Source organism: Strix aluco, chromosome 16 (genome assembly GCF_031877795.1).
Source record: "Strix aluco isolate bStrAlu1 chromosome 16, bStrAlu1.hap1, whole genome shotgun sequence".
NCBI lineage: Eukaryota > Metazoa > Chordata > Aves > Strigiformes > Strigidae > Strix > Strix aluco.
In genome coordinates this window covers 7,162,493-7,301,306 of record NC_133946.1, presented here as the reverse complement: position 1 = coordinate 7,301,306, position 138,814 = coordinate 7,162,493, and the positions used below count along the sequence as shown (strand labels likewise).

The 138,814-nt window shown below is 39.1% G+C and overlaps 1 protein-coding gene and 1 long non-coding RNA gene across 14 annotated transcripts; one reads left to right on the top strand and one right to left on the bottom strand.

Moving 5' to 3' along the window:
* Positions 1-57,158: 57,158 nt before the first annotated feature.
* Positions 57,159-58,544, bottom strand: LOC141930595 (uncharacterized). Its single transcript, XR_012625368.1, has 3 exons — positions 58,357-58,544; positions 57,666-57,792; positions 57,159-57,246 (listed from the first exon to the last, which is right to left on the bottom strand). It is a non-coding gene; the product is annotated as an uncharacterized LOC141930595 (long non-coding RNA).
* A 1,178-nt stretch (positions 58,545-59,722) lies between these two features.
* On the top strand, positions 59,723-120,372 carry ANO5 (anoctamin 5). 13 transcript variants are annotated; one of them, XM_074842521.1, is made up of 23 exons: positions 59,723-59,924; positions 71,321-71,365; positions 74,085-74,155; positions 80,788-80,835; positions 86,191-86,232; positions 87,409-87,522; positions 93,579-93,647; positions 94,763-95,047; positions 95,382-95,495; positions 97,329-97,495; positions 98,393-98,527; positions 99,768-99,873; positions 99,963-100,023; positions 101,606-101,757; positions 105,608-105,682; positions 106,363-106,585; positions 109,111-109,280; positions 110,374-110,471; positions 110,719-110,849; positions 113,135-113,340; positions 114,406-114,587; positions 115,685-115,790; positions 116,668-120,372. In XM_074842521.1, the coding sequence occupies exons 1-23, from the start codon at positions 59,771-59,773 to the stop codon at positions 116,887-116,889; spliced, it is 2,976 nt and encodes a 991-aa protein (XP_074698622.1). In that variant the 5' UTR covers positions 59,723-59,770; the 3' UTR covers positions 116,890-120,372. The 13 variants fall into 13 exon arrangements, with proteins under 13 accessions (XP_074698622.1, XP_074698621.1, XP_074698624.1 ...); XM_074842520.1 differs by having other exon boundaries at positions 86,188-86,232; XM_074842525.1 differs by having other exon boundaries at positions 59,724-59,924; positions 86,188-86,232; positions 97,380-97,495.
* Positions 120,373-138,814: the final 18,442 nt, after the last annotated feature.

The following is a 138,814-nucleotide window of genomic DNA, read 5'->3' as shown; positions in this document are numbered from 1 at the left end:
TCCAGAAAGCTCTTAAGCTAGCTGCTTTAAAATTCATTTATGAAGGTTAGGTTTTAAGATGTAGTTAGTCTTGTAAGAGAAAGCATGTCATCACCATTTTAAAATACATTTACATAAATATATATATCCATATATTTATATTTATATTACATATATATCTATCTATATATATATAAAAAAATCTGTAACAGTATTTTAGAATTTGTGCCATGGAAATCAATGGGACTTTTACAGCCACAGCTCTACCATAAGCCAAGTAGATGTTTATATGACACACAGATATTACCCAGAAGCAACGCTTTTGGGGGATTCTTTATTTTTTTGTTGTTTTTCAAAAATGTCCTATTCAATATTTTTTAACATTTATCAGCGTGTTTGTAATACTGTACATTATCTGGACCTTTATCAGTGTCAACTGAACATTTTCAGAGAAAAGCTTTAGATCACTTTAGCAGTTTTTTAGAAGCTCTCTAAGTTACGGTTCTAGTCATATGATAAAAAGAAATTGGAGGTAGAAAGTACCATCAGATGTCTTCCAGTAATTATTCGCTTAAGCTCACAAATGTTGGCATGCTTTGATTTCCTGAGTACCCTTTGGCAATCTGGAAAAGTTATCTCTGCCTACCTACTTTACAACACAGTTCAATTAACTTAGTTTAAGTGAAATGTAAAGTCAAATTCAAAAGTGATTTCAGTGGGCTTCTCTAAGTATTTAGTCAGTCAAAAATGTGGACCTTACTCATCCTCTAGATGTCTCTGAAGGTGCATAAGGCATACTGTTGTGTGGACTGTGTTGGCCTGAATATTTAGTTCTCCAATGAGCTACTGCACCCTGAGGAGAAATTAGCATTCAAAGCATATCTGAAATTCCAGAACCATGCTTCTAAGTATCCTTCTGGACTTTTTCAGATTATCTCCTCATTAGAGGAGTGCAGAGAATAGGCTGTGCATTTTAAATTTCTCTACTGAAGAAACACATCAGAAAAACTTGGTTTTCCTCCAGATCTTGACTGACATTTGAACAAAGCAGTCATCAATGAGATAACCAAACCTTGTGAAAGCAGGTGAAAGAGACTGTAAAATAAGCAAAGAATTTGCTTTTAAATGATCAAAAATTATTTTCCCAGACATAAGAAAACTTAGAGTAAGTGTGAATTATGCAGTTCATATTTTCATCTTTAGGGAGAGATTTTCTTGAGGGTACCCTTATGGAAAAAAAATCTATATGATGAATCCCTTATGGAAAAAAATCCAATATGATGAATCCAGTTGGACGACACATTTTTAATAGTGTTCTATAGTTATTCCTCAAAAAAAATATTTATTATATCTTATACAGCACAATGAGTTTTCACACAAGCTTTATACTTATTATTTTAGAGTTTCTCTTTGATTAGTTCACTTCTGTTGGATGCTCAGATAGCAGTGGGAAGCCAAAAGAACATTTTCTCTCTTATCTAGCAAGAAAATTGAGACTGCCTTTCCAAAACAATCCTCTTCATAATAAACCATATTTTCTTTGTCACAACAGGATTAAAGCTATTGTGTTAATTCTGCATAATATATGGTAGAGTTTTTCAGCAGGCAATTTCTTCTTCAGGCACAGTGAAATTTTGTCCTTGAATTTTACGTCCCACACAGGCACTGTTTCTAGCAAATAAATATTTTTTTTTCCTTGACACTTCCAAAAAGCAGTTTCTTCCTCTTCTTCCATGCACGCATTCTATAATCTAGCTTCATCCTCTTGTGTGTGAAATGCTGAAGTGTCTTTCTTTTGCTACTTATTTTCCTTATTTTGTTCAAACTGGAGCTCTTCCATTCCCATCGAATCATCCTCTCACCTTGACTTGTCTGAGTGTCTTCAAGGCTTTCTGACACTTCCTATATGAGTATCAAACTCCTCATATTTATCTGAAAAGTTATATGTAGACCTACTGACTTAAATGCCTCAGCTTTCATGTCTTACTGCGATCCTCCATATTCTTTAACTGCATAGTCCTTTTTTCTCCCCTCTGCCATTCTTGTTACTAGCTTCCTTAGACTTGAACTATCAACCCATTTTCTAGAAAAATAAAAGTACTTTCATCTTTGTTCTTCCAAGATCCTCATCAAATACACTTCTTTAAACTTCCTAGCACAGAAATTCCCTCAACAGATAGCGAGAATTGTGCCTCACCATAGAAGACATAAAACAAACTTCATGACCTTTTTTCACTGGAAAGATTATCTTCTTTTAAGACTTGTTTTCTCTTTCTCCATGATCTCTTCCCACCATGCTCTAGTGCCATTCACTGTGTAATAATTTTATAAACATGAGCCTAATAGTCTTAAATATATGAGGTGCAAAGCACTTTTTTTTACTACCTCAAAATTTCTTCTGATAAGTATGGGGTTTTTTCCTGAACAAAGCTGTGTGTCAGAATTATTTGGCTCTTCCAAATTTCAAGTTCCTATTATAATTCATTGAGATATTAGAGCTCTTCAAAATAAGCAAAAAGAATTTTGTAATATAAAGTACAGAGAAACTAAATATAAGGTTTTTTTCCCATTTTCTGTAATAAAGTTTCTTGAGCTTCACCATTACAAAGAGGAAGAATACCTAAAACACAAGCTAAATTTTGCAAAAAACCCATACAGTTTTAAAAATATCAATTGTAGTGCTTCGTTTACACTCCACAAATGAAGCTTTCGTTCCTTTCATTCTAAGGCAAAGTTACAATCCTATATAAACCTGAAAAGAATTTATTTCAACAGTGCAACAAAAAGAATGCTGACAACAAATTTGAACTGCTCAATATAGTTGCTGTTTTATAAATATTATGTCACAATCACCTTACATCCAAACCCATGGAAACTTCAGCTGAGCCTTGAGTTGGTATAGAAAAACACTAAAAAAGAAAGAAAAAAAGAGTGCCAAAATCTTCAATTGTTTTAATTATGAAAGCTTCCACTTCACATTTTTGGGGTATGACCTTGCAAGGTCAAGGAAGTACCTTGCAGGTGTAGGCTGCAAATGCAGGAATTATATCTGGCTTTATCTGCAGCAATGGATTTCCATAAGTCTATTAACTGCAGTAGAGATAGCCCATATTTCCAATATTTTGTAGTGTGGCTAGTGGAATATCTTCATTAAAAATATTATTTTAAAAAGCTTATTGCTTCAGCAATTTAGCTGAGCTGACCACAACATCATGATCCTCTGCACTGAATATTATAATTTGTAAGAAATTAGTTGGAGATGAAACACCTTTCAAGTAGGTTACTAAAATGGACAAACTGAAGTCAGATAATTTTCATTACATGCAGATAACTTTCTTCCCTAGTCTAGATTGCCTTAATCAATCTGCTCCTTCCAGTCTTTCAGAATCACACTTACCAAAACTATCTCACTCCAAAAGGCTAGGCCACAATATATTTTTTGTAAATCCGGCTCTGTGGCTGGCTGCTTTTCACCCTCTTTCCCGTGTGCAGAAATACATTGCAAATCACTGTCTCTCTTTGCCACCTAGCGGGTAGCCTGATGTTACAATTGTCTTTGAGCTACTTCTCTGTAAAAATATGATCATGGCATCCTACATAAACATAAAACTTGAAAAGTATCTCTGCTGGGCCTTCTGGAAGCATGGTCAATGTATGAAGTATGCCTACAGTCTAAATTACAGAGAAAGTTACACAAAGAAAGCTTTGAGGTATTACATTACTGCTTCAAGGGTAAATGTAGCTTTTGAAATAAATCAGAGCATTTTTCAAACCCTTACATGGCATGTAGTATCAAAGTGTGATTCATTTCTGAGAGAACCAGAAAGTCCTGGCATACTTATTTGCATTGTTAGTATTTGTTTGCTTGTAGGTTCCCCTGTTCTGAAGTTACATTGGAATATCAGCAAGTCTGTTCTTCCTCAAATTATAGCTGCGTACAAAAATTGATGCGGATAAAGATGAGAAAATTTGTTAGAATTTGATTAAAATTTCTTGGCCTTATTATGGAAATTATGATGCTTGCTGATCTACGTGTTTAAAGAAACACAACCTAATTCAGGTCTTTCCATGTATCTGTTAAAGTTTTCCCTTTCCAAATGTACCAACAGTAGACATCAAATCCTGGCAATTGTCGCCAGTGCTAAGACGATGCAAACAGTAAGAACTCAAGTCCTGAGAAGTTGTATCTCCTGTTTGTGCTTTGCTGAGGCACAAGTTAATCAAGCCAATGACCATTTTTATTTTCCACATGCCTGGAATTAAACTGCTTGCAAATGGCCCAACATCATACCAACTGAACCTCTGCTATCAGTGTGGCAGACTGTTATTTTTAAATTATTGCATATGCATTTGATTTTTAAGACATGTTACCAAATTGTCACTGTCCTCCACAGCATCCTTGTCTCTAAATTGGAAAGACATGGATTTGACAGATGGACCGCTCAGTGGATGCTGGATGGTCACACTCAAAGAGTTGCGGTCAATGGCTCAACGTCCAAGTGCAGAGCAGTGATGAGTGCTGTTCCTCAGGGGTTGGTGTTGGGACCGGTGCTGTTTAACATCTTTGTCAGTGACATGGACAGTGGGATTGAGCACACCCTCAGCAAGTTTGCCAATGACACCAAGCCGCGTGGTGCAGTCGACAGGCTGGAGGGAAAGGGATGTGCCGTCCAGAGGGACCTGGACAGGCTGGGGAGGTGGGCCCCTGTAAACCTCATGAAGTTCAACAAGGCCCAGTGCAAGGTCCTGCACATGGGTCAGGGCAATCCCAAGCACAAACACAGGCTGGGTGAGGAGTGGATTGAGAGCAGCCCTGCAGAGAAGGACTTGGGGGTGTTGGTTGACAAGAAGCTCAACATGACTCAGCAATGTGCACTTGCAGCCCAGAAAGCCAACCATCTCCTGGGCTGCATCAAGAAAAGCATGACCAGCAGATTGAGGGAGATGATTCTTCCCCTCTACTCCGCTCTCGTGAGACTCCACCTGCTTTACTGCATCCAGCTCTGGGGTCCCCAACATAAGGAGGACATGGACCTGCTTGAGCAGGTCCAGAGAAGGCCACAAGGATAATCAGAGGACTGGAGCACTTCCCTTACGAGGACAGGCTGAGACAGTTGGGGGTGTTCAGCTTGGAGAAGGCTCCAGGGAGACCTTAGAGCAGCCTTCCAGTACTTGGAGGGGGCCTACAGGGAAGATGGGGAGAGACTCTTTACCAGGTAGTGTATTCACAGGACAAGGGGTGAAGGCTTTAAACTGAAAGAGGGTAGAGTTAGGTTAGATCTAAGGAAGAAATTCTTTGCTGTGATGGTGGTGAGACACTGGCACAGGCTGCCCAGAGAAGCTGTGGCTGCCCTCTCCCTGGAAGGGTTCAAGGCCAGGTTGGACGGGGCTTTGAGCAACCTGGTCTAGTGGAAGGTGTCCCTGCCCATGGCAGGGGGCTTGGGACTAGATGATCTTTAAAGTCCCTTCCAACCCAAACTATTCTATCATTCCATAAATCATCGCAGAGCTAAAAACACAGATTGTTAACATCTGAGCATTGTCTGCTTCTGGATGGACAAAACGCACAATACAAAGGTAAGGACACAGATTTGTCAAGCTTGACCGTGGAGCTTGACCTGGCAGCTTGACTCTGGAGGGTGGCCTCAATCGCTTCAAGACATGGCCAGTACAGAAGCATGAATGCAGTGGAACAGCAGAATGTTGTTCCTTGTGAGCTATACATTCAAAACTATGAAGATCAAAAGAGTGATGAGATCTTTTGGGGGTCAGAGTATATAACTACTAGAAGAGACTGACTTCAGGTATTAATAAAATGGATTAAGCAGGAATTTGTATTATTATTTGCAACTAGTACTTGAAGCTGTAGTATATCAATAAACAGCAACTTTAAAGATTTACAGAAACTCTCCAGTATATATAATAAATAAAACTCTGGTTTGTGCAAAAGTTCACAGACAGAAGTGAAATAAAATCAAGCACCTACTGCCAAGTGGTGAATAGTCAAGAGAGCCTGAGTAAAATGCTTATATATCTTTACTTTCTACTATTCAGAATCGATGTCAGAACCTTAGCTATTTGTTACCAGTCTTCTTAAATCAAGTCAATAGACTTTGGCATATTCTATAAGAAGTACTCAAATGTGCTGTGTTATTGCTTGTACTGTAACAGGTAAACAGGATAACACAGCTCTCTCTTCTGCTAGCTAACATGAAGCATCATGACATTTTTCAGGCTGTTACACAGAACAAAAATTACCCATGTCCTCATGTCACCCTCCTACAGAACAGATTTATTTAAACAGAAATATCTTCTCCAAATTGCCATCTTGACTTAATATCCTTCTGATGCTGCATTTTCTCTAGAAGAGAGAATCAGGCAGTCATTCTTAATTCTTAAAATGTCATAGAGATGGAAATGGTGATTCATTACTTTGTCAGCTCTGTATCAGCTCTTGGGTTTGGTACTTTTCCAGTATTCCAGTAAAGTTAAAGACAAGGGAAATCAAAGGAAGTCCTTGATCGTGTTCCAGAATATCACAGTTATTCTCAGCTTGGCATTCATTGAAATATTACTGGCATGAATTAATTGCCTGAAGATGCAACTTGCAAGTGGAAATGGGTCAAGGAAGACCCACACTTGATTTACCAAAGGACTGCTTTGATGAAAAGACAGAAAATGCATTTAATTCATCTTTCATTTCCCCAAAGTCAATTCAAGTCCATTACACAAGGGTAAGTGATTAGAGAAAAAAAAAAAAAAGCCTAACAGCTTTCAGTTTCTTCTGAGCTCAAGAAATGTCTGTACTCTGCTGAATGGTACTAACTTTTGGAGAATTTCCATCCACTGAAGACTGTTTTGAAAGCACTTTGACAGTTGTAATAATTTCTCCTTTCCTAGGTTGTTTCCATTCCTCAGGCAGATACCCATATTTAAATTACACATACCATACAATATAATAATCATGGTGATTTTTAAAAATGTTAAGCAAATATTTTTCTTGATCTCTGCAATATTGGCCTGTACCATTACTATGAGTTGTGGCATCTTCCAGTAACATACAGTATATTTTAAACAAGGACATAAAGAAAGTATGCAGCTATTGTGATTTATGGAGCACTCATCCAAATTATACCAACTCAGGTATGATAGTTAAACATGATGTATACTGTGAGAAGTGATGGACCAGCATAACACAAATAGGTAAGGTGAAACAGGCAAAGCCTACATCTACACAGTAAGGGCTCCTGTTACTGCCAGCAATATGAATGTAAACTGGTGTTATTATGAAACTCCAAGAAGTCAGCTCCTTTTCTTTTTTCCTTTTTTTTTTTTAACATTTCTCCAGTCAAGACAAATGAGTTTTTATGTACATACCAATCACAATTTCTATATTACTTTTTAAAACATTTAATGGCAATTTCCACACCACACATGGTAACTTAATATGCAGCACTCGGTGAAGAGATTCCAGATTCTTAGGATGAAATGGCAGCTGCAAGCAGTTAGGCTAAGACCTAATAAAAGAACAATAAATTGGTGAAAGAACTCCTGAAGTAATCATGTACTCCATAGTTCCTTCTCAGTATTGTCCAATGGGCTAATTACAAGTTTCCATAAGAATTTAAAATGTTAGTCTCATAGCTGCATTTCTAATCTCTCTCAGTTTAGTTTCTATACTAGGCTTCCTGCAGTTTACTAACAGTTGAATAATGCAAATAGGAGAAACCAACACAACCTCACGAATTTATCATCTTTTTCCTCACCAAGAGAGATCACAGTTTTCAGTTTAGTTTACCAAACTATTCAAAGGACTGGAGTGAAAGTCATTGTAATCCATTTAAGTTAAAGCAGAACGCTTCCTCCAAAATACAAGCTTTATACACTGAAGTGTCCTACAGGTGTCTGGAATATAACATGGAATTGACAAACTTAAAATGCACTAATGTAAAAATATCAAGAAATAGTAAGAATATAAAGAAAATAGAGATTGAATGAATAAATGGAGATAATAAAATGAGCATTTCGTCAGATTAAGATGTACAATTCCATGGCACATCCTTGACCTAGCTATAAAATTCAAATGTATTTTTAAGTATCTGTGAATTGTATTCAGCAGATAACTGATGATAGGTTTGTACACAGAACAATAAAAAGTTATTCAGAAATCAGCATCAGTGCATAACACTGAAGAATTTTAGGATTAATGCTAACATTGTCAGAAAAGAACCGTTCTTGCCAATGTCAGTAACTGAGATGATGTCTAAGCTTGGACAGCTAACCTAGAACCTTAAAAAGCTTTAATGCTATAACATCTTGTAACTTTTTTTTTTTTAAACATTACTCTTATGGTAATTTCTGTATTTTGTAATTAAACTGCTCCTTTTCCCCTGTATTTCAGCATCTCGTCTAAATCAGTACCCTGAAATTACAAGTCATTCAGAAAAGCTGGTAGGTATTATCACCTATACAAAAAGAATTCTGTAAGAAAGTAACGAGCTATACGTCTTACAAAAATTTCTGTGATATACAGCTAAAACTATATATAAACAGAATTCCTACAGTAAATCATAAAGCATCATTTTGTTATGTTGGAGAATCTGGCGACCTCAAGTGCATAATAATGCAAGTATAATTTAGGAGAGGTCAGACAGAAGCTTTATTAGCTATGATCATAGTGAGAGAACATTTGGACAGCACCTCCCGCTCTGCTCCCCTGTTCTCTCCCAAGTGACTGGAGGGACCCGAACTATATACTGTTTCAGAAAAGAAAGAAAGAGGTAAGGAAAACCAATCATGTCAATGTTAACAAAGCCACGTATCCACCCCTGGGGTGCCAAGGAATCAAACAGTAAATAACATGACAGTATGGAGAGATGGTTTTTGATAGAGTCTACAGTAGTGGCACACCCAGTATTACCTTAGCTCAGAAATGGGGAGTTGGAAACAATCACAGACGCTTAGCTTCTAGTGAGAAAGGAGTGTTCTTTTAGTAGAGATAACTTCTTAGCCAGACATCTCAATCTTAAATATTAATAATTTTACCACCATACTTATAGAGCCTCCACTTACATGCTCCTTTCTACCCATACAGCAGTTGGATAACCTTGATAATGTCTTGACGTGACATTTCAGTGTTTCAGGCTTTATGTCCATAGCAAGCACTAACCATGGAGGCTGTAAACTTGCACAGAAAATTATTGTAAGCGTTAGCATACTAAAAGGACAAGCAGAATGGAACCACAAAGAGGTTATATTTCAAGCTAGTATGGTATAATTAAGAAAGAATTATACTTATATAATTATACTCACAAGTAGTAATGACCAATAACCACAGATTACTAAATGAGAGGTTAAGAAGCACACTATTGTTGATGAACATGGGTAAATTATTGGCCAAGGGGAAAAAAAAAAAAAAAAAAAAAAGGGTTACAGTAAACTGACCACTACATTTTCACATAACATTATCAATTGAAACTGTTAGCCATCAGAAGGAAGGAGCTGGCATGGAGGGCAAGTGCATTTGATAATGAGTCTAATAGAGAAGAATAGTCAATACAAAGCAGGAGGGCAATAAAATTTGGAATGGCTTAGATTGACTTGAAGCATGGGCACACTATGCATTTCAGCATTGAGAAGTGGAAGGTAATGAGCCTGTGGGGAAAAAAAAATTGGATGGGAAATTTATTCTTAAAGGCCATATGTTGCAAAAATTTGAGTAGGAGTAGAATGTAGCATGGTGGTGGATAAAACTAAATACACTTGGCACTGTGCTTGAGACTGCTAAAAAGAAATCAAAAGAATACAAGACCAAATTTCAGAAGATACAGGAACAAGTTGAGGTCTGGTGTGAGAAGGTGAAACTCCCACAAGGAACAGTTCTCTGGTACAGTATGACATACTTCAGCTAAATACAGGCCAAGAAGACTTAGGCAAAATTGCAGGACATATGAGAGTCTGTAATGTTACAAAAATTACTGGCATGTGTCTACATGAAGACTGCTATTTTCTCCATTTTACTCATGATTCATCAACATTTCATGATATATTATTGGCCTAGACTGTGCAAGTCATTAATTTGCAGATCACATAACTTATGCATAGGCTTCCATTCTCTGAGCAGAACATAATTTTTTAGAATCAGTTTCTTCACAGCAATGCTTTGAGCAAGCTTTTAATGCGCTCTGTGTAATTCCAAAATTGTTTCCATGATTATTGATACCACTGGGCTTACTCACTATAATTTTTAATGAAAGCTATTAAAGGGAAAAAAAAAAAGAGGGGGGACACAGTCTTGTCTGTTAGGCAGAAGGCAGTGGACCTGCCTTGGGGTTCCATGGGACGAGACAAACATACTTCTTTATTTCTGAGGTACTATCCCTATTAAGTATCAGAAAGCCACCACAAATAAAGGTAACATCAGAGCTTCCCAAAAGGATCACAGCATTCTATCAACTTCAGTATATTATATCTTATCTCTGTGTACATATTCCCTTTCACTGATATGAGCACATTGCCAAAAGTAATTAGATTTTTATCTACCACTAGTTTCATATAATGCTCCTATTTAATTTAATGGAGCCTATGGTCATTAAAGCTACACAGAACTCTCTTGGCCTTGTTCTGCCTTTTCCTCAGTTTGATATGTTGTTAATATCTGAACACAAAGACATTAAGCTGAGAATACAATTAAAAAAAAAAAAGTAGAATTCTCATTGCTGATTGTTTCCAAGCCTTGTTGTCACTTTGTTTAATTTCCATTCTGCTTTAGGTAAAAAGATCTTGTAGTGGACTATTTGTGAATATTGGTATAAAGTAACATCAAAGAAACAGTTTAGGTTTTCTTTTGATATAAGATTTCCTACACTTTAAGTAATAAAAATTCTACACATTGGCACAATGCATCATACTTCGGAGGACTCTGAGTGTCCCACAGCAATAAAAGGTATTATATATTTTCTCATGAGGAATGGCATGCACGAAGTTGATAATGTAATAGCATTTACTGAACCCAGAAATAAATCCCAGCATACAAGCTCTCAAGACAAAGTGGTATCTTTTTCACGTGTCCCTATACTGAATAATATAAAATGTGATACTATAATTTAAATAATAATTAATATAGACAAAAGGCAAACCCTTTTTTGAGACATCTTTTCTATTATTCAAATAGACGTTATAGAAATCCAAAATTAAAAAATATGCGACTGATAAAATCACGATAAATGCCTATGCTCTTTGTGCTTCTCCATATTAAGAATTGTATCATAAGGCAAACAATATATTTTTTAAAAGTTTTACACAACAAACACAATATGACAATTTTATTAGAAGCTGTGGGCACTGGAAGCATTCCACTGAAATATTGTGGATTGAGCTATTTTGATGTTTTCAGAGATTACTGAAATAGAAATAAATTAAAATCTAAACCTTTCCGCTTAAGACAACCTGAATGAAGCTCAAAGTACAGTATTTATAACTTTGACTAAAACTACCTAGCTGAAAAATATTTAAAATCTGCTACTTGTATAGACAGTTTAGTTATTGATCAAAAAAAACCCCACATCAAACATTGCCTAGAGAACTAATGTTTATAGGGAGCTCATCTCTTTGGGTAAATTAGCACTATAGATTTTCAGCTGACAAAAACTTTTCCTATCTGATCTACATTTTTGTCACACATTTAATCCAAGCTGCTTTTTGTACATGAGTAGTATTCTGTTCACTTCAACAAACTACACAGGAGATTTAAAGAATTACCCATTCAGCATATTTCACCTTAACTCTATCGTGCTCATTTTATACCTCTAGACAACTTTTTCTAACATTAACACGAGGGTATTCTCTAAATCACCCATCTATTTTAGCAAATTATTTTATTAATAAAAAATGGATCTTTTTCTCTGCTACTTCTCATTCTTACCCTAATTTAAATGTACTGGAAGTGAGCAAGTCCGATTTCTCAGTAACCTTCTGTTTCATTATTAAGATTACCTATATTTTAACTCATTATCAGACATTGTTCTCTTATATCCACAAGCAAGTTCCTTATATTTCCCCGATTTTAATTCCTTATGCTTCTCCTACTTAATATGCCCTTTTTTTCCTCAGTTTATGGTAATTCAGAGCCACAATTCAGTTTTATACATCTGCCATGACTGTGCTAATTGCAACTATATAGGAAAACTGAGACTTGTGATTTCTTTGTATGTTCTTGAATGGGATTACTTGCAAATACTTGTCTGTGTTATCTGCTTTTTTATTTTATTATATATACAGCACCACATTTGTTTTCATTGATTGGTTGGTACACTACATTGACATACCATAAACATCTATTCAAAATAACCCTGGGGTAAACATAATCTTTTGCTGATTAAGGCAGCTGCAGGTTTACTTTTGAGGTGAAGGATGCATTAAACTAGATTCATCATTCATTTCAATTATGGTGAACTGGCAAATGTGTGATACAATCAAAAATACAGACTATTTTGGGCTACTTGCATTCTCTCTGAAGATGCAAAGGTGCTGCTCAAAACTACAGTATTTTGCTCAACAAAATTCTTTTTTGTAGCAAGTACTTCTGTCTCAAGGTGTTTAGACCCTTGTCTTCAAAATGCTTCCCTCGTGCCTCAGGCGCAATCCAAAGTGCTTTTGCACTACCTTTTGGCAACAATTGGCACCAACACATCCACTTTAAGACAATGAAAACTACCAGTGTATGGTACTTACCAAAAACCTAGGTCCCTAGGGTTGAATACTTACATCTCCAAATATCACCCAATAAAGAACTATATGTCAAAAAAATGTGTCTGTTTTCTAACTCTGCCCATTACTAGTACATACAGCATATGCAAATGGTATCAGTTTTTAAACATTTTGCGATTCTAAATCAGCTTATGCTGCCTAAGGTGATGACACTATAGAAAAGAGACATTGAGCACCAAAATAAACCTAAAGAGATGGTAGGTTTTCCTGTGCTAGCAGTACACTGTACTGCACTAATACTCTTCTCATTGGTGAGAAATGTGAAACACACAGGGCACCTCTGCATTAGCATTTTAGTGTACATCAGGAGACCAGATTTGATGTCAATCTGCTAAACATCCCAATTTATGCTTTTTCATTCTCACTGCAGTGTGGTTTTGGACTGCATGAATTGGTCCTTCTTCAGGTGGAAATAAATCCCAAGGCGGACTCCAGGAGGACACTGAGCAACATCGAACCACCTACATGCATTCCTTCCACAGGACCCAGAATTAGACTACTGTGAAGTAAAACCTCCTGAAATTCATAACATTCATGGACATTAGCTCCTCCATTCCATTGAGCTGCTGCCTGCAGTCTGCATCACCTGCTGACATAGACATACCCACAGTAAACAAGTGGCTATTGTTAATATCCCAAAAATCTGGTAATCCTCGAAGTCTCTTGTTAGGTACCCAGCAACAGAAGACATTTTAAAATTTTTTCTTAGATAACTTGACTTAAATGTCTGCAGACAAGGAGAAATAGATCTATACAATCATCATTCCCAGAACAGAACCCTAACCATTGGGTAGCACCTCATTTTTACTTGAGGATAGCAAAAATTAATGCCAAATTTTGAGAAAAATATATCTATTCTTTGACAACTTTATCAACGGAGAAAAATCACTACTACAAATGAAGGAGCAATCAAAACAAGTTCTGCTTCCTGAAATAAAGCTACATAGGTAGGTCATAGTGAAAGAAGGAACAAAGTCAATGTCCCAGCCCTTACTCCAGGAATTGTTTGTGAATTACTGTTACAGAATATACTCTAGGTAATAGCCACAATTCAAGCTAATTAAAAACCATTCAGTTTCTTCCCTCAAATTAATTTCAATCAAGCTAAAGCATGATGCTGTAGAAGTGACTAAATATATATAATCATTGCATTTTTAAATACTTTATTAAGCAGGAGGCATTCAATCTATTAATTAGTGTATTGTCACAGGCAATTGGAAAGCACAGGTCTTAATCTAAATAGAGTAATTTACAAATGGAGAAACACTGGATTATCATTTGCACAGACATTTTGATGCTGACTTACAGCATTGTTTCCTAAATTCATGATGTATGGGAAGAAATTAATATTTGAAAATGAAAATGAACATATTTCATCATAATGTGATACAGATACTCTCTTTGACAGAGACATTATTGGTGATGGCCTCGAGCCAATAGCTGGCTGTTATCTTATTTGTACAAGGCTGCACTTGAAAATCAGGAACAATAGCTGAGAATGCATTATTTTATTCAGCTCAATCATTTTGGTTCCTTCTCCAACATTGGATTTGTGCAGCGGATTCTCAATATGTTTACTGGAAAATTCACAGGCCTATACAACAACTTAAATCCCAGCTTCGCACTGGGACTACAGCGGTGCATCAGCCCTTCGCACATGGGTGACTTTAACCATAAATAATGACCCTTTGGAGCAAGGTTTTCAAGTCTAATTAAAAAACATTTTTGTTACTCTCCAAGTGAAAAGCTTCCTGGTGTCTCAGCGGTGTATCCTTTTCTCTGCTCAGGACAGCAGTGGCTCTGAAACCTATATGCCTGCCTTCAGCCACAACGTACAAATGCATTGGGTTATAATGCACAGCAAATTTTAAGGTACTCACTCAAAGAAATGCATGTAGCTTAGAAATGCATGTAGCTTATAATTTGCAGGGGAAACACTCTTTTATTTTTTTTCTTTTACCAGGCAGGATTCATTGTAAACAGTGGAAATTTTTATGAGGCTGGCTGATTTCTCAGCATCTGTTTTCCGTGCTTCATCCATTCTTAATGGCTTTGTCCCCATATTTACTTTTCAGGCTGATCTTTATATTATGCTCATTCTCTCCCTCTTCAAACCTACTAGCAAGAATAAGGGGACATTTTAAGAAATTTTAAGCTCTACACAACACCCTGATTCTGTCAGATCAGCTTTTCACTTACACAATCTAAATGAATTCTGTATAAGTCTCTTCTAGCAAATCTACAGTATCCGTTTCCAGCCATCCATCCTCTCTCTGTACCATCAACTCACCAAGTGCTGCAAATGTAGTGGAACATCTAATTATACTGGCAATTAAAACCATCTATATATTTAGAAATTCAATCCAAGAAAGGATATAAGCATGTATATAACATGTATACAGCAGCTGAATTAGCAAGATATTGGAAATCATGTCAAAAGGAACACAGTAATTTCTTGCCTTTCTGACTCAAATTCAGACTGCAAAACTGTAAATGAACAAGAGTAGGAATAATTTTAAATTGGGAACCCAGTTTCTCCAGTTGAGGAATAGGCAGTTGTGTATAAACAATAAGAATGATAATGGCATTATGTAATACCTCTATAATTGAAGGGAAAGGTATATTCTTACTAGAAAACTTCCACTTTAAGTCATTAATAAATTTCCTTAGTATTTTGAAATTCAGATATATACTCTTTGACAAAGGTGAATTCTGGGGAAACTTTTAGAAAGCTGGAATAGCAACTAACCACTGCTTATTTTCTATAAGGATTTTTATTCCCACAGACCTTTGAAATTATTGGTACCATTGCCAGATTTTATGTTTGTCCCACCTTGTTTGGAGCTGGAATTTGAGTTCTCCGAGTAATAACTCTTTATTTCTAGATAAACTATTTAATAAGCAGAATATTTTACATGACAGGAACACCATACACTATAAATTTTTTCTCTGCACTTGATCCTTGACTTCCAGTAACCTAGAGCTAAGTTTAGCTTTTATCTCTCCTCTGCTTTTGCTCTGCATAGTTTAATATATTAATTATACTAAGGGGGAATTCAAAAAAGCAAGACCCATTTATGAGAGACAGATGAAATTTAATGCTTTTGGTTTTGAACACTCTTTATTTAAGTCTACCTTTTAAATAGGCCTTTCAAACTGTCCAGGGTTACGTGATGTACCTGAAGGAAACCAAGATGTTCACTGAGAAAGAGGATAGAGCGCGAGGTGAGCAGAATCAACCTAAAGAATCTACTATTCTCATAAAAAAAAAAAAAAGACATAAAATTACTCTATTACAATGAAAAAAGCTACAAGGTTTCACTCTATAAAATAAGGAGAGATTGTTGCCATGGTACCAGCAAAATTTTTCCTTCACTTATATGCACATACATGAACCTTTCTTGACAGAATAAAATTATAAATGTGCAAGGTAAAATATTTTCTATTATACTTCTTCACGCTATTTTAAATATATATTTGCATTATATTTAGATGAAATCACACAGGTAATCATCTCCTGCAGATCTCTTCCAAAGCAAAGCAACAAATATTGTATTGACATTTAAATGCACGTCCTTAGAAGGCACTAGGTAACTCAAGGCATGTGGAAGGGTATATATTGACTTCTGAGCTATTGTCCAGCAAAGACTGATTTCTCAGGAACTGGAAACTCCCTTTACCCAGACAAAGTCATATTCAACAAATATGCAACTTGCTTAAAGTTTTTATCTGGGATGACTGAATGACTTGGAGTCATGTTCCTGGGGCTCTGCTCCTCATGTTCCTACCATTATTATTACTCTGTGGCCTAAAATACTATGATCTTATATTCCGGTCTTTATAACACATACAACATTTTGTGCCTATTTCCCCAAGTGCTCTGAGCACTTAACAGGAAAACTTTTATTTGAGAGCTCTTAGACACACAGTCAGATAGCTATTCAGTGGTCTAATGTGAAAAGGCACTGCCAGATTTTCATTACACTTTAAATAGGTAGGTGTCCATTTCCTGCACAAAGATTTGACACTATTCCTTAATTCTAGTACAAGCACTGATTTTATGTGATGATATTATACCATCTTGCACCTACAATTGGTCCTTGAAGATGTAGTAAATTTAATGACAGACAATTTTGAAGACAAGAGGGACCACCTACTAGCACTCAAATAATCTATGTTCTTGCATAACATGACATATAACTGTCCCTTATGCTAATTTCTAGATAAGGAAGAAATGTGTATTACCAAAACGATCACTTCACCAGTCTTTGAATAAGGTCTTATAATAGGTTTTGTAAGTTTATAAATGCATATACAAATGTGAGCACAATTTCTACCCAAGTTTTGTCTGACATCAACTTCTAGCCTAGATCATGCTGCACTTGCAATCAGCTAAAGTCCTTCTCCATGTAATACACAGATGCGATCAAGCCACCTTTTCAAGTTCTCTTTGACAGATTGTGCTTTTTTAGGTTTCACCACAGCAACTTTTGCTTCCTTCTGGACAACAGAACTGGACGTGATGGCCCAATGGTAATTTCACTAATGCCACACACACAGGTAATATAATTTCCTAATTTCCAAAGGAAAGTTCCTTCCTCATAAACCATCTCAACACGTGTGTCCTCATAGCCAGAGCTTTGCACAGGGAGCTCGTGGTTGGTTGATTACCCAGTATGACCTCAACGTCTTTTCCAGAGGCAATGCTGTCTTGAGCACAGTCCCTCAGCCGACAATTTTACCTACATTCACTGTCCCTAGATGCATAATATGGTATTTGGCTATGCTGAAGTTGAAGTTGGACATATTCGAATAGGAAAGCAAGCTATTCAGATCACACTGTGTAACTGGCTTGACCCTGAGTGGACGTAATTTGAAAGTTTGCATTCCCTCTGCAGGATCTGTAGTCTTTTTCTGTAAAGGAGAGGCTTCATCCTCCAGTGCTCTCTACTTTACACTTTTTACACCAGCATGACACTCTTAGAAAAAGTAATGAGAGGGAAAAAAGATAGCAATTTCATATAGTCATATATTTAACCCTTTCTTTTGTCAGTTATCAATCCACACCCCACCACTTCATCTCCCTCATGCCAAAGCCACCCACTTTGGATGGACAGACCGTGCTGCATGCAGAGTTAGAGCACACTTCCTCTGAGGCACCCCATCGCTCTTCCCTTCTTTCTTTCGGTAAGCAAGCAACAGTGAAAACAGATGCAGTACTGTGCTTTGCTGTTTTCTTTCTAACATGCTGCGTGCTACAGACTGACAAGAAAGATTATACATAGAACAGAGTTTCTTTCTCATTACACTGATTTTAATGAGAATGATAAATGGGTTCAAATAAAACCATTCAGGCTCCAGTGATAAGATCACTATCTCTTCCAGTGCTGTATCTAACCCAATTTCATGATGTCATTATGTCCCCTGAAATTTAATGGAATTTATGGCAATTTAAAGGATCAATCTTAGTATATTTTCTATACGCTGTGATTTCTCCAGCACAGGAAAACTCCACTCACTTGTTCTTCATTATGCCTATAACTTTCAGGTATTTCTGCTCACAAATGATAAAATAGCTAGCTACAGATTAACACATACATTGATCTGTGCACGCAGAAGCCACTTGCCTCTTGGTTGTTTACTCCTAAAAGATCAGAGATCTTCTGTTATGACTTGTACTGAGATGAATAATGTAATTAAACAACACCCAGGAGATAGAGGAATAAAAATAATGCCTGAAGAACAAACTCATCTGTTTTTCAGATTATTTTTTTTAAAAAATACTGCCAAACTTTAAGAAGGCTACCAAAGACTACCTCAGAAGGAGTACAACAATCATCAACACAAAGATTACAAGTGAAAAATAGATAAATAATCCTGAAACTTTATAATGAAAATTCTTCTATCAGAAGATTAGAGATAACTGGAAGTTCACTATTTACGTGATCAGCACAGAGAAGGCATAAGTCAAGGTGAAAGAAACGCAGGCTAAGGTCAAGGCAAGGTCAAGGCAAGGATTTTTGCCACAATAGAATTAAGATATTGTTGCCTTTTATCATTCTCCTAGAAACTGTCTGTGTTGCTTCATGTTTTTCCTGGTCCCATGTAAGAAAAAAAGAGATAGAGTAGATCTGCAAGACTACGTTGTCACCTTCTAACAACGAAAGTACTCATACAGCTTTGTGAATGCTTGAGATTATTGACTGTTTTGATATAGCTGATGTTTTCACTCATAACTATGAGTGAAAAATGCAAATGTTTATCTGACAACATATAAAGAGTCTGACAAGTCACAAAATACATATTCATTTTCATGCCTTTTTTGGGGAGCCCAGTTTATGATTCTTTCTGAAAGAAGTGGGATATGCAACACCGCCACCAGAATGCTGCTTTGCTGAGGCTTTTGTACAATATCCTTGCAGTCTTGGTAAATGTCAGAAACTGTTCCAAAAGTAAACAGAGCCTAACAGATTTTTGTTGAAACTAGCAATAAATAAATGCTAGAGTCATCTGAGTAATTCACCCAGTATGTTCCATGTCATTGCTAAACCCCAGCAAAGGAGCTAGAGGGACTTTTTCCTCCTCACCTCCTCTCTTCCTGTGCTTGATTTTCAGGCTTACACTTCCCTGCTGAAAATCTAACTGGTTTAAGGTGATGGCAAGTATATTGTTTCTTGTTGTATACAAGGAAGACTGGAGGAGAAACTAGACCTTTCTAGACTTAACATCTTATCCACTGCTGTCTGTTATTAGAGACAATGAGACTCAATAACATAATTGTCCCTTTAGCTCTGTGTTCTTATGGCTCTCAAATCTTAACTGTTTTCCAGCAATACAGCAGCTCTGTGTGCTTAACACTTGATATGACTTTTTGGCATAGTAAATTTTATTCTCCTCCCCTCCCTTCTATTTCCTGTTAGGTTTGTCAGTCTCTTTAGCCAAAATACCCAGAAAGATAAACAGTTAACACATGTCCATTTTCTCTGACTTTGTGGGCTAAATACTAGTTAAGTTTTTATGGAAACATAAGCCTGAATGTTTATCATAATATCTACCCAGCCCTTTGTTCCCTGCAGAATGAAGTCTGTATTTGGATGAGATTCCTCCTTGCTGACTTATCTAAATATAAAATAAGAAAATAAACATTAACAAAAACCTTCTGATTTGAGCCCCCATTAGGCATCAGGTTTTCAAAAGCACTCCCTTTAAGTCAAAAAATCCCACAGCCTTTTTTATTAGGGCTGAAATTATGGAATGAAAATATCTCCTCTTCTCTGCGCTCCAGGAATGCCGTCAACCACCTCTTCGTTCCAGAGATGGCTAATAATTCCTGCATGTACCACGTGTATGCATGAAAGTGCTTCAGGATGAAAAGTGCTATATAAATGTAAGCTGCTATTAATTATGGCACTCGAAGGAACATTCAGATAGTTTAGTTTTTCAAACTGAACCTACATTAACATTGCTATATGTTCTAAATTTCATTTTCTCCACATCTTTTAATTTGCCACTCTGTCAACAACGAAATATAAATTCATTATTCCAGCACATCTCTAAACCTAGATATACTCTCCCTGATGATTCAACTGCAACAATTGACAAATATATATTACTCCTAGAGCTCAGCTGGGGCTGATGTGAGGCAAGGACTCAGAAAGGAAGATGAGAAAAAATGAGTTTGCTTTATATGTACATATAAACATATACATTTTACAACATGGGAGCAAGAGTACTGAGCAGGGAGATCAAGACTGAACGTGTTACACACAGATTTTCCTCAGATTTCCAAAAGATTATATTAAAATGTAGCAATTAAAAGGGAGACAGAAGATAAGGATTACAATCAAATTTGTTCTTCTGGAACATCGTCAAGCCAGTGTTTTCAAATCATTTAATTAAAGAATCAAATCTTATATGGCATAAATTTACTAAGGGAATAAAAGAAATTTTCACCCATCACCAAGATGACTACCTGGTGTTTAACAAGCAGTTAAACATGGTAAATAAACACTTATTGACAATTGCATAAGAAAGAAAACTGAGAAGTCAATATTCAGAAAAGATACAGTCAAGAATTCATTAATAGGATTGAGTTGGCCATGACAGTAGCCCTAATATCCCTAGTGCTGCAGAAAATGCCATGAGACTTTTACCCAAAAGTACTGTTAGGCTTTCTGAAAGCAGAAGGCTATACAGCTGTTTAGTTTGTGATTTTGTGTTAGTTTCTAGAGATTTTGACTCCCAGATGTGTTTTGATGATCATAACATAGCCGTAACCTCACCATTTGATGATCTGCATCTCTCTTCAGCATTGCAAGCCCTTATCACTCTTACCAAGATTAGCTTGCTGGAATATATTCAGGATGAGACTATCCTTTAAACAATTTATAAATAAATCTGAAGAACTCAACTTGTTAACTTGAGCATCTTGCTAGAATTCTGTGATTGCTATAATCTTTTATATGACCTACCCTCAAACTGAGATGTACACCTCCCATTCCAAGAGACAATTCTTCATATGGTTGAACGATTGATTGCATTAACGCTTCAAAGATTTAAACTGCATTGTTACCATGCATGACAGTACTAGGAACCCAGGCTGAGGAGATTGTCTTTTACCTATAGGTAGGATCCACTTGCCTCCTAAGAAACTGTTTCACTTAATGTTCATCTCAGAGAGGTAAAAAAAGAGAGAAGGAAAGCACCACCTATTGAATTAAGGCATTATCCAGCCACTGGGAGTTCCTGCTGTCATCACTCTAAACAAGGAAGCAATTTGATTTTGTCATGAAGAAAGATACGATAGGCTTCCAAAAGAAGGCACTATGGTTGAAGTCTTTGTAGACAATAACTCTTCCATAACAAATACTGGGGAAGATGCCCTCAGTATGCAAACCACCTAGATTTATATGTCTGTGTTAAAGGACACACAAATACCCCTATGAACATAACAGAACAAGTGAATGAGCAGTCACAGGCTACCTGTAAAATCATCTATGGAGACTGGAAGCATCAAAACACAGCATCCCACATGATGCCTGCTTACCAGGTAATAGTAGGATATTGGGATTCTTAAAAAAAAAAAATTAGCGAGGACTGTGATAAAGGAATCCAGGGTTGTGCTTTCATGAAGCGGGTATGAAGGCGAGTGTAAAATGCTCTGACAACAGAAAAGCATAGAGATACACTACATAACTGCTGGGAGAGCACCGGGGAACTGTAGAGTGTAGAGAAGGTGCCCTCTTGTGTATACTATCTTCAGGAAGGTAGACCCTAAAATGAACCATCCCAAGAGTATCCCACTTCCATCCCAGAGGGTTAGTTTGTCAGGAAACAAGAGGCAATTTAGGCAGTTTGGACTAGGAGCATACTGGGATCCACACTACTGATACTAGAAACACTCAAAATCTGCAAGTGGGCAGGATCAGTAAGAACACTGGGCTTCCCCAGGACAGAAAAAAGGACTAGAGGTGGGTGGGACAGACCACCACTGAGCACCTCTAGACTTCTCTTCGAACAGTTACTGTTTCTTTGAAATGGAAAGGATCACCTTTCCTCTTTTACACTTCTCTTTGGGAAGGCATCTCAGGCAACTGCAAGGTTTCCTTCCTGATACATAGCCAGACAACACAAGAGCAAATAATGTAAAAGCATTTCATAACTCATACCAGCTCAGTGGAATCTCATTATCTTGCTTGGTGTGGCTGCTATGGTGACTTAACTATTTTCTGTGTTGTTTTTTATCAACTGTCCTACAAATTACACTTTAGCTTTAGACTGAAGGATATTTCATTCAAAAGAAAGTAACTTAGAATTGGAGATTTGAAATCAAATGCTGACGGTGCCATTCACATCCAACTTCAGGACCAAACCTTGCCCAGCCGAGTCACAACTCTGCTTTGCTGTTCTCTCCCCTCAAGTCACTCCTGACCAAGCCCCCTCCTGCCTCTGACAGTGCCCACCTGCTCTTTAAGCATGCGGCATCAGAATTGCAGGGCACAGAGGAAAAGAATCCCTCCACCCCCCCCAATCCATCGCTCATGCTTTACCAAAAATCTAATCTAAGGGGTTTTTAAATTTTTGTCCTCTAATATTTTCCAAATTAACCTGGAGCAAATGAAAAATGGATATTACTTATTGGCCTCCAAATTCTTATTTTGAATTAATACAAGATGTAGAGACAAGATTATTGACTCCATTATTTTTTTAATGGGATGAAAACCAGTGGATTTCTCAAAGTACAAGCCAAGGTTCAGAAAATTCCTTCCCTGAACACTTCTGTTAAGATAAATTATTTCTCTTCAGGTTTGTGTGTGTGGCAAAAGAAAGAATTTATTACTATTGTCAATTGTCACTCATCCAGAACTACTTAGGAGGACAATTAATTTTGCAGCTCAAACTAGCAGAACTTTTAATTCACTGGGTAACAGTCTATACTTTTACAACTAGAGAACACATTTCATTTCTTCCTTTTTGGCCAATATTGATAAGGTGCAAAAATCACATTGTTATCTGTGTTAATCGGCTCTCACACAAAATTACAATTTAGACACTATAACATTCTCTAGATAAAATGCTTCTGCAATTCAGGATGTTGTCTGTCCCTCTCAAAAGTCAGAGAACTTGGTGTTCTCATTCAGTCTAAATACCACGGATGATTCAGATTCAGTTCTGATTAGAGCCGTGGATTGGAAGCTGCAGATAAAGACTAAGAAATGGAGTTTTACTATGTGCATAGTCTGGGTGAGCACAACTGTGTTAAATAACTTAGCATAAGTCTAACCGAATGAGGTGCACCTGCAGTCCAGAAGAACTCCCATAAAAAGTCTTCTACTACAATTGTTAAGCAATTTTTATCTAAAGCTAAACTGCTCCACCCAAACACCCAAAGCGGTGACTTCTTGTTGTTCTATCAGTAACTGCTGCATTAAAGAGTATAAATTTCATCATACTAGCATTCCCTGCTTTAATTTGCACAGGATTAGTTTGGTTTTTCTTTTCAAACTCTCTAAGATTTTATGGCATTTTAATGAGTAACTAAAAAGGATCCAGACTTGTTAAGCCTCTGACAGATGTTCTTTAATAATATTATCATTCTTGATCTTTTCAGAGACTAGACAATAGGGATTATATTTTGTGGTCTGGTATGCAATCTTTATTAGAATTTAACTATTTCATTAGATTGACTTATGAAGATGCTGTGTTGATGGCTGCTATTCCAACTTAACTGTTGCTGATTATATTTTTCATTTTCACAAGCACAGCCGCACTGTCTGTGTCCAGTATATCTCCTGTGTTTATTTTTAAAGCAGATAACTAGGCTTATCAAACAGTGTCACCCAGTAGGTTTTGATTGCTGCATACACTTTGGTAAGATAATACCCTTCCTTTGAAGATCTCAATTATCTTCACCTCTTCTTCCTTTACACTAGCATACTGTTGTCTGTTCAGAAATAGGAACAATTTCCTTTTCTGATAGCACAAGTGTCACATTCAGTTGTATCTCACAAAAATATGTCTGAGGAGGAAGCATGGCAGACACACAGGGTAAGAGAAACATGATAAAGCCAAGTATACCAAGGTGGCAAAGATAAAAAGACATGTAGCTAGATATCCTACTCTAATATTTTTGACAAGATCCTAAATTTCTTTTCCCAATGAAAATCCCAATGGTTCTGAGATTGCTTTAAGAAAATGAAGACAATGTAAAAATCTATTGTTCTTCCTTCCTGGTCGAGCAACCAAACATCCTGGCCACTTACAGTATCTTATGTAAATCACACACCCCTCTAAATGGGACAGAAGACTAATCCCTGAGCTTCAGCCAAAAAGCACACTTCAGACATTAGCACCAGCTATCTACAGGGTGACTTTATTGGCACCTACAGCTAAAATCATTATGAAATATTTCCACATAACTTATCTGTAGCCAGTAAAGTAAGGATACCTACTAGAAAAATGTTCTATAATACTATTACCATAAGTAGCCCAAGTTGCTTACCTGTCTCCTCAGATTCCTCGGTAATTACCTGGCAAAGCTCCCTTTCTGGAAGCATCCTTGCACTAACAACACAAACTTCTCAGATTTCCTTCTCAGTAGTCCTACTGCTTTCTTCATTCCTTCTGAATAGTGAAAAACAAAATCTCTAATGACATTTAAGAGGGACATTTTTGAAAAATGATTCTGCTTTTACTTATTTACCTTAGTAAAGTTAAAAGAGCCATAAATCCATAATTGGTTATAAACATGGCTCATCTAGTATATTTTTGTTGGGGGGGTGGGGTGATGTCACTTTATTTATTTATTTACTTACTTAAGCTCAGTACTACCTCTCTAGCCTGCTTTTTGCAATAATTACAGCTCATTCCAAGCCATTCCTTATGAGGTTCACCAGGAGGATACTTCCTATCCCAGAATCCAATCAGGTTTTCTCATTAATCAAAGTCCTTGAGAGCTGAATGTTTCCTGTTTCCTAATCACATCTGTGAATGCTGCATTAGGAAATCTTTTTTGCCAGCTTTAAGCACTTCTCCTTTTGAAGTGAACTGAAAACATCATATTTAACCACGTATTTTTTACAGGACTTAAAAACCATTTAATGGAAAGAGAGAATAATTTTACTATTTCTCTTTCTGTTTCTCTCTCTTTTCCATGTTGTGTGAGGTGGTTATATAACCATGTCTTTACCTATATCAGTCAGCAGCACTGTTTTTGTCCACCTAAGTGCTATCTATTGCCTATTTCCCTATTTTTCTGCCATCTTTTATTTTCTTTCCTTCCTCCTCCCCAGGTTTCTTCAATAGAGATAACAGAGAAGAGGGTCAAAGCTCAGCATAAGGCTATGTCTACATTTACAAGTTGTGCAGCATGATAGGAACATACCTGTAGAGCAAAACAATTCCTGCTGAAGAACTTACATCCACACTGTACAGGTTTCAAGAGTTTTATTTCAGAGGAACTCTAACCTGAATACCCATTAATGACTTCAGTACATTAGATGCAATTCTTGAATACAGCTACCACTTTAATTTCAACTCTGTGTGCTCAAAGATTACCCCACGATACAAAACACAGCATGGTAGAAGGAGATTATTGGGGGATTTGCTTTAAAAACAGACTCCTGAGTTAAGTTGTTCATGTAGACATACCCTGAATTACTGAATCCAAAGTAATTCAGATCCTAAAGTTACAATTTTCATATAGCAAACATACATCTAAAAACATACTTAAAGGATGCTGGACCTCAGTTATTGAATAATAACATCAAGCATATATCTAGGAGACAAGAAACCTGAGTACACTTACCACTTCAACAGGAGGGACTTCAATCAATATCTTACTGTCACATAGAGTACATAGTCACTGGCTAGTGCAATAAGAAGGAAAAAAGCATGCTTGATCTCTTCCATAGAAGATGAACTACTGTGAGGCCATAAATTCAAGCTTCAGGGGACCAAAACAAATGTAGACTAGAGGACAGGTCAGTCAGCTAGGAAGAAAATCAAAAGGCATGCATTTTGTTCCTACACTTGTTTGTGTATTTTAAATTGCACAGTCACCGACTAAAGAAAACAGAAACCATACTGTGAGCAAGCTTCCAATTCAGGTAAAGCATACGGTTCCCTGTCTGACAGAAAGTAGTAAATTGTACGTCAATCTTGAAGCAAGCCTTGTGTCTGAAGGACATTTATGCATGCCTCTCAGAGACGTAGACAGAATGGGGGAACCTCTGCACCTTGCTTTTGGACCACAGCAGAGCAAGGCAGGCGTTCCAGACATCCACCTCTCTCTTTGATTTCTGCAAATGTGTTAGTGTTTACCTTCAAAAACCTCAACTTCTAGGTACTTCTAGGGTTTTAAGAGTACTGGAAAACACTTCCTAGACTGGGCATCTAAATTCCGTGTCCTACAGACAAAAAAGAGGTATTGTTGGCTTCTCCCCTGTGACATTGTTGAGGTGATCTGTACTTGCTTAATGCAACAACTTGCTCAGCTCAGTAGGGACTGTAGTATCATCACTGCTGAAACATCATCCTCTACATTCCTCCTTCCTCCCTGTTTTTTGTACTTACACTGAGAAGCCATCAGTTTCTCACATTCTTTGCTTTCAGCTTTCTTTACAGCTAAAAGGCTCTGTGACTCAAGAGAAGCCTTATTACGTCTGTCTCATTCTGAGTCCTAATGGTGAAAAGTAAATTGCAGAGAAGTTAGCAAACACGAGAGGTTTCAATATTAGTTTTAATTTTAAAAGAACTAACTCTTCTAGTAATGGAGTTTATTAATTAGCAAGGGATCCTTAAAATCATGAGGAAGTAAAAGTTTTATGAATACTCTTTTTAATGGCAAATATTTTTCTGCAGGGTAAAATGTTGGACTGCAGCATTTCATTACTGTATGAAATCAGAATTTCATAAAGTAAAACAAACACAAATATGAACTTAGGAGGAATTCATTGTCAGGCGTATTTGAAAAGGATTGCAGACACCCAGGGAATGTTTCTGTTTGTTGGTTTAAAAGGCTTTTTAATCTGCATCCAATTTCTTCCTAAATCTTAAAGCATTTCAGCGCAGCCTTTTCACACAATGTAGATGTGATTCATACCTTGCACATAATTTTACCCTGGCTCAGGCTCTGAACTAGCTGCTAGTGGTAATGGAATATGGAGCTGTCATGTGTTCTGCTATTCCAAACTCGAACTAGGAGAAGAGAGACCGAAAATAGTTACTCTTTTGACTCTCTGTGTTCTGTGTCACTGGAGTTTGAGTTTCTCCTTTAATATCAGAGAAAATCTTGTGAAGTATCACCATCTGTCCTGTCTTCATACTCTTCCCTGGACACCCACTGTTGGCTACTGTCAGAGATAAGATGCTGCACTGGATGGATCTGACAATGGCTGCTGTTATGTTTTTTATGCTTTTCTGAAATTTTAGTAGACCATAAATACCTCACATTGCCACAGTCACCCTTAAATTATACCTGTGGTTGATCTCAGCAGAAAGGCCAAAGCCTGATATTCTTCCCACCATAAGCAATGTAATTGGTCTTGTTGCCTTCAATGAAAGTTGCATTAGGTTTTAACACAGAAAATTGTAGAATGAAGAACCTAAAGTTTTTTCTCCTTCTCCAAGGTTATCTTTTGGATCAGATTCAGGTTTCTCAGAGTACAATAATCTCCTTTTGTTTTCAACTACCCAAGAGGAACAGAACACTGGTGTTAGTCATATGAGCAACGACTCCTCGTGTACCAACATCATTCCTGAGAGGCTGGAATAGAGATCAGCACATAGCTTCTGTGTCAGCTCTACTACCGTAAGACATGGGCAGCCAAAAATCCTGCGGGAATATATGCCTTGTGTAAGAAGAACACATCATTAACCAAACCTTATCCCTAGGTCTATATACAGAAATTATATTGCTATCAGTGAGACTTATACACATAGATCCAAGGGCAGAATAAAGCTCCTAGATAGTATTTCACTGTAGAGCTGTAATTATTCACATTGTTTCTTCTCAAAATAATTTTAGACTCACATACTGTAAAACTGTGTAGTGAGTAGGGTAAATTCTACCTTCCAGCTGGAACAATTCCAGACTAAGATGCTTCCTGATGAATACATAAGCTAGTTCTGCAGTCAATGAAACCATGACATGATGTTGAAATATCAATCCAGAGTCTTTTGGACAGCACGCAGAAGAAATGCAATGGGTTATTTACCTGGTGTTCAATATTCTTTTGTTATGGAGGTCATTTTGTATTTCTTTTCAATTAGAGGGAAAGGTTCACACAAAGTCCAAACTGTGTTTAAATCTGCATGTTCAAAGGCTTTTTTTTTTTTTTTTTGCCATTTATGATGTTAACTGCAGGTGTCAAAGATCCATGAGTCAGTACACAAGAGACTAGTTTCTGAACTCAGCTGTACAGTACAAATCCAAAGGCATACTATTACCTGTCTCAAAACCAAAATTTTCCCATAATAAGGAATCAACAGCCTTTGTTCACCAGTCGTTGCCAAAATCTCTTAATCTGGCACTCAAAATGATCAGCTGGTGGAAAATAGAATAACTCCAGTGTTGTACACAAAATATCAGCTGGGGCTTAGGGCAAATCTTGGTCCTAATGAAGTTAATGGCAGAATTCCCACTGATCACAATGAGACCTGACACAGAATGTGACAGCTGCATATAAACCAGAGTAGACTGGTAACAGCCTTTCAGCTCATTGTACTTCCTTGGAAACACACAGAGGCATTCATAAGTCCTTTTGTCCACCACAGAAACTCAAAGGCGATTTAAAATTACCTCAAGGCTAATGCTGAGCAGTACAGATACAACTGCTTTTCAGTTCTCTGCTGTATAAGAAAAATAAAAATGAAATGTTGTTTCAAGACTCTCTCAGATGAATATTTCATGAACTTTCTAGACAATTAAAATTCTAAAAATTAGTAGCCAGGCCAAAATCTGTTCAGTGTAAAATAAAGAAAAACACTCTGATCATTCATTTAAACAAAAAAAGTAATTTTGAATTTAAAATCTACTAAAATATTTTTTATAACAGCTTTTAATTTTTGACATGACCTAACTGGAACAATACTTATAAAAGTTGTTGAAACTTCATTTCCCCAAACATAGTTTTGGTCAAAAAAATCCTAGCTCATTGACTTATAGATTTGACCTTTGGCTAGCGTGAAGCTGGCAGAATGGGTGACAAGTTGCTTCTGGACTCCTTCCCAAAATAAGTGGCTTATGGCAATCTATAAACATCTCAAGACAAAAGAGAAGTCGGTTCAGTAACCCCATCTGGCAGAATTGCTCCTCCTGTCATGCAGCTACTGTACCCTAAAGTGAAGGGCCAGTTCAGGACTCCTGGGACAAAAAAGAGATTGAAAATGGATTTGACTTCCACCAGGCTTGTTCAGTGCTTACCCCTCTATTGCACTTGCACAGAGTAAGGCTCAGAATTTCTTCCTTGTCCTTTGATTTTTCTGCTAGCAAAGTAGTTTAGTACTGACTGCTATACTGAGTCCCACCACTCTGTAGGGTTACCTAATTATGCCTACAAAAAATGAATTTTACCTTCTTTTCCTACCGTATCTTTGTCTTTACAGCCCATATCACAGGTGTTTATTCAGCAGAAAGAATAAGGTCAGTCTTCTATTTTTCTCTGAAGAGGCTAACACAAAGCTATCCTGTTTTTTCTTGATTTAATTACCAGTTCTGTGAGTAAAGCTCTCACACAGGTTCTGTTACTGTTATTTCGCTTCAGTTGCTGCTTGGGGCCATTGTACTTTCTGTTTCGGATATGCCTCCAGGCAGTTTTGGCCTGCTGAGATCTTTTTCTGACACCCTGAGAACTACTGATGAGTTTCTGTACCCCTGCGGCAATGCAACCTGTCTCCCTGGCAGCTAAAAATGACGCTGCACTGGTTGGACTGCTCTCCAGTATGGTTCATGTACTCTTTTCTTGGCACGTAATTTTCAACAGGTGTAACCATGCTCTAAGAGGCCCAGGGTAGCAGCCTGTAATACAGTAATTGCTTAAAGGAGCTGCTCTTTTAGAAGAAATGACGCTTGCATTGTCATGCAGGCTGCTGATCATTGCCTGGCACCTCTGCCCTCAAGGCAAGAGTCCAAACAACTTGTGAGAAGGCACTTTGCCATCTCAGCAGATGGACATGAGCATAAGCAGCTTAGGGACTATGTCTGCGTATCAAGCATAGGCATTGAGGGCACGATTCCTAGCCAAGAATACTGCAACTGCTGTTTATCTTCTGCTTACCAACCAAGAGTTGTTTATCTTCTGCTTACCAACCAAAAGAGTTCAGGGAATATGTCATTGCTAATTAAGACCTGGGCTGGACTCAATTTCAAAAGTATAAAATACGACTGTGCAAAACAAGTGTCTGTCTGGCTTGAAACGAGCAGCAAGCCCTAAAAGGGACCAAGGGAGTTATCAGGATGAAATCTGCACTGGGGCTGACCAAAATGCAGTAAATGATGCCTCAAAATGTTGCCATTTCATCAGATTCAGGAAAAGAGTAAGGGAAGGGTGAACAGGAAAATCACTGTTACTATATGGGTGGATTTATGTTAACTCAAAAGAAAAAGTGAAACTTGGCATAATAAAGAGATGTAGTTGAAATAGGGAACAAAATGAGGCTTAATATGGAAAAAAATCCTGACTGTAATTGCATGAATTTACAGAATAATCTCAGGAAGGAAGGCTTAGAGGCATTTTTGTTTGGCAATTGTAATACCTGAAAGAAAAAACTTCTTCAAAATAAGAAGACAATACTGTATTCACTGTGAGAAAACCCAGATGACCTAAGGGATCTTTTCCTCTCTCAGTTCCTTGAGTCAGATAAAATTACGTTACCTGAGGTACAGTGGTAGTACAAGTACTATAATGCCTTTGAGAGCCTGAACTAGAATTAACTGATTCAGAGGCCTTCTCCATGTACAGAGAAGAAATGAAGCAGAGGATCAGGCAATATATTATTTAAATCATGACGTGACATGCTTCTGCTCACTGGATGCAACTGCAATATCAGATGACAGGATCAAGGACAGGCTGAAAATATATTGAAAATATTTTAAAACTGGGTTTTGTTTTTGCCATTGTTATCTGAGTTTCAGGTCAAATATTCATGAAGTATCATAAAATCTGCCCCTCCCCTTTTACAATTTTAGTATCAAAAATGGTTAGTAATTAGGGAAAGAAAAGAGGTCAAGCATTTGCTTTTCTGATAAAAAAGGAATTATAAATAGAAGGAAAACAAGTGAATAAAAATGAAAAACTAAAACTGAGAGGGATTCACTGCATGATATTTTCCTGAATACTTGAAATACAGCACCCTAAAAGGAAAAGCTGGCCCAAAAGGTAAAAAGCCTAACACAAAAAACTATGAACCAGGCACAGCAGATTTCAGAGATGATGTTCTCTCATTCAAGTCATTATCCACACACTGATACTGAGTACTAGGACCATGTAGTTTACATTATTTTATTTCACGCATTTTTATTTACACCCATGAAGCTATCTTCATCAAGCCAAGTTTGAAAGATGTTATGCCTGTATGGAAACTGGGATACAAGAAACTCAAATGTTCTTCAAATCTTTACAAATACTTATATTCAGACAAAGAAGTTTCTATATATCGTATGTTTCTCTTATCAGGCACTGATACTAAGAAGTTAGAAATGTCCAGCTTCCTTTCCCACTGTCCTTCCTCTTCCCTGACTGCTGGTATAAGAGGAAAAGCCTACAAAGGAGCAAAACTGAAGCACAAGCACAGCTCACACAAACAGATGCAGCATGTTCCAACACCCTTCTCTAATGATACAGCTAGATAAACTATATCACTTCAGACTGTTCTCCAGCCTTATGCTAAAAGACAGACGGGATTTGCTTTTCATCACCAAAATGTCTTTCCACAGTTCTACCAGCTTTCAAAAACAGTGTAGTCCTGACAGCTACTTTCATTATCACTACACTTGTATCTATATCAATATTTGAATTTATATATTTACACTTTTGTCAGAGGACCTTCATATATAAGAAGAAAATTTATAAGAAAATATCTTTGGTAGTATCATAAAAGTCTTGCAAGGCCATCACATCCCCTTGCATTGTATCATGTGACAATGCAAATATTTTGGGATACAAAGTAAACTGGAAGAAATCTGTGTTTTACCCTTGTCTGTTACCATGCACTTCTTCCTACTGTAACTATTTAAAGTCTCAATCAAAGCACAGTGAAGTTAGAATTTGCTCAATGAAATAACCTTTTCTTATTTATCACACTTCAAATCACCCAGTTTTCTTTTGAATATCCTGATGACCTACGCAGTCACACATGAATGTCAGTTGAACTATTCAACTCATTTTCTCAGACTGCTCATACTGCTTTTCAGTGCAGCCAGAGCCACCTCCCCCCCACCCCCCAAAAAGTCAATTAAATGGGTATTCTTTGCTTACTTACAAGATATCGGTCAGCTATCAGGTTAAGATGACGTGTTAGCCTGATTTTGGGAGGATTAGTTTGGAAAAAACGTAGAAGAAGATTGCTCTCCATCACAAATCACAAGTACAGGGTACACTGGCTGGGTTTTGTAAGGCTGGAGGACGAGCACTGGGCAGCGCCTGAAGAGTTCTAGGGAAAACAAAAACCTGCAGAAAGTAACCAGTAGTTGAACAGCAACCAGCACTAGATAGCACACACACAATGAAAATGTGTGCTACTAAAGTAGTGCTGCTTCCTTCTGTTCTACCTTTATCTTTTTTCTCCTTTTCCATGGTATCAAAGCCAAGGCTAACAAGGAGAATAAGCACCTGCAAGTCAGGCTTTCCACAGTCAAACACACTTGCAAGTGTCCAGCTCTCCGAAAGGTCTCCAGATACCTGCCCGAGGTGCCGCTGCTCCAGAAGCAGTGCAGTGCACAAGGAGGGTGAGGTACCTCAAAATGGACATCCAAAGACATTTAAAATGCATACATGGCAGTAAAGCTAGACACTAGCATTATGGTTGTTCTAAAGGTAATTCAGTCCTTCTTGTTGTCTCCAGCTTCTTGTTTTCTGTGTCCACTCTCTCGCAAATTCACACAATTCCCTTCGGAGGCTTGCTCAAGATATTCACCTCATCTTCCATTTCACCAGCCCTCCTCTAGCATAACCACCCAGACTATCTATGTCTATCCTGCAGAAAAATTCTTGCACGCCCAAGCTCCAGCAAGAGAGGTCTTGCACACCAGCTCTCCTCTAGGACTCTTATTACCTACCTCGAGATCAAGAGAGCTAAATTCCTGCCAAACTTGCTCAAAAGAGGACTTGTATGGCCTCCCATCACTAACCTCAGACCTTGTGTCCCCATACACAAAGAGATTTCTTGGAAAATTGCCTTTTTCTTGTGTAAACTGTTTTCTCACAGTCCGGCTTCACTGCTACCTTACCTTCCTGGGTAAGCAGAGATCTGCCAGCAGTGGTGGCGCAGGCAGTGCACAGCCAGGCAGGCTGGAGAGGGGCAGGAGAGGCTGCCCACCCTCACCCAGCTGCTGCCACAAGCACAGGGCATGCTGGAGCCTTGCGTCCTCCTCATGCTTTCTTCCTCCAGAATGATTAGCCCACAGTGACTTGTGTACACTTTTCACATGGTTACCAGGGAGAAAGACAAAGGAAGAAAGGAGAGTCAATGATCCTTCCCTGGGCCTCCTCATGCTCCTGAGAAATGTATTTCAAGAATTTATTCTGTACTGTGGGGGAAGGCAGGGGAGGAGGTGCTTTTTGAAAGTAGCTGTTTTAGGAAACACTAAGCACAAGGATGCATTTGAAATGTGACCCTGACCTACTCTGTGCTTCACATTTTGCAGGCAAATGCTTTTATCTACTGCAGATCCACAGCTTTCAGCCCTTTCCTGAAAGAAGGGGTCTGTGACCTGTCTTTGAAACAGCTAAGCAGGGACTATTCCTTTTAAAACACAGTTGAAAGGGGAGATGATGAAACAGCATTGAATAAAATATGAATCCTTGGAGCAGAACTCAAGCTGTCTATCACATAGTGCCCTACCCATGAAGCTCTGTTCGTACTCCTGTTATCTTACTGAATCTTAAGTTCATTTCTATACAAAAATCCAGATTCAACAGGATGGCTGAAGAGCACTGCCCACGTACATACCCCGCTAACCACAGACACCTAAACTAGGCAGGAAAATGGGGCATGTGGGTCTCAAATCTGTAAGACAGGAAGGAAAGGTGAACCTAAATCTTTTGCAATTACAGGCTACTACGTATAAGGGAAACAGTAGGGTGAGACTATCCTCCTTCTAAAGGAAAATGACAACTCCTACTGCATTTTGTCCAATCTTTCCAGTTCATAAGGCACTTAACTAGGTGGAATCCCTTCTGAGATTTAATCACAGGATTCTCTAATTACTTGATCTTGAACGCGAAGTCCGTCAAACCCAAGTTATGAATTCAGTGTTATTTTAGCTTGGTATCTGGACAAGGCTGAGTAAATCTGTACTCTGGCAGAAGAGGGGAAAGAAACATGTTGAAATATAATCAGTCGCAGCTACTCTCTGAAAGCCAACAGCAGTCAAAGGGCCAGCACCCTGATCCTGACACACAGGAGGAAAAGCATGAGTTCATGGCATATTTAAGCTCACAAAAAAAGAGAGAACTGAAAAAGGGAAAATATATAATAGAAATGTCATGAGCAGTACAACTTTTTAGGTTTCTTATTGAGTGTGGTCCAGCAAAGCAAATACAATCTGAAGTGCAAGTTCACTAGTTAATACATTAAGTAAATTCTTGGTTCAAAATTCCACTGGGAACAATAGTCATTAGGCACTGTCACCTACTGTAGATGGTTATGAAGGAACTTAATAGAGGAAGAAGCTATTAAACATTTCATCTTAATAATACCTACCTGCTGTCTCATGGTCTACAAAAAGAGACACGAGAATTTTCCATGATAAATTTATCTCATAGAAAAGGAAGAACTGCTACTTGCTACAGATTTTTGGCTGAATTTTTTTCCACTAGTGTTTTTTCTTTTTTTCCATTTCACTCCATACACTGTGGAAGCATTTTCTGCCAAAGGGGAAAAATATATTATTTACCGAACCAAACCAACATGTTCATGTAAATTTATGCCCTGTCCTTGGTGGTGGTCAATACGAGTTACCTTACACAGAATAGGATGGAAGAGGTACAAGAAATTCTAACTAAAAGTTCTGAATAGCAGGCTAAATAAGAAAATTCTGGTTTAAGCTCAGGATGAATATGCCCTGAAACGTAATGATCTATAATCATTTAAATATTGTATCCCATTGATATTTGTCAGTTCTTTCCAATTTTAGTTCTAGTAGTTTGATCATACTGGGAGCATTTCAACTCATATATTCCTAAACAATATTTCACTCCAGTACTGCATTGTCCTAGTTCACCAGCACATGAGTTAAACCTATTGAGAAACAGGCTGCTTTCCATCTGCTACCACAAATGTGATCTACTGTATTAATTATATTAAAACCCTATCTTTGAAGAGTTTTTTAATAAAGTGCTAGAGAACCATTACCACCAGGTTTTCCAGTTAAACTTATTTTGGCTCACAGTCTGGCCTAATATTCCCAACCACCCTACTACAGTCTGCATTTGAAGAGCAAGCTATTAGCTTTCAGTTTAATAGCTGGCTGGCTGTTTCGGTTTAGATTCCCAAGGTCAGACACAAATCCCTCATGTTGTCTCCCTTCTTCTTGACCGCTCTGCTAAGATAAATTTCCCCATGACCACCAGCTCTGTTATGTTTCCTGAACCAGAAATGAAGCATGGATTTGTAACACAAGCAGTAGGTCTTCGTACTGGTTAGCCCCATACAAATGTTTTTCGCATCCTGTTCAACATTAGTGTGTGCGAGAACTGATTTCTTCCCACAGTTACTTCCATTCTTCTAGAATTGTGAAAAATCAGTGGCCTTGATTAGGTATTTTGTCAAATAGGTTTTGATGAGATGCGTACCTGGAAAGATATTTGACTAGTTCTGCATTTGTGCTCCAGCAGAAACAGCTCATCAGCTTAGCTCATATATTTCAGCAGAAAGAGCAGGATGAAATGTCATGAGGCTGTACTGGATTATATGCGAGGTTTTCCGACCTAATTCATTTTCATTTTTCCTTCTTATTTTCCTCCTTAATGCAGTATGCTTCAGTAAACCTAATATCTGACTTTCATAACTATTTTGAAAATTATAAATACCTCTTCTATGAAGCACTATGAAAAGTCATCGCATCACAAGCCTTACAAAGAGATGCTGAAAAAAATCTTTCATTAAAAGTGCATTAGGTGCTAAATGAATCTACAAAACCATACTCAGAGACCCATATATTGCCTGTATGGGGAATAAGATATATAAAGTTTGTGGCTGGCAATCTGTTATTTAAATGGAACATTAATGTAATAGAAAGTATCTGCTTGTATCAGCAAGACTACCATCCTAAACTTTACACAGTAATCTCTTGCTCTTAATAGCATTTCACAGGAATCACCACAGACAGCACAGAAAACATATCCGCTGTAGCAATATACAGTAATAGCCAATGGATAGTCCTTTCTCTTCAATACATTTAATGTGCAGTTAGAGAGGTCATTATTTAAAAATGTCAGCACTTGAACTTGATTCTGGATCTCAGATCCCCAAAATATGAGGGTAGGGTACCAATCTGATCCAGATTTTCCATTTTATCTACAAAAACCTGAGAACTCACCAACACTGAAATCCGGTACTAAGTATATAAGGAAGGAAGAAATGTTCTCAGACATGGAGTGTGGTTTCTCCCACTTATGCCAATGATATGGAACTTAATTTATAATTAATGGATTAAGATGTGGAAATTCAATTGAAGTTTCCAAGCCAAATCCTTAACTGGTGTAACTCAGATATAATTCAGACTTAAATAACACCAAACTCACAATATGAACTACCAGGGAGTAAGAATAATCACAGTAAGGAGGAACAAATTACTCAACTATGTCATTTTACTGACTAAATAAAATATCAGGGTTCAGTAATTTTAGCATTAGCAAGGCATCAAGTAGCAGTTAGCAAGATGTTTCTGAAAAAATACATATATTTCTTATTCTCTTGGTGTCTGAAATAATTGAAGATTCTTCATCTTAATGTTTTGTTTCATCTTCTATCACTGCAATACCCAACCAGAAAAATATGTGATGTCTACTGGGCTTCATTTAGACTTTATCAATGAATGGTGGATAGGGGTTTTTCTGACCACACTGAGGTTGGAATTCCTTTCTATTTTCCTGTCTCCATATTCCAGTATAAGTCTCTGGACATTTCACACTTAAAACCCACTGTGATTCATAACAGAGACATTCCCCTTCCTTTCTCACCAATAGGACCTAAATGTTATGTTCTGAGCATGTTCAACCCAATGAAACAGAGGAGAGGAACTCTCCATAATGTCATCAGAATATTTATTTAGTACTGGACAATCCAGATGAAAAAGCTTCATCACATTACAAAACTTGGACCTATCAACCCTACCAGCAGGACAGTATCCCATTGGAAACCACAAGACAAGTGGTTCTCAATCTTTACTTGTGAAACACTTCCTCTCTGCACAGAAAAATTAAAAATATTTGCCTTTAGTTTGAGATAGATTCTTGGAATTCATATGGGATAAAATTAATTCAAGTCCTTGAGGAAATTAATATTTGTTTCTTAAAAGTAGAGAGAAGCTGGGGAGGGCCATGAGAGACCGGGAGCTCCTCAAAGGCACTGACATCTGGGCCGTCCCCTCTGCTAGCCTTTCCCCATCGCCTCGCTATTTTGCCATTTCTGCACGCTGACTTTTATAAACCCATTTTTTAGGTAAATATTAGATCCAATGATTGGGTGACAGAATTTATAAATTTATCTCTGGGTTGTGAACTCGTCTAGCCCTCTGGGTATGAAAAGTTAGGAATTATGTAGGTTAGTACTGAAACAATAGAAGTCCCCTTGAGAATCTACCCTCAATGTCTCAGTTCTGTGTTGCCAGAAGAAGGGCACGGGTCATGTTATTCTACAGAACAAAACATAATAAAAACAATAAATTTTTTTTCCCTGTAAATCACCACTGCCTGAGAGGAGAAGCAAATTGTAATCTCTAATTGCAGGTTGTCAGAACCAACTGTTTTTCCCAGTTCACTATAATGGGGAACAGTAGTGACAAACTGATCCCGCATCTAAAAACATGATTTACCGTCTCCTTTTTCTGACTTTGAAAAGACAGAAAAGTCTTTGTCTTATTAATAGGGCATACTTTTTAAAAGTACAAAGTACATATTTGTCCAGAATATTTCTAGATTAGACTTCAGGACAGCCATAAATCTACATCAGAAAATACCTTGGCAGGCAGCTAAGGTTTGATTGTACAAAATGCTTCCGAGTAATACTTAACAGATTATGCTGCAAATTTTTTAAAGGCTAAAATCAAATCTAATCTAATCAAAAATAATTCAGCTGAACTTCCTGGAGGAAAGGATAAGGCAGGTGGTCCACTGGCATGACATCTTTACTTTTTTCTAGGATTTTCAGAAATATGGATGTAACGTAGAGACGCTCCCACTCCAAAGCCACTGAGCACTTGGAAAAGCCATTTATAGTAAAACTTTAATAAGCACATTGATGACTTATGAACATAAATTCCCTTTTTGAAAGTGAGGTAGGCACTGACAAGCTTAACTCCCCTAAAAATAATTCCCAACACCATAATTCCCCAATTCTCATGCACATAACCAATGTGAATTAAGCTTTTTATCTTTTAAAGAACAGAATTATTGCAAATGGCAACTAGTTTTCTACTGATGTTCAAATAAAGAGACTATATCTACTTTCTACAGAGTCTATTCTTAGGTCTGAATGTGAAATTATTTCATCTTGGAGTTGGTTAAGGGTAAATTTTTTCCATCTTGCAATTTGAGCAAGATAACTTCCATAGCTGCGGGCAGTTTGTAGTAGACTTCTCAAAGAGCATCAAAACCAAACCAGAAAATACAAATGCTTATTATGAAAATGTTTATATTTAGAACGGGGGCAAATATGTTGAATAGTTACTTCCACGGGAAGGGATTCACAGAAAAGGAAGAAGGTGGCAATACATGTGTTTGCACCTCTTGCTAGCTGGGAAAAAGAAAAGCAATTTCAGTTTCTTTCTACAGAACCATTCTAGGTAGTCTGCCAAAATCTTGGCACAGAAGCCCCACTCCCCTTCTGCCAGGTAAGGGGGCTGCAAGGGAAGCAGTGCATCCAAACCCGTATCTCCTTCCCTTGCCATGCTGTGTGGTAAATGGTCCAACTCGCTGCTTCCTCAGCCTCAACATGGAGCTGCCTGTTGGGGACTTGCCTCTCAATTTTGCTTTCTCCTTGCATCCAGAAATATCTTCAGTGCCTTAATTTCTCAAGAGGATTTTCCATCAGCTAAATATTTAAAAAAAAGTTCCCCAGACATTTTCTAACATTCAGCAATCTGCTAAGTTTTGGAGCAGATGATTACTTATTTGAGCACAGACTTTCTTCATTTTTGTACAGTGCTTTGAACAATAGGGGACTAATTACATTAATGGTCCTTTGCTTCTAAAGTCTGTAACTTGAAAGGGTCATTTCAGAGATGGGCGTTTCCAGCTGTGCCAAGCCTCTAACAAGCTATTATTATGGAATAAAAATCTCCTAAAGCACAACAACATTTAAAGATCTATCAGATCACTAAGGATCTACTTGAGACAATAATATAAATACACCAACTCACAGAAACCAATCTTGTTCTACGAATTCACATTTTGTTTCCAGACAGTATCAGATACATTGTCTAAAGAACTGCACTCATCTAACTTGTTGATAATAACCTTTTCCCATTTCATATAACACATACAATGTGATCAACTAATACCAGTATTCATACCTGATTTTGGAAAATAGAAACTTAGGACACAATGTTTGCAAACTCAACAGGATCACTCAAAGCACTAAGGTACTCAGGCATAAAAATACACAGTAAGGGATCTAAAACTTGTAAATAAATGTTGTTGAAGAATACTCCTGAGAGCAATTGTGAGAAAAAAATTATTGTCAACAGTATATTTTAAATCAATGAGCTGCTGTAGTATTGGAATTTAGTGATGCTTGTGCCCTTTCTGACATTAAGTGCTTGCCATGCTTGCTTTGTCTGATCAGAGCCTGTAATCTTTGCTATTGCTGTACTTCAAGCTGCTGATGAAACAGCCTGAGGAAGACTGGAAATACCTCTTTGAAATGCACAGCGGGATTTCTCAAAAAATGAACCAACAAAACTTTGAGAAAACTGCTGCAGAACCAAAAGCAAGAGAGAACTATGTGCATTACAAGCGTAAAGATAGACATCTAGGAAATGCTCAGATGGGATTAAAACGGAGGGCAAATAATTGTCTAAAAAAATAATCAAGTACAGACAAGAGTCCCTGCACAGATGTAAGATTCCCCCAACTAAAAGTAAATATTTGTCCTTTATTGTTTCCCCTGCTCCATGTGTATCCAGCTTCCACAATGGCAGAAGGACAACTAACCCCGATGCTTTGCCATGGTCTATATCAGGAGCTATAGGGGTCACTTTAAATTGTTTCAGTTGCAGAACATCACTTGGTGAAAGTACACAGCAAAATTTTTCTATCTCAGATGAAAGGCTGGAGGCTGGCGGAACAAAAATTGATGGTGATCTCAAACCGATGATTTCATGGTAAGGAGACAAACAGGAAGCCTTCTGTAGCATCGTGCTACGAGAAAATTAGTACCCCTTTCTCACAAGGTTTTGCTGATATTTTATAATAGGTAACATTTCTGTAAGTACCCCGTGTGCAAATGACGGAGCACGGCATGACAAAGCCTGTCATGAAAAGCAATGCCAACCAATGCTGATTTAATTTAAAGGTAACAACATAGGAAAAAAATGCGCAGAAACCCAACACTCTCCTTTGCTATGTATGGAACTTTCTTACAAAGAATAGTGCTCTAGAAGATTATTTTCCCTCTTCCTGCTTTTGCTACACCTGTAAAAGAAGATGACTGCCAGCATGCAGCAATTGGTACTACTTTGTAATATAGATGATAAAACAAACCTTCCTGTGAGAGCAGGTATCTGGAACCAATGATGTATGGACTTTCCTCCAGAGCTGCATTCCTACAGATGGTCATAAAGTATTTGAAAGGGAAGTCTTAATATGTTTTAGTTATTTTATATTTACTTACACAGAAGAAGTTTGAAGTTTCAAGCCTTGTGACCACCATCAAGAAAAGCTTAATAAAACAGGAAAAGAACTTGCACATCCTGAATACTGTACGTTACTAGTAGGTAAATTACGACTTAGCACCTCGCAGTAGTATTGTGCAAAGGCAACACACTGAATCACAGAGCAGGCAGGACAGCACCTGCAACACCCGCCGCTCCAAGAGCTGGTCACTGCCCAGGGACATCGCCCGCTTGGCACGCAGGTACTTGTGAGCTCTCTGCAGCAGAGACCATCTTGCTCTTCTGTGTATTTTTATTATGCGACAGCGAGCAGAAGGCAGTCTCACTGCACCACTGGGATCCTCTGGTGCAAATGTAAACAAGCGAGCGCACCAAACAGCACTGCACACAGCTCTGACATTTTCCATGGCCTCTTCCAGAAATAGCACCCCCTCCGTACATGATGGTCTGTGTTCACTCTTTCTCACCATTTCCCTTTGTGGCAAGATCTGTTGGAATTAGAATCATTCACCATCCTTGAGCCACCTCAGGCCTTTAAAATATTGTAAAACAAAAGGGACCGTTTAGTTTTACCCAGCGAGGCGTGAGCCTTACGTGCACTATATTAACAATTAATCCTAAAAGTGACCCCAAACTCGACCTGCTGCGGAGCGGCTGATGGCGGCGGGCGGCAGCGCAGCGCGGGCTGACAGCGCCCCCTGCCGGCTCCGCGCCGCCCGAGCCGCGCAGCAGCCGCGCAGCAGCCGCGCAGCAACCGCGCAGCAACCGCGCAGCAACCGCGCAGCCGGCTGGGACCGCCGCACCGCAGGGCGGCGGGGGGATGAACGGCCGCTCAGTGTGGGGAAAAACGAAACCAAACCAAAAATAGAGTCCGTCTTACTAAGGTTTACCTGCCGTAAAAATCATTTTTTGTGTATTTTGAAATACACGTATTTTCACTTATATATGCACAATTTCCTATGTTTGTGCGTGCTCTGCAATCTCCAACGAGTCACTCATGAAAACAGCTTGCCTGGCACACGAACATGACAGATTAACCATGACGGGTAATTGGTGAGGAAGAGCGACCCTCACCCGCACGCGAGAGGTCGGGGCGAGCATCCAGACTCTGCCCGTGCCCATGCGATGGATGGTGTTTTCTTCCTCGAGTTTCTTGCCTGTGAGGTCAGGATGTTAAGTAACGCCTGCTTATCTGCATGGCAGTGCCCGACGGGGACCCCGGGCGACCTGGGGGGCCAGCCCCAGTGCCACAGCCAGGAGCAGAGCAGCCATGGGGGGGCACCGGGGCAGCCCCAGGCCCGGGTGTTGGGCACCGCCACGGGGATGGCGATGGGCCCAGGCCAGGCTGGGACATCAGCCAGGCTCGTCTTGGTGGGGCCCACGGCCAAGCAGGCAGGGGCTGGCAGGGCTGGTGGTGCCCTCAGGGCCCTGGCAAGTTTGTCTTGTGTCTTCTGGGTCCTCCTGCTTCAACATTCCTCCCAACTCTCAGGTTTCTCTTCTTTTCCGCATTTATAAAGGGAAATGAAAGGAAATGCACCCATGTGGACAAGGCAGGGGAGCCGGGCTCCCAACACGGAGGGCAGGTCTGCATCGCGGGGAGTGCAGGGCCCGTTCTTGATTATTAAAGCTGACAGATAAAGACTATTAGGTCTCCTTGCCAGCCTAGTAAGCAAATTAAATACTTTCCTATACCACCCACAAAGAGCTTAAACAAACTCTGAAGTGGATTAAGCAGCTAAGAAAAGGAAAAAGTTCCTAAATTTAGCAGGATGGAAAGAATAAAATGGCTTTTAATAATATGAATAAGCATCTCAAAGCTTAACTGTACCATCTCAAGGCTGCTCTGGCGCTCAACCAAAGCCCAGAAATTAACATCTTGTAATCAGAAATTTTTAGCACTTGTTAACTCATGTCACAAATTTATATTGAAAACACGCATTTTAGTAGTCAGGCTTAACGCTGCCATTTTGTTTTCACTGCATGATTATATGGAGTAAGTATGCAATTGAGACTTTGGAAATAGTCCCTTAATTAGTTTCCTTAGGACAATATCAGGGTACCCAAGAAATAACACAATAAAATAGAAATTTAAGTCACTGGAAGATTTGAGTTCTGGCAGGACTGCTTTCACTTATTACAAAAAGAACAGAACAAATTTTCCAAAATGTTTAATGTCAGTACTTGCAGTTCTCCTTTCACAACAGCAGGAGAAAAAAAAAAAAATTGTCTAATGCCCAAAAATGACATCTGTGAAAAAAATCTGTGCTAGAAAAGATGAAAAGAACATCTAGTACAATTTATTCACAGAAATGCCCTTAATAATCTAAATTTACACCATAAAACCCCTTTTCTACCCACTTTGTATAATGAAGAATATTACATTATTGATACTAGTGTTAAACCAGCTTTGTGTGGTATAGTAAATCAGACTCAAGGCATGCTTAGCAGATGGACGCATTTCTGCTACGTGCTAGGGTCTGTATCAGTTAGCCACCCAATAAAGTCTTATCAGCACATTCATCCATGTCAGCTAACTTTCATTTTAAGGGCATCACTAAAATCAGTAGCTGAGATTTAAAAGGTTGAGAAAGCAATCAGATCACCAGAACACCGTTTTGTTATACAGCCCATCTCAGGTAGCCCTTGCCACAGATTTCAACCTGGTGCTGCAGGCAGAGAGCAACAGAATGAATTCAAGTCGCAGCCATCTTCCCAGAACACCATTTGAAATTTCACTTGAGGAGGCACATAGTAGAGTCAACCAAATTAACATTTTTACCATTATTGACACTACAAGATTTATTACTCCCTGTTCAATTTAAAAAGATTCCCTGGGGAAATTTTTAAGGGGTGCTTGCTTTATTAGTTGTTATTGAGTTGGACCATTTGACAGCTTGTGGGGAATGTCTGAATAACAAAATCCTTGCTAGAAAGAGACCAAGAGACCCCTGGTGACTGATACGGGTGACATTGATTTGATTTTAGCATGATGCATTTAGTTTCCATTGTTAAAAGAATATAGCAGATTAATTTAAAGAATGAATAGTAACTATATGAACTGTATACACAAAGGAGTCTGACTAGGGCTGTGATAGAACCTGGAGCCCTACAGTGCACACAGCTCTCACTCCCCCAGTAAACATTAATTTCAGCAAGATTACTATATAGAGCTGTATTACTGTGGGGATGAAGCACTAGGGCTGAACCCTACAACTTCTACACTTGATATTCACAGAATCACTCCATTAATGTATTACAGTGGCTGTGAGGTGGGGTGAATAACTTTCTTCCAGCATAAATATAAAGAAACCATGAAAAATTCTTGTATAAGCAGGATGTTGAAACAATGGGAGCTCTCCGGCAAATACAAACACAGGGTGTGTTAGAATTACGCAGTCATGCAGTTTGAGAGGTATTCTTGGCATTAAAATACAAAACACAAGGCTAGCTAACAAGTAACAAAACACAAGGTCAAGCACTGATAAGACTTGAACTATTTTTTTCTGAGGGATTATGAGAAAAACAGGCAGTCTAGGAAGGTGGAGCCAGGAAAGACAGTAAGTTTAATTAATTCACCCAGACACTAAAGCATTTATAGAACTATGCACAAAGGCTTCCTTTAATATGCTGATAAGAACATTTAGAAAAGCAGGAGTGCATCAAGTTTACATGATTACATCACCAGCATCGTTTGCTAATTGCCATAACCCTTAAGTCCCTCATTTTAGATTTAGGCAGTAGTCGAAAGTTGTATTGCTGCTGTCAAAATGGCTTTCACTTTCCAAGGAAGGATCGGTAAATATTCCTGTTAGACCGAGAAACAGTAAGTAGTGGAGGGACATAATATACTCAGAGATGGTTGAAATCAACTTATTGGAAGCTTAAACTAAAAGCTGAAGATTTTTAAAAAGAACTTAAAATATGTCCTTAAAAAAATGCCTCAAAAGTCTGAGGTGTTTCAGTTTCAGATGAAGTCTCTGCTGGATGGGCAGCAGCTACACATACTCTAGACTGAGAACTGCACTAAGCTACCTTTCTACCATGGTTCCAAAAATTCCCTAGCCTCATGCATTTATTTTCCACCCCCCAGTCCCCCAGCAAACATATAGTTGCAGCGACCTGGTTGATCATCACTACAATCCCAACCTGCAACCACCAAGAGCCTGAATTACCATGTGAAGGAAGCAAAAGGGTTTTATTCAGTCTGTGAGCATTTTGGGGCATATCAAATCTGAATTGGCTAATCCTAGAGTTCATCCAAGGCTTAATATGAATCAATCATTAACCCCACATCTGTGCTGTATACTGGGCTTTGGCAAAAAAAAGCATGCCAGGCAAATATTCAGATTATACAAACCAAAGGAAGCCTGGAATCTGTTTCTCCAAGCATGCTATGGTTACTCAGCAGGAATAGCATTTGTCCCACTGTTTTTCTACCCATCCATACTTTGCTGTGTACAGCTACTATAATTACACTTAACCCTCTCTGTGTTACATATGCTAATATAATTTTCTGTACTGTGTTTGAGTCATCCATAATTCACTCCTGCCTTTCTAACAGAAAACTTATGCCTGTGGGGCTGGAACACTGCGTTGGTTTTCCAGTATGCCAGATGAATGCCCAAACTGGTGGATTACAGTCAGTTTCCTTAACCGTGACTCTATCATCAACAAGTCTATAGAACAAAAGAGTTTAATAGCAAGAGATTCCACAGGGCAGGAGATATTCACAAGCAATAGTTCTAACTCAGCATTTCTGGTGATCTGGCATTTCTCCATTGCCAGGTTAATATCCTTGGCATTGACCTACAGAATTACCTGGTGCTAATTTTCTCTTGTTTTGGCCAGAACGAGAGAAATCCTTTTTATAGAACAAAAAAAGAGTCTCAAGAATAGTAAACTTCTTCCTAAAAGCATCAACTTCAAATGATTAACATTAGCTCTTGAAAATCATCATTGAACTCAATTTGAATGATATGTCTGTTATTCCAGGTCTGAGACCAAAAAAGGCAGTGACTATGAGTCTCTAAATGGTGGCTAAAATAGACAGAAAAATTATTGCCGGGTGTTCCCCAAATGAGGGCTTTGCGCATCTTTCTAACTAGTCTGCTTACAGGAGGAGCAATTCAAGGGAGCCCTGTGAGGTACTGCGGTGCCATTCCATTCCTGTACACTATGAAAGCTGGAGACAAGGCATGAATAGTTCCTGAAAAGCATTTAACAATGAAGGAAAGGAAGAACACAGTTCCTTACATTAAAGCAAATCAAAATACCATGTTTGAGAACCTAGCCACAGATGACTAAACCTAGCAAATTGGATGATCATTATGGTGAGCTACAGCCATGGGTATCATAGGGCAAGAAGTATCCTGCAACCAAGGAGCAGCATGTAAGATCAGCCTCACTGGAAGAATGATTGATTGCAAACAAAGAAGAAAGAAATTACCTAGGATAGCTTTTTCTGGGGACAATGTTCTTCTTTGTGCTCTTTAAACCCAAGACAAAGCCTCTGTGAATATAAGATGCTAATTTAAAAGAAATTAAAATGACTTCTAACTTGTCATATCAGACCCTTATATAAAAGCATTTCCATTCGCTGTTCAATGCCTGTAATGCCTAAATATCTCCTCAATTATATTTGTTTTCTGGTTGATTCTCCTCACCTAAGAAAGAGGTACACTGCTATCTAAAAATGAATGCTTCTGAGAAGCTTTTTCTCTTTTTCAATGACACTATAATAGTAACAAAAAATCTTGAGCGATTGGCTTTAGTGCAAATTTTGTCTGAAAATGGACAAACTGGTCAAATGGATTAGGTCCATAGAATTACATAATCATTAGATTCAAATAGATAAATATTTATTCACCGTGAATGGTATTGTAACACTTCCAAAGGGACCGTGCCAGGAACAAAGGACGACAGTACCAACAACAGACCACAGTCGTCTGATGCTGAAACATTTTATACACTCAAATGACAAATGTCAAATATTTGCAAACAAAGAGACAGGGATGCATTCAAAGGTGACATAAAATACTTGCTGCTGCCCAAGGGTAACTGCTGGACACCAGGAGACAACTGTGACAGCACCTATCCCCTGAACCAGCAATCTGCTTCAGACAGCAGGAAATCTAGTTTCGCTAGGAAGGAAAAGGGAGACTATGTGGCTGTGCAGGAAAAGCAGAAGACCAGCCATGGAAGTAGCAAAAATCCTCTACTGTTGCCATACCCTCATTTGCTTCTGAAGGGAAAAGCATTGAAACTCCGAGAAGAGGAAGAGATATTCCGAGTTGGCTGGGAAAAGAATGATAAATGAACCTGAGGCTAGGAGGGAGGGCTGATTAGGGGAGAAATGGAAGAAAGGGAGATATCAGAATCAAATGGAAAGTGATCTGAAGGTGGGTAAGAAGAACTAAGTAGCACCAGCAGGATGAGAAGAGAGAACAGAGGTGGAGAACGCAAAGGCTCTGGGAAGTTTAGTTACATGCCAGAGGAATCCTTGGTAAAAAAAGTTTCAGAATCAGTGACATAAAACACTGTACATGGTACAGCAGTAAAGCTACATAAATTATTACTCAGATTACACATAATTTTCACTCTGTGTAGAAGTGTGAAACTGTAACAGGAAAAGAACAAAATAAGAGCTGCGAAGTGTGAAAGAAAGCAGAGAGGGGAGAACTTGTTTTTCTCAGGTTATTTTTTTTACATACAGCGAGGAAAACGTTTTCATTCTGAAATGTTAAGAAAAACAATTTAAAAAATAGAGTCTCCATTAAAATAGAGTACCTTCTAGATTAATATCTTGTTCTGCGGTTTGTCTTACCTGTTACTTTTCCTTCTCCCAGCTACACTTTCAACATCTAACTCTGTATTCTAGATGCATACGCCTAATGATCCCTAGCTACTGAGTACACCTGTCACACAGAAGAATCACCACCCTGCCAACTCTGGTATCTAAGTCTCACTCAGGCCCTGCACTGGAAGATACCTCTGTATGCCTCTCGCCATGAGAAAAAGGCCTTACTTCTAGTCATGTCCACAACACAGCAGGCCAACTGGAAGGTAGTCTTGGAAGTGAAGCTCCTAAAGGACAAGGCTGAATAAACTACATCAAAGTAGTGCCTTCTGAATTTGCAAGAGTGAAAAATTAGAAAAGAATTAACAGGAGAATAGGTTAGGTTTTTATACTCGGGAGTCATTAAACTGTACGTGAGGTAGTTCAGGTTTTAGGATAACCAAGATAGGAACGAGGTGGGAGAGATATATAAGGTACAAACTTAAGTAGGAGAGAAAAACTAAGCTAAGGTCAGGTTCCTCTGGCAGGAGTTAAATACAACACTATTATGGACCGTAACACTAAGGCAATTGTGAATCCCCTACCTCCTCGTGTTTCCTGCTGATTACTTTGCATTTTGAAAAGCTAAACAGGGCTCAGCCAAGCTGTTTGTTTGGATTTGGCTCAGATATGTCTATGCCCTGCTGAACCAACTGATTTCCCTGGCAAATTGATAGTAGCTTGAAACCTACCACTGGAAATTATTTGTTGCACAAAGCCAAGCTCACTTGGCCAAGTTCACAACAGGTGTAATAAAACTAGGGAAAGTCCCTGGTACATTTTTCATACAACTCACCCAGGACCCTATTTCCTGGTGTACTCCCTTCTTATTTGCTAGCTAAGCAAATTCTGAGATGTAGGTGTAAAAACATGGAGCAATGTTCCTATTCTTAATAATTTTATCAATAGAAACTTGAGTCAATAGATTATCACTGGACTGTGTTGATCAAAACCAGTGATGAGCAGTGACAAGCAGAATTGTTCTGGAAGAGCAGTTCATGACAATGCTTATCCCATCACTATCTGGGCCTGGTTTTTAACTGATTAAAATCAGCCGTGAAAGGGTCAGTGTTAGGAGTCCACACAGGGAAAGTTTCAAATCTAGCTTCTCATACAGTATGCAGCCATGGTGATTGCACTCAATGCACCACATAATCATGGTGGGGAACATAACTGTGTTTCAGAGCTTCTTGTGAGAGAAAAGCAACAGAGTGAATCACATCATTTCATGTCCCAGCTCTAAAAACAACAAATGACACCAACAAGAAAAAAATCAGTGAAAGCTTATGGGAGACATGTGAAATGGATTTCTCAAAACGTAAAAGAAGGGCTCATGAAGCAGCACGGGACACTGACTATATTACAGGAAAGGATTGTATAAAAATTGCTGGTCTTTGGAGGAGGAAGCTCTCTTGTATGATTTAGTAAGATGTACCATAGTAGAAGAATACTAATAATCAATTCTCCACTGCCTGATAACACTGCTGAAAAGATTAGTGTTAAGAAAGGTTGATTAAAGCAAGTGCTACCACTGCTGTTGACCCTGACAACATATGCCGTTGTGCTGAATTAGAGAATATCAGCTCCAATCTAGCAGCAAAGCATGATCTTGAAAATTAATTCAGAATAAAGATTATCAGATGCCTTGTTCAAAAGCATTTTAACAGAAGAATAACAGATTTTAAACATGAGTTCTGGGGCATGCAGATAGAAAAACAATGATGGATTCTTAGACCATTAGCATTTCTTAAGGGCTGTGGTATGGAGATACTAAACCATAAGCAGACAGTCAGAAATTTTATTTAAAAATAGCATAGATGCTCATAAGTGCAAGGTAAAAAGAAATGCTCTGCCTGTTTCAGTTTTCATTTGAGCATGACAGGAAATGTGTGGGGAGGATATCAATTTTACAAACAGAAACGGAGGGATGAAGCTTAATAACTTCATTCCTTTGTGAAAGTACAAGGGAAATGAAGAAAAAAGCTGCAGCAGGCCAAGGCAAAGTTAGCTGATACAGATGGTGCCTCACTGACTAATGATTGATAAGAGCAGCGATTACTGACAGTTTTAAAAAATGTCATTCTATTTTAATTCTCAGTATGTCAGACCCAGGAAAATTAAATCACATCAGAAGCCACAGACCTATTACTGAAAGGCCAATTTTTATGAAACTTTTCCTCAACAATTTTAACGGAGAGATTAACTAAAGCCTACTCCATTAACTTGAGCCAGACAAGTTTTAGGAGAACATCAGGCAAAAATGAACTAAGAACTGTTGTACTTCCAAATACTGCTTCCGTTTCCAGAGATCGCTTGGAAATCAAAGAGTACATGACCTTGATATTCATAGTAGTACTATCATTCAAGACTTCTGTCAAAGCATGCAGATGTGCTTTGAACTGAAAAATGAAGTAGCATCGCTTGTCTAATGCAGAGATGGATCAGGGAAGCCGGTGTTACCCCTCCTATGTAAAGCCACATTCGCTCCCCTAATGCACCCGTTAGCACTGATGGGGCAGGGTATGATTCAGACTTACACCACTACACTTGCAAATCCTGAGGCTGCGGCTTCTTCAGTAACCCGTGGGAGGGCGTGAAGGAAAATATTATGATCACTGAGTCCTTGTGCAATTGACTGGTTTTAAAAGCCAGGCCAAAAGGTGCTGTGTGTTTTATACTAGCTCATTTCTTGATTCACGCACAATTTAAAATTGTGAAGCACGGGCTATGCCTCTGAGAAGCTGAGTATGATTGTGCTGGAAAACTGTGAGAAAATTGAGGACCAGGTTTGATCCAAGAAAAGGAAAGGTTATTCTAGACTTAAAAGTCTAGCTTGAAAAAAACAACAGGAGTTCTTGAAAAATAGACCTACTAATATATTTGCAGTACCAGAGTTTATGTACCAAATCACACAAGTATCACTTTCTCTCCTTTACAATACAGAGGGCTACCAACAAATGTCTGTGTGTTCATCTTTTGTGTTTGATGATAAGTCCAGTAATTTCAGGCATTTGACAAGTACACTAATACTAGCTATCTTAGCAGACTGACTTACCTCAAGATTTAACTTAAAGGGAATCATCCAAAACTAAATATTGTATGCTCATTGATAGGAGAAGTAATGAATTCAACAATCAGGAAAAATCTTCACAATTAAACAGTAGGACTTAAGGATTTCAGAAATGATCCAACTAGTAATTACAGGATAAGTAACTACCATGGTATCTTCTTGCCTCTTTTCACATTTGAACTGAAGCATGAAACAGTAGAATTTTTAAAATGAGGGAAAGAAGAAATGACAAATGAGACTCTTCCTGATATATTATGCACTTGAATGGATATCCAAGAGGGCATAGTTAGAAGGCACAACTGGTCTGTCTTCTGATAAACAATACAATTTACAATTCATAAGAAGAACTATATTATAGACAATAGCAATGACCTCAAGAAAAGAGATTTGACTTTTATTAGAGATGGCATAGCTCCTCTTATGAGTTCAGCGGTTTGACAGGAAAGGAGAATTAACATTCTGAGAGGTAGCCATCAAAAAAGTGTTCAAATGGCAGATTTGCTCTACAGAAATTACAGAATTATGTGCTGCCCTATATGTGTTACACTTTGGCTTTCCCACCTGAAGACAGAGGTAAAGAGCAAAAAAAGAAATTGGCAGTGGTAGGCCTCTTTGAAGCTAGATGAAACAGAGTAGCACCTTGCATTTTGAAGTCTTTTATCTATTCCCCTGAAATTTTAAATATACTTCCCAGACAATGAATATTTTCATTTGATACTACATTTTTCTTACTTATTGCTTCTGTTCTTTTTCACTCTGTTCCTACAGGCTCTGTCTCGTCCTGTTTAGAATGTGTACATAAATTATTAGATCATATTGATTTCGTCCTATTATTCATACTTCTCATCTGATTTTTAAAGTACTGATTTTTAAAAACATTTTTTCTGCTTAAACTTGTCACTTTACTTTTTGCCCAATCCTTCCTATTCTGTTTGATGTGGCTGAGGGTGCCTGTGTGTTTCCTGGCTCCTGCTGCTCCTGGATGCTTATCACGTTTGCAGAGCTCACCCGACTAATCTGTATGCCCAGGCTGAGCTGCAGCTGGGATGGCCAGGCCAGCTGGGGCAGCCCTGACAACTTTGCATGAGGGTTCCCCTGGGTGGGGAGATAAGTGCTACATTATTCAGACAGGATCTGGGATAGGGATCAACTCAGGCTAGAGACTGGGGAAAGGCTGGAAACCATACGGTCACTGTATCTTGCACACTTGTGTGGAAAAGCTGTGAAAATGAGAAGGAAACTGAAGGGCTGCTACAGCCAAGAGCTACCAGCTCACTTACCAATTTTATTAAAACTAAAACCAAGACTGTATCAAGTAGTATTGGATAAAAGCTGATGTCATCTACTGTTTGATTCACCTTTTATGAGAAAGGGTCCCTTCCAGCATGTATGAGTGTTACTACATCCATCGGGGTACAGGCCAGACCAGACACCCACACTTCCAGGCGACAGCACCCCGAAGCACACAGCCGGGTTGTGAGATGGTATCAGCCAGCGCACAGCCCCAGGAATCTGGGAAAACCTGCGTGTCCTTGGGCAGGGTTGGTTATTGCAGAAACACCTTAGGCTTCCTTTCTGCCTATGACCATCACACAGCCTTCCCTAAGGCAGACAACCCTACACACCTTCACCTTGCTTGCTCCTATAAATATTATTTTTTAACTTTTTGTCCTTCTATCCGATCTTTTCTGTCTCCATAGAAAAATGCATATTGTTTTCTTTCCTGGCCCATCTACCTTCACTCATTTCTCCTTAGAAGTGCTACCTGCAGACCTGTGCCTAGACCACTCTGTAAGATAAGAGACCTTCATAGCTTCTTCTCTCTGCTTTTGCTTGGAAGGAGGAGAATGGGACTGCTGGCAAAGAAGAGCAAGACAGGAAGCTGCACGAGCTTGTGAAGGATGGAAACCTCCAGCCAAGGCATTGGAGCTAACCTGCAGAGCCTACTCAAGGAGATGAGCTGAAGAGAGATGATGTAGCTTATCATTTGATATCAGAGAAGGCAATGTGGAAAGATGCCTCCTTTGTTTATGTTGGTTTTAGGGGTGCTGTATATGTGCAGTGCGATGAATGGAAGCTTTGAAAACTAAGTCTAGGTCTGCCAAATACACAGAATTTAACAATATAACAGCAAATGTGAAACATTTTCTTAACGCTCACATTATAACTACTGTTATTCTTCATGGAGAATGTTATAAACAGCAGAGAAGAACATGGTTGTTCAATACTGCCCATAGGATTAGACAATCACTTGTATCATTATTTCTATTATTGTCACCAGCCTGCCAGCTAAATAATTTGTGCTTGAATACCTTTGCACAAAATAACCTGTGCTTGAATACCTTGCCTTATTAAAATGCAGATTGAAAGCTTACATTTTTCTAGAATTTTTGACAAAGCCAATAATCTCTTGATATAATTTTTATACACTTTGTAATAAAATATCTAATCAAGGACAGTTAAAAATGTGCATATATGAGAGATGCACAAGTCATTAAAAGCTGTGTACAGAAATTGTAGTCAACACAAATTTATTGGTGATGACACAGAATATTATTTGTGTGTATCTCATACGTAACAGCAGGTTTTTTGTTCTCTTGTGCTTTTAGGGTGTCTTTATCATTCCATTCTGCTTTACTGACTAAGCTGATAAATGCACACTGAACTGAACTGATTTTGTTAATATTTTTGCTAGAGCTACTAAGCTCCTCACATAATTTCAGCGGTCTGTCTTTCACACATCAGCCTCATTTACTCAATCTAAAATCCTCTGCGTTTAAAAAAAATACTATAATTCGACTTTATTTTATCTGTTTATCACTCTGGGATAATAACCAAAATGAAGCATGAGGCGCCAGCAGCTGTAGTTTCACAAACACTGTTACCGGCAGAGGGCACTAAGCCCTGAGAAACTGAATTGTCTATAAAAGGACAAGAGAGAAAATGGATGATTTCACTAGAAGCACACAGGAATTTACTAAGATGATGCAACTTCTTATCTTAACATTGTAGTTTAAGTGCCAGAACTGATGAAGTGGCCTTATCCCAACCCTACCGCATTCAATAATCTTATATGTGAACGTACCTATTAGTGCACAACCCATCAGACTTAAATACTGATCTTCACTCACGCTGTTAGGAGCAGTTTAGCAAAATCAATGGAACTACATCCACGGAGACATGATGAGAGTGAAGAATCATGCCTCAGACATTGTTAGTGAATAGATTTTGTACATATTCAAGTATCCTTAAGAATGTCTCTACCAGCAGGAAAAAGATGAATTCTCCCTACTCTGCAAAACACATCAAAGTAATTTTTTTCTTGTCATCTTTTTTTGTGGTTTCTTTGGATTATTTTTTTTAGGAAGGCTTTGATGGCAGCTGTAAACTGGGCAATCCAGTTATGGGAGTGTAACTGCAAGATTACAAGAACTAAAATATCTGTTTGTGCTTGAAACAGGATACAGGCTTCTGTTAAGATTACCTCGCTCTCTAGCAGCTCTCTGAAAACTGCTGCTGCTCAGGCAGGGGCACAGAGCCCGCGTCCCCGCTTCAGGCTGTCCCAGCACTGCTGGGAGGTGGCTGGGCTCAGCTGGGACCGCACCCATGCAGTTTCCTTGCCCTGGGGAGAGTGCAAACCGGGTTGTTGACTTTAGTTCTACTGTTGCAAACATGTAGTAACTCCAGCCAAGAAGAAGGTAGGTTATAGTCTGTAAAGTCATCTGTTTGTTTAAGACATCATAGGTGTTATTCTTAGTAGCACCGCTTTCTGCAAACAGCTAACTGAAAAGTGATGGAGTAGGAAAAGAATGCAGTGAGTAATGCTGAACTTTTGCATACTACGTAAATTTACTTCCTCTGAGAAGCGTTTGCATTATGCCGCCTCGCAAGGCAACTGTTCATGGCACTCTCTTTTCATTTCCTGACGGCTTTAAGGCTGTGCAGCAGCAGGCACAAAGAATCAGCTGTCTCGATATACAAATTCAGGTGCCCATCCCATCAGCAAGCGTTGCTGTGTGTCAGTGCCTGACCCTGGCGCGGTGTTCAAGCAGCCTTTGGAGCTATAATGGGATGGAGGAGTCAGATGTCAGGCACCCTCTGAGTAAAACGCAGACAGAGTTCAGGGAGCCCAGACTGAATCTCCAGACAGTTGCAATCTCCCTTGGGCTTTCTCTTTGGTCAGTGGCTGTTACATTCCTCTCTTCACAGTAACAACCTTCCCAGGAGAGCACCCTATCACCCCTGCCCAGCTGCTCACTCCCTCCCCACACCCACCCCAGCCTGCGGGCTGGTGGGGCAGCCTTACAGCGGGAGAGGCTGAACCCCCTTCACTCACAAGTATTGGCCTTTGATCTCTCACATTCCAGGCAGATGTTGAAACTTTAACTAAAGTTACTGCCTGCAATACTGTGCTCCCTTTCTGGTGCATTTGAGGAAAAAAAAAAAAAAAAAAAAAAGTCTGTGATAACTGAATGGCAGTTTTGGGTATCATAAGGCTGGATTGGGGCACCTAATTTGCATCTGAGTCCCACTTTACCTTTCTAAGCCTGTTTGGTATCTGGCCCTACTGGCCTCTAAAAGATTCATTTCTTTCCAAATGACACTATTACTTATATTTTAAAGGGCTAATTAAAGACAGGGAAAGAAATAGGTTAGCTCATCAACTAGAAAGCCTCAACTGCCTTTAATTGGTTGACAGAAGCACACTCCTGAAGATGTGTGAGACAGCAACGCTGGTTTCTGGGATGCAGCCTGCATGTGCTGAAATCTCACAGCAAAGTGACGGTCTGTGGGGTTGTTCAACCATCAGAGGAGAAAGAGCAGGCTGAAGAGGCTGGGAAGGAGATACACCGTTTCCCTTTAGCTCCTGCATCTGTTTCAAACTCGTGTTTTGTTATTTCTAACTTGTGCTCACAATCTGATTTGAAAACTCACTAAAACTCTGAATATATATATAAAACTTTTTTAAACAAAAGGAGCGTATGCAATACACATATCTTTAATAGCAGAAAGTTGCTGCACCTTCTGAGACTGACGTGGATATATGACATGCATAGCATAGGGAATCCCGAAAGCATATGCTATTTGAACAAATTGTACATTGGTATCCAAGTGGTAAATGCAAAAGCTGTATATATTAGACTCCTTCCCAGAAGATAGATAACAGAGAATGAATTTTTTCAGAGCATCTAACTGGTAAGACACAAAAGCTCCATTTTCCACATGATTTAGAACTCAGGGTCATATTTTCAAAGATCCTTTAGTGCAGCCCTCTAACAGGACTTTCATAAGTTGGGATCTCAGGTTGTCAGTTGTGACTTGTTTTGAACAGGCCTTGGGGTACCTGCCTGAGACAATGATAGGTGCAGAGGTATCTTTGAAATCTGACCTGCCAATCCCACCAATTTTCTGTGTTTAAATAATAATTTTTTAAAATATGAAGGCCTGTAAATCAGTTCCAAGCTTCTGAAAAAGCCCGTCAATGGAAAGCAGGACTTTATAAGGGCTACAGTCTATCTGATCTCCTTTAGCACAAACAAAGGATTGCGCTGTGCTGCTGAACATCCTAAGTGTAATCACTGTTAGTAATTCTTGGTGATGCTTGCTACCTACAGCCACAGCCTTCTAGGTATTTTTACTATTTTTTGTTTTATGTATACACTGTACTAGAAACACTGGTTGAACTCCAAACCACCAAAAGCAGAAATACTATGGCATACCTGTATTGATATTTCGGGAATAAAATGGTCCTGCCATTGTGTGGTTCCCCGTTTCCTCCTTTGTTTTGTCAGTACCTGTTGCTTGCAGTGAGTCATGGAACTGAAAACCCAGGAAAAAAAGATCAGTCAGTTTAACAGTTTGACCTGAGTCATTGTATCGCCTTATGATCGATCAGAAGTAAAAATGCAAGGTGGGAGGCAAAAAGGTCTGTGCCTTTTGAAGGAAGTGTGGTCCTGGATTGCTTAGGCATACTGTGAAACCAGGGAGGCAGACAATGGCTGCTTAAACTCTGAACAGACAAGAAGCCTCACGGCTGGGTGTCACAGGGACCTCCTGTGCGCCTGCCACGGGCACAAGGCCTTCCACAGATAGCTCCTTCTGGGAGAGCAGCCTTGGGTCCCCTCCCGAACACAGGCCACTGTGCAATTTACACAAATTCCGTGCCTCCACAAACCATGGGCCTGTCCAACTACAGAGATCTGCAAAATCATCTTCGGCATTCTGGATGTGGTACTTACACAGCTTTAGGTGTGGTTGGCTTTGCCACACATGCTGGGTGGAGCCGGGAAGAGCGAGCGTGTAATTAGGAGGCAAAACCAAGCGATGGCTGCTGCAATTCTTGCTGTTTCTGGCTCTTGTCATCTTCTATGGGCATAAAAGCATTTATCTGAGATATATAATGCTGTGAGGAAATTAAAGGCTTAGAAAATACAGCTTTTAAACTGAATCTGGTGACCTGTCACGTTGCATGCAGTCACAAGCTGTTTCAAGACGCCCTTTGGTGTGCTGTGCCCATCCCCTTTGTTCCCGCCATCCTACATCACAATATTAAAAAACAAACTAAACATTTCAGACTTTGGAAAGAAACCAGACACATTTTTAGGTCTTGCTCCTGACTAAAAATACACTTCCTAAAGCAGTAATGCCACACAGTACAAATAAGGCCTAATACTGTAGACCTGAACATGAGCCCAGCACCTTAGCTGACTCACTTTATTTGATTAACTTTATGATTAAGAAATCCTGTCATGAAACTGCTGTTGTGCTACCGTTGCCCAAGTAGCAAAACTCCCTGTCAGTTTGGTGCATAAAATGGTTACTTAAGCAGTAAAGGCTGAATATAGTTAATCTGAAAGAAGGCCTGAGATGATATTAATGAACAAAAAATGTGAAACACGCATATTGAACAAACTGTCTGTTGGAAACTACCTCAGATTATTGAAGGAAGAGATGAGGAGATGGGGCTGTTTGAGACATAGAAATGGCACCAGCTCCAGGAGAAGGGACAGCAGCTGCCACTGGAGCCTCCTGTCCTCCCTGGCACCGTTGGGCTCTGGTCCTGGGAGATGCCCTCTGCCTCAGAGATCCGGAGGGATGGGCGACAAATTCTCTGTCCATCCAACACCTGGAATGAGAGAGTTACATTTCTTCTGCCATCTCTTCATGCCACATTTCCCCTTCCTCAGGCTTAATTCTTATTTCTGTCTCTCTCCCAACTGCTATTTAAAAAGAAGCCAGGATTGTTAGCCAAAACAATGTTTTTGCTAGCTCTGAATCTGTAATGAAGACAGTGAACAGCATTATCCTTTATTACCTGACACCAGCATGTTTGCCCTGTAGGCAGGAGAACTGTGTGCTGTTCTTAACAACCTGCAGGATCAAAAGTAAGAGCAAACTTACTCTCAGTAAAGAAGAATCACTGACTATGCTGGCTTTGGCTGGGAGAGAGTTAAATTTCTTCATAGTAGGTTAAATGTTTTGGGTTTGTGATGAAACAGTGCTGATAACACAGGGACGGGTTAGTTATTGCTGAGCAGCACTTACACAGCGTCCAGGCATTTTCTGCTCCTCACCCTGCCCCGCCAGCGAGCAGGCTGGGGGTGCACAAGAAGCTGAGAGGAGACACAGCCAGGACAGCTGATCCCTACTGACTGAAGGGATATCCCGTGCTGTACATCATGCTCGGAAATAAAACGGGGGCGGGGGGGGAGGTTGGCAGGGGCTGTCATTGCTCAGGGACTGGCTGGGCATCGGTTGGTTGGTGGTGAGCAATTTTGCATTTTTTGTTTGCCTTGGGTTTTATTTTCCTGTTTTTTTTTTTTTTTTTTTTTTTTTAAATTATTAAACTGTCTTTATATAAATCCACGAGTTTTCTGAATCCTTCCGATTCTCCCCCCATCGCACTGTGACAGAGTAAGCTGGGGACTGTGTGGGACTTAGTTGCCAGCCAGCATTAAGCCACGACACTGACCCCCACGACGGGGAATATTCCTTTATCCCACTGGTCTTTTCCCAGTTCTCTCATGAAAGATCAACTATTAAAAAAGATGCAGACAGGGAAAAAAAAAAAAGACGACAAACTCTTTCCCATATCTAAACGGGCAAATAAAATTGCACTACGTAGTGGGGATAAAAAAAAGGGGGGGGTTAATGGCAATCTTAGCGGGGCAAAGCCCTTCCCTCGGGCGCGGTGCCCGCCCGGGGGCGGCCGACGGGCGGGTTCCCCGCCCGTCGGCCGCCCCCGGGCGGGCACCACGCCCGGTCGGTGCCGGCCCCCGGTGTCCCCCTCCCTCCTCCGGTCCCCCCCCCGCCTTCCCGCGCTCCGCCTCTGCGGACAGTGCGCATGTATGGGGCGGCAGCCCAGCCCCTGACTCACCCCGTCTTCTCCCGTCTGTTCCCATCCCCCGGTCGCGGAGGAGAGAAGGAGGCGGCCACCATGAATCGTTTGGGGAAAAAAGGGGATGAGACTCTCATCGAGATGGCGTTGTCTGCCGATGGTAGGAGACCATGAGGGGGAAGGGGGGTGGCTGCGTTGTTCTGCCTCGTCAGGGTGAGGAGGGGGGTCGTGGGGCCGCGGATTCCTCCCCTGGAAGTGTCGCGGGTGGGAGGGAGCGGAGTGTCCCGGCAGCAGACGGGACCCGGGGGGTGGTGGTTGGAGGGGTTTGTGGGGGGTCTGGTTGTCTCCCGAGGCTCTGCAGGTAGGCGTCTGGGAGGGGGGAGTTGATTCAGGATGACTCCTTCAGGCCTCCTGAGTCTGGCTTTAATCCTCCGGCTTCCCCTGGGAACTGCAGACACGTTTGCATGAGCCTGAGCATAGGTTGATTAGGCCTTTTTTAACCCTAAATAAACCTGGAAAAAAACCCAAACAAAACAGTTCCTACACTAGCGCGCTGCTCAAAACCGATACTAGAGATAGCCCTTAATATTTATTTTTAAACACATTTAAAATGCAAACATCCCTTTGACTGACAGAAAACTTTGACCCTTTCACGGAGCACTGGCTGGTGCTGGCTGAGATGAGCCACTGCCAGCAGCTGAGGTTGTCATGAAGAGCAGGCTCAGAGCAGCCCAGGTCCCCTTCTTTTGGGGGGGGGAGCAGCCCCTTTCCTGCCACGCTCCATCCCAGATGTGCCAGCCCCGTCGCCTTCAGGTACGGCCTCTGCCCCTGTTGCAGAGCGGGTGGGTCAGCGCTGGGGCTTTGCTTTTCTGCAGAAGCCAGGTTACAGATTCCAGTTCGTGTCAGTTTGTAGTGTAATTTTTTATAATGAATGTGGTAATAGCGTGATTTCGTAAAATAACATGACGCAAATGCTAAGTTTGTATTTATCAGTACCTCACCCGGCAACATGAATCAACAGTCAGATGTAAGATAATATGTTGATATTTTCAGAAAGAGTCTATATTTAAAACCTAAAGAAAAACATTGACCTAAAAAAAAAATATTTTGGGAGTCATGCTTTGCCATCAGTGCTAAAAGTGAAGATCTTAAAGCAGGAAGGAACCACTCAGCTCGTGGGCTGGCTGCTTGGCTTGTATGCTTTCCCTCCCCGCTTAACTACACTGTCTCTTTTACGAAAACATACAATACCATTTTAAACTCCTCGAGCGCTAGTGTAAAATCGTGATTTTTGTGAATCTTTGGCAGCCTTGTCTCAGAGAAATAACGGGTAAGGACTATGAAAAGTATCCATAAGCAGCTGTTTACAGTGACGGGGAGGCATGGTGTCCACATGAGTGTCAGACAGACGTTTGCCCTGGCTGCGACAGCCCGCTGGGGCTGGCAGGCTTGCTCGGGAGCGGAGCAGATGGGTGGTACGGCCCCTTGGCCGTATTGGCATTTCCAGTCTTGCGGGGAGCCCTGAGTCACTGCCCGTCCCGCTGCCTGCGAGCCATGAAAAGAGCTGAGACTGAGCTGCTCTAAGCAGCCCTTGCTCCTCTGAAGTAGCTTGAGACTAAAAAATACTTACAAAATATGCGACAACCACTTAGGGAATGATGTTGGAAGCTGGGTTTGTAAACTTAATTCCGCAGCATTCAATCTTCCCATGAGTGTCTTGAGGGTTTTTTATAGTTATAAACATTGAATATAAGGAGATTTGGGGGGTTTCCCAGTACCATACAGGAGCTTATAATTGTCTATACAAAATCTTGCACCAGTTCATTTTTTTGAAGCACTTTTTGAAAACAGAAACAAATTGAATATGGGGTAAAGTGAGTATAATTTTTAAAGTTTATGTTAACTTGTCCAAAAATTTCTCAAGGTTTAAAAAAAATCTTCATTAAATGATGCTTTAGAAAAGTTAACAGTGTGCATATATTGCCAGTGGGATTTCTCGTAGATCTAAACATCTGCTTTGTGCTTTTAAGAAACAGATAGCCTCTTAAGGAGGCTCCAAGCTATAGATGTCTGACGTGCACAAGAAGGGTCTGTGTGAGTCAGTAGGAACAAAGCAGAAGAAAAAACACCTGCTACTTATTTTCCTTAAACACATGTTCATATTCAGATAGTACGTGTGTATTTAATTCTGGTTTACTACTGCATTTCATTAAACTTGAATGCTGAGGAACAGGTTGTGGGGGTGAAAAACTCCTTACCAGCAGCAGAACGTTTAGCTTGCAGAGGCTGTGTTTGGAGACCGTGTGCCAAAACTTCTAGCTTGAAGGAAGCTTTCTGGCTTCCTGTTGAATTATACCCGCGTGAGGTAATAACTTCCATTTTCATGTGCGTGATTTTGCTTTCTGTTGGCAGATGTGTGGCATTTACCTCAAATATTAAAAACTAAGAAAAGTGAAATTGCAAACTTGGAATGTAAATATCAGAGGAAGAAGACCACAGCATGTTGTTAGCAATATTTCTTTATGGCTATGCTATCTCTTGGCATTTTTTTTCCAGCATTAAATGATAATGCTGCAGTCTCTGTGTTGTGGGATGTATCCCCAAGACTGTGGATCTTCTGGAAACTCGTAATTGGCTCCATGCAGTGGTTTGAAATACACTGCCTTTATGCACATGGTTCATTTTTCAAAACTTCCAGGAGTATGGTTTGAACCTGAAATGCTCTAAGACTGATCGAACTTTGAATACTTCCTTAGGTTGGTTCTCCTTTAGTTCATGTTCCCTCTGAGAAAGGCAGCAAAACATCGGGAAAAGCCGATGGCGTGACTTGCAAATGGCACTTGTGCCATTGTGTCAGCTTCTTGCAATGCCTCAGCCAAATACTGCTGTTGTTTAATAGAATGATACTTCGCTTATTTAATCAGAATTATTATGGTTCATACTAGTAACATAAAAATACAGGCCTCTGTTGGAAATGACAGCTGTCTGTAATTACTGGAGAAATGTATGTAGTAATTTCTGATCTATTTGTGGAAATGTGAAATGGGTTATCATGTTCCCACAGGGCTGAAGCCAAGGGTTTGTTAACGTGAAAGCTGTTTGAACGATTATTCCCAGGTAATGAAATAAAAGCTCTGAGAAATTTAGACAGTTCAGAATATAAAAGGCAGGGGAGAAAATACTCCCTTAAACCAACCAACATGTAGTTTCCAAGTGGAATTTCTTTACTAGCTGCGATGCGTCACTGTGGGGGCACAGTGTAAACAGAGGTTGGTTATCGGAAGGTAAACCTCCTTTTAACAGAAGACTCCAGTTCGTAGTAGGAAAGCCTGCTTTTGGGAACTGATCCCAACAACTTGCATAATATTGCCTTATATATCTTTTCTGTATACATGCTGTGGTGCTTTTAATGAGAAAATAAACATCAAACTCATTCCACCACAGCTGCTGAATATGGATTTTTATCCAGAGATTTGTGTCAGGGTTAAAAAAAAAAAAAACAAACACAAAACAACTTTGGTCTTGGACTGGTGACTGAGACTTGCAACGCTTTTCTTTTAGGTGAGGACCCTCCATATGAGCTTAAAGTCACTCTCTCTGCAGCCCTGTGAGTAGCAAAGTGGAGCAGCTCCAGAGGAGGGATTAAGTCTCTCACATGTCTTCTTAAGCCAGTAGTAATTATGTGGGAAGTTTAGGCCATGCTTGGGAGAGCTGGGCATACAGTTGAATTCCCCCAGGTAAAGAACTGAGTGACTGTCCCGCCCATCCCAGATGAATGTGGTTTTGTCTCTATTTCATGAGGTGTCCACAGCTTCACCTTTTTGCTCAGAAAATGAAAGAAAATGCTCTGCAGCTGTTTCTCCACAAGGTTTCCTGGACTTGGTTCCAGCTGGGGCAGAGGGTCTGGTCTGAGAATGCCAAATAAAGGCTGAGGGAGCAGCTGAAACCCTGCTGCCGGGTAAGGCTGAGCCATGGCTCTCCAGGTTTCCCTTGCAGGCAGTTTGCAGCTGAGTACTGTCTGGTGTGGTGTCCCATTCTGGGGTGTTTACAGGATTAATCGAAAGGCAGGTTTTCCAGTTCACAGGAGTTTGATTTTCATTTTTATTTAAATAAAAATCTGGCTTTGGATATGAGTAAAATTCAAAATTTTGACAGTATAACTACTGGAAAGTTTCCAGTCTTTGATGCTGGTCAGTGAAATTGTGTACAAATGTGATGTTGCACCCCGGAAGGTTTTTGTAACTGATTCTTCTCAATTTATGAATAAAATCCAAAGTTAATTTGCTTTTCAAGAGTTTAACACGTGCATTAGCAGCACATGTTGAGAACTTCTAACTGCGTTGAAATGTGAGTTTTTGCACTCTGGAAAAGTCTACAGAAACGAGATAACTGTGTCATAAAATGAAAGGGCACTTTAACATCTGTGTACAAATGATTAATAATTACTGTGATGCAAGGAAAAATAGGATAAGATATAAGGGCGCTACTGAAAATGTGCTTTTAAAATTATGCTGAGAACTGTTGGTGGATATTTTGTAAAAACCCCCACAGAAAACCAGACACCATTGGCTTCATATTTAGTATCTATAAACTAATTAATGAGTTGTATATACACATGGAGACTACAGTCACCTAACATAAACATGTAATTAAGAAGGTATAGGTAATGCAAAACACTAAAAAACTAAGTGGAAAAGTTCACTGCATTAGTGTTATCTGGGGGTTGAACTGAAGAGCAGTAATCTTATCTAGCAGTAATTTCATTATATTTGGTAGTAGCTTTTCACATGCTCATGTGTATAAATGCATGGGGGGGAAGGAAGATCCTTGTGCTGTATTGCAAAGGGTAGTTCTTGCAACTACAACATAGTTATGGAAGGATTTTGAGGTGTTGGCTATCTGCAGAAAGCTGAATAATATGTCAGGAATTATTTATAGGTTAAACATTGTGTGGGGGAGGAGTTGATTCTAGGTTGGGACTTGGTTACTTGGATTATACTAGAGATGTGTGTTTTTCTTTGAAGGGCCTCCTGCAACAACCTACAGCTGTTAAACCGATGGTGTTGGCTGCTTTAGTCTGCTGCATGCCAAGACAAGGTGTGCTAGCGGGCTGGCTGGCTGCTGCTGATAAAAATGTACGGAGTAAGGCAAGGATGCCTGAACCAGTGCTGGAAACTTCTTGTCTTGTGCAATTGTGCTGACGTGCTTTGTAAGCACTAATTACCTCTCTTAACGTAACATAATACAATTCTTAACTTGCCTGTTTGGGTAGGTGAAGGGATGTGACGTGAAAATCTGAGTGTAAGTGTAGTTTCCCAGAACAGCTGAGAGAATACCTGAGCTCCATACCTGCAATACTCCTAATCCAGTAAAGGTTCTGTGTACTTGGAATACATCCACGTGTACATTTGGATTGCTTGTTTCACACCCCATCGAGGCAGAGTTAGCACGTATTCTCACGCATTGTAGGCCTGCCTTCAGTCTCTTTCTTTAGCCCCTGTTTTCATCATGGGTTTCTGCTAACGTAAGGTTTCTGCTTTAGTTGTAACTGGTGCCCAAGAGTTGAAGAGACAGATTGTCTTAGGTTCTCTTTATACAGTTGTTATCTGGAATTTTCAACAGATCCTACAGGTTATGTGGTTCACTACTACTTTTTTTTTTGTTTGCATTTGTGGTATACTAGTCTGTTACAGATCTGACCATTAAGAATAGACCAAGATTTGATACTACTTGTGTTACAAGACTTCATTCTAGGCTACCGTTTTACTGGGTTTTATTTTTTTCCCAGTGCACGTGGATCACTCATTTATACATAGCAGTAAAATATAAGCACCTCAGTATTTCATCTTGTTGGTTTTTCTGGGTCTTTCAGTACAGTCAGAGCCATTCTCCACTGGTTCTCAGTGAGGACCAGTAGCTGGAGTTCTAAACGCTCTTTTTTAGGAAGTGAGAATATCTTTGGGTGAAGATATTACTGGGTCTTATAACTGGGAATCCCAAGTGATCCCGTTGTCTTCCTTAGCAGGCTCCCAAGGGTAAATGTGAAATCTGAGGCCTTTGGCAAGATGGCAGAACCCCATCAAGCCATGTGGGTAGGGCTCATGATGCAGATGGCTGGCCTTTAATTTTCTGCACTAGCCCTAAATTAGAAAGGGCCCTGTGGTTTGTTATTCAAAAGGGTTTTCTTAACTATCAGGTAGGAAATCAGAGAGCCTATGCTTGCACAATTTATAGTGTGCTAGAAATATACCATGCGAAAGAGTAATGACCTGCAGACGTGGTTTTGAGGCTGTTGGCAAGTTGGATGCCTTTGTGTACTTCAGTCCTGTTAATTGACTGGTGCTTGCTGAAAAAAACTCTTTAAGTAATGGGAGCCATGGTCCATTGCCCTGCTCATTTTCTTGATTGATAGGAAGTGTTTCTCTCTGGGGTCAGTGTATAAATTCCAGAGTTACTCCATTGTCTTTAAAGTCATTTGGACAGAAAATGTTAGGTCTTGCAAACTCATACTTAAGAAAAAAACAAACAAACATAGGATTTGTTTATAAAAAGTCTTTCTGTACTGGTATATTTTTATGTTGTTTAGTATGAGAAAATGAAGTACTCAGACTAGCAAAATTCCCAATGACACATTTCATTGGAAGCACAACCAAAATAGTATTGAACTAGGGTAGAGCATGAGGACCAGAAGGAACAAAAACTTGTGGATGAAGTTGGCCATCTGAAATTAAATGTCTGGGTAGTGTGAAACCGAGGAATGCTGCCAGGGGACAGTAAATTTGAGGTGTAGTTTTTTTGTGCATTGCTTTTTACTTTCTTAATGAAAGTGAAGTTATATGTGTTCTTAATGAAACACAAGTTATATGTGTTCCTAGTTTATGCTAAACCTCTTCCCACCATTTTTCACTATTTCCCCATCGTTAGTTCCCTGTTCAAGTTTCGCTTCTCTCTCCCAGTATCTGTAGAAGATCTCTTCTACAAGGATGGGAATGTAGTGTGTATCCATCCTATTCCCCCTTACTTAGATGTGTCTAAATGCTACACAATTTAAAATACCTGACTTTATCCAGCTGTCACTGCTCTGGGCTTTCTTTTTTTAATTGCATTTAAACCTATTAATCAGTTTACATGTGTCATTCTGCAAAATTATGATACCTGAAAGGTGTAAGTGCTAGCTTCAGTGCTCATAGAACACATAGGAGTCTCGTCTATGCTGGTACATACAATACGGTAATGGTTATTGCCTGAACCACATTAAAATGCCATTCAAGTTCTGTGTTACAACACTATGCTTGTGGTTTTTTGCTAAAAACAGATTTACACAACTCTTTTTTCTCACACCCCCCCCCCCCCCCCCCCCCCCCATTTTTAGCCTAGTGCCTTTTAATCAAAAGGGGAGGGTTTATGGTTCTTTAAAAGGAAGGCAGCTGAGGGTAAACCTCAAGTTCTGATTTAAAATACCTATTTACTATACTGGAGATTAGAACGGAGGACTTCATGTCTTTTCCAAATGCTAAATGAGATTTTCTTATTGTTAGGAAGAGATTTGTCTTCCATATATTTATGCCAATCTAAAAGAGTTATTTTTTTCTTTTACTTCGGAGGTGTTGATAGATACCTGTTCTCTGGATTTGCTTGTTTAATAATAAAACACATGCTGAAAATTAATATATCCATGAAGCAGCCTATACTTGAATGCAATCCTTTTTTTAAGGGAATCATAAAATTCTGTTAAAATGTTCCCAATAATTTTTCTTGGATTTACTGAGAATTTAATATTTTCGTTGTTAAGAAATAGGTTTAAATTTTTAGGAGCAGCCCTGAGTGTGCATGAACCACCACTTCAAACATAATCTTGAGATAGAACCTTTGGCTCAGCAGTGCAGTTACTACTCTTCCAACAATGCCAGATGAAGTAATAACACTTATTTTACTTGCTTGGGAGCCAGTAAGAACTAGGTGGGTCCTCAGTTCCCCTAGACAACTCAGTCATCCAGCTCTGGGAGAATATGGTCAATATACACATAAATTCAGTTAAGTCATTTTAAAGCTGTTTTTTTCTTAGATATGGAAGCACTTAAAATAGCCATTATGAAGCTTACTTATTCTGGAGAAGTCTTTGTTTGGTACGTATTTTTGTTAGTGACTCAGTGCTGATTCAGACTCCTTATCAAAGATGGAAATCAGTCGGAGTAGATCCCACTACAGCAGTAATCCCATGGTGATCTTTTGGGAGCAAAGGACACACTTCTGTAAATAGCAGATTGATTTAGTGATAAATAATCATGTCTTAAATTGATTTCTCTTTTCTATCAGACAGGCCAGCTTATTGAATAATATCAGGGCTTTATTAAGATGGTAACTGAAGACATCTAAGAATAAAATTTTCTTTCGTTGCTTGGTAAAGATGAATACTAGGAATTTTCTTTGTAGTACAAAGTAGCTACCTCATAACAACTGCAATGTAAGTTTTGGGATTAGTTTTTTTGTTTGTTTGGGTTTTTTTTTTTTTTGTTTAACCTGGACCATCAAAGTTTTACTCTAGGGTATGTATGTGTATAAACATGCCAAAGGTGTCACATATATGCACAACAGTATGACAGGTCTGAAAGCTCTTTTTACCTGCTTGGTTTTGTTGACTGAAATGGATGCTGTTACTGTGTCTAAGAAAACTGTGGAAATAAATGGAAGCAGTATTTTGGAAACAATGCAGAAAGCAATAGCAGGACCAGTAGTAATACTGTCTTACTGCTGTTAAACAATAAAGTTTATCAACAACTGCCTGAGAATCCTGGCTCTGACTTTGCCTTTGGAATAGCTCTGTCAGAGGTCTTAAGTGTGCGAGTGCAGATGATTTTATAGTTTTAGTAGCAAAATTAAAATTTTGATCCCTAAAAATGTCTGTTCAGCTGCCACTTGGCTTTAGAAGCACCTAATATGTTAACATTTTTACTGGTAGAAACATGTCTACCAAGAGCTCTACTTGGTGCAGATGAATCAGGGTGTTAGAAGTTGAAAGAAAGGAAAATGTAAATGCCTTCTCGTGCTCTGTTTTCTGACGCAGAGTTGCTCTGAGCTGCGCCAGACTGCGGCATCTACACGCCAGCTGCTCTGTGCCCAGCTGTACCTTGAGCGCAGCATCATGGGCCAAGCTTTTTTCTTCCCATCTGCCAGCAGACCCCAGTTTACTGGGGATGCTGAAGTGACAAAGATCATTATCTTCCAGGGAGATTGCTGGTTAGGTACAGTTAAAGAGCTAGAGCATCCCTGGCTGTGCCTGTGCTAGTAATTAAAAAAAGCCGAGGATTTTTTCATTGGCCTTCGAGGACAAGTAGCACACTCTGGCCGTGTCCATATCGCTACACTCCCTCCTTGCCCAAGCCAGGCAGACTTCTCCATGCTGTTTTGAAGGCCAGAACCTGGCCTGTGGTGTCCTCCAGAGTGTGTTTCTGCTCTGTCTGGGAAAGTGCTAGAAGCCAAAAACTGTTCCACCAAGTGCACTAATAATGACATTGGGTGAGCAGTCCTGTGGTTGGGCCTGTGTCCTGGACCTTTTATCTGCCCAGTCGAGGCACAGCTGTTGTGACCAGGACATGGCCTGTGGCAGGTTGTGCTTCTCCCAGAGAACATACAGCTCATTTTTTGGTGCAGAGGGATACATCGCTAGTCCTGTTGTAAATGTTGTTCTAAATGTTCTGTTCTAAATGTTGTTTCTGAGAGCTGTTTTGGATTACTGTTGATCTGATCATCCGGGTATGTAATTGCAATGGTCTGTAATTCTTAGGGGTGGCATACCAAAAGTTTTTATGAGTAGGTTGCCCTGCGGTAGGGTGTAGTTTGAGACAGCATATGTTAATACTGCAAAATTATAGGCCATGTGAATCTTACTTATTTCCAGTAATGTGTAAACTCCCAAGACGCCCATGTTTAAGGAGTTACAAATAGATGTCTGCAGAACTGTAAGGCCGTTGGAGACGACAGTTACATTGGGAAAGAGGCATTTCTTTCAGCTAGGATATGTGCATGCCCATGAAAGGCCAGTGATTTGAATAAGTAGTGAAATTATATATTTCTGAAATAGTTTTAATGAGTTCATAGAATCATAGAATGATTTGGGTTGGAAGAGATCTTAAAGGTTGTCTAGTTCCAAGCCCCTTGCCATGGGCAGGGACACCTTCCACTAGCCCAGGTTGCCCAAAGCCCCATCCAGTCTGGCCTTGAACCCTTCCAGGGAGGGGGCAGCCACAGCTTCTCTGGGTAACCTGTGCCAGTGTCTCGCCACCCTCACAGTAAAGAATTTCTTCCTTACTTCTAATCTAAATCTACCCTTGTTCAGTTTAACACTGTTACCTCTCATCCTATCCCTACACTTCCTGATCAAGAGTCCCTCCCCGTCTTTCCTGTAGCCCCTTTAAGTTCTGGAAGGCCACTCTAAGGTCTCTCCAGAGCCTTCTGTTCTCCAGCTGAACAACCCCAACTCTCTCAGCCTGTTCTCCCAGGGGAGGTGCTCCAGCCCCCTGATCATCTTTGTGGCCTCCTCTGGACCTGCTCGAGCAGATCCATGTCCTTCTGATGTTGGTGCCCCCAGAGCTGGACACAGCACTGCAGGTGAGGTCTCACAAGAGGCGGAGAATCCCCTCCCTCGACCTGCTGGCCACACTTCTCTTGATGCAGCCCAGGACACAGTTGGCTTTCTGAGCTGCAAGCGCACGTTGCTGGCTCATCGTCAATTTTCTATCCACTAATACCCCCAAGTCCTTCTCTGTGGGACTGCTCTCAATCCACTCATCACCCAGCCTGTATTTGTGCTTGGGATTGCCCTGACCTATGTGCAGGACCTTGCACTTGGCCTTGCTGAACTTCATGAGGTTTGCACAGGTCTATCTCTCCAGGTCCCTCTGGATGGCATATCCCTTCCCTCCAGGGTGTCAACTGCACCACACAGCTCTGTGTCATTTTAGTAGTCATAGCGTTGTTCTGGAGTTAATTCTTAATAAAAAAATTGCAAGAAGTGACTGCAATTTGTAAAAAAAAAAAAAAAAAAAAAAAAAAAAAAAAATTTCTGTTGAAAAGCCACTTATGTTTAGTAGATGTCCTCGTTGTTGTTGATGTGTAGACGTTTCTAGATCTGTTTACATACAATAGCATGTCTAGTGTTGAAGAATAAGGCCATTCCCTTAAATATGACGGTTTCATCAGAATATTGTTGGTTGACTCCCATCTTTAGATAGGAAATTGTAATTTCTTGAAGAATTTTGAAGGTGTTTTCTTGGCTAGCAGAAAACTGTTATTGTTCTCCCTGCTGCAAATACAGGAAAGTGGCATCCTTGTTTGTGTTGCCAAATAAGGTACCTGGACAAAAAGGGGAATGTTGGTGTTTTAAGAGGAACCTGCTCTGTGCTTTCTGTCTGGGTTAGAGTCTCTGGTTTCCAGGGCTTATTCTTTTGTGGGATACAGTGGCTGTGTTGTAAAGGGCAGAGGGGCATTGTTAAATGGTTTCATGTTAAAAGTGGATTTTACTTCTGCTTCTTACTGAAGTGTTTTTTCCTTTTAAAGATGACATTGCGGTTCTCACCAAGTTCAAGTCAACGCGGTCAGAAGGTATTGTACTAACCAGTGTTACGCCTTCCTCTCGTTTGTGTGTGTCCTCTGTCCTTTTTTTTTTCTGCCAGGGGCCTCTTGGAAACCAGACTTAAGTTTATATGAGTCATTGATATCGCATATGAACCAGGCTTTTTGCAATGTGATTTGCAAGTCAATTCTTAGCTATCTGTGGGCAGCTCTCTGGGCTAAGAACTCATTGGGCATCTCCATTCCTGGTGCTTGTTGCAGTTCTGGGTTGCGGCTCCTTTACACCTTCCTACATGACTTGGACGTGCGTTTCTTGTACTACTCCTGCTCAGGAGCCTGTTTATGTTTTTTTCAAGGTGTGAATGTATTAAGTATGTTGTACTTCTCAGTTAATAAATGTTTTGCATTGTCTTTTTGCCTTCTTGTGTGCTGCTCTAGCGTTACTGAGTTTTTTTTCCCCTGGATCAGAGATACCAAGAGGATTTCCTTCTACAAGTTGCATAAGTAATCAGCTGTGGTACTGGCAGAGCATTTAAAATGTAGAACTCTGAATTGTGCTTGTTCCTGAGGTTAAACTTTCACAACTACAGGAAGGGTAATCCAGAAAAAACAAACACCAAAGCTGTTGTCATATGCTGTGGAATCAGTTCAAGTCCTCTCGGCAGCATAGGCAAATTGAATGTTACTGCTCCAGGGACAAGGATTTTCCTGTCATGGAGGGTTGTGTGATGAAATGTTTGGGCTTTCTGCTCCTGGGCCCTGGGCTCACTACCTTCAGCCAAAGCTGCAGCGACCTGCTTCCCAGGGCTGTGGGCAGGGCAGGCAGCCGAGTGTGGTGGTGCTGCTCCCTTCCTTTCATCAGGCTGTGGTCTGCTCTCCTGAGAGGGGCTGAGTTTGCTTAAGCTTAGAGCCAGCCTATATGAAGGTAGAGCCTCTCCTTAGGAATATTCTTGCAGAAACAGTTTCTCACATAAATTAATCCGATTATTTTGATAAGTTACTGTTTTTTGAGTCAAAACTTCTGTGTTCTTATTACGATATTCTCCTATTATGTGCTATTTGTTGAACGTTGAATGCTTGTGCTGTGTTGGGAGGTGAACTGAATTCAGTTCTGGGCTGAAGCTGTTCCTGTAAACCTTTCTGTGTTTGTTCTTCTGTTTTACAGCCTAGTCCCTGGAGCAATTATGTTGTATTTGGGTAGGAAGAATGATCCCAAATTATTTACTCTCACACTAACTTTTAGGAGATGACTTAACACTGGTTTCCACGCTTGTATCAGCATATGAAAACACCTTTCTACGAGTGCATAAGTAGAACTTAAGTGTTCGGATTGTATCTACTAATACAGTTTTTGCAGGCGTAATTTGCTTTAGCAGAATAGCGTATGACAACTTTGTCTTAGCATTCAGAAACGTATTCATTATATGTTACATACCATTATATTCCATTGTCCAGTTTCTCATCTCATGTACAGTTAAAAATTACAGAGACCGTTTTCTGTAAGTGAACTTAGACAAAGGAAAAAATTACAGGAAACAAAATGCTTTCAAGCTGTACTTAAGTAGCTTATTATAGGTTTTCAAAGAACTAGTTTATATCCTGCCTGGATGCAATTTTGTCATCAAATATTTGCAGGTTACCAAAAAAAAAAAAAAAAGTAGGTTGGTTTTATTGGTAGGAATAATCTAACTGTAGTTGTCTTGACAGTGGACCAGTCTGAGATGTGCTAGTCAGTCTGTGCAGTCTAACCTATACCCAGCAATATATCCTTGATGGAGAAAGGAGTAGATGAATCCCTCTTTTTGGAAGAAAGAGGCACCATTATTAGATGCCTTCTCTAGATTGTGATGAGCTGTTTTCAAAACCACTTACGCTTTTCCATTAGTGGTGGAGTTACTTAGATGCCTCATTTAGGAGACTGCTCTGTCTGTCGAATCAGCAGAGATGGTTATTTACAAAAACTTCTTGGAGCAGGAGTCTGGCTTATGGGCTCTGAATTCCTCTCCAAAGGAAACTGGTGAGAAAGTAGGTTCAGAGCCACAAACCCAGCCAACATCTCAGTATGACTTAGGGATCTGAAGGTACTCAATGTGATTTTTCCCTGTAATGTTAACATTTAAGTAACAGTGTCCTTGGTGAACTGACTGTATTTGCAGGAAAGTCATGTTGGAGTTCAATACCGTTGTTAAAATGAAGGGGTTTTTTTTGTTTGTTTGTTTTTTAAAACAAGAAGCAGCTTGGTAATTTCAGTTGATAGTACTATTCTTGATCCTGTTGTCTTATGTCCATTATGTGGGCATCTGTAATCTTGAGGTTGTGCACCATTAATCCCTTAGCAACAAAAAACCTAATTCAATTTATAGCAAACAACCCCAGAGATAATTGAATTTTCATAACTGAAGCAGCGAAGCTCTGGCTGTGAGACCTTCATAGACAGTAACCTAGCAGACATTTGAGACAAGAAAGATACATGATACTGACAGATTTTTGTTTGTCACAGTTAAAAATATGTTTCTGTGACTGCAAGGTTACACCCAGGTAGTACAGACTGAGTATATTGTGTCTCACAGCGTTTTTTCCCCTTCAGAGAACAATTATTGAAGATTTTATGTAGCTGAGTATTATTTTCCAGTTTTTCCTTTTGTTTGTTCATAGCTCCATGCCTTCAAGGTTCACATCATTTTCAGATACAATAATATTTTAAAATAATGTATTTATGTGAATGTATCTCACTTTCATTGTTCCTTAGGGGAAGAATGCAATGGACCTTTATGTGAAACTACTTCAACTGCAGAGTCAGAAGTCCCAAGCAGCTCTGAGGTAAGGTACAGTTCTGACGGTCTTAACTTTCATGGTAGGAAGAGGAACAGTTGCTGTGAAAGAGAGATTTAGTTTTAAAAATTATATTTCATTTAGATTGTCTTATACCTCCTTTTTTATCCTTGTAAACATTTTTTTCCTTTAGTGTTTTGAAGGAGCAAACCCATGACTGTAACAGCGATACTCAGTGAGTCTTACAAGAGACTTATCAGTGTTAGTACTACAACACAGTGGTAGTAGAAAACAGCATGGGCTTAACAGTGTTTCCAGTATCAGTCTTGAAATAAGAATCACATGATCATTTAAAGATTTGGCAATTGGAAAAAACATAATGCTTCTGCACAAACCCAACACTTTGTTTTATGCTGCGTATTACGTTGCTGGCTGGATAGGGAACTCGAGGCACTCTTGGATTCCTCTACTCTAGGAACTTTTTGACAGTGCAGCACAAATGAAGATTTGAGTTATATCGCTTTCTTGCAACATGTGCAATATGAAAAGCATCAGCAGCTATTCATTTTCTCACAGTACCTCATTGCTTAATAAGTACAGTACACAGTATCTTAAGTAGATAGCAGTGTGTGGTTACTATTCAGTTAAGAAACAGATTTAGAAAGAATATTGAAAGTATGCATTCTTGAAATCGGTATTTAATTTTAATTTCTATTGTCCAATTTCTTTATTATGGTTATTATATCCTTAGAGGAAGATAGGAAGAGTTTTAGATAGGAAAAGAAATAGTTGCTCTGTTGAAATAGAGTCTCATACTGGCCATGAGTGCTCATCAGAAATGATGTCTATTGAATTGAGTGTTGGAAAACTGTAGCTGTTCTCTTGAACTTCTTAAGAGTAAAACATTTTCCTCACCTCCTAAGAGGCAAATTTGGAGATGGTCATGTGAAGACAGAACTCAGAAATGCTTCCTAGATTACACAGATCTTCATGTTGCTAGTGCATGCAACCATATCATCTGTGTGTTTTCATAAATCTACCAGTTCCGTCTTAAAAAAATTGTTAGTATGTTCACCTTGCTACTTTGTGAATCTGTTGGAGTTGTAGTAATCTTTTTCTCCAGGAAAATTTTCAATCAACAGCCATAGCAAATACTTCGCTGAACCCTGGGCAGATACAGTCTCTAATTATACCGTATGAATCAGCATACCATGATAAGCGTCAGAGTCTGAAGCTGATTCCGAGTTCCTTTTGAGTGTCTCTGAGTAGGTGGAGATGACCCATTTCACCGAAGCTTGAAAGAATTCACTTAGGATATAGGAAAAGGCAGGAAACGTGGGAGAAGGGGTGTGACGCACGTGCGGTATAGGTGTAGAGACATGGGACTTGAACCTGGTTTGAAGGGTGAATGATCATGGGGTGGGAGAGGAGGTTTTGGTCTTCAGCACTTTCTTGTCTGGGAGGTAGGGTCCCATGAAAAATGTATCTGGTTACTCTCTTAATCTCTCACTGGTAACTTCATACTGCCTTTTCTCTTGTTTTCTACTCATGCATGTTACTTACATAATTACCTTTCTTCGTAGTTAGTTCTTAAATATCACAAAGTTTTGTTATATTAACAATATTAGTCTGTAGTTGACTTGATGACTTGAGGTTTTTTGTTCTGTTATTTTCCTCTCTCGCTCTAAGAAGAGACAGCTTATTTGGCTTTAGATTGTTTGATTCTCCAGACCAGCTCATTATCTGATATTTGCTTACATTTAAGTTAGTACTTTTCTGTGCTTTTGTATTATCCTACCCTATGTCCCCTAATACACTCTTAATTTGTCTGATTTTTGCTTTCTATGCATCTTCTTGTCCAGTATCACACTCTTAGCAACCAGGACAGGCTTAGTTCTTGATTGATTAACGTCCTAGATATTCAGGTTAAGTCTATCCTTAAAGTTTTTTCCATGAATTCATTCCAACAGTGAGACAGCCCTGAATTTTTTTCATATAATGCTAATCCTTTATCTTTATGTGTTGTCACAACTTCGGTTTTCTTCTCTGTAAACTGGAAGAATTTATCTTCCTTCAGTTCTTTGCTAGGCTGCCTTTTGTTGTCCTTGATGCGTTCCCATAGGAACTGAGCAGGGTCATGTATCCCAGCATGAAAGACAAGCTGTGGTTTCTCCTCTTTTCGCCAAGACCCTTCTGAGCTCAGGTCAACATGCTTTGTTCTTGTTTTGTCAGATAGCACGTTTCTCTGTTTTTATGATTTTACTCCAGTGATAGGTTGGTAATCTTGTTACTTAACCACATACTTTACTTTGTTGCTGCAGTTGGAAAATATGAACACTTGGAAGTCTTAAAACAATATAAGTAAAGTAATTTTAAAACAGAAATGGAATTCATTCATAAAAAAAACATTGGGAAAGTGCTAAATGAATTTACATTCAGGTCACAACTTCATTATGCTCAGGCTGTCTTTTCTTTTGGAAGAGAAGAAACATAACATACAGTAACAGTATCCTTCTGCTCAGCAGTAGGGAGAAAAAGCTAGGACCTTATTGTTGATTTAGCAACAGAGGAGAGACCAAAGGAAATCTAGATTCAAATATGGAGAGCACAAAACATTACCTATCCATAATTCAGCAGTATTTTTTTTTCTTTTGTATTCTGTAAAGAAATATGTGATTTGGACATAAGGAATGATGCAAGTAAAAAAAAAAAAAAAAATAACAAAACCAAAAGTGAAAAACAGTCTGTAGTGAAGCCTGACAACATATATACAAAAGTCAGGTGAAGTCTGGGACTCAAAAAGCAATTGAGTCTCCAGTCAATGGTGCATTTGGTCCTTCGTCATGATTTTGCATTTTGTGCTGTAATCCGCTGCTTCTTGCCTATTTTACCCTGGTTTTTTCTTTTTTTTTTTTAATCTGATTAATGTTGAGTCTCCTTGTTTTTCTTCTTTTAATCTCCCACAAGGACAAAAGAAAGAAGATCACTTGGAGTTCAACAGCTTTTCGTATTACAAGCCTTATAGGATGAATCATTTCCAGATGCTTTGTCATGCAGGGAGGCAAGGAGATGCTTTCAGCAAACAGCAGACTGGAGAGGGGAAAAAACCGAAAAGATATGATAGAGATATTTTCAGATAGGTACTGCAATGGGAACTGCTTCAAATCATGTAATTGCTAAATCAGTAATTCGCAGACAGTCACTTCTTTTAGGGATAGGCAGCTGTCCTAATTGAGTCTCTATGTAGAATCTACTTGAATCACTCTTTATGGAGTTCCTGTTCCAAGAAATACATAAATGCCTCTGAAAGTTCTTTCAAGCAAATTGAAAAATGAATGAAATAAAACCTGAGAATCTGTTTTTCCTCTGTGCTTTATATTTATGCAGAGAGCCTGCTAGAAAAATACATAATGGCTCAATTCTGTTTTGATAGCACGGTGCATTTCTGTTCAGTGATTATAATTAGTTGTTCGAGTTAGAAAGTAAATGAGGATGAGGCCTGTTGACAAAATAGTGTTCCTATTCTTAAGAGGAAAGGTGATCAGTTAAAGAATTCAAGATTGGAAGAAAGGTTAAAAAATGGAGTTTGTATTAAGTTTTCTGATAGTAACATTTTAGGCCATTCAAGTGGGATAATTGTAAAATCAGTACAGATTTTGTGGAAGGTTGAATGACTAGTTTGTAGTTTATTGACATCTGTAAGAGGTGTATACAGAGGACTGTTTGTCTGTCTGCTACTCCAATTAAGAAGTATGAAGTAACTTAAAATGTTTGCTTTGTATGTATGTGGGCCCTGAGTTTCTCACCCTCATAAAAGGCAGATGGCTGCACTACTCTCTAAGTAAAGCTGCAGGATTGTGCCCTATTCTAGCTGTGCAAAGGTAGGAATTAATTTTGCACAGTTACATATGAAATTTTCACCTTTCCTGTTAATTTCACACCAGTGAAATGCTCACTAAAAAATCCTGTTCATCAGGATTTTCCATATTGTAACTTGATGGTGAGAAAATCTCAGAACAAGCTGTCTTTATTTAAGTCAGGTTAGCAGAAGTAAATTGGCAGAGCTCCATCAAATGTATTAAAGCAATGCATTTAATGAAAATTAGGGATATGACACATAGATTATTCTTTTTGAGAGCTGCAGGAGTTCCAAATGAATTGGTTTTTTTTTTCTGAAGAAATGCCATTATAATGGACATTACTTTTCATGCTTGTTTATTTTTCGATTCAGACCAGTGGGTTTTCAAATAGATACATAAAATACCATTATTAATATTGTGAAGACAGACCAAATCAGTTTCGAAATCTAGAAGGAAATACAAAAAAGTCTTTTTGTATATTTGTATTTTCAAGTATAACTACAAAACACAATCTAAGGGATGTTTTGGGGTGAGAGAGAGAGCGTTAAAGACTTAGGAGAGTGGATTCCAAAGTATGAAGGACCAGCCCAACACTGCTGCCACCACTGCCATTCTTGGTTTTCATCTCAGGAAAGTTGGATTATTTGAGTATTTCTGAAAACACTGGTTGGTTCTCGGGCGTCATGTGTTATCAAGATTGGAGCCCCTTTGTGCTGTACGTAGATTTTGGCGTATAATGAAAAAGTGTTGTCTTCTCTACAGGAGTTCCTACACTTTAAATGTGCAGGAGAAGGTTTGATCACCAATTTTACAATAGTTAACCCCCATGACTTGAGCTGATTAATTTCAGACTGGTGTATTGAGTTCTCTGGGTTAACAGGACTTAACAAAATGCCTAGGAATATGCAGAGGACTCTGCCAGCTGTGTGTCTCCATGTCACAGTTCAGTGTTTCACTAAATGTATTAAAATTTTATCTTGGAGTGAAGCAGTGTGGCCAGCATATGAGGACTGGTGGGTATTTACATCTAATCATGGAGGAGATGGGAAGCTGTGGGAGGGAGGCATATGGGATGGAGAGGTGGAAGAAAAGCAGATGGAAGGGTGACAGCTTGGATGGGGGGGCAAGGTGTGCAACAGAGAGGTCAGGAGCCTTAGGACAGCAATAAAAAGCAAAGGCTGCACTTTCATTGATGTCAAATCTGTACAGTACTTTACAGGCATATATTTTCAGTGTATAATTAGAGAAGAACTCTCTGCTTAAGCGTCTCAGCCCTTAGTTCTCTACAAATAGTGCAGGTTTTTCCAGTAGCATCAGTGACGTGAGGATTAGACTTTTAAACCCAGTTCAGACTATTTTAGGGTGAGAGCTCAGTGCAGCTATTTATATTTGCACTGTTTCTCATGTGGATTCCTTGCCAATAACCAGATCAATCTTTCTGTGTTTGAGTTCTGAAAAGGGCATTTTTATCTCATTTAGCTAGGCAAATACTCCGAGATGGCATCATTAAGAAAGAATGTACAGATGTGTGCATGTATTACTTGCAACGTAAACAGGAACAAAAATATAGCATGTGTGTTTTCACAAAATTACAGGAATGGACCTGGGTGGTTTCTCTCAAGGAAAATTATAATAAAAGTGAAAAATATTCATTTCTAATTTAAAAAATCATAGACAGTACTTTATGAAAATTGAATTTGGGAAAATACACTTCTTGAAATATTACAACTCTAAACCAATAAATGATGATAGAATAATGAAATGAAGTTAGTATTCTGCTTCTGTTGAAAGTTAATTTAATTCCATAGAGAACTGTCATATTTTCATAATGCGCTCGCAATATTTGGTTGCACTGTTTAAACCTGTAATCTGTTTTCAGAAGCAAAACAAAAGACGAGTGTGAGAAATTATTGACTAACAGAACTGGATATTGCAAACCAGCTTAGGTATTGCAAACCATTATTCATTCCAATAGCGAAGACTGATCTCAAAATCCTTTGCTCATGCAATCACACAGTTGTGGGCCAGGGCCCAGGTAGCTTACGTATGGATGTGTCTGTAGGATAGCTGTGCTGTGCAGAGTCCTCTGCAGTTGGTGTTCCTGCCCTCCCTGAGTGGAGCCTGGCCAGAGGACGTTGCATCGCCCGCCAGGCCCACATACAGGAAAATAGTGAGCACCCAGATCTGTACAGTTAAAATCAGGGTAGGGCCTCACCAGGCGTGGATCAGAACTGAAGCTGAGAAGCCCTTGCCAGTCTCGTTAGGCGTAATAACTGCAATTACTGCTACCAATTTGCCTTGTCTGCACTATGAGATTAATGATTTGTCTCTTTGCATTTGTTTCTGTTCAGCACACATGGTATAATTTCAGTTTGTGTTGCAAAAATAGCTCAGTAAGGGGTGTCACATTTGTTCTGACTGCAAGCACAGCCATCTACGCTACACATGTTTTCTCTTTGATATTAATATAAGAAAAAGTACTATTAAAAGTTGTTCTTCATCAGCTTGTAATCTGTGCCAAGTTGTTAAGACTTTATTTTTTATAATGGAAATGTATATCTCTTATTAAAAGCGGGTGTTAATATTTAAAAATCAATATGGGCCATGTAAAAGTCAGTGGCATAGGCTAGAAACCCAGCTCATCTGAGGAAGTACAAGTTTGTTTAAACTTTGTCTAGACTGAAAATCTATCACTCAGAATAGCTTTTCAGCAACTTAAACTAGAAGCTACACTGTTTCTTCTGAAATAGCCTTTTATTTTGAAGCATCCTTTGCATCATCGCTAACAACATTATGTTTTTCCCATGATGCCACTGGCAGGGCCTAAACAGCACTGAGACTACTTTACTCATCCCTGAACATCAAGTGGTAAGCAGTAAGCAATATTCATGCTTCCTTGCATGAATCTGTGTGGCGTCTTCTATTACCATATGCCAAAAAGTCCCTCAGCAGAAAATTTTCCAGTTTCAAGGAAGCCATCCTTCCAAAAAGATTTTTTTTTCCTAGCTTATAAAAATGAATGTGTTTTTTGTGTTTATTCCTAGTGATGGTTTAAATGATAAATTCAAGGAAATTGAAAGGATAATAGGCAAAATTGAAAAGTTAAGATTGGTGAGAAAACTGGAAAGTTTGCTTTTTATTATTGTTTTGGTTTGATGGGCTATAGGATGTATTCTGACTATGGTGTTATTAACAAATGTGGGATTCCTTTTTATCATGATAATCTGGAGGGCTCTGTGAGTCAGCATGATACTTTAAGATGTTTTAAAGAGCAACAAACACTGAGAGAACTTGAAATGTGTTGCCTTTTTTATCTTACTGTAGTAAATAATAAGGAAAGGCTCAAAATATCCACTCACTGAAATTTGCAGATGAGATAATTAATTGTCAAATATATCAGAAAAATTAAAACATCTATTATTCTTTTATGGAGAAAAAACTACAAAAAATTATTTGAGATAACTGAAGAAGTACATGCTGAGGATATTAAAACTGTCTGCTTGCTTACATTGGGCTCTGGTGTCTTACATTAACACATACGCTCTCTTAGCATACTTTTTATTTTTCTTTGTTCTATTCTTGTTTAATGTGTTCTTTTATCCAGAGAGGCTTTTTCTGCGCATTTAAATTTTAGTGCAAATACCTTGGTGTCTTAAACTGCTTTGAAATGCATGTTTTCAAGGTTTAAGATTTTAATGTGGTTCAAAATTGAAACACAATTACGGTAAGGGGAGGAAAAAGTAGCTTGCAAGTTTTAGCTACAAGAAATATGTGGGGTTTTGTGTTTGTTTGAATGGGAAGGGTTCTAGTTTTGTATGCAACTTTGCAGCCTGCATGAAGCATAACTGGAAATTGAAATGTGTGGTGGTAAGAGTGTTGTTAATACACTTCTTTGAAGTGGGTAAGCACTTCAGTTGCGTGGATTCCTTCAAGGAAGAATATTGAAGAGAACTTCATGCAAAGGGGATCTCTGGTATAATGGGAACAGAGTTTACTGCACATAAACCAGGAATTTGCCTTTTTGATTTTCAGTAGAGTGCCTGTATATTTGCATATGTTGTGTACATGCGTTTCCAGGAGCTTTTTTGCTTTTGGAAATAAATTTTATCGAACAGTTACAATTAGCATAGCGGCACTTAAATCATCGTGTTTTTCCTATAGCTGTAAGCATGTTTAATTTGGTGAAAAGGAGGGGTATATAAATATTCTGTGCAAACTGGAGATCTAAGTGAGAGTGGTAACTTTGTTTTTAAGCCATTGAATGTTTCTTACCCTTTCAATTATGGAGGCTTTTCTTGTATTTTGATTCAGCTTTCAAACCCTTATATTTTTGTCCATTTCTGTGTTTAGAAAATTTTTCTGCAGTGAATTGTTAATTCATAAATCAACCAATAGCTTTGTAATGACATTTTGGTTTGGTATGCAGTAAATAAATATTTGGTTTGTAGACTGTATCTTGTAACCAAGCTAAATGTTGCAAATCAATTTTATTTTGTAATTTTGGGCAGTTTTCTTGTCTGGTAATGTAGGACTATGATAATATAATTCTTAGATGTGCTGATGGGGATCACGTTATTAACATAACTTCTCAGCATACCTGTTAGTCATAGCCAGAGTTTCTTCACTGTGCTATAACTGTAGTGAAGCTAATGTTTTGGGTTCCTCCATCTCACATTACTGTTAGTTACTGCTTTATTACTGAAGTTGCTGCTCTAAACCACCTTCTCACTCTGAGATACAGAAAGAAGAAGGGGAAGGCTGCTGAGGTCTGAACCCGCAGTGCCAGTGCTGTGAGGTTGGACACTTGTGAAACCTTGAAGTCTGGGCAGTTGAATTGGGGCAGGGTGTTTATGATTGTAGGCCCCTAAGAAACTTGCAGTTTTCTGACTGAATATTAATCTGAAAAGTATTGCTCTAGGAGAAGTTCCTCTGTCTTTGAAGTATGGACATGGAGGGGGCTAGGATATCCAGTAGCAAGGTATATTTGGAGGAAGCTCCATTGCCTGCAAGGAGAGCGAGCTGCGCTAAGCGGCCTGTAAGGACAGAAATTTCCTGGTAGGTGGATGACTAGAAAGACAAATCCCTGAGTCCTGTGAAAATACACAGGATTAAGTCATTCAGGTATAATGTGCAAAATATATTTGCTTTTCAGGTACTGTGATATTGTTAGACCACAGAGGGCTAGCTGACTATACTGACCAAGGTCAGCTGTCTCTGCGCTTTGGTGGGTGAGCAAGACCATGGAAATGTTTACCAGAGTCTCTGTCCCTCAGCTTCAGTCCAAAATTGTTTTTCTGAAGCCCTTCCTGTTACCATGTTTAGTGGTTGATGGCACATCCAGCAGCTCGCTCTCCCTCTCCTCTTTGCGGTGACTGACCTGTTTGCTTTGGCCCTGGAGAAGCGTCTCTGAGCCACCTGCGGGAGAGCTGTGATGGATTGGAATGTAGCGTGCGACCACCAGCCACCATTTACACACTTCACCCAAACCAGTTTGGGCAGAAATGAACGTGGGGTGTCACAGCCTTCCTTTGTCTTAAGCTATGCTTTATTTATTTCCACACTGACATCTTGGTTTTTCCTGTAACCTGTCCTATTTGAGTCAGGATTTTCTACGGGTGGGCTTTAGTTCGTGTCTAACACGAGGATTGCAAGTCCAGGTACTTGGAGGGTTGTTTGGTTGGATGTGCTCCGATACCCTGACCTCCAGTGGATGTCTAGACAGAAGGTAATGATTATGGGATACCTAGGAGTATTAATACAATGCCGTATGAATCCAGTAAGTTTGCAGTTATGTAGGTACATGAAAAATTTAGCTCTTTATGATAGACCATTAGAGTGTTCAATTAGCAGATCTGTGTGCAGGCTGTGAAGTCACTTCGTTATTACAGAGAATTTTAAAACTGGAAAGTTACTACAGGAAAATAGGAAGGGAGTATTTGTTTTCGAGCAAGTAGTTTTTGTAAGCTTGCTTTGTAGCTGGTGGATTTATCCAGCTTTTAGAAGCACTGGTAAATACTAAACACGTGCAGTAACACCATTGCATAGAATGACATAGGATTGGAAGGGACCTCTGGAGGTTTCCTCAACCAACCTCCTACTCAAGGCAAGGCTGATTTCAGTCTTGGATCAGGGCCTTTCTTGGCCAAGCTGTTTGAGGATGGAGGTGATGCAATCTCTCTGAGCAACCTGTTGTACTTGTTCCTGCTCAACCACACCCTCAATCCAGTAGGAATTTCCCTTGCAGCAACTTGTGGCTGTTGCCTCTTGTGTTTTGACCATAACGCCTCAGGGAAGAGGCTGGCTACATCTCCTCTGTAGTTCCTCATTGGGTATTATTCAGTTATTCAAAAGCTTCTGGTTGCTATCTGTGCTGCATTGGGAAATGTTAATTTGGTTCCTTGTATTCCAGAAGGTGGACGTCACAGAATGTCTGCTCTGATGAGGTGTAACTTCATTTAATAACTATAGGTTGTGTAAGATCAATTAATTTCAATATAGTTCTAGAAAGAGCTGTTAAGAAATAAGATGTACTAATCCGTAATGTTTTATAATTCACTGATGCAACCAATGCAAATTACTAACATTTTATATATTTTAAACCCGTGAGTGCACATTTATGCATGGAATTGCATGAATATGCAAGACTGATCTTGTTCTTCTTGTGAAATCCAAATGCAATGAAACAGAAAGGAATAATTTATGGGTTTAGTAAGTAGCCCTGTCACGATCTGTGATGAATAATCCTATGTATAGAAGGAGAGAGAAGTGGTAAGTATTCCCCTCCTCAAAGCAGATCCAACGATGACTACTGCATGTTCTTACATTGATGGTCAGACCTTTAATGACTGAGCAGAATTCTGATACATCTTAGAAAATGAGCAAACTTTGATGGCACTGAAGATAAAATATTACTTCAATTGTATAGAATGATCTAATTATACTTGTGCTACCCAAAGAATTTGGGACACCCCTTTGGCAGGAGCTTTTTTTAAAGTAAATATTGATTTTTTTTTTTTTTTTTAATTTTTTTGTGTGTGTGTGTGTATATGGATTTTGTTAGATCACTAGGACAATGTCTGTGCTTGCACGGTCTCGTATCTTTTTTTGATGAGTGGTTGGGGCAGTCTGCTTTTAGACCGCTTCGCAATGTTGTAAGTTGTTAGACTGCACTTTGCGGTTTACTTACTGTAATGCTGAATAATTACAGTACTGTTGATACAATTTAGATGTTGGTGTGGTTCTATACACTATCAGATTAACGTCTAAACAGTTGCAATTTCTTTGTAGTCAGAATTATATTTACAAAAAAAATGTAACCTGTAAGCACAAAACAGAACAGGAAAATGCGGTTTGTATTTTTTCTCTTGGATTCCATGATTTTTGTGAACCTCTTAGTCTTACGTGATTACATACTGCATTTGGAAGCAAAAATGTTTTTGGAGGTAGTTTGTACTGACTTCAATTCTTACAAAGTAGTCTACGTTAATTGATCAGCTGTAAATATTTCTCAAGAAGGGAAACAACCAAGTGATTTGTAGCTCCCCAAAGGTGAGGGTAGCTTCAGGAATACAGGAATTCTCCAGAATGAACGGATGGTCCCAGTAGGCTACTGTTTGGTTACAGCAGTTACCAGGGTATCTAGCACAGGGGCGTAAAGCTGTATAACACTGTGGAACAATAGGGATTTTAAATTTTTTTTAAAAACTAAATTTGAGCCTGTTTGAAGATAATGTCCTGGAATATTTGGATATTATTGCTTGTAATTTTGTCAGCTCTGGAATTACATGGGTGTCATTTGTCTTTTTATGTCCCAGTGGGTTCAGCCTAACATGAGCGTGGCAGAAACATGCATTCTGTGTTCATTAGCCAGTGCTTGTTTTGTTGTCTTTGCATTACATTCAAAGAAACTTTCTCATTGTTCCTCTTTTAAATCTGCTTAAGTATCCAAATGATTGCAATTAGCATTTAGGAGTCATTATTTTAAAAACTTGAGTTTGTTATCAAAATGAATGCCAGCACAGCTTTGCCTTGAATAAAAAAGACATTATAGTCATACTGTTTGGAGATGCTTGTGTCTTTCTCATAGTTGGAAGCATTTCCTGTGTTTCTGAAGGACACAGATTTCTCACTAACTCTAGCTGGGGGGTATGTGCTCGAAGCAGTTGGTTTGGGTTTTGGAGAGGAGCAGTGGGCTTGCTAACTACTTGTTGGTTATTCCAGCAGAGTGGAAGGAGATTTAATCTGTTCCTGAAGCGACGTCTCAGGGTAAAACAGTGATGAATGATACTGCAAGTGGCTTGGATGGCTGCAGTAATAACATGCTTCACTGTGTGATGCCTTTTGTTAACTGGGAGCAAGGTTCACATTTATAAAGTACTCTGAGAAAGCACAGAATATTTTTCACGCGCATCCTTGCATGGCTTAAGAGGGAGAAGACAGAGACGTATCCCTCTGAATTATGCTTTTTTCTTCCTACTCTAACAAAATGAAAACCCGATTCAGTCATTTATAAACACAATTCTGCTGATGGGTGAGGTTAAAAAAAAAACAGCAACCACCTTCCTTAGCATGGAGTTAAATTTAGACCAGATTATTAGCTTCTATGGAGAGCACTTTGCTGTATGAACCTCTAGTCTTGTAAAGAATTTGGTAAAGCTGAATATTGATATGATAATAAATAATTTTAGCTAATATTATGTTAACTTCCCTAGGAGAGTGAGGTAATGGTCTTTATATGCTTAATATTAATTACTGTAGTCTAATCAGTGAAAAAGATGAATGTTGTTATTACAACATTCTAGCATGCTGATAAATGAAAATATGACCTTTAATAGATCAATTTAGAATACTAATTGCCCTGTTGCATTGATATCAGATTATTAGCTTTTTGTTTTTTCCCCCACGAAAGTAAATACCCAATTTTGAAATGTAACCCCTGTATTGTTTGTGTGCATTTTCATATGTTGTCATTGCTGAGACATTTCTCTGTGGTGGTTGGTTTAGTGAATTTTGTTATGTAGAAAAAATGCATGGAATTTACATTTTGCTACCTGCTTCAAGTCAATGAACTGTGCCCTAGCTGGCTTTTGTGTAGAGTGGCATTCTGACTAACTGTGGAAACAAATCATGCTTGGTCATTTATGACACACTGTAAAGACTGTGAAAGAGTAAATGGTAGCATTGTTCACAGGTATTGCTACATTAACACGTATTTATTCTTCATATACTGGTTATTTACATGTAGTGTTTGTGGATATAAGCAGTTAATTTTGAAATTATTTTAAGTGGGTATAGCCCTTGTTGAAATTTGTGCTAGTGTATCTTCAGCTGTGAAGAAACTGAAGAATTGAGGCAATTTTGGAGAACTTCTTTGTCCTCTGTTATATTTCAGAGCAACAGCAATACTTGTTTTTTTTAATCGTATGCCTGTATCTTCCACAGATTGATAAAAGACATCAAAGCAAAGATTCTATTTTCTTCAGGGATGGTGTCAGGAGAATTGATTTTGTTCTTGCCTATGTGGATGATCTTAATAAGGAATGGGAAAAAAAGTTGGTAAGTTTGTCTTCTTGAGGTTCTCTTTATTCTTACCTATCATAACCTGAATATCAGTTTCTAAGCCTTTCAAGTAACTACACTCAGCTAGAGTTGGATTTAGCTAAAAACTTGATAGCTCTGTAGAAAGCCATTCCATATACTGAGAGTTTTGTGTAATTTACTGTTGTGCATTAGGACCCAATTTTATTAGATTTTTGAGGCTTTATTTACTGAATTGATCACACTCTATTACTTAGCCTGGTCAATATATTATACAATCAGTGCCAAGTAATCCAAATGATTTTGCTTTCTTCATTTAACAGTCTTATATTTAGCTGTGGCTTTGGTAAAACTGTATCTGTAAATAGTTAAATGAAGGAGGTTTCTTCTAAATAAGCAAAGCATTATCCAAATAAGATGTAATAGTAACTTTTTTCCCCCGTCTCCATCTAACTTCAGTTAGAGCAGAAATGGATCCTTAGATCTAAGAATCCATGCAACTTTCCTTTTAAGACTTTATTTTTTTTAATACTCTGAGCAAAATAAACACAGAGCTCCTCTTTGAGCTCCTCCCTGTGCTTGACGTGCTCTCCATATACATGTATTCACTGTTCTAGAAGAATATTGGAAGTGGCTTGGATAGGAGATCTACGTTACAGAGCATGAAGTACAGGCTTTCTCTAAAATGCCGGTCAGCCACCCTCCCTGAACTACCCACCAAGACCCGGTTGCCGGAACGGTAGCAGTAGGTCAGACGGACTCAGTAAATGACATGTATCCTTGCTCATACTGACACTTGAGGTCTAACTTGACTAATACATAAATTCAAGCTATTTAAAAAATCCAGTACTATGAGATGCCGTCAAGATGAACAATAAATTCTGTATAAGCATGGTGTTTAAATAATAACAATTGCAGGGATTTTAATTTTTTTTCCCCCCTCTTTATTCACTGGCTTCTTTCTGAGCCAGGAGAGGTTACATTTACAATGGTCTGCAAGGTAAATAATGTTTCTCACCTGTATCTGGTCATATTAAAGTGTTTCATAATGAAATATTATAATTGCCTTTGAACAAAAACTGTACAGTTGGGCTGTTCAGAAAACTGCTTACTGCTTACATTCCTTTATGAAGGAAATAGTGTTTTCAAAGGACTTATGCTTCCTATATGCAAATATGATCCCATGTAGAGCACAGCTCCTGTATCATATTCTTGTTACCTCAAAAAAAGCAAGAATCTCTGTCACAATCTTCAATGCTTTTCCCATCTTAAGCATCTCACAGTCTGCTTTCCTCAGCTAGCCACGTTCAGTATATTTGCTTGGCAGACCAGGGTTATATTACAGCTACGCACCATAGGTTTATGTGATGCATACTTTTTCAAACTCGCCCTGACTCTTTGTCAAACTGCAATCCTAGTTAGATTCCTCCTTCTACCATAAAGCAAATGAGTTTAAAAAAGAAGGAAGAGGAGACCAATCAGTGTAGAGAGAAAAAGATAGCCATGCAAAATATGTGAAAGCAACTCTTAAAATAAACTTTCCCATTAGTCATTCTCAAATAACATGAGGGAAGAAATGGAGACTATTTAGGTAATGTTTCAAGTGGGAAGGAAAATGAGCCAGATGCTCAGTCTAGTCACTCATTCATGCTGTGTGCAGCAATTTCCTCCTCATTGGTTTATAGGTCTTTAGAGGGTGGCAAGAACCTGCCAGACCAGAGGCCACGTACACAGGTGTCATTATCGACTGCAGGATTCACAATGGGAAGAACCCAAGAGCTAGTAGCTAATATTGAAGTTCCTCTTTGAGGTAAAAATGCACTTGGCTAGGAAGAAACATCTCTCTCTTCAAAAGAGGAGAAATCTGCATCAGGTTCTGTGAAGTTTAATTCTGTATATGTCTGTTACTTGCAAAAGAGTTTGTGGCCCCGTGGAAGGAGGTGTTTGGTCTGTGGCCCTGTAGGTTAGCTCTGCAGGTGCAGGGCAGACAGGCGTGAAGGTATCAATGTTACGGTGTGTGAGTTTTTGCACAGTTGTAGGGGAATCTGCTAAGAAAATTAAATTTGCCCTGTATTTATGTCCAGCATAGACCTTTATACAATGAATATGCCCATAAATTAATGCAGACTTTTTAGCCTGGAAGTACTGTGCTGTTGTCTTTGTGGGAACAAGATGTAAATAGTGATGAACTGCAGCCTTTGGAATGTCTGACATACTGTACTTGCCATTGTACAGTTGTTGCAGGAAAGAAATGTGAATTTCTTTTACTGTAGTACAATGATACAGCGAAATGTAACAGCTAAGAATAGAAATGTTCATGGGAAGAGAATAACAGTTGTGACAAATGGTTTTGTTGTCTCAAGGAAACAGCTTTGTTCTGCATTTCTAAGAAAGGGATGAATAATTAATTTCTTTGTGTTTTTCAACATAGCCCTGATACAGATATAGGAGATGGTCTGCTCATCTTCTCCTTTAGCTTTATGCAGAACAAATGCATTAACTTCTTTGATGTTCCCCAGAAACTTTACAGCTTAAACTCTGTTTTGAACTTGCCTTCTGTCAACGGCACGAATAAATCCTAACCACGAAGTCTTTCTGAACAAAAATTAGGATTACATTTTTGTGAGACAATACTTTATATTTTTCCTCTAAGCCTCTAGCAGATAAATGGAAATATTTTACCCATATATGAAATGCATGTGAACATGGAAAAATAAATCTGATTTTTAAAAGTATCTACCAATTTATTCATGTATGACCAGGACATGATCTTTATTTTTCATAAGTGTATTTCTTCACAGGATCCAGAGTGTTAGGACTCTGGCATCTCTGTGCAAAGTAACTTGTTCCTATGTTTACTGGAAGAAAAGACCCTCTGTCCCCAGCGGGGCATGGAGATACAGAAAGAAATTTTATCTAGTCCTTTCCCACTTTTCATCATCTCAGACCAACTTCTGCTTTCTCACAGGCACCAGATAGCCCAAAGTTCGGGAGTCAGGGGTAGCGAAAAATCAGATGTTTGTTGTTCCTGCTGTACCCTGTTAGGCTGCTGACTGTCCCCAGCTCTGCAGGAGCAGCTGAAAACTGCTCTTGAGCCAAACTGGGCACCTCTCCATGCCTGCTTCACAGCAGCCTGGCTGGTACTCGCAGAAGGAAGGTATTTGGTGTCTCTTGTGTTTCAGAGGGCACGTGGAGCACCCTCCCATGCCACGCGGGCAGCCCCTGTAGCGCTGCCATAGGGCCAGCTCTCTCATCTGTCTCGTCAGCCTCCCGCTCTCGTGACTGCAGGAGGATGAGATGACAAGGGGTCTTTCCTAAACAAGCTCTATCTCGCCTGAAACATTCTTGCCAGGGAGCTGCGTGGGTAGTCTGTGAAACAGCCCATCTCTGTTAGTCCTGTGAAGTGAGTTGTGTTTTTTCAGGGTACAGCTAAGAGCAGAGTTCTTGTACACTTTACAGTAGCATGTGATTGTTCCAAAGGGCCATACTTGTTTACCAATATCCTACACATGACTGCAGTTAGAGTAAGCCCGAGCATCCTGATATATAAAAGGTTTTTGTAAGCTTAACATTCCCTGCCTAAAGGAAGGGGGAAAGCAAGGAAAAGGAGTTTGATGAAGGAATAGTATGTTATAAACTTAAAATTATTTTATTTTCCTGTTTGTTTATTGTTGTTACTAGCACTAACAGCTTTGCTATCAAGAAGCAGGTTGATAACAGTTGTCTATCTTCCTTAGGTCACTAATCACGCAGTGTTGCATCTGCATTGGGCATATTAGTACCACTGGACTTTGGATCTTGCTTGGTTAATCTTACTGGGATGTTCATTACAGCCAAGCAAACGTTAGATGGGAAAGTTACTCTGTAGAAGTGTGCAGGGTGCTCGGAGAGGTGAATGCTCTACTGGCCTCTCCTATATAGGCCACAGTGGTCTCGGAAAACGTGGTTTCAGTCTGTTACAGATGCTTTGGAGAGGCTTAAGGACTGTACTTAAACAAAATGTGAGGAACGGTATTAGCCTGCTATTACTGGTCTTCACTTATGTGATTACTTATGTTGCTTCCCTCTGTGACTGCAGAGTGGCATCTGAGCAGAGTCACAAATATCTGCACCAGGTCTAACTTTTCAGGTTTGGGACAGTAAGCTTAAAATTATTACAAGTATGTATTAAAACAAAACAGCACTGGTCCGAGGGTACATTTTGTCCACTTTAAACCTTTGATGGCAACATGAAGAAATCCAGTATTTGGCAAGAAAAGGGGGAGCATTGTTTTTTTTCAGGAGATTGATTTCCTTTTAAAGATGGTGAAAGTACAGTACATTCGCATGGCATTCAGAGAAGGTGGTTTAAGAGAGCAAGGTGGTAAAAAGAGCATAATTTCTATTAGAGAACTGCAGTTTGTCATGCTAAGTGTATAGTAAGGAAAGATCAATAAGGTGGGGCCAGACCCTTTGTCTCTGCCTGTTATTAAGCTGAGCAGCGGGAGGAGCTGGCTGGGTTCTGTGGTGGCAGACAGCCCTTGGAGCGGACTCGCTTGGCTCTCCTCCAGTGGTTGCTGGGGAAAGAATGCACTCCAGCATGCTTTGTTTGGAGAAAATGTAGTCCAGGATAGCACGTAGCTTTGAATACCAGGCTTGAATGTTAGATTTTATATAGCACTTTCAAATGTAATCATAAATCACCTTTTAGTTGTATTGTTCTCTGTTAGGTCATCAGGTCAGCAAACAAGTTCTCTGGTGTGTTTATACAGGTGCATGTAGGCGCGTTGGGGGGATACATTAATTAATAAATAGTACATGGAATTGCATTTGCCCCCAGCATGTGCTCGAACTCAGGAATTACCATATTTGCAAACTTATCTATGCCAATGTCTAATCTAATATCTAATAATATTTGGCAAAATCAGATATGACAGGTAAACGTGCAAGGCCGCTAACACAGGAAAATGTGTCAATACAGCTTAAGATAGATTTGCAGGCCATTAAAGCTCTTCTTCAGTCTGTATTCATTTATCCAAGTAGTTTATGCAAACGGCTATGCAAAGAGGGCAGCCTGCTCCTCACAGACACACAGGAGAAGGAAATTGGCTGAAGACTGTGGTGTTTGGGTTTTTTTTAAGTTGGTTGGAAAATGTCTTTTAAGACCTTTCAATAGAGAAAACATCATACAGCATTGCAGGTTTTAGCTAGAAATAAATTGGTAGTCTAGCTAGTGTCTTCTGAAGAGGCTAGGGCTCAATATTTAGCTTAACTTGTAGTTATTATGGTAGTTCTTCAGCAAATTTTATATAACTAAAAGGAAATTAATTCAGTCTCCCAATAGGAGCAAAAATTCTGCTGAGGAAGAGGGGAAGAAAACGTTTTTACCTGAAGACACCACCTAAGAATTACATGGCAAAATACAGAGTTCAGGAAGAGTGTCAAACTCCCAGAGGTCATGCAGGCATCATGCACTGCCACCGGCAGGTTTTGTTATTTCTCTTCTGTATGAAGTCCACACTGACTTTATGCAAGCTTAGTATATGCAAGCTTACACGTGATGATTTGTTAGTCTTATCTAGTTTTACAGTTATGTTGTTTGTGAAGCATAGTTTGAATTGTCTGTAGTCAGTACTTGAACATCTGTATCAGCTTGATTGTTAAACTGCTAAATAGATGTCACTGTAAGCAGTCAGTCTTCCATGCCTCCAGAATTTTTCTTTCCTTCTAGTTTTACCATTCTCTTAGAAATATAGCTAAACTTGAAAAATAACACACCACCTTCCCAAAGAGTCAGAAATGCTCAGGACGCCTGACTTAACTCTGCTCAACAAGATTGCAGTTTATGAGCCTATTCTTAACAAATAGGTTTCCTGGTGCTAGTCAGTGCAATTCCTGATGTGTTGCCTTCACTCAGAAGTGGCCTGGTATGCATCAGCTGGCTTTTGTCTGGTGGTCTGATTTCTTTAACAAAGGTCACATAGCATCAAGGGGCTGCCATCAGTTAGGAGGAGTGAAACTCAGTGAAGTCATCAGTAAGTGATCAGTTAGTTGCTAACTTTGTCAGTTAATAAAGTGTGTTTATTTCTCTTCAGGAAAGAAGAAAAGAATTTGAGAGAAATCTGGAAAATGCTGGTTTGAAACTAGAAAGAGAAGACAAGAAGGTAAAAAGAAAAATCAGGACTAAAGCAACAGACCTGCAAATTACTGATTAATATATACCACTTTGTTTCTTTGAGAAAAATGATATTCTAGTGGATTTCAGTGGAGCATGACTAATTTAGGTGAAACAAGCTTAATATGTTTGAGTTATTTTTGCAGATATATTCCTAAGAATTGTGGAAACAAAGTAATTTTTGATTCAGGAGGCAGTGATTGCTTTTGATTTCATAACAGAAAGCAAGCAGTTCCAAAATACCTGTGAGTTCATTTAAACCCATGTAAAAGGGAAGTATGCTAACAGCTAGATTTAATCCCACCTAACACCTAGTAGCATGTTTGGAAGTCAGTGAATGGATTAGCATATGCCCACTGGATCTTGTAATTATGAGGAAGGACTTGGAGATGACTGATCAGTGTCACTGTTTTGTTTAATAACTGGAGAGCAACGCACCCTTTTTTCTGCCAGGGATTGCGTGGAGCAAAATAACTCTTGAAGTTCAGACTCTGTAACGTGCATAGATGGAGATTGAGCAGCATGTTAAAAATATTTTCTGATTCCCATTTTCTCCTCTGTATAGAGAGGAACACTGGAAGAACATAAACTGTCGAGTGAGGCCTGTGATAAGATTATTCCTTATAGCTGCGAGGCTGTAACAGATCTCGGCTCTGGTTGGTAACTCCTTTTTGCAAGGAGTCTTGTATGCACTACTCCGCTGTATGGAAACTGCTCCTCGAGGAGAGAGAACAGCTTCACAGCCCGGCACGGTGGCCAGCAGGACGTGTGGGCTGCCAGCGGCCAGCCCTGCGTAGCGAACCCTCGTGTCTCCAACGTGCTCAGAGTGCAGTGAGAGTTTTCAGGCCTCAGTGTACAAGATTAATGTAGTTTCAAAAGCCTTTGTGAGCTTTTAGTAGTGCAGAGATTATCCTTACGAACAAACAACCACTTGGATAAGCTTTTCAGTTAAAAAACTTATAAATGGCCCCCTATTCCCCCTCCTTTTTTCTAAAGCTTTCACAAATATGTAGAAGGAAATCAATTTTGTATAACAAGTTTTCTCATAAATCTTGCAATAAAATGCAGTTTAGTTGGATGTGTGCTTTAACTTTCCTGTGGCAGGAATCTGAAGATGGCAAGATTTGTTTTGTGAAGATCCATGCCACATGGGATGTTCTGATCACGTATGCAGAAGTGCTGAACATTAAAGTTCCTATCAAGGAAAACGACATTCCCTCAACGGTGGAGAACCCTCTGGACTGTATGCTTGCACCGCTCAGGCTTCCCGAGAAGGTGATGCACCCTGAACCGGATTACTTCACGGCACCATTCAGCAGGGACAAGCAGGAGCTGTACCTCATTAATGACGAGAGCACTTTCTTCTCACCATCCATGAGAAACAGAATAGTACGTATGTGAATTTGCCTACTTATATTTACATGTAGATTTACACAGTTCCATTGGAATATTCATGCAAGGAAGGACTATGTAAACTGTGATATTTGTGGGTAAATATGAGGAAGCCTAGGTGCCTGTGCATCTTTTTTAGAAATCTGGAAGAGTATGTGTTGGATTGGATCTTCTGGATGTCTACAAGGCAAGTGTGGTCTCATACAGGGAGAAGCGCTTTTTGCTTTTGCGTGTTGTTCCTGCAGACTGTATGCAGTGCACAACCATTATCGGTTTCTGTTAAATGGCCTTAAAGTAGCAAAGGTCTGAAATTCTTGTGTTTGAATCTCAGGTTAATTACATTCTTACACGTTGCCCATATGGAACAGAAGAAGGGAAGAAAAAATTTGGGATTAAGAGACTGCTAAATAATGGCACTTATTCAGCTGCATATCCTCTTCACGATGTAAGTATTTTAGCTTTCTGCTCCCTTGAGCATTTCCTAACGTTTTTACTCTTACACCTACTGTGACATTTGCCATTTCCAGCAGAAATGAAAATGTACTCAAACCCTTCCTTTTGTCCCAGTAATTGATTCTGTTTTATAATACACAAGACATATCTGCCCCCCTTACTACTTGGTTTTTAGGTCCTGAAATGTTTCTTCCTATGGATGAGTTTCTAGGGTGTACTTATGTGTCACTTGCATAATTTGTAAGAGACTTATTCCATAGTATATTTCTATAATGTTTATGATGCAGGTTATGTGGTAATACGTTGGAAAGATTATAACAAGGAATGAACACCTACTGTAGGTGCATGCACTCAGCTGTGTGTGTATAGGGTGTGTACAGGTAGTGCATACTACCTGCAGTTATGTAAATACTCTTGGGATCATACCGTGTTGGGACTGAAGTCAGATGAGTTGCGTGTGCCCTACAGTTCAGTGGGGGGTGGTCACGTGTCCATCTCAGGTGAGTTTTGGTGAGCTTCTGAATGTTGTGTTTAATTCGTTGCATGAATCTTAAATTCTTTCCTTGTTTTTAATAGTTATTTCAGATTTATCACAAAGCTTTAGTGAACTTAAACTGCTTATTTATATCTGTGAGTTCTACCACAACATGTTTTTAAATACTTTATATAAATTTATATTTTTGAATGTTTCAAGTATTTTTGTCCTCCCTTAGAAAATGGAAAGAAATGGATGAATGAACATTCTTTAGGTTTTCAGGAGGAAAGTTTAGCTGATCAGAATCTGAGCTGTAGAAGACTAGTCTAGCCTGGGAAGTGCTTTATACTGTTGGGACTACCAAATCACAGATAACAAAAAGCAGTACAGCCAACCTTAAATGTTAAGAAATTGCATCAAAAAAAATTCCAAAAATCATGAGACAGACTTACAAATCATTGTCTAAAAAATAACTATTTAACCTTTAAAAATAGTTTTAAAATGCAAACTTTAGGTTGTTTAAACTTCCTGATTTCTCTTTAGAAACCAATTTTTCATGCTTTTCTTTGTGTCTGAGAGACATCCAGAAAAAAAGGAAAACCCAGATCACAAACTGAATATTTGACATAGCCAAATATTTCTTAAAGGCAGAGCTCTACAACACAAAATAAAATTACAAGAGCTGTCACGAACTGCGGTTATTTTGTGCTGTTTAATTTTTAGGAAACTGATGAAGTTCCAATATTTTCTTAGCTTTTGGCAGGTAGCGAGGAACACCACTAAGTTAATTAGTGTCAGGATTTCATTTTGCATGTCCTTGCCTTACACCTTGAGAAGCCACAGCACAGAGTACATCATAGTGCTATGGCTGGAGGCAGGAAACAACTTCAATTTATATCACCTAGTTTCCATCTCTCAGTGAAATGCTTTTGGCTGCGCAATTTACAGTGAGACTGAAATAAGAAGGACAGGATTTAAATATGCATCATCTTTACTGAAGTTGAGTAAAATGGTGATTTTCTGCTTTAGAGAAGCTTGAAGTTCTGCAGTTGCATATGCTACACCAGTGTAAAGGAACAACCCATTCACTGCAGTAATCTCCCAGTGTGAACAAGTCTGTGGTACCAACACAACACTGGTGTGACGGAACGTGATGTAGTTAGAGTGCAGGCAAACGATGTCTAAGATTGATAGATGTTTTCTGAAAATGTGCATTATCTTTAAATATTACATATAAGGGTTCTACTTAAAGTGATGAAGTACAGTGCTAAGTTTGACTTCAAAATTGTTTCAGTTGACACAATGTTAAGAGGAGTGCATCAACATTAACGTTTGTTTCTTTCAATGTAGTATTTGAGTCTGTCGATGAGCTGTTTTGCCTTTACTCTGATTTGCTCACAGTGCCAGTACTGGAAAAAGGCAAACGATCCGAACTGTGAGAGTGAGAGATACACGCTCTACATGGAGTGGGCCCGCTTCTTGCGGTTCTACAAAGAACAGCCTTTAGACCTCATCAGGTAAAAGCCTGACTGTGTTTTATTATATTTACTTGGTTTTTAGTGCAATATGAGTGTGTATGCATTTGTAGCTTGATCCTGCTGGGAAATTTTTACTGCTTTTAAGATCCGATGAGTATTGGATACTTAATTGGGCACTGGGTCCTTAGAGGATGCAACACAGGTTTTTACTAGCAACTGGAAAAATGTTTTATCTCAGATCAAGCCTCTCTCAATCTAGCCAGTGCTCCTGGGGTCAGGTATTTTACAGATAATTCAGCTGTAGAGAAACACATGCAAAGAATACCTTGCATTTTGCAATCAATATCTGCCACAGTTTTTAAAGATTGATTTGAATTTCAGCACAGACTTGAAAAAACACTGATAAAATCAGCTTTGAAGCTTGACTCTTAATTCAGTATTAAACCCAAATTTAAACTAACTTTATCCAAGATCGCTTTGATTCAGTCATATAACAAAAACGTTACTTTATTCACAGGTTACAATTGCCCCATTTGTAACACAGCCAGTTGTATTTCTGAGAATTATCCATTTGTTCTAACCATAGCATCAGAACTGTTGTGCCCAGTTTCATGTGTATAACTCCTTGGAAAATCAAAAAAGTAAATCTTCATTTACATTGTCCTGTGGGAAGGAGAAAGAGTGATTTTTTTCAAGCTGGAGCTTCTGTTAGGAGATAAAAAAAGGGTCAACAGAGGCCATATATTCTGTTCATTCAGCTTGCGTAACTTCTCACAGATAGCTTCAAATCTCATTTTTCCAGTGTACGTCAACGCATTTACTGTTCCGTTAAGTGAGAATTTTGCCAAGTGTTTCATTTTGACTCTGGCCAGTTTGCTCTATTGCAGTTTCAAACTTTGCTTTGTATTCCTATTAATTGCATTTTTTTGTGTTTAGGAAGTACTATGGTGAGAAGATTGGCATCTATTTTGCCTGGCTAGGATTTTACACTGAGATGTTATTCCTTGCAGCAGTTGTTGGCTTAATCTGTTTTCTTTACGGCTTGTTTACAATGGATGAAAATATGAGCAGGTGAGTGTAATGTTGAAAATCTCCTGGGCTTATAATGGGAAAAGCTAAGCAATGTGAAAAATTAATTCTTGCAGAAAAACAGTTAACAAGCTTTTAAAGCTTGTCAGAGCAGACAGATTTGTTCTTCGGCTATCTTTATTGACTGAAATGGTGGTGGATGGCTAATGCAGAACTTGTGACTATTAATTAGTAAGACTCAATTTGTAGGTTAAAAGCAATACTTTATTGCCATTTGGCAATATCTTTTTATATTGGAGTACCTGCAATACATGAAGCCCTAAGACTACCAGTGACATCTCTCAAAATTGTTTCAAGTGTTTATTGTTGCCTTAAGCTTTTTCTATTTTAATCTATCTCTCAGAGTAGTCCGTTGACCTGTTTCTGTAGGTCATCATTTCTACTAACTACCAAAAGCATGAGTACAGGACAGATCAGCAGTGTTCTCCTGTCAAAGAGGAATCCAGTATCTCGGAAGCTAGTTTGCTTCTTTTTAAAAAAACATTATATTTGTTTGTTCAAGGGTCCCAAGTTTTCTTGTATTCACGGATTTGGCGGGAGGGTGGATGAGTGGGGAGAGGAAAAGAGAGTTGACGTTTCATTGCTCACTGTTTTATATAAGAAGGCTTCCAGAAAATGTTGAGTTTTAACCATAAAAGATGAATAAAATTCTCATCCATTCTATTGAATTCTGTATTTTTGAGACTTACATTTTGGCTAGGTTCAGAATTCACCTGGGAATACTGCTGTAGATGTTCAGATTTCTCTGGATATTGAACGACTATCACAGAATTGTAAACTTCACCCACTGTAGTACTTAATTGAAGTAGCAAATTTTACTGTAGATAGCAAAGCTGAATTTTTAGCTGCTTTTAGAAAAGATGTTTTTAATGCATTACTAACCTGATAAGAAATAACATAGTTTATATCTCACCTGAAAGCTGTGCATGTGCAGTACAGCTCCTTACAGACTTTTGATTCGTTACTGATAGAGTTGGAAAGCCCATACCAAGTGAATTGCTAGTTTTCCTCCTTGGAGCAGCTGCTACATTTCTTGGCTTGCCCTGACCAACCGTAGGTTAACACCAGTGAATGTGGCAAGACTTGGCACCTTTTCTGTGAAGCTGCAAATGTCGAGCTTTGAACAAACAAAGCTCTTTATTTTTTTTTTAAAAAATGAATTTCATATAGTACCTCTTGAGATGCTATGAAAACAGATGCTGTACAATGTTTTTCTCCTCAGCAAAGAAATCTGTGACCCTGCAATCGGAGGAGAGATCATCATGTGCCCTCTTTGTGACCAAGACTGCGAGTACTGGCGACTAAACACCACCTGTGAGTCCTCGCAGGTCCGTATCTGGCTCTCCAGCCGCTTGTCGCTTTTGTTCATACTGAAAACTGTTTTGGTACTGACCTGTTCCTGTGTTTTCTGTTGTAGTATTCCCATTTGTTTGACAACGTGGCAACTCTTTTTTTTGCCATTTTCATGGGCATATGGGGTGAGTACATTTGATAAGTTTTATGTCAAGCAATAAGGAGATCTTGGCCAAACTGCTGAGGGACACTGGAAGTGGGAAGAGGAGGAATAATAGCTTCACTTTAATATCCTGCCTCAGATGCAAAAGTGATGAAAGACTAAAAATAATTTTAAGTTACAGAGGAATTAGGCTTTAAAAAACCCAGCAGATATCTAGGATATCATAAGCATTGCGTACTCTGTAGCTGCTAACATTTGTTTCTTTGCCTAGTAACCTAAGACAGAGTAGTCCAGCCTTTATGCAGCCCTTGTAAGAGCCTGTCTAAGCCCTGCAGTGTCCCTCTGAGGGCGTAGAGAGCTTTTGTGCCCTTTCGCTGGATGGTGATCCAGCACTACCACTTTATGAGCAGCACTTCTAGGGTGAGAATCAGTTGGCTTCTACTCCAGTGAAGTTCATACGTTACAGTATGTTTTGATGATGCAGAAATAGGTGGATTTCCTGACTCTCGAAGCATGTTTTCACACAAAGTGATGCTTGTTCAGACTTTAAGATCATACTGTCTTGAATACCTGTTCTTTTCTTAAACTCTGTGAATGGGTTTGTAGATGCAGGGTATTGTTTCTTATTTCCTTAAATACCTTGTCTCCTGTTTCATTCAGTTTGTATGAAATAACATTATTAAGTCTTTGATTTGAATATAGATATTTCATTAACACGCAAAGATCTCTGTGTGCTAATAGAAAAACCTATTTGTGTGTTTGTTACGGAAGGACCTAGCTGCTAACTTTTTTTCATAAAGAATTCTCAAAAAAAACTTTGAGAAAGATAACGTTGTATGTCTGTTTTACTAATCTTTTCTTGCTTTTAAGCACTAGCATTTGAGTGAGATGGATTAGTCGTTCAGGAAGTACCAGCAAAAGATTTTAGAACTGCAGAAGATAAGTTTTCCAGTGTTTGTGTAAACCGTAAAGCCTCTCCAGTTCAACCAAGAACAATCAGATTACTAAACGTTTACATATGAAAGTAGTTTATAGAGGGCTTTTAAAATGTTACATAGTATTGTAACTTTTATATTTGTTTATTTTAGGTATGAAATCAGTTCCCTCTAGTGTCTTAAAAATTTCTTAAGCCAGCCTCACTCTTGATCATATGAAAAGCATCATTCACCATCTTTAAAATGACCATGATATCAAATAATCATCAAAAAGCAACAGAAATCTTTAAACATACTACTTGAAAACAGTTCTGTTCATGTGTAACAGGTTTATACACAAGCAATTAGTTGAATTCCGTGCTGCTATTTGCATATGAAAAGTAGTTAAACTGTAATTGAATGTGGTCATCATAACCATGGAAATACCCATATCCTGTCTTGGCATCTTCCTTGTCATCCACTCCTGGAATTCAATTAGCTGATAATTACTTAATCCATATTATGGTTTTAGCTGTGAACTTTAATAGACAGTCCAAAAAAATAGATGGGTCACACTGTGAGGATAAATAATAGACTGCAGAATAGAAGCCAGTGCAGAAATAAGTTTAACTTGGTTCATGAAATTGATCACTTCTCCCATAACTGAATTTTGACACTTCCAAATTGCAGTTACACTTTTCTTGGAGTTTTGGAAGAGACGGCAAGCTAGACTGAAATATGAGTGGGATTTGGTTGATTTTGAAGAGGAACAACAACAGCTCCAGCTGAGGCCTGAGTACGAGGCAAAATGTACCCATAAGAAGAAGAATCCTGTAACGCAGGTAATGAGCGTGCTGGGTTGACATGCATGCAAATTCAGTTGTGTGCTGACAGCTTGATAACGTGAGTTGTGTCTCAGGAACATGTCTGTATGTCAGGGCTAGGGAAAGATTTGTGAGACACACGTAGGTGATGCTGCATTTACACTGGAGCAGGGCAGGCCCTCAGCTGTTAGGTCTCCACAGAGCAGTCTTTAGGCCGCTGTGAGCTTGGCTGAAATACGTAGAACCACCATGATGCCAACCACGCCCTCTCTGGGTGGTTGCATTGAATATCAAAGCAGAATTTGCTAACATGTTATTTTCTGGCTGACAGCACCCAGTTGAGTACTGAGGTTTGTGCTCTTTGACTAGTATGAGAGATACCCGCTAGCTGCTGACAGCAGCACAGCTGTGTTAGCACCAGTAAATCCTGGGGTCTTTTTCCCCAGGCGAGGGGCTGTCGCGGTGTGGCTGTCCTGCTTTCCAGTCTGAAGGTAACAGCAGCTGAGGGCTGTCAGCACAGCGGCCTCCTGCACGGGACAGGCATGCCCCAGCTCCTGGACCATGGCTCTCTGCCAGCAGATGCCTTTGTTATCTAGGCTTTAGACACAGAATAATGAGAACATGGGGGTTTTGCCTCTGGAGCGTGCACATAACTTTCATTAATTATTCTCTATTGATTTTAATTTCCACTGGAACTGATAAATCAGGAATACAGAGGCAAAGTTTATGGCTTTCACTTGGCTAACACCATCTTTACAGTGTCCTTCACATTTCAAGGGAGGAGTCTCTGAAATCTTCACACCTTGAAAAGCACTCTTTCTCATCCCTACACGACATATGAAGAAACAGTTGTTTTGATCTAAAGATACATAAGTGGGACTAGCTGTGGTTTTGTTTCTGATATACAACCAGTTTGGGGAATGCTAGAGAGATGAAGGTTGCTGAAGCCCTTTGTCTGAAATCTAATTGAGATACAATTAACCACACTATTTAACTCTGCTAAGTGTTCTGTAGAAATACTTACTAGATGTTAATGGTCTCCATTTAAATTTAATTTAGGTAGAAGTTATTTGACAAATTTAGGGATCAGATGGTTGCATTCCAATACAACATCTACTACCTCAAATTGACATGTTTTTAAATCATCCTTCCTCCTAGAATTGCATATAAAAAACTTATTTTCACTAGTCATAAGTATACTCGGATAACACAGTCTTCAGAAGAGAAATAGAAGCTTAGCCAGAACATCAGAAGCATCATTGTTTTATACACCATAGCCCTGTCTTTTAGGACTTCTATCCTTAATTATTAGGAAATATATATGCTAATCTCACTTCTCATGAGAGACAGTCTTTTCTGCCTCTCCTACCCCTTCTGCACATGCAGCATTAATGCTGCTGTTCTTATACCTGTAACTTGTGCACTTGGACTGTACACTGTACAAGTTATGCAGAGATCTTTGATAACCGTGCACTGTGATTTTGAGTGTAGCTCTGCTGAGGTATTGATTTCTGCATTCTCAGGAAAATGGTTTCAGGTAAATCAGTTTTTGATTAGCTAGTTCAGCTAGTTCACGCAGGCGGTTCATGGCCCTTGTGTGCTCTGAAGTAACGGGCTGCAGCAGAGGGTAATTGTGTGAGGACGGGGAAGCAATGGGCTGACTCGTAGGCAGTGGTTACGTACTGCACGGACCAAAACCCACAGTCTGGCGAGGTGAATGAGCCATGGCAGATCCAGCCAGAGATGGCACGGGTGAGGTGCGTTTGTGTAACTGTCCTGAGGGAGAAGATTGTTCTCTAAATTCATGCAGATCTCTTTGGTAGGATGGTTTATTTGGACTTTATTTAGAAAATAGAAATTGGACCATAATGTTCAAGAGCGAGGTACTACTGCACTGCTCTGTGCTTTCTAAGTATGTATTAACAATCACCATGAAAATTCAGTGACTGTACAATCCTTTATTTTATGACACATCAATTTATTACCTTGGTGGATTTGCAGAAGCTTTTGTGCAGCCGGGTTTAGCGGTGATCCTTATCAAAACCCAGTTATAGCAAACCATACAGGTTAGTCATGCTGTAGTGTAATTTCCTTTCACTAGATAACATGCAGGACTGAACACATGAAGGGACAGTGCTTTCAAATAAGTTAATTTTGCAGACTGATAAGGTAATATGGATACAGGTCACTGAGTTTCTTGTGTCCCAAGGATGGATTTGCTTTGCTCAGAAAATTATTTCCTCATTATTCCTGGCCATGTTTCAAAGTTCTAGGTGCACTGAAACAGAAATTGCCCATCTTGAGGCTTTAATTAACACCTCATTTGCTCATGGTGCTAAACTATCTAGCTAGGTCATAGCTAAAATCTGGTTTTGCTGATTATGGTAGAATCTTAATTTACATAAATAATGAGGCATTCCATTCAAACTTAGCTCTATCATTGCACATTATTGCTTACAGTTTGTTCTAAAGTAGAAAACTTGTCGAATAGCCTAGAATGTGTGAAACATTTGTTCTTAGTATAGAATATATGTATTATTTATTAATACAAAATAGGTATAGAATGTAATGAGCCTAGGTAAAGTCACCTGATATCTGTGCTTGTATTTTATCTTCAGCTGCTTTTTATAGTTTTATTAATAGAGCCTTCAACTGTTATCATCAAAAAAACTTGTTGTGACTTGAGACTACAGTATTGATAATTGCACTAAGTAAGTATACTTAGTGAGATTCTGGCAGTATATCTCTCCTGAGAGAACACCACATTACACCTCAAATGAAATCACTTTGATATGAGCATGCTGACTGACTGAAGAATATCGCCGTCAAGAAGCAGCACGTGTGGAACTGCTGCTGCTTGGTTGTGTCAGGGACAAATGTGCAGCTCAATTGCAGACGCTGTATTCAGCATAATTACGCCACATTATGCTGGTCTGTTCGGCACATACTGGGCCTTTGTGAAACAGAAAATGAATCCCTTCAACCACATTTTACAAGTTCAATATCTTCTGTTTCAAAACAAGCATTTTCTGGTTCAATATACTTATTGATAATATGCTTAATATTGCACGCGCCTGTGGTAATCGGTGCCCCTTTGTCCAAGTTGGAAGCGTAAGCACGCTACAATGCCTTGTCCCAAAGATTTATCAAATTCAGATTATCTTTTACTAAATCTTCTTCCACTGGTGTTAGTTCTTAAATGATCCTTTTTTAACACATGTAATCTGATATTTTAGGAAGTAGAATTGGTTGCGAAAAAGAGAACTTTACACGAACATGGAACATTGTTCATGTGCTATGTGGGGATACTCTCCTGGGTAAGGCCTAGGTGCCTGAGACTGGCAACTAATGAATATAGCCATTTCTTCAATTAAAAAAAAAATTGAAGGAGTGGAGGAAAATGCTCTCTGGCTGTGTGGAAAAACATGGTACATCCAAATAAATGACTGTTTTAAGAAGCTTTGACATGAGGAGTTTCTTAAATTTCAGTCCAGTTTTGGACTCGGAGCTGTATGACAGCTGGCCTAGCATTACAGTAACAGTTCTGTTCATCTGACAAAGGAGGTGGTCTGTTTCCTGCAGCTACTGATTGATTTTTGGAAAGGTTTAACCATTCTTTCCAAGTACTGTCTTTACTTTTAGCGTTGTTATGGCTGCTTCTGTCCTGATTTTATTATTTTTTTTTTTTTTTTTTACCCCCAGCACATTCAAAATGAAGTCCTATCTGCCCTTCTAGAGAGGGGGTTTCTGAATGGTTTTCCTCAGATGTGGGCACTTTCACACAGCTGATGAGAGCTCTGTGTGCTGCTTGATGTTAGAATAAGATTTTGGATTTGTGAACTGTGCTGTGCTTGCTTGACTGTTTCAGGAGATGGAGCCTTATTTGCCTATAACTAGCCAAGCTGTGCGGTTCTGCATCTCAGGAACTACAGTGTTGTTCTGGGTGAGCATCTTTTTGAATCATCACTTTAACACATATCAGAGTTGCCGAGCGTCACTAATCATGACATTAACGCAAACTGGTTTTAATCGTGATATTAACATGCTTTTAGTACTGTCCTGCAGATTTCTTGCTCTCATGCAAAATGCGCTTCAATTCAATTAAAAAAAAAAAAGAGACCTTGGAAATCTGTCATTAATTAGTAATTTGATTGGACATTTTAGCATAAGGATAACTTTTTCTCTGGCTTATGTGCTATTTACTGACTATACTGAAAAAATTTGTAGTAAAGGCAAAAAAACCCAAGTATTACTCGTTACAATGAAATATCTACATATTCCTCTGTAGAAATATCTGCAGAGTGAATTTCAGGGTGGACAGTGAATCTAACTTGTCCCTTCCATCTCCATTTCTGAGTCTGTATTCTCCTGCACTATTTTTTTTTTTTAATATTAGATTGTCTGCTTTTCTTGTGTTAACAAAATAATTTTGTTAGGTTTAATGTATCAATATAAGGAAGTATTTTGCCTGTGTACTTTGCATTTCACTGCTCTGAACTCATACCCATAAAGAATAAAATTTTATAAGTATAAGGCATGATGATTTACATCTCATTTCAAAAGTTACATGCATGTAGCTATACTGAGCTGTAAGTGTATTTCAAATCTCTCTCCATTCCTTAGGTGTCTCTGATTATAGCTAGCATGATAGCTGTGATCGTGTATCGTCTTGCAGTATATGCTGCCTTCGCCAGCCTTATGGAGAACACTCAGACTTTACAGCCTATCAGTGGATTACTGACCCCTCAGCTGGCAACTTCAGTCACAGCTTCCTGCCTGAATTTTGTCATCATCATGATACTGAATTTCTTATATGAGAGAATAGCCATCTGGATTACTGATATGGGTAAGCAATGTCCTTGAAGACAAAACTTTCAGGGAATCACTAAGGGTAGAACCCATCTAGAGGTGCTCTGTGTAGTTTATCTCGAGTACAGTGGCAGCACTAGGTCGTTAGTGTGTGCCTTGCAGCAGTGACTCAGCTGTATCCATGGCCATACTGAACATTTTCCCTGCATTTGAATAGTTATCATAAGCTGGTTTCTCTTACTATAATGTTTGCTTATATTAAAACCAGTCTACAGAGACAAACATAGTTCTGAACGTAATTAAAAATTGTGTTATATTAGAGCCACCAAAGCAAGATCAAACTACCTTGATTTAGCGGTGTTTCAATTAGAAATCCTGAAGATGTATTTTTAAAAATAGATCATATCTTTCACAGCCTTCTTAACAAGAAAAAAGACTGAACAATCATGTCTCTTACTTTGAGGGAAAAGTTAGGAGGCTGGGGGATATGATAGTATATTTTCCAGGGTTTTCTCTTGGTTCTGTTCCTCTTAGCTATGGATTTACAGATTCGGAGTAGCTACAGACTGAAGGGAGAGATAGAGCAGGTTGAGAAGTTGGGCCCAAGATGTGTCATTGTGGCTGTAGCCATTGGTGGCATTGCCTGCAGTAGGCTCATTCCAGAGCTGGAGGAGCTGGCAGGCAGGCCCAGAAAGATCTATTACTTTTGCAGCAGGTTTTGTCTGACTGTGGCTGGCTTGCTTGCTGGAAATAGCCTTTCCTAGAGACCTTCTCACGTATTTTTCTTTGTTAGCCCTTAGTGATTTAGATACATGAGTCCCTGCAGGTGCTTTATGGAAAGAAAGAATTGCAGAATATTCAGCTGGGGTGAAGAGCTGAAAGTATTAGGTATTTGTAGTTTGTACAGCTGTCATAAAACATCTTTCTTTATGAGGTCTTACAAGTGGAATCAAGAATTGAAAGGTGTTTCTGTAGAAACTTCATGGGATGTTGCACTGGGTTTATTTTGATTTGTCATGGACCATTTCTTGTCTCAGAGATCTGTATTGATCTCACAATGGCTAAATTAGCCCAAAGAAAGACAGAACAAGTAATAAGTGAAATTACCCCTAGGAAAAAAAACAACCAATCAACCAACCAAATAAAACCCAACAAAACCCCACACAACCCCCCAAAAAAACCCCTCCAAAAACTAGAAAATAATTTTTTTTTTTTGATTTTTCTTTCTTGAAGTCCATGAATTATAAGCACGAAGGCTCGGCAATATTATTTTGCTGGTTGCAAGTGCGGAGGATTAATTTCTTAAGTGTCAGTACTACCTGTGGTTATCAGTTCTAGGGGGAAGACAAAGGTGTACTTCTGTGGGACTGCTGCCCTCCTCTGGCGGCCGCGGCAGCTGCGCTTAGCCCAGGCTTAGAGTCACAGTAGGGCCCAGGGTATGAAATGTTGGCTGTGGCCATCAGGATTGTCCGTTCTAACTCTTTTCACTCCGGAATTCTTTAAAAAGGTTAGGCCAGCTTTTGTTTTCAGACGTGCAGGTGTAATTTAGCTGTGGTGCTCTAAACATTGAGTGTCTGACATAAACATTTGACAGCTCGCTGCCAGTAAAAATACTTCAATGAGCTGCAACCTAGGCAGAGTACCTAATCTAAGTACTGCCTCCTCTGGAGTGCACTGCAGCTTCCCAGTAAATGCCTCCTGTCATGCAAACTTATGCCAAGCTTGGAAACAATTTACTCAGATATATAAAATAACTTTGTCATAGGGCCGGTGAGTTCAACACGTCTGCCAACTCCTGACCAATTCACAGGGATGTGAATGCTTGTGGTGTATTTTCTTCCCTTCTCCCAGCTTGAATTGGTTATATGTTATCATTTAATAGGACGTTTTAACAGTATTGTGCACAGGGCTTCCTGCTACCTTTAAAAATGTAAAACATGATGGAGAATGTGATGATGAAGGCAGCAAAACCTTAAGCAAAGGCTTAATGATGTTCAGGACCACTGAGATACCTGTATCCTTCCCTGTTTTCTCCCCCCACTATGAGTCTCATCTTTGAGACACAGGACCCATCCAGTTTCTGCTGATTTTAATGTTACACACATAAAACATAATGAAAAAAACAATACTGTAACGTATTTCATTGCCACAAGGAAAAAAAAAAATCTTTTATCATGTGCATTGCCAACAATGAAATTTTCATAGTCTAGAAGACCCTGCTAGTTAATGTTTGAGATTCATCTTGGATCTCCTAAAAATAGCGTAAGATTTTTGTGATGGACAAGTGCTAGAGGACAGTGCAAAGAAGGGGAAATTGAAGCTTATAAATATTTCAGGAGTGAATTTCACTTGCCTGTCTTCTCAGAGCATTGCATTGTAAATTAAGGGCAGGGTGTCTGAGAGCAGGAATTCCATCTGCTGAACTGTTTGTAGGTGGTGGTTTTGGGTTGGTTTTTTTTCCTCTTTGGGATATAAAGGCACAGTGGGTGATAAGTATTTATGAATCTGTATCCTTTTAAAGGGAATAAAGGAAAATAAAATTACTGTTTTCTGATTTCACAGAGATTCCCAGAACTCATATGGAATATGAGAACAGGCTCACAATGAAAATGTTTCTGTTCCAGTTTGTCAACTACTATTCATCCTGCTTCTATGTGGCCTTCTTCAAAGGGAAGTTTGTTGGTTACCCAGGTGCCTACACGTACATGTTTAATCGCTGGCGAAATGAAGAGGTAGGACTTTCTCGATTAAGGTGGATTAAATAATAATAAACTAGTTTAAACTCTTTATCCCCTCCAACCTGTGCAGTCATAAATTGCCAGCTGCAGATTTGGCCTGGAATGAGCTGGACCTCAGCTGGCGATCCAGGGACTGATGGAGGGCCTTCCAAGGACTCTTCATGCCGTTGCTAGTCAGGGAAACGCCAGCAGTGAAAATCTGTGGCTCTCAGTCACGAGGGTGAAAAATCAAAAAGCTTTTCTTGGCCCTAGTTCTTCTGAAATAACAGTGGATCTTGCCATAGCTCTTAAGTGATCCTCTAGCCTGAAGAAAACTAGTATAAATGGAAATGGTCTCTGGCCTTTGGGTGTCTTCATAAGCTTTTTGAGGCACTACGTTTTCAGGGAAACCATTTCTTAAGAGGCACATGTTTTTTCCCCCTCATTTCATTGCTAATTATGCTGTTTGTACAGAGATGAAATATAGTATTTTATCTGAAGCATTGCTTGGGAGTCAGTAGTGGAGGAAAAACTTTATGCAAAACACAATGAAGAAATGCAGTGCACTTACTGATAAAGTATCTCCTAATACTGGTCTGGCTGCTAAATGCTTAAGAAGGTCTCAATAAAGAGCCGAAACTTCAAAACTAGTGTTCTCGGCAAACAGCAGAAACCAGATACTGGCTGGTGTAGGGATAGGAATAGAAAATGCAGGTGCTTGCTAGGTTGGAGTTGGTCTGGTGTTGAAAACTAACCGAGAGCCACCAGTCCACCTTGCTGGGGCTGTGGGGTGGCCACTGCATGCAGATCCTGCTGCCCCGTCACTCTGTGTCTGCACAGTGGTCGCCTGAAGCATCTCTGAATTACTCTGTCTTTAAATGCTTGTTACGTTTTGGTGTGTGTTTCATCAAGCACACTGTGCATTGAAAGCCCTTCCGTAACGTTTTCCTGAGGGGGTGGGTGTCTTAGCTGGCAGTTCAGGTGAAAATTAAGTATTGTTCTAGCAAGTTTTAAGAACTCCTTTCTTTCATTTACAGAGTAGTAGAATGTGGTTTATCTGCGTAGTGTCCATTATTCATTCCATTAACCCCCAATTTATCTCTGCCAGTGCGATCCTGCGGGCTGTTTGATAGAATTGACGACACAGCTCACCATAGTCATGGCTGGCAAACAGATCTGGGGAAATATCCAAGAGGCCATCGTACCGTAAGTTACCTCTTACACTGAGATGCCCATGTTAGTCCTTCCAAGAACTTCCTCTGTCTCTGATAACAAGTATTGCCATATGAAGGAAGTTGAGAACAATTCTGTAAAATAAGCACAAATTCTGACAAGTAGACTCATTTCATAGAGGCTTTTGGCCCCTTTTTGTGAAAGTGCAACAAGGAGCTTGCTTGGAGAAAGGAATACTTGATCAGCTTCTCTCGTTGTTAACTTTTTTCTTCATATACAGCTGGATTTGTAACTGGTGGGGACGCCGGAAAGCCAGAAATAATCCAGAAAATTTATACAGTCGCTGGGAGCAAGACCATGATCTGCAGACATTTGGAGCCTTAGGCCTATTCTATGAATATCTAGAAATGGGTAAGTTTAAAAATGCACATTTGGAGTTGAGGACAAGATACCTTGTACTGACACTTCCAAAAATATAGTTTCTCAATTAATTTTTATGAGTTGATGCCGCAGCTGGTGAACAGTAGACAGTTAACTGCTGAAGAAATAGGTGAGCTTTTTTTAAAAAAACAAAACAAACACAGCTGCCTTTGCATCTTAGACTACAGAGAACTCTACAGAAACACTGCAAAGACTTTGTTTCCCTCATTTGAATGGGGAACATAATTCTCAGTGCCGCCAGCTGTCTCGATGTCTGTTCTGTTCTTGTTCCCAAGCATTTTCTCAGCTGATGTCAGTGGAAATTATAAGTATGGGATGAGTGCCAGATATCCTTTAAGGATGGCTACTGCAGATACCAGATCTACGAACTGGATCAGAGAGAATCTGTTTAGCTTTAGGTTTGCACTGGTTAGTGCTTCAATACACTCCAGTAGACCAGCAGAGGGAGTGTGAGTAACAGAATAGGATTTTTCAAAGGTAACATGAACAGGTCTGCATACTGTCCTGGTTTTGGCTGGGATACAGTTAATTTTTGTTCTTAGTAGCTAGAATAGTGCTGTGTTTTGGATTCAGCATGGGATTTGGTATAAGAAGGTTGATAATATGCTGATGTTTTCAGTTATTGCTAAGATATCAACGACTTTCCAACTCCCCATGTCCTGCCTGTGTGCAGGTGCACAAGAAGCTGGGAGGGAGCATGGCTAGAGCACCGGACCCAAACTGGCCGATGAAATATTCCATATTGTGTAACATCACGCTCAGTATATAAAGGAGGGGTGGCCGAGCAAGTGGGAGTTTGCTCTCGCTTCCGGGATTGCGATTGCAGCATCTTGGTGTTTCGGGATCACTAGCTGGGAACGGGCTGGGTATCGATCAGCGGGTGGTGAGCGATCACATTCCACATTATCTGTTTGTACTTTCTATTACTGTTTTATTTTATTGCAATTATTAAACTTTTTATCTCAACCTAGAAGTCTCCCTTCACCTCTCCAATCCGTTCCCCCATTCCCTGGGCAGGGGAGGGTGAGTACCAGCTGCGTGGTACTCAATTGCCCTCTGAGCTTAAACCACAACACACATGAAATTAGTTTACAAAACCTGAGAAACTGAAACTAAAAACTAAAGCCAAACTAAATCTAAAAGAAACTTAAAAAAAATACATTAATGTTTGTCTATTATAAGGACAAAGTTTGCTGAAAAGTGGTCCCTTGTATTGTTTTATTTCTACAGAAACACTTTTAAGTGTTCTAGATCACCTAAAGATTTGTAGCTTTATTATTGTCACTTCATACACTTCATGGTGTTCCGTACAGAGCTCTGATCTTGCGAAATTCATACACTCAGAACAGTCAGTGTTGTCAGCCATGCCTGTTAATAGATATCTTTGCTCTTCCTGAATCAGAACGGAACCAGTACACTCCAGCATTGTCCTGGGGCTGCTAAACTGGTAGGAATCATGTTGCTTGTCTAAGATGAAGAACTCATGGCTGAAATTATGGAAGAGCTCATGACTGGTGTATGGGAATTTATTTTTATCCTCTACCTAAACCAGACATGATGTTCTATTTCCTGTCTTTAAAATATAGTGGCAGCATTGGCTCTGCACTGAGGCCTGTCACATTCTGTACCAAGAGACATTTCTTTTTGGTAATGATTAAAGGGATCATTTGTTAGATTTTATTTTCAATTAAACTAATGTTAAGACTCCTCAGTGGAACTATTACATACAGAATTCATATTAATATTTTGACTAAACCAATAACAATAGGTGGAAGTAAGGTGGTGATAAAAGTAAAAGCATTTCCTTTTTTTCATTTAGGAATGTAGCTGATAAGTAAAAGGAGGATGGGCTCACTCTGTACAAACTGCAGGAGAGGAAAATAGCCTGGTTTTGTTCCTCTCTCGTAATTCAGAAATTTGATGTCTGAGTACATTCCCATTCCCCTACAGTTAGGTTCCATTCATGAGAGAGCTGCAGCACCATGGAAGAATTAGTATCCAGCACCACTGGCAGCATCGTTTGACAGGACCCAAGTGCCCTGTTCCCCTGGGTGCTGCTGAATGGCAGCCCAGAGAGACTGGAGGAGTCTGGGGCTGGGGCAGGTTGTCATGTAGCTCAGGCCAGGCTGGAGATGACTTGTGCAGCCGCACAGAAGTTTGCCATTTGTTTGTGAGTGGCAACTTGCATGTTTCATTGTCTCCCTGAGGGTACTTATGTAGGGCAGATTTTGGCACTTTTGTTTTCTCCCTTGCAGTGATTCAGTTTGGATTCATTACTCTCTTTGTGGCATCCTTTCCCCTGGCTCCCCTTCTTGCTCTGATGAATAATATCCTGGAGATTCGAGTAGATTCCTGGAAATTAACCACTCAGTACAGGAGACCTGTGGCTGCGAAAGCACATAGCATAGGAGTTTGGCAAGAAATCCTGAACGGAATGGCCATCTTGTCTGTTGTCACTAATGTAAGTACCTTAACTGTGCTATGTCAGCTTTGATTCTTCCATGTACTCAGAATTTGCAGATTGAAAAATCAGCTGATGCTTTTTCTCCATCATCAACAGTATTCACTTCATCACATTACCCTACTGAGTAGGGTCAAGCCATTTGGTGGTTTGGCTTGTCCATAAGTTGATGACATGCAGCTCACAATCCACATTTCACTGGACCATAATCTTTCATTCACTTGTCTGTGTTTTCCAGTGGTTTGGAATGGCATAAGCAAGCCTGAAGCTGAGTCTGATGAAGCGCACTGATTGCCCAGAGGGGACCATAGGGGACAGGAGAGGTGCATAATTCTGTTGGCCAGATGACATTTGTGTCTTGTCACTATGAGGCCTATTCTGTGGGAATTCTGCTCGATGAACTGCTCTGGATGCCCCTGTGGGGGCAGTGGCTCAGAGGACTTTTTATAAACTGGAAACTAAATGTTCTGCTAGTATTTCATCATAAGTATAATGTAAAGCAGACTACTGAGCAAGAGAGTTGCCTCTTTTTAATGCAGAATATTAAACAGTATCTGATCTGCAAGTGTCTCAGGCAACAAACCCACTTGCAGGTATTGCCTAATTAGCAAGGTACCTGAGCATCTTAATCATCTCAAGTTTCCAGGCAAAATGTGCTCGTAGCCACTGTTTCCTTTTTAAATACAGCTGGAGAAAATGTCTCCCCTTCTTTCATAAAGTGATCACACACTGGGTTCGAGTTCATCCTTTCTCACAAGAATTCAAAACCATTTATCCTCTTTCATTAAGGAGTGCTGTTATCACAGATAGAAGACAGTTTGGGGTGAGGGGATATTTGGGATTTGGTGCCTCTTGTAAGAACTGTTCACGTGTTTTGTTCACTGAGTGCTGGTCCTTGCAGCAGAGGCTGCAGTCAGCATCTTTACCAAGGTAGGGTGCCCTAATGCTCACGCTTGCTTAAAAGATCCTGGGTTATGCCACAGAGCCACAGCACCAAAACCCCTTTATGAATCTGCTTACAAGTTCTGTGTGTCACTTAATTTCTTTTTACAATTTCTTTTTCAGGCTTTTATTGTTGCATTCACATCAGATATGATTCCTCGTTTAGTTTACTACTATACTGCTTCCGAAAATGAAGACTCGCCTATGTCTGGATACATAAACAATAGCCTGTCAGTGTTTCAAATCTCAGATTTTCCTGATAGAAACAAACCTAAATTGAATCCGGAAAACTTTGTCATATGCAGGTTGGTGTTGGTGTAATAATAACTGTGTTATCGCTTTGTTTAGAATACGGCATAAAAAGCCAATGCAGATCTAAGTAGTCCACTAGAAGGTAAATGATGTCATTCTCATCTCTCTAAAGTGTGAGAGGTAATATTTAAACTATTAACAAGACAATGCTTGAGATGGTAAAAGATCATGCCAGTAATGAAAAAAATCACCTTTTTGTTGTTTAAGAGAGTCTCATTGCTAATGTTTTTGTTTGTTTTTTTACTTAATTAAACTATCAATTTTTGAGTGATGGAGGAGATATACGTCCCTAAGGTTGCAAACTTCAGCATATGTTTTCTAAGGTTTTTAGGCTGCAATGCCTAAGTGGGCAAGGAAGTATCGTTAGGGGGATGTTTAGATTCCAAAGCTGCAAATGAGATACGGTGTTTAAAGTAAATCGGTATCATCCTAGATACCACGAAGGATCTGGGCCCTCCTGTTTTAATTTTAAAAAATAGACATTTCTCACTAGAAGCAGCATTGGAGCATCTAGAAGAATTGAGAAAGAACTTTGGAGAAGTCTATGGTAAAACAAAAGTATTGACTTGATGAAAAAAAATTCCAAAACAAATGAACCAAACAAAGCAACTCCAGCATTTTAAGAAGGAGCTACATCTGTGTGATGTTTTAGCTTTAAAGCCCCAGGAGTCTTTATCCTACTTACACATGTGAGTGTAGAACACATACTGAAGACTGTTGTTCCATTAAACCCTGCATCTGTCCAGTCCATAATCTGTCAACATCTGTCACATTTAGTCCATACTTGTCCATTACTGTGTCCTGTATTATTTGATTATTGCTTGAAAAAAAAGTAACCTATGTACAAAATTTCACTTCTCACACATCCTCATCTCTGCTCTGTTGCTGTGAATGTAAGGGTGTTTAAGCAAACATGAGATAGAAACAAATTGAGAGGCAACCTTTTTCTGCAAAAGGAAAGAGGCCATTTAAAACAAGATGAAAAGGTTCCTCAAGTGACAGCTGTATTTGCCTGTAAGTGTCACTGAGCTTGTAGTCTGTCTCAGACTGAATATGACATTTCACCTTTGCATGTCTTTCTATCCAACAGGTACAGAGACTATCGATATCCTCCGGATCATGAGAAGAAATATTTACACAGTATGCAGTTCTGGCACATTCTTGCTGCAAAACTGGCCTTTATAATTATTATGGAGGTATGTTCCCTACAGAATTTCTTTTTGAAACTGGTACCTTATGGATTCTCTAGGTAGTTACTAATGTTGCAGAAAATAGAATTGCTGAAGAGTGTAAAATAGTTCCTTCCCTGAGTAATACCAAAGTAGTAATACCAAGTAATACCAAATAGTCATGTCCTAAATGATTTCTATAACTAGGTCTTTTAACTTCAGGAAGTTAGCCTGAGAGTAAGAACAGTGAAAATAGCTGAGGAGACTGCTAGATTTGATAGAAATAAAACAGAATAAAAAAGGTCTTTATGGAGATGGAAGAGACATGCACCACCAGGACTAGCACCTTCACTCCTGCTGGTTTCATTAGAGCTGTATGTGAGGTGTCTGTATTCAAAACCCAGAAGGCATTTTGCAGTGATGTATATTGGCTAAAAATAGCTGCATCAGTAATTTGTGTAACTGGCGCTTCAGTATTAAGCCACTGTCTTGTAAGTTCTGAAGGGAGAAGGGAGTTGTTACGTTGCTCTTCTCATCCCTTTTCTTACTGTGTTTTATTGGTTCTCAATAGCTGAGCATTATCAGCACGGCAATGAGAATTTTCTAAGAAACCACACAGAGGTATTAGAAAGTGGTGCTAGGGATTCAGAACCTGATGCTTTCTATTTGGGTTTGCTAATTCATAAATGGTTTGAAATTCAAGTTTCTGCATAAAAGGAAGTGCTTTAATCTTTGTGCACATCAGTTTGTTATGTATTGTTCCAGGACAGCCAAATGAAAGGTATTCTGTTTGTGAACAAAAAAAGAAATGATCTGTTTGGTGTTAGATAAAGCAATAGGTGTTTCATTTGGTAATAAGTTGTTACATTTCTCCTGTTTTTTTGTTTTTTTGTTTTTTCCCCAGCATGTTGTATTCATCGTCAAGTTCTTTGTAGCATGGATGATTCCTGATGTCCCTGCAGACGTGAAAGCCAAAATAAAACGTGAAAAGTATTTAACACAGAAAATCCTGTATGAGTATGAATTTGAAAAACTGAAGGAGAGACTGTGTCAAGGTGGTAAGCAAGCCACGGAAGAGGAGTTCATCACTACAGAAGGGAGAATGGAGTTATCCAGAGCAATGTAGTTGAAAAGACAACTGTTTGGAATTTAGCTCATTTTAACTTTTTTATCTGTGATTTGCTCAGGATGCATGATCTTGAAAGCTCTAGGACAGTTTCAACCCTTCGCTTTCAGTCCAAAGATTTTAGACTTTTCTTTAAAAGTCTTACTGAGCATTCTAGGTTTAGTAAATCTACTTAACTATGACTTCAGTACTGTTTTCTATTTACCCATCACTTTGAATAATAAGTGTAATCTTGGATGAATTTGGATTCCCAGTATAGGGAATGTTACCCTCAAAGGGCTCACAGAATATAAGGTCATTGCCACCAAGGCCTCCCCCTGTTGCTGAATGCAAATTCCAGGCTTTATCCCAGCTGAATGAAAAGGCTATCATAGAGAACTCCTGCTGTGGAAAATGCTGAGAATTATTATTTTCATGACATGATAATTTATGTAGGAGAACACTCCTGATAAAAGGGTTTGGGGCTTTTTTTGTATTCACTGTGTCTTACAAAACATTTGTTTGCAGCTTTGAAATTCTATGCACTTTTTAGAAGAAATTGATTTTTAAAGATATATTGGCTTAATTCCACTTGGAATTATTTATAGGCAAAGAAATCAGTTAATACATAGTAATGAAGGAAAAGAAACCCATAATTTATTTTCATAAAGATGATATCTGCCAAAGAGTTTGCTCTTTAAGTGCAAGTATTGTGGAATCATCTAATTACAGTGTTTTTTGAAAAGATTTATACAATTTGGAGAAGTACAGCTAATTTATTGCTCAATCTCAAAAACTGCCATTGGAAGATTATGCTTGATATTAGTTTTGGCCAAAGCTGCTCCTTTGTGTGGGTTCTTTGTTTGGATTCTCTGTGAATGCCAGTGAAGGGCTGGTGTCTGTACTCGATGCGTACTGTAGAGTAGTACAGTGCAGTGGTGGGGAGCTGGACCGCCACACTAACTGATCTAGCTGGATGGCTTGTACATGGATTTTAAGCATGCTGAATAATCTGTGTTTACATTGTTATTGTCCATATACATAGGAGCCTGGGGGGGTGGTTTTTGATTTGTTTTTTTTTCTTTTTAATCTTCAAGAAGGATTTTTTTTTCCTGTGTTGTCGTGGGGCTTTTCTACAAAGTTACCGAGTTTATAAATATATAATAACTACCTGTGCAAAGTAGCTACCAGTTGTTTATGAATGTGCCCTCATTTTATAATTTGAAGCAGTTAGGCATTTTTATCATTTTGCTCTATATTTAAAATATATCAACACTTCCATGCTTAGTGCCTTGTTTGTTTGCATTTGGCAAAAGATGTGAAAATGATTACTGTGGGGAAATGCGCGTTTCCAAGGTGTGCTTGCAGGCATCATGATACTGTGAACCTGCACACAGAGCTGTACAGTGTTAGCCAAACCATGCCTGCCTTGGCACACTTCTGTTGTAGTTCTGTGCGAACTGCTCACAGAGCAGTTCATACCTAGACTGCTTTGATAAAGTAGCAGCAGGTTGTTGAGTTCTCTCATGCTGAAGTGCACTGGCTAGAGAGATTTGAAATTTTACTATATTTGCACTTTGAAAGTTATACTTCCTTGGAAGTATACACAAAAAAATTTAGATTTGTATTCCACATCAGCCAAATGATGTACTGTTTACTAGATCCACGACTTAAGGTTGCCATATTTTGTTTAGCAGACCTAGCCTATGTCTTGGAATACCTGGCTAGTAACCTTAATGTTGTGTCAGAGTTTTAAATCAGTATCTTGAGTGGAACCATCATTATTAGCTAAAGTGTTAACATTGAAGTGCCTACCTCGAACAAACATCACATGGTTTGGCTGCCAGTCAAGGAGTTGAAGCAGATGTACATTTCTCATTACTGTAAATTATTCAGCTTCATTCTGTGAGTTTGCTTGATAAATCGAGCACGTTGGCAGTTCATATTCATGATGAACTGACCGTGGTCTTGACTATTCAGATATAATGGATTTATTGGAGGAATGCATGTGTAAATAAAATAACTCTGCTGCTTAATGTATAAGCCAAAGAAGAGTATCAGTCACCATAGATATATATGTGCCACCAGAATTTGCACAGTGCAAGCACTTTGTGGCTGCTTACACATATACTGTTAACTAAACTGCTTAATTTAGATTTCATGGTTTTGTTACTGTTAGCAATGCAAACAATTGCTTCAAGCATAGGGTGATGAGATGCAAAACGATATTTCTATGCAAAACGTACGATCTGATTGAAGCTGAAAACAAATCTGAAAATTCAGCATTAGATGCACTATTCCTGCTTACGGAACATTCATTTGTTCAGGTCCTGTAATAAAGTGTCCTAATACGCTACGCTTGAAAAGATGTATTGTGAATAAAGAATGCTGTCTGAAAAGCAAGATGGAGGAAACAAGGAGATACCCTTGTTTGTGATACAGCATTGATATGCAGAAGCCCCGCATGCAGACCCTGAATCTGAATTGATGTTTTGACCCTTATTTCTTGCTTCTTTCAGACTTATCTTTTCAGATCACTCCCTATTTAAGGCTATACAAACAGATGTTTTGCATATGTCGTATCATACAATAGAAAGTGGAAAAAATCTGGTATCAGCTTATTTAAAAAGAAATATCTATCTTAATATATCATTAACACTTCATAGCATTACTTCTTCGTATATAGAAACTGTTGAAAAGAAAATGTGTTGTCATATTAAGAGCTAACGTCACATAACAAAATAAGTCTTAACACTTCTTATACATAATAGTTTGCCTTGTCATTAAGCAGTATTTTGACAAAAGATTATTATTGAAGTTAGGATTATAATGGTTCACATACATAGATATTTCCTGAACTGTTCTTGAAAAGTGACAAAAATAGGAAAAATGGGCTGGTCAGTTTGAGAATGTGCTAATTCTTACTGTTGGAATACTTGATTTTGATGTGTTTAATATAAGTATCTAAAAGTGTCCTTGAACCAAAGTGAAGATAGTTCTGTGTTGGAACTACTGCAATTTAAGCAACAGTAGATTGCTTTATTGGAATTAGTTAGAAAAAGAAAATGGGCCTTTCAAGTGTAATACAATCAGGGATTTATTATTTTTTTTTTCCAGTTAAAATTTAGTATTTTTACCTTGGAAAGATTTAGTGTGGTATGTCCTAAGCAAGTGACTGCAAAATAAGAGTGCTACTATAAGACACTATGCTGTTTTTTCTAGAACATTTTGTTATTGTGCTTTTACTTTTTTATGTAATACTATCAGTTTGAGACAGCAGAACAGAGTGAAAATAGATGGACTTTCCTACTGTTCTTTGTGTACTGCTTGTTTTGACTTGTACTGTCACGTAATCTGAGTGGTGTTTTTGTCTGTTAAGTATGTTGCTGATATATATGATACACTAATGTTGGAATAAATTTTTTAAACATTGCATTCAGCTAACTTATGTATATACATTTAATGAGAGCTAAATCTGGCAAATAAAGCAGTGTTTATTTTTAATATGCTGTCAGCTTGATTTTGAAAATTTCAAGAATTCAGAGAGGAGCTGAGGTATTAAAAGTTAAATGCCCAGAGAGCCTCACGGAGGAAAGTATTCATACAGATTTCTGCAACTCATTGCAGGATATTTGGATGCTGTATATAGATTTCCTGCAATTTGTAACTTCACAAGTTTCTTACACTATTGGAGAAAGCCTCCACCTGACTGTCATCTTCCACTAGATAATCACATGGTGTAACTGTCTTTTCTGTCTTTATGCGCTGTCTTAAGAATGAATTACCAAAGAAAACCCGTACTGAGTTGTGCATATATTGCAGGTAATGCACATGGACAGAGATGGCATGAGCGTGTGATAGCCCATGAGGGAATGTAGCTCAGTGAAAAAGACTCAGCACTTGCATCTTCCTTTAGGTACGGTACAAACAGTATGTTAACATACATTCATTTTCTGCCAGGCAGCTTTTCCCTTCATTCTCTGGATACAGTTTTTATTCTTGGGATGCCAGGACCTGAGGTGGCTTCTCAAGTTCTCAGTCAGTCACACGCAGTTTTCACACGCAGCACATACGTGCACTTAAATAGCTTTGAGCACATACACTGGAAAATATGGCAGAGCTAAAGCTTTTCCAAGGGACTGGTAAAATCTTACTGTTCATAGATACCTCTACATATTTTCATCTTTCTTAAAACGCCCTTCTGGCACCAGTGTAGGGCTTTGGATTAAATCACAGTGTATCTGGATTCAAATTTATGGCTTGCTCTCAATAGACAGCATCAGCACATGTTATCACTCCTGTTATACCACGTTATCAGAACTTCCCTGGGAACAGGGTCGCCTGCCAGACTTGGTAGGTCATTTCCTTTGTAACTTTGAAATAATAAATTAAGAGAGATGCAATAGCAGTAATCAAATGTAAGAAATGTATGAGATGAACAAAATAATCTTGTCAATATTAATTAAAAAAAAAAAAATTACCAAAACAAGCAGGGTGTAATTAGGTATTATGCTACTACGACAGTGCTGGTTACTGAGGTGTGGTAGATAACTTAATTAGCTACCACAAAGAAAAATGTAGTGTTAAGAAAGATGGAGAAGAAAGTGGTAGCAAAAGGAAAGTGAGAAAGGAGTAAAAACAAAAAAAAAAGGTGCTGTTGCTATTCAGGGTATAGGGGATATTTATCAATTACTGAGGTGTTAAACCTTTTCGGGTGCATTCAAGCTTTGTTTCCATTGAGGCCTGTGGTAAATGGGTAATGAAGTTGTAACTGGTACAGTTGCATCCAAAACCAATTACATTTTATAAGAGTAGCATGGTAACTTGTGAGACATTCACAAATCCTGGAACATACCTCCCATGATCAGAAATTGTAGCTACCCTTCAAAAGTCTTTAATTCCTTCATTTATCTATTGCAGTAAACGAAGAGGTGCACCAAAGTTTTGGTGGTTGTACTTTTTGCATCAGAAAAAAGAGGTAAGGCATCTAACTTGCTCAGTGTCTTCATCTACCCAGACTAAAGGGTCTTTCTAAAAATAATTCTGTGTTTATTCTATGCAAAAAAATGATAGGGAGCACTGAAATAGAAGAAATGTTTTGAACATACACATCTCAAACTGCTGTAAAATACATTGTCTTACAGGAGTAGAAAAATATGTAACCCATTGACTAGTGGAAAAAAAAAGGCAAGATGTGGAAGAAACAGTATCCCAACATCTGAAGTCTGCACATTTCATATCTATTTCAGATGTGTGGGCTCTGCGATAAATCTTCCCTAATCTTCCTCAAAATGTTCAAAATTAAAACCAGTGCTTCTCAAAATAACATCTTAAATATGGCACTGAAAATACATTGAGGTCAGCACAACTGTACCAGTGGCAGCTCCTGTACTCTGAGAGCCCAGCTTCTAACTGGAAGGAGATTTAGAGCGATGTAGGGCTGAGACACAGGGGATGGGGTTGTGGTTTGTAACGTCTGGTGTGGCAAAGAGATTGTACCAAGAAAGGGCAAAGGCAGCCCTCACAAAGGACTCATTTAGACATGAAAATCCTTTCTTCCCTAAACAGATGGAGAGCAGTAAAGGAGAAAGAAAATATGGTCGTTACCATACCAATAATAACAAAATAATTTCCAGAATATTTGAATTACTTTGTAGCCTCATTACGCCACAGCTACTATTTCTTGTCTGTCTTCCTGTATGCTCAGGGTGGTCACAACAATGCTGCAGCACAGTCTTGGCATCCTTAAAAAGGAATAGCTAAATTAAATCTTATTCTGGTTTTAAATAATCAGTTTTCTCTACCCAACACTTAGATCATTCAGATGCAGCCCAGGAAGGTTTTTTTTTTTATGTAAGTATGTGTACCAAGAAATCTGCTGGCAGCTGAGTAGGATGTGAAATTCAGCAGCCATATCAATTTTTGGAAGGCACATATGCACATTCCCCTGCAGTCATTAGTGACTGTGCTTTCTCACTCAGACATGAGTCAGTCTGAAACATTTAGTAAGGGTATGATTCTTTTTAATTCTTTTTTTCAACTTCTCAACAAACTGGTGCTCTTAGCTAGTCAAAAACACATTTGTATTTAAATTACTGACTGACCTAGCTTTGTCCTGAGGTTTTCTAAACATCTAACGCTATTCAGCATTTCAGTTTTGGTACTGAAAGATGTAGGGGACATCATAACTACTTCTGTAGCCAAAAAGCATTAAATAAATTAGCCGTTTAGTTATGTTGTCACTTCCATGCCACAGTAGGCTTGAAATGCTTGGTGTTGCTAGTGTGTATGAACCACACCATCCTCAACAATGAACAGCCATGGTGGAAAAGTTCTGACTCAGATGGCCCCCGGTTCCCCACGTCTCCCATGCTGATGGCTTTTACTAATTTGCCTCAGGTAGTGCTCAGTACAATGTAATAGGAAGCCACTGTTCAAGAAGCATGTGCTAGATGCTTGCTGGCTCTTTTAATAACCTTTCAAAAAGGAATAAAAATACTCCAGACAGAAGGTTTTAGCAGGGAAAACTGATAGGAAGGCTGGATTGCCATGTTACAACCTCATCACAACAGACAGTTTTGCTATTGGATTCTCTTGAATAAACACTTCTGTTGACATTAGCCCATTAGTAGAGTGTCAGCAAACAGTAATGCTACAGTTAAGGCAGTTTTCTGGTTGTGGCATCTAGATTATCCTTCAAATAAAATTCTAGCTCTGTCTATACTGATGGAAGTTGTACTATTATTTCTAGATGCAGTCAAGATTCCAACATTTCTCTAACAAAGATCCAGGTTAAAAAAATACAGCTGAACTGGGCGGGCCAAGAGATTTCTATACAGCTCACCATATAATGGCAATCTGCTAATTTCAAGGTGACTTCATGCTGCTCTAAGCAAGCTGCTAGCGCACTGCAATCAGGAAGGAATCCCTGCTTTCCCCGTTCACATAGGATTGCCTGTGTCATGACAGCTTTTTTGGCTTCCTCAGAAGCAGTAGAGGAGACAATGTGGCAGTACTACCAAACACCAAATCCTAGGTGCCAGGTCACACTTCCACTCATCTGCCAACAGCGGCTTCCTTGCACAGGTTTCAGTTTCTCAACTAGAAGTGAGATTCATGTGCTTCTGAGCCTCTTCCCAAGATGCTGCAGAGTGTGAGGGGCGCATGTCAGGCAATAGAGAATTGTTCAGGGGAGAAGGATATTTGTGTTGATGTGACATTGCATGAACGTATCAAGAAATGCTCCTTCTAGCTCAGCCAAGAACACAAGGCACTCTGTGTCAAAGATGGTTCCTGCCACTTCAGCTCCAGTGAAGCTGGTGTGTGCAGGTTCAGGCCAGAGAAATGAGAGATGATCTTGCGGGGTGTGTCAGGGGTGTTTCCTTGGGAAAAGACAAACATTCCAGCCCTCTAACTTTTTTTTTTTTTTTTTTTAAATGGGATGGTCTGATATATCACCATAAAGGTTTTTTTTTCACAAAGATTTCTGAGTAGAAGTGTCTCATGTTTTGAGAGAGAGAACAAGTTCCTGTGTGTTTTATAGCAAACAATAAGTGGCTCAATGCTTTTTCACTGTATTTTTGTTGCTGTGCACTCATGTGAAAATAGCAAACGATTCTGTGGCTACAACCAGCCTGTCGTGATGACGCGTGTTTTAATTAGAAGATGCCACAGTATGCCAAGTCACCACATACCAGCAAACAGCATTCAACTTTTTAATCAAATGAAAGTACTCTCTCTGGGATTGGTAAAAATATGATGACCTAGTTAATGGGGACACTACTGCGATTAGAGCTGAAGGAGGTGACACGGGTAGAAGAAATCAAAGCATAAAGAAATCTGCTCTGTACTTTTAATGTCAGTTCCAAGTGCTAGAGTTACCTGCTGAACATGTCGAGGGAACTGAATTTAGCAAGGAACTATGAAGTTCTTATTAATGACTTTATCTTCAAAAGTGCGAGGGTGAATAAATGGAAGTGTAAGGGCTCATGAAGTGAAGATAGAAAAACTGAGGCACCAGACAGGCTTGAAGCCAAACCATGTAGAGAAACTACGATGGAGACTTGTTAATATTCAGATGTGTAGAAGAAGCCTTTAAATGTAAATGCTGGTCTGCCAGCATCTCCCCTGCATAGGAGAGAGGAGCCAGTTTTATTAGCAGTTAATACAGGAACCGAAATTGGGTATCCAAGAGGTTGATTCTGCAGGGAAGGGAAAAGCAGGCTTTCCTCTGCTTTTGCACCTGGAAGAAATTAAATGCAAAGAAATAATTTGGAGCATTTGCTTCACTTTCAGTGCTAGGATAAACTCTGCTTCAAACGTCTACCCAGCATAACCAGACACCTCCCTGTGCACAGAGCAGCCTTCCCTTCCCCTGTGCACACACCACTCAGCAGTGATTTATTCATGCATCTGTCATTGCAGGGACCTGACTCATTCCTGGGCACAAAGACAGTCACAGGAGCAAGCACTTTTCCAAAGAGCTCAGGGTGTCTGATGAGGATGGGGCAAATACTGAGCAAGGTAACTTCAGTTTCTTCTGTGGAGAGAACAATTATTACTGCCTATAAGGCTACCTTGGCGAGTTTCTTCATTCTGCAATAAATGCCAATTACTTGGTGTATATTTGACATACAAATGCACAAAATTTTCAGTCATCCTGAAACTTTATAATTAAACCTCTATCCTGCAAAAGAGTTGATATTATTCAGCATAAGAAAAGCAAGTGATATGGGATCATTGTCTTCAGAAAACATGTTCCTTGTCACTTTTTAGAGCATGCTGGAACAGCAGCTGGGCCTGGAGGTGTTCTGATAGGGCCAATCCAAAGCAGTAGCCAGGAATTTCTCTGTCGATTTTAATGTCTTTGATCAGACCATAGTGATTTGTCAGTAAAATGTCAAACACCTAAAAAAATGAAGACAGTCTCACCATAAATCTCTTCTCAGAACTGGCAATAATGATGCAGGCAACCACAAGATGTTCATGCTAACTGTAACGCAGAGAGGAGATGTCTGTCACGTAAAGTAGAAACATCGTGCTTTATGTCTCTGCATTTGGATAGAAAACAGGGACAGATTTTTGTGGAAATGCAGATACCATCTTGGACACTGTTCACAGGACTCTCCTTCCAGGGGCTTTTTCTTCATCCCATCTGTGGGGCTGACAGAACATCTCTGTTATCTGGGTTTTCATCTTCCAGGGGAAATGCTGGACTCAGAGAGCATGATTTCCCCTTGCAGCCTGGTCATAGCTGAAACCATGTAGCTCCTAACCCTTCCCCTTCTAATTGCCATTTGAGCCAGCTGCAGTGTATCTTTTGAGATGTTTTTTGCAAGATAACCAGAACAGTTCACCATGTTTGCTACTACAGTAACACCTATTCTGTCCCATGTCGGAGTGTGGATCACTGTTTGGCCCTGATGCATCCACTGAAATGCTTGGGGGTGTGAGACAGTGGTGGGTTCTCATTTGCCTCCCCATATGACTACCCTGACCAGTGTGCCCGTTGCCTCCGTTGTCAGTGCTCAGTGTCCAAACAACACTATTTGTTGCATCTATGTAGTTTCCAACTTCACCTCTCCAGCACTCCTCCCTCTCTTGAGCTGTGCAGTTTCTGGTTGCTTACTGCCCTTCGTTGGTATTTGCTATGGTTAACTGCAGCAGCAGCAGGATGCTGACAAATAGAGGCCTCCTTTCCTTTTCTTAACAGGAATAAACTCACCAAACTTTGGTATTCCACTCTGATAATTTTTGCCTTCCTTTGTTTTCCTTAACCTTTGTGAAGAAAAACATCTTTTTGAGAGCATGGTGGCCCACTGCCAGGAAACCCACTAGGTGGGTGGATACTTTCTGAAGATGACAGCATGCAGCCTAAATACTTGCATCAAACCTTTCCTCTGCTTCTTAGCTGGTGGGGGGTTTTGAGAACAGGTTGCTGTCAGAGTAGCCTCCTCATTTTGTAACAGCACACTTCAGAAAAGTCAGTGGCAGAGGGCATCTGTATAACCAGTACAACTTCAGCCTCCCACAATATGAACTGAAGAAATGAAAACTTTTTACTATTGAAATGAATAACAAAGCCCCATTGACTTCCCAAGATGGGATGACACCATATCTGTGAGGAACATACTAACACTCATGCTTATATTCTAAAGACTACTAATTTGGGCATCTTCAGGGATCATGAAAAATGGCTCCAGGCACCACAATTGTCAATCTCCAACCCTGAATATTCTGTGATTTTGAATGAAGCAAAGTAGGCAATGAACAGCTGACAGAAAAGCTAAAACCCTAACAAAAATTATGCTTCCATAATTTTGTTTTGAAGACTCACAACTGATCTCTTTATCAAGATTTGTTCATTTATTTCTTTTATGGTTTTAATACATCCCATGTACTATTAAAAATGCCAGTGAAAGGAGTTAGCACATTTTGACCCAACAAGTTTGGCAAATTAAATTATTCCCTTGGGTTTATTTCCTGCTTGTTAACCCAATTTTTCTAAAATAGGATTTTTCATGAAAAACAAACTTCTATGTAGACAGTTTTTAAACTGAAAAAGCTTTAAATCATACAAAATTTTCTAAATGGTTGTTAAGTATGATTTTGGGAGCATTTTAATATATTAAGAACAGAAGTTTTTTTTGGTTTTTTGCTATCATCAAAGGCAAAAAGTTTCCTACTTGTTGTGATTCTCAATCTTCCATCTTGTTCAGCAAGACTGAGTTACTAATTCCCACATTCAAGCTGCATTTCAGGTACTTGCATGTGTGGGTTGTCATGTGGCCGTAATATCAGACAGATGATATATGATCAGTAGCCTATTCATACTAGCTGGAGAACTGATCTCAGACCAAATCATAAAGAAAAATACTGAGAAGTGTCAGGTATTTGAATGTAATCAAGAACAAAAAAGTTCTTGCACATGCTCAGTTTACTCAGTCTTCCTGCCTGACACACAGAGAACAAAGAACTTCTGAGCCTGATTTCTCTTGAAGTAGCTACTAGCAGAAAAAACGATGAAGTTATACTTTGGTCAAATATTTGTTAAGGATATCAGAATTGGGCCCAAATGTTTAGCAACATGATCTACTGTTTAGAATTATTTTAATTTGGAAGGTGATCTTTTCCTATTTATGTCATTCTAACCTTTTGTGAAATAACAATGATTAAATTAAGAAAGAGCTTGGAGAAGGTGGTGATTCAGCTGTCCTTTGCATTTGCCATCCCACTTCTGCTGATAAAAGAGAAATTAATTCAAACGCTGGGAACCACTGGATCTGTAAACTGCTTGTTACCCTACTACAGGGAAATGGGCTAAATGAGGCATAGAGTATTTTGGAAAAAAAGGAATATATATGTGAAACAAAAGCCCCCTTCGCCCCCCCCCAAAAGGCCCAGTTATGGCCTACTTTCAGGCTGATGGTATGGGAAAGCAATTCCAGAACATGAATTGTTGTGAGATTTCCTTCAAAAATGCTAGTACTCGTGAGAAAGTCCTATTGTATTTAAGGCCATATTCCTTGAGATTGAGTTCAAGTAGAGAAACAGGCTGTTTCTTACACTATCTGACCTTCCCTGTGCCCCACATGGACTTAAAAGGGAATCCTGCTCTCTCTTTCTCTCACCTCTCATATTTTCCCATCTCCTTCAGGCTGTATGGTTGGTCACCCATCCTTTCAGTGAAGAAGGATTAATGAGGATCATTTTGAAGTCTCTTAGAAGTGCTGGAGAGTATAGGGCAGCTTTTGAAAGGCAAACAATCGATTTATGAAGCTTTTGGAGAACACTAGTCGAGGTACAAGACATGAGCGAAGGAAAGATGCCCATGTAGACCAGGAAAGCGTCCGCTGCACGAGGCCCTTAGGTGTAATGTTAACCAGATGCGAAAGTACCTCGCAATGATTGATGATGTGCACTGATGATGGAGCACGCACCATTCAGAGAGTGATTAATATTCTTGTCATAAAGAGAAAGAAATTGGCAGCTTGCCAAGGAAATTTGTGAAGGCAGAAGACCAACTCAATTCACCAAGAGTGACTGAGTAATATGAGACTGATTGAACTCATGGATTCAGTGGAGATTTTTGTTAAAGATAAGCTACCTCTAGGGAAAGGTGTTTCCATAAGTCATGGGGTCCTTGTAGTAAAAAAGAATTTGGAAGTGAGGAAGATGTGACTGACAGAATGGACTTTCAGAGACTACTTGCTTTCCAGCCATTCAGTTCAGCAATATATAGTTATTTCAGAGCTTTATTTATTATATGAATATTACTAACAGAAAGAACCTTGTGTTCCAAAGGCCACAAAAGCTAGCCTTTGTAATGCTTCTGATGTGTTCAGCCCTCCAGAAAGCAGAAGACCTCCAGAAAAAAAAGCATATGTAACAACATGGTAGGCAGGAATAAATTGGTAGTCTCAGGCCAATTACTGGACACATGCATCACTCCAAAACAAAATAAAACAAAACAAAAATAGGTACAACTAGTACCTTCCTTACTGAGTTACAAGTTAGTCTATCATGGTAAGGGGAAAAAAATAATCTGCACAGAAAACATATGGCATGATTCAGATCACTGTAAGAAAATTTAGATACTTTGTTCTGGAAATAGCCCCAGTGATTTTATTGGAATTATATACAAAGTAAGACCTACAGTTTGGAACTGTAAGAAAATATTAAGTGAGAGAGAACAAGAAAACAAACAACTAAATTTAACAAGTTATGTGTTGCAGAAATTAATTACCTAGCTGCAGCCCCCAGGGTGTGATCTCAGGACATCTGGCAAACAGCAAAAGAACTGTGCTTGTAGCTTACCTTTTCGTACATATTTATACACAACTCAGTCTTGATCTTTGTTTGGCTGTAGCGTAATGCATATTTTTCATGGATAAAGCAGGCTTAATGTCTAAAAACTACCTATTCCTCAACAGGGCTTTAGAACAACCAAATGGTAAGACAATTTTTGAGGAACTGGCATCACTTCTGAAAGGAGAACGTAGAGGATATGCAACTGCGTAGGGAAGGGTTCTCAGCTAAAGATAGACCACCGGTAAAATGCAGTGTGCACTTTAAAGTTAGTTCCATACAGAAGGCCAAATCCTGAATTCCTTTCTTGTTATTCTGCTGAGACATGTCTCCTGCTGAGTTAGGTAGGAATACAACCCAAGCAGAGACTTTGACATTTGTCTTTTTTCTCCTTTAAGTTCTTATTTTTCTAATGGATTGAGAAGTTTCTGTAGCACTAAAACAGAGAAGAAGTAGCACTGCCTTATAAGAGCTTTCTATCTACACTTTAGTATTTGGCTTTGGCAAACAGAGTGGGATTCATAGATCATACACCACAGCATACAGAGATAGCACTAATGGTAATACTGATCCCTTCTCCAGCTGTGGGGGAAGAAAAAAAAAAAGTCAGTTAAGAACTGCCCATAAAACAGTGCCCTTTGGGTAGAAAAGGGAAGCAGCCAGAAAATCTTTACCACAAGGGGAGCCAGAAAGTGCCTCAACTACAGAATGAGTTGTAATAATCAGACATAACGCAATAAAAGCCCATGGTGAAGGCCCAGGAGATGTCAGCTGTTAAGCTGAGGGCTGTTGGGCTGAAAACCAGAAGATAGAAAAGACAGAATTGTTCTGGCTTTCACAATGAAAATGCCAACTTAAGAGACAGACGAGGAAACCCTGAGCCTGGTAAGGGCTGAAGGGTCAGCATATGTCTTTCGAACCACTTGAACTTCCAAGTCTTGTAAATAGACCACTAAATATGTAATTAAAATTCACCTCTCCTGTAGGAGAAACCCTGGAATAGCTAAAGACGTCAGAACTGGTCACCCAGAGACTGAGTCCCACAAGAATCAATGAGCTCAGTTTGACCCAGATGGAACTGAAGAAGCCAGAGGTATTCCTGGAAACATTTGAAGTTATGGCTAACTCCATCCAAAGGAACCTGGGAAGGACAGACTTGGAAGTGAGTCAGAACCATGCTCTTAAATGTGTGGATGTGCCAGTCCTTAATCTAGTATATCTATTTATAAAATTAAGGTGCTAAATAATTTCAGTTCGTGCCTGTAGAGCCTAATTGTGCCAGAGCAGTACCATTGTAGTGTAGCTGTCAAAGCTAATACCACGCCATAGCACACACAACGCATTTGGAGCCACAGCTTCCTCTAGTGGAATCAAGTACTTGATCCACCAGATCTGTGATGATTTATTTATAACAAACAATAAGAAAAAATAGATATAAAATATTAACACTAACACACCAGATTATAAAAGAAAGTGCGCCTGAAGCCTAAGCTTGAGGGTGTTCCCTGTGACATTTAGAAAAGGGATCTGAACTGAGAACTTGATATTTTTAGTTACATTTAGAGATCACAGATATTTTGAAATGGATGGGTCGAGTGCTTTGGCCTAAAGCTAGCTATGTGATACCCTCATCTCCCCTCTGCCCTGTTGGAACACAATGTAATCACCACTGAGCTCATTACCAGTGCCCTAAAATAAAGCAGAGATTTTCCTGTCATCTTAAATTATGTGCTGCTCTAATGTTTCCGGGGGAGAAGGAACATCTTATGTATTCAACAAACCAACAGGGATAGCAGTTCTGTGCTCAGATTCCCTCAAAACCTTTTACAGCCTTTGGTTTTCCTTTGCATCTTGTGGTAACAAAAAGAATATTTGGACTTTTCTGCCTTCAAGCCCATGGACATGTTCTCCAAGGAAAGTATCTAGCACTCCTTAAGTATTTATTGCATAAAAGGTGAGACGTTTGTGGTTTATAGAAAGCAGAGGAATTGTTTCTCAAAAGATAGAGTAATATCAAAGATAACTTCTGCTATTAATGAAACATGAGATCAACAAAAACAACATCTAACACTGATTGTTTCAGTCCAGTTTTCTAATGAAATGAAACCTACACATTTTTTTTGTGTCTGTTCCCGTTCACAATCACTTTTGAACCTATTTCAGTCAAATTTGCCAGAAACATAAAAGTGTCAGAATTAAGAGTTCCCTACAATTTTCAGAAAAATAGTTTACCAAAAGCAGTTTTGTAAAGAAAAATGAGAGACACAATGAGGGAGAGGGAAAAGGCATGCTGATGACATGGCAGGAACTAAGGATGCTGACAGGAAAGCATTAGGGAACGTGCAGGGGAGGACTGGAGTTACAGATCCTGACCAGGACCTGGTGTGAGGAGCGGGTAGTAGAAAATTCAGGTTACTGAAGACAGGAAGCCCCAGGGAGCCAGATGCATTTATTCGGATACTCAGAGAACAAGCAAGATTTCATTTTATATTACAAATAAAATGATGGGAGTCTTTTGATTGAAATACTGGTCACTCGAGGATAAACTGACATTGCTAGCTTGGATTAGTGTAATCTGATGCAGATGCAAACATATGACATAAGACCCTCCCCACCCCCACCCCCCACCCCCCCCAATTCCTTGTTTTCATATTTTGGACCCAGATTGGAGACAATTCTATTATTCTATCAGGCTGATTCCAAGGAAATCTAAGAGATGAAATGTGATTACATTTAGCCTTGAATTCATGTGATGGTTGTCAGCTTGTCAAGAAATAAAACTAAAGAAGGAAATGTGGGATGAATGGAAGCCTCCCTCAGTGAAAAACATGGTTCTTTCTTGGGAAGGCATGAGAATCACTTTCTACAGACACCACTAACCCCACATATCAACTAAAGGCACATGCTTCCTCCTTATTTATTTTTTGCTACAGTTATACACACTGTCTCAATATCCTTATACATAGAAAAGCTATGGTATAGCAGTTGAAAATATACAAGTGTCCTTAGACCTCTGGGACTTGTTCTGGCTGAGCCTAGAGGTGAAGGCGAAATCTGTTGGCTGTCCATATCACTAGCAAATTACACATTGTGGATGTAAATTACTGATTACAGTTTTATGTATGTGCTTCTCCTTAGAGAAACCACTTTACATGCAATAGAATCTCCATATATTCTTCCTATACAGTATTTTATGTATTTTGGTTTAATTTAGTCTATTGACAAATCAATATTTGTACTAAAGAAGGATTATTCTCTCTCTTTCATAACCAAAAAAAACCTGAGGCGTGGAAAAACTGAGTGACAAATTCAGGCTGTAATATCAATCCCAGACGCAACTGTAGTCCAAGAGTCTGCCCGCAAACTCAGATGTCAGTTCCCTGTTGTACTAAGCACAGCTATTTTCCAAATATCTATTAGAGTTGCATTGGGTTGTTTTTTCTGACCAGGAATAGCTTCCTGATCAAATGGGGTATCTGAAATTCCTTTTGGTATCTCTTTAACAGTTCTCCTAGCAAATGAATGTCTATAATAAATTTAAGCTCTGTTCAAATTGGTGCAACTTGTGATCTGAAACATCAGGACTTCCTCTCCAAACTTCTCTTAATACATTTCAAAATAATGTTAAGAGGCAAGTCAACAGACAAGAAAGGACTACTGCAGCCCTAGAAAATCTGTTTCTGATTTTCTAATTCTGGCAATAAAAAGGCAACCTAATACAGTCTTCAATTTGTACATTTCCCTCAAGGTTTTTCATGCGGTGAAGAGAGACCTGACTATCACTAAGTCCAAAGTGACTCTTGCATAGAGCCTTGCCGAAGCTGTTAAACAGTCCAGTGATGGACATCATGGAACAATAAAATAATGATAGATTAATGATATAAAAGGTCATTAACCAGCATATTAATAAAAGATAGGATAATATGCTGCAATCCTTGGCTAAATTTCACTGTGGGTAATTGCATCCCACTCACCAAGTGCTGCACAGATTTCTTGTGCACTAAGAGAATTGTTACTCCGGCTCACCCCCAGAGGTAGGTGCATTTCTGTCTGTGTAACATGACAGATGGCTTGAAGTCCTTCGGGATCCTCTGCATTTAACTCATGGAGCAGTGCAGGAATTCAAAGGAACAGATGTTCCTCTTATATCTGGGAAGAAGATAAGCACCCCCATTTACTTTTAAGATAAATATATTTGATACTGTCAAATTTCTCCACAGATATAAAAAAAAAAAAAAAAAAAAAAAAAAAAAGACAAGGTTTTTAATACAAATATCATTGCTTTTGTGATTTAAAAGGGATTTTCCATTGGGTGAATTTTTATTAGAATTTTTTAAAATCTAGTTGCTAATATTAAAAACAGACAAGATTTTAAACAGAAAAGGGAGGAAGGAGGAAATAAATAAATTTTTATGTAGTGCAATGGGGAAATTTCCAGCCATGGAGTAGTCATATATGGTAACTGCAAATCACCTCGTGGTTTTGGTTGGTTTTGTTTGTTTGTTTGTTTTTTTCCACAAAGATATCCGCTGTACTAGTAGGACATAAAGACTGCACTTCCAGTGCCTTAATGGCTTTTGCCACTAGAGGGGGGAAGCAACAGCTTCAACACAATAATGAACCTGCCCTGCTACGCGAGCCAAACACATCTGGGATTATCTGGAAACCAGGCATTGCCATGAGAGTTAACACTATGAATGTATACGCTTAAAAACAAGCTATTCCTTAATACAAAAAAGTGCAGCTTTCAGATACTTCTATGCTTTTTTTTTTCTTTTTTTAAATGATCGTTGATACCCTCTTGGAAAACAATAGCAACTTTCTAAATACTGGGGTTTGCAGCAAGTCATTAGAATATTTCACCATCTATGTCAGTGCAGAGATTTCTGGAAAAATTACCTCCAGTTTGGCTTAAAACTAGAAATCCCTCTGAAAAATTAGTGTGTAACTTCTGTCCTCTATCATGTATCATTTCTTGTGCTTATTAGGCTATTGGCAAAGCAATGTAAAAATGTTCTAGCAACTGAATGGGGGCATCTGAAAGACAGTAGACTAATTTACAAGCTCTAAGCTGTCATATATCACACTTATCTGAAGCAGTGGAAAAGCTACTCAAGTTTGCTTGACAAAATCTACAGTCATAGTTTACTTTGCCTCTGCAGCCAGCTTCCTGCTAGGTTTTTCTATTTCTCCCTATGATCTTGGCCCAAAGTTCCAGATTCTATTTCCAAGAAGCATGAGCTGGTTGAGAGTGACCTTCCATGTGAATGGGTATGTTTTGCCCAGACGTGTGCATGTTTCAGCTCAAGCCTGTTGTCTTTGGGACACAAAATGAGAAAGATAAAGAGTCTTTGCGCTGTTGTAGAGATACAGAGCCAAGATCTGATCCAACGGTTCAACTTCTGCCATGTTTATTTTATAGCATAGAAATTACCAATCCAGCCCACAGTTCAGGAAATTAAAATATCATTCAAGATGTAAGTGACACGGACGAGGAGGAAACAGAAAGAAATTCTGTGAACTCCTGGCATTACGGCACATTACAGTTACTCCTTTCAACGCCATTGTGTAATACACGTCTCAACAGGATACAATAACTACATTGTGAATACAATCTAGGTCTGGAGTTATGTGCGCAAAAAAGGAGCAAGACCGTTTCATAAAATATATGTTTAGCCACTGCTGGATACATCTCCAAAAGGCAAAGTCATCTGTAAAGTATTGTGAACCCAACTTCATGCAGTTTTCACTGGGATTCAGGAATCTTGACAGGTTAGAGTGCAGAATTCAGCATAGACACATCTTTAATGTGACAACAGATGGACACTGCATCTAAATCCTCAAATTGCTTGGTTGTGTGATTTTTCAAGAGGCTTGTCCAGTTGTTGCTGTGAATCATCATGACACTGGAGGATAAAACAAAAGCCCACCTAACTTGTGCTAGGGAGTGTCCCTCACAAATTTTCAGGGAGAATGAGGAAGCTTCTGCTTTAAAGAAGCTTTTTTTAAAAAACTCTCTTTGTCCCCCTTTTCTGCCTCTTCAGTCAAGGGCCTGGCACCAGATTTTATTTCAATAATTTTTTTAAATATTGAAAACTTATTTTCAATAAATAGTTTACTGAAAAAGAGTTTACAGAGCTGTTGCTTCTTTCAGACAACCTTCTTCCTGGTGGACTGACAAGCAAGATCATTATTTTGGCATTGCTTTGGGATTTTGCAGGTCCATAGCCCCAAAGAAGGTAAAAAATTGCTTTGTTCTTAAGGTGACATCAAATTCCATTGGATTCAATGGACAGCTACCATAAATAGCAGTGAGAATTAGATCATAATTTTTGAGGCATGTTTATGCTATCCTCAGTCTCAAATGACTCTGTCTTTCAGACATGCATTTAATGACATAACTAAGATTCTAAGCACACAATTAATTTCTGAAGTTGATACTGTATCAAGAGCAATATTTTGTCACCTTTGAGTAGATAGAGCGAATGAAATCTTTCAGATTTTATCTGTCTGAATAATTATTTTTCAAAATAATGATTATTTCAAAATATGACTATTTTTCAAAATGGATCGTAAAATACATATTCATTTATAAGCTCTGCATGCATGACACTTGGGAAAAAGCAAATCTATATTGCAGTGTATCAGCAGCAAAGATAAGATCAAAAATGAAATTGAAATAATTTTTATTTTTAAATCACTGGTATGCATCACTGATGAAAATTTTAACTTAGGGTTAGTTAGTTTGCTTCAGCAAGACTAAAACTTAGAGAAATGTATATTGCTGTGTTTATTTCATAGTGCTCTAAAAGGATTATGCTATATTTAGGCACTATTCTGAGGTTTATTGTGGAAAATTTTGAGATTACATGTATAGTAATAAGAAAAACCAAGCTAAGAACCACATCTGTAATTCATCTCTTTCAATTAACTTGTTGAAATAGCTCAGTCAAACACTTGCATAAAGGAACTATTTATAGACACAAAGGGGCAGGTAAGGACTCAATCCTTTAGCCTTCACACAAGAAAAAAAAAAAAAAAAAAACCAAACAACTTATCAGGCAAAGAGAACTGTATTTAATTACAAGATTTCAGGATGAAACAATAAGGTTTCTGCTCTATGTGAAAAGCTGCAGGCATACCATATCATCCCACAGATATTCTTGGACTTTTTCAGAACTCTGTATTTTACTGGGTGACTTCTGATTGAATCTCTTTCCTTCTGGTCAATACGTGGACATTTAGCGGTGATATCTGGACTAGTATTTTCTGCATAACATCCTATTTCACCTGCCACTGATGCCAGTGGAAAGAACTCCCAGTGACTTCACTGGAGTTTGAATTAGGCCTTTTGTGAGAGGCGTCTGTCCATGACAGGTATTCTTTATAGAAATAATTATTGATAACAATTTTGATGACATATATTAACACTATGTGTTGTTTCTTCTAGAAATGACTTATTCTAACAAGATTAAAAAACTAAAATATAATGTTAAAAAAGTTGACAAGTTTATACATATTTTATAATGCTAATGATGTTAGCTTTCCACTGCTCTTATTAGTGCCTCATGTGAAACCAAAACAGCCAAGCTTGATCAGGATGTGACTCACAAATATCTTGGTATAACATCTGATAGACATAAAATTTCCACTTCAGATGGCTACAGCAGCAGCCTAGTCACTGTAGCATTTTACTGTACCAGGGTCGTTTGCTATTTTGCATATTTTATCCAACTAAGGACTAACTAATTGCCCTCTAGTAAGAGTCTACACCCAGGAATGTCTCATCCAGCCTTTAAATGCCTTCTCATGTGATACAATAAATTATTTATCTTTCCCAAATCAATCACTATTTACTTATTAAACGTTATTATTTTGTTAATAATCATCGCTGCTACTTAGTAGCCATAGCATCACAAACATGCCAGTGTTGAGCTTTCCGAAAAAAGGGCCAGAGCTCCCTGTATATGGTGTGCAAATAAACAAAGCACTTTAGCGTCTCAAATTCCAGCTCAGAAAAGTGCTCAGTACTTTTCTGAAAAGCTTGTGTTACAGAATCCAATCCCACTTCATCCCTGCTAAACAATTTCCTGTTCCTGCTGCCCCTCAGAAAAATCTGTTAATACGGGTTTCCTTTGAGCATCTGCAGTGGCACACTGGAGCCATGAAACACTGGGGAGACTTGCTTACATAACTGTGCAGCTTCGCATGTCCTGGGAAAAATCCTTTCGGCAGCATAATGGTAGTGAAAATGCTGCACTGAAACCTGTGCTGAAAGCCCCCTTCAGTACCTACCATGACAACTCTGGGTTATGATGCTAATTAGCAACATTTCAATTATATCTAGTTCTAATTTATTTTCTACTCTATTACTTTGTAGTACTTGAGCAACTTTGAAAGGACATATTGAAATTCTACACACGGATTAATCAGTATGGGAATTTCAATATTAAAATAATTCATCTTTTGTATAAACGTGCTCTGCTGCTGCAAAACTTCTTTAACCCTCCACCAGAGGGCAATATCAGAAAAAAATATTTAAATAAATCCAAAGAGCAGTAGCTTTTAGGATATTGCAGCTACAACACAGGCTTTCATCAGGGAATCTTACTTTTAAAATATGCTGTTTACGTTTTGTCACCAACTAGACAGGTGAAGAAACTTCATAATTTTAGAAGGATTTGTTTAGAGCACAAGTTGTACACGATTTTTTAAATTAACAAATCTACAGAAACTTTAACATGAAGCTTAAAAGAAATATAACAGTTATGACTTAGAAAAAAATACTCCGTTTAGCATCTTCAATTTACTTCAAAGTGATTCAAGTCAGAAAATTACTACTAGATTCTGGAAAGAAAAATAATTCTGTTCAGAATGTGCCCAGCTCATTCCAGTGCTGTAAGTACCACCAATCAAATGTTACGCTGGCCTACTCAGAGGCATGAAGGCAGAGGACACAAAAAGGATGGAAAATATTAAATGCTTAAGAGAAAGCAGTCGCTAATGGATGCCTAATATGATATAAAATAAGCTGTTTGGGTAAATACGGATGGAGATAAATATGCCTTCAGAATCGATGCTAGCTATTTATAGCCCGAGCCGGGCTGTGTGCAGCTTGTGCCCTGTTCCCCCAGAAGCT

What these genes read in the sequence shown, in the direction of transcription:
- ANO5 (XM_074842520.1), top strand. Translation starts at nt 59,771, where the DNA reads ATGTATGGGGCGGCAGCCCAGCCCCTGACTCACCCCGTCTTCTCCCGT. An exon ending in ATCGCTGGCGAAATGAAGAG is followed by an intron (nt 109,281 to 110,373) that starts GTAGGACTTTCT and finishes TATCTCTGCCAG; the next exon opens with TGCGATCCTGCGGGCTGTTT. An exon ending in TCTTGTCTGTTGTCACTAAT is followed by an intron (nt 113,341 to 114,405) that starts GTAAGTACCTTA and finishes TTTCTTTTTCAG; the next exon opens with GCTTTTATTGTTGCATTCAC.